The following is a 144,179-nucleotide window of genomic DNA, read 5'->3' on the forward strand; positions in this document are numbered from 1 at the left end:
GGTTTTGTTTTAATTAACTAATTATCTAAATTAAGAACTCACAGAGAAAAGAATTGGGGAATTGCTTTTGGGAAAAATCGATTAACTTAAGACAATACCTAAAGATAAATCCACCTAGACTTGTTATTCTGGCTCCGAATCGGACGATGTATTCATTCAACTTGTTCAGTAGAGATCCCTAAGGTATGTTATTATCCCTATTCAGGACTAATAACGTCTAATCCCTAGATTGAATAATCGAGACTTTTCTCTAATTAACATTCTAGGGTTGCATCATCTCGATCTATGGATCCCCTTATTAGGTTTCACCCTAATCTGGCAAAATCTTGTCACCCTATTTCTAGGCGCGCAATCAACTCCGCTTAATTATGAAAAAATTACTCTTAGACAGGGTCTATTCCTCCTCTGAATAAGAGCATGTCTTGAATCAGTATCCTGAGATATCAAAACAAGAATTAAGAACATATAATTAAAAGCAAGTTAAATATTTATCATACGATTCAAAAAATAATAACAAGATTCATCTTAGGTTTCATTCCCCTTAGGTATTTAGGGGTTTTAGTTCATAACTAAATAAGAAAACATCTAAAAAGAATAAAGAATACAAAACATAAAGAAAATCCAAAACTCCTGAAGGGAAATTGAGGGGAGATTTTCAGTCTTGATGATGAATCCAGCTTTTGAGATGGATCAATCGGCTTCCTTGGAGTAATTCCTTACCTCCTATTCTTCGTCTCCCTTTTTTCCTCTTTTAAGGTGTATTTATAGGCTTTGGAATGCCTATGAGCCCTCAAAAGTGGCCTTTTCCGAATTAGACTCAACTTGGGCTCGATAGGGACACACCCGTGTGCGATTACTTCAGGCCGTGTTCGAACCTGCCAAATTGACACGGCCATGTGGTTTGCTCATGCGAATCGTGCTTCAATTCTGCCAATTTGACACGGTCGTGTGGGCTGCCCGTTTGAGGAAGTCCAAGCTATGTTTAGTTCGTACTGTTGCCCATTTTCTCTGTTTTTGTCTCGTTTCTCATTCCTTTTGCTCTCCTATGCTCTCCTAAGTATAAAACATGAAATTAAAGCATTAGGAGCATCGAATTCACTAATTCTAATGAGAAATCATCCATAAAATGCATTAAACATGGGGTAAAAATATGTATAATTTTGACATAACCTCCCCTCAATTAACTAAGAACCCATCATCAAGCAGCAAAGGTTTAAATCAGTTCAAACCCAAAAATTTTGCTAAAGCCCAGGTTTGAACCCAGGACTTCTCACACCTCCTAAGACCCTTAATCATCAAGCCAACAAGACAAAGATGCAACATAACACATAATTTAATCACTAAAAATTTGGGGTGTTATAGTTGGATAAGTTGTGAAAGAGTGAAAAGGAAGGTAAGTTTGTATGTAAATAATATATTGATTCTTTTTATGTTTTTATATTTCATTATTATATGAGATGTGACTGCCTATAGAATGACCATTTGATGTAAATTACGAATCAAAATAGACTATGAATGAATCTGTTAAATGTTGAGAAGTGAGGAATTTCCCGATTGAACCTTCGGAATAGAAATGATACGAATGATCCACTGTGAGAACACATGTGTAATACTATGTGTAGGATACTATGTGGTTAAGATGGTTTTAGGTTACATATGTAGTACTAAGTGTAGGCTACTATGTGTACCAGATAGTTAGGTCGCATGAATAGTACTAAGTACAGGCTATTATGCGTACCCGACAACTTCGATCACGTGTGTAGTACTAAGTGCAGGCTACTACGTGTACCAAATGGTTAGGTCACATCTGTAGCACTAAGTGTAGGGTACTACGTGCACCCGATTATTGGTTGTATGTGTAGTACTAAGTGCAGGCTACTATGCGTACAAGATAGCTTCAGTTACAAGGGTGGTAATATGTGTAGGCAACCGTGTATCTATTATTTTTCCAATGAGTTCAACTTGAAATCGATTAAGTGAGAATACATGTGATCATGGCCATGTGATGAATAAGTGCAGGCATATGTTTATGGAAATTTATGAGCAATGTGCTCGATAGTTGAACGAACTTTCGGTAAGATGGTATGGAGTAAGTGAAATTATGTAAGAGTGAAATTTGTAGTAAAACAGTTTTGGACAACAACAGTTGTGTAACGTTGAAAAATCACCAAAAAATGATGGAATTCAAATTAGAGATTGAAAAAGATATGAAATTAAAGCTTATTGAGTCTATTTTCATATAAAGGAAACAGGGTAAGCAAATAGTTTCATGGTATGAGATATTTGAATTTTTGTGAGACAGAGTCAGAATGATTTTGGAATCCCTTGTTTTGATTTGGGAAAATCATTAAAATTTGTAGAAAAATAATAATGGGCTATAATTTATATGATTAAAATCCTTAATGAGCTTATTTTTGAAAGAAATAAACTAAAACATTACCCAAATCTTGTAAGAAGATATAATTAATTTTTAGTGCAGAGGGGTCGGAACTATCACACAGTGAAATAGGGGTGATTTAAAGAATAAACTGTACTTATTGGATAGACCAAAAAATCTGAAAACTTTATGGCAAGAATATATGTGAGTCTAGTTTCTAGGAAAATTAACGGTTCTCAATTTGGAGTCCCTTAGCTCCAGATATAAAAAATTTAGTGACCATGACTCGAGAAAACAACTTAACTAGAATTTGAATAAATAAAGAGGAATTGAAAAATAACATGTTAATACATTGCTTATTTTTTTTCATGGGAGCTTACTAAGCGTAAAGCTTACTCCCTCCTTTCCATTTCTTTTAGTGTTGTCAGGTCAGCTCAGGGTTGGAGATCGTCGGAGGTAGAATCACACTATCAAGGCAATACTTTTGGAGTATTGATACATATGTTAGAAATATCAAGTGAGTGGCATGTATAGGGGCCTAGTTCTATGACATGTGTTATTATGATTTGGCTAAATGTATTGGCTTATATCAGCTATTGTATATGGTCATGATAAGTGTCTCATATTGATTACTGTTTGTAAGTCTAGCTAATCATGTTACGTTTTGATGCATATGATGTGATGATATGGATATGTTTGTTTTCCATGCATGGTTGGTACTATGTCATGTGTGTTGAATGCAAGTTTTATGACCAATCGAGGTGGTCATGACCATGAATTAAACGTGTAACATGGTAATAAGATGATAGTGCCTTGAATATGGATGTTTGATGTATAAGTTAGTAACCATAGTTTAATGATATAAGTGATTAATGAGATGGCAAGGTCAAATGAATGTGTAATAATGTGGCTAGACTAGTTTATCATGAGTAGGTGGAACATATGTATAATGATGAGCTAATGTTGAATGTGTCTTAATAAAGGGTGTTTAATCACTAAAATGATGCCATGAGTTGTGATTTTGATGTGTATAAGGTTGTAAGGATTTATGGGAAACATGAAGGCTTGGAAAATAGCCTAAGTCTTAGGCACACGGGCAAAGACACGGCCATGTTTCTCAGCCGTATGGAGGACACGGTCTAGCACACAGGCGTGTGACCTGGCTGTGTGGTTCAAATTATTTTGCTGATGTCACAAACAGAGAGTTACGCAGGCGTGTCCCAAGCCATACGGGGCGTGTGTGACCACACGGTTCAACACACACGGACGTGTGACTCTACAAAGAAAGAAATTTGCTAAGTTGTCCAAAGTTTATCAAAAGTTCTCGATTTAGTCCTGAACCACCCCAATGTATGTTTTAGGCCTGGAAGGCCTGTATAAGGGACGTTATACTATATCTGTTTGAAAAGTTTTAATTTGGATAAAATTTTTATGGCCTAATTTTTGCATGAATGACTGTGTATGTGTTCAGTAATGCCTCGTATCCTATCTCGGTCTTGGGTATGGGTAAGAGGTGTTATATTTAGTGGTATCAGAGCTATGGTTTAGTCAGTTCTCAGACTAACCTAGCATATGTATGAGAGTCTAGCTATACATGATTTGAGATAGTGTGGTGTTTCTCGACGCGTATGATAGCCACTTTGTTTATACAAAGGTACCCTCCAACCGAGCTATATCCGACCATATTCATTGTGGTAATGAGGTATTAGAGTAAAGTACAGTCATGATGAGTTGAAACTTGGAACGGTACGAATGAGATTCATAATATCCTGTTACGGATAAAATGTCATTGTCTCGTTTGGATATTTAAATCTGATGGATTGAAATGAATTATTGAAATGAGGTAAAGGATTATATGGCATAATGAACTTACTTATGATTGACTGATAATTCCATGATGTATGTGACTGAATTGCTCGAGTAAGTGCATGTGTTTAGATAACTTATCAAAAATATTAATGGGATGAATATTCATGTATATCTGTTGGGATGATCATGATTGAAAAGCTCGTATAATTTGAGTAAATGTGTTAAATTGCTTGGACTGATTTATATGATTGTAATGATATCTCTAAATGATGATGTACGAGGTAAAAGTATAGATTGTGATAAACTTATCTATGTTTGTTGGCCCTTGTATGATATCATGTGCATGACTTGTATGATTAAATGAATAGACAAGTAAAGTTATCCAGAAAACATGGAATACATGCATAAGTATACTTGTTAAAATGAGATAACTGGAAAGTGGGCATAAAATCAATATAAAAGTTAATTTACCGAAATGAATGACATGATTGTGATGATGTTGCTATGATGATGAAAATTGTGTTACATGTATATGTATATGAGAGTCGAGTTAGAGGCCCTACGACTCCTCCCCCTTACCAAAGTGGTGTTTTATAATGAAAATTCTTGACATTTGTGTTGAATGAGTTCTCGGGTGAGAAACCAAAAAGTTCAGTGATAGAATGGTTACAAGCATGATTAGAGATTGAGAATGGGTTGATAAGTACAGACCTAAGGTAGAAAGATATTAGATTGATCGAAAGATTGTTTAATTTTCGCAACATCGCAGTTAGTGAAAAATGTTAAATTTGGTAAAACAACCTATCCTGGTATGATGTCAAGAAATGTATTGATTGAAATCCCCTCATGAGTTGATCTCCTTTAGTCAAAAGAATAATATGGAAATTCTGATGCAAAAAATAATTAAAAGAATAATGTTCGAATGTGAGATGTTTGGGTATTGTAATTATAGTGAGTAGATTATGGTTGTCTCTCGTAAGGCACTCTAGGAGTCCATTTATTTCTGGAAATTTTTTGTAATGGCTGTATTCTCTGATGAATTTTTGTAATATGGAAATGTTCCCTGATCTTAATGATAGACAAATGCATTGTCAGTCTGATTGGATTTTCTTGTTTTGGATTTCTTCGTTATGATGTTCCTTATCTTGAATTCTTGGGCAAACTTGTTGAGCATGGCTTATAGTTAAAGTATGACTGTAATAGCCCAAAATTGGGTCTAGTTGGAACAGAGGTTTCGGGACCACAAAATCTGAGATATAAATAATTATTTTATGATTATTTTGAGGTCTATGATATGATTGTATGATTGTGTGAAAATTTCGTGAAGAAATTCTATGCATAAAGTGCTTAATTCGAAGTTAGGGACTAAATTGAATAAGTTGCAAAACTTGCATTCTAGAAGTTTCTAGTATGAAATTGATCTGAAATATTAATTAGGAGGTCTTAAATAGCAATTTTACCAATTTCTAAGTTATGGACAACAATTGGACATGGATGGAATTTTTGGAAAGTTTAGTAGTAAGGGTATTTTGGTCATTTAGGGGTAAAATGAATTAAAATACAAAATTAAAAGCCAATTTTGCTCATCTTCTTCACCATGGACGTGTATACCAAGGGAGACTCCATGGCTAGGGTTTTCAAGCCTCCCAAGCTCAATTGTAAGTCCGTTCCAACCCCGTTTTTCAAGTTCTTTACGTTTTTGGAGTCCCGGTAACTTAATTTAGCTTATGCTAGCAATAATTCAACCTAGGGTTCATATGTAGAAAAATACCCGTAGGTAAAATTTGTGTATTTTGGTGTTTTATGATACAATATGAGGTTTTAAATTATGTTAGACAACTTGTGCTACTCGGTTTTAAGTGAAAACGAGCAAAAGGGCTTAATCGGTAAAAATACCTAATAGTCATAAGTATATGTTAGAGTGAGAATTTGATGTTGCCATAGAAGGGAAAAGTGATCATCATGTCATAAAACATAATAATAAGGGATGAAGTTTAATTCCCGAGCCTAGGCGAAAAAGTGTAAATATGCAAAAGTTTAGGGGCAAAATTGTAATTTTTCCAAAGTTTGAGTTAAGGACTGTTTTGAATAGTACATTAATTAAATAAGTAAAATATAATGTTTTAGATCCCGAAAAATGAGATTTGAACCTAGAATGAGAGAAAAATCGAAAATTGGGAAAGTTGGTAAAATGGCCGTTTTAATATCAAGGTAAGTTCATATGTATAATAAGCATTAATTTATGCATGTTTCAATGTAAAATTGATATATTTACTATGATCTCCGAGGTGTTGAAAGTATGTAAGTTGGTATGATAATAATACAACAATAATGCTGTAATTTATATTTGAAAGTTAAATTTAGTGAATTAATTGAATTATGTTAAATTAAATGATTATGGTGCGATGTTTATGAATTGATTTAAAAATATGCCTATGGTAAATGAAGTGCATTGAATTATCATACATAAATGTGATTTCTATGATTATGGATATTATGGGAAATTGTAAGTTCATATGATATTTAATAAGACAATGTGTAATTTAATGTTATTGTGTTGATATTAAAAGAGATGTAAGTTTATATGTAAGTAATACATCACTATTACTTGTATTATGATATTTTATAAAAATATTGGAAATATGTTTGTGGATAATTACTTGATTGGTGAAATTGTTGGAAAAGAGAGAGAAATCCCGGTTGAACCTTTGGAAAGATTGGATGATACAGATGGTATGTAGCTAGGTCACATGTATAGTGCTGAGTGCACATCATGTGCACAAGAGAGCTACAAGACATTATGATGTAGCTATGTCGCATGGGTGATACTATGTGTACACCATGTAGACAAGAGAGCTACGAGATATATGTAGCTAGGTCGCATGCGTGGTTCCAAGTGAAGGACACGATGTAGACAAGAGAGCTACGAGATAAACTGGCTAGGTCACATGGGTGGTACTAAGTGTTCACCATGTGTACAAGAGAGCCGAACTATATGATGGGTGGAGCTATGTACTGAAACCACCAAGTATCGAGGATTGATCCAAGTGTTCAACGGAGACTCTCTATGTATTGCTTTGTGAGTTTTGTGATGAATATGTGCAGAACTTGGTTATGTGAATGATGTGTTCATTAAGTGACCAGGATGTGGTAAGGTTATAAACAAGTAAGTTATACATGAGGATGATTTTATGGTGACCTTGTGATCATGGGCCTATACTTGTGATGTATGAAATGTGGTGAAAATGATTTGTGATATGCATGTTAAAATGAGGTTAATACAAAGAAAGTGTGAAAGAGTGAATTAGCAATAAAACTGTTTTGGACAGTAGCAGTGACGTGATTTTGAAAAATCACCAAAAATAGTATAAATTGAATCAGAGATTGAATGAGATATAAAATTAAAGCTTAATGATTCTATTTTCATATAAAGAAACACAGAAAGCAATGGAGTTCTATATTTTTAGAAACTTATTTTTTCTTGAGACTGATTCAGAATGATTACGTGATCCCCTATTTTGACTTTGGAAAATCACAAAAATTTGGAGAAAAATAATTACAGGCTCAAAATTATATTTTTAAAATCCATAATTAGTCTATTTTCAAGATAAATCAACAAGAATATTATCCGAGTTCTGTACTATGAGATAATTATTTTTTAGTGAAGAGAGGTCAGAACTGTCAGAAAGTGAAATAGGGGAAATTTTAATGAATAAACTGTACTAATTGGCTAAACCAAAAATTATGAAAATTTTATGGTGGAACGATATGTGAGTCTAGTTTCAGGGGAAATTTATGGATCTTAATTTGGAGCTCTGTAGCTCAAATTATAAATAATTAAGTGACTATGACTCGTGTGGACAGTTTGATGTGAACATTTATTAGTAAATTGTGAAATCGTACTTACAAGAATGCTATATACATTAAGGATGTGGAATGGAGAGGAGGAGGAGGAAAAATAAATATATGTGGAATACATGGAAACTATGGTATATGAAATATTGATATAATGAAATAAATGATATGTGTTTATAAGAAAACAAAAGAGAATGTTATGTATCATGACACGTATATATATATATATATATATATATAAATGACTAGTCTCAATGTAATGCTTGTTGAGTATGGAATTGAATTGAAATGTTTTAGGCAAACATGTTTTCTCATGCATCTGAATCATGGTATTTTATAAAGATATGATCTAGCTTTAAATATGAATGCTTGATGATTAAGCTGAAGATATTTGGTAAGATGATAATCTTGGTATAAATGTATAAGTGGTACTATAATAAACAAGGTAAAATGAGTATGAGAGACATATGTATGATGACATACAAATGCTATGTTTGTGGTTTAATTGAGGATGTATAATCATTAAATGAATACTGTAACACCCCGTACCTGAGTCCGTTACCGGAGTCGAACACGAGGTGCACACAGACTTAACTTAATTATTTTCACAGTCCATTTAAAAATTTCCAGACAAGCTGGTTACTGCATCACTGTCGCCTTAAAAATCATATCTTGAGTTTCAAAACTCGAAAATCAGTTTCGTAATTTTTCCCTGAAACTAGACTCATATTTCCATCTATAAATTTTTTTCTAGAATTTTTGGTCTAGCCAATTAGTACAGTTTATTAGTTAAAGTCTCCCATGTTCCAGGGTTCTACTGCACTGACCTTCATGCATTACGACATGGATATCTCCCTGTACAGGGCTTCAATACTGATTCCTTTTGTTTCTATAGAAACTAGACTCAAATAGGAATCTATACATATATGGCATGACTCCTAATTATCTCTGGTTAATTTATAATGAATTTCCAAAGTTGGAACAGGGAATCCAGAAACCGTTCTGGCCCTGTTTCACGAAAACCTAAATATCTCTTAACATACAACTCATATGACTGTTTCGTTTCTTCCATATGAAAGTAGATTCATAAAGGTTAATTTACATAATTTATTCACTATTTAATTCCATTCCTGCTATTTTTAGTGATTTTTCACATCCACATCACTGCTGCTGTCAGCATCTGCTTTTGAGGTAGACTTTACCTATTTCATTATTTCCATGATTCAATTAGCCCTTTTTGGATACATAGCACAAAGTATGATCATGATTAACCATTCCAATGGCTAATCGTTTCCAAACATTTCCATACCTCTTAATGATCAACATACAAAACGATTATAGTACTATGCTAAAACGTATATAAGCCATTTTCGCATGGCCATCCAAATTTACACAAAATCCATGGGTACATGACCAACAACAAAAAGGGTAGTCCTATACATGCCATTTCAAAGTTCAACCAAAATTGTACCAAAAGGGGCTTTGATAGTGTGGGAGACTTGACTTCCAAAATCCCGAGTCCGATGGTGACGAGCCAAAATCTATAAAACAGATAAACAAAGAAACGGAGTAAGCAATTTATGCTTAGTAAGTTTTGAGCAAGGATTCAGCACAACAAAAGCATGGCATTCATATAGCTAAACGGATAATTTCATATGCACAAATTCTCAATATCATACTTACTTCACATTACCAACCCTTATGTTCATACACAAAAGATCAACTTAGCCGAAGGCCGGTAGCTCGTTTATCAACTGAGCGAATACTTATTTGTAAGGGCTCAACTAATTCAAAGCACATACGAAACATACCTCATTGTTGGGATTTCACAGGCGTATTAACTGAAATTTTTACAGCAAGTTCATTCATTCCCGAATCACGTACCTTCGGAGTTTAACCGGATATAGCTACTCGTTCAAATACCTTCGGGACAAAGCCCGGTTATAGTAGCTCGCACAAATGCCTTCGGGACTTATCCCGGATTTAGTAACTCGCACAATTGCCTTCGGATCTTAGTCCGGATTTAGTAACTCGCACAAATGCCTTCGGATCTTAGTCCGGATTTAGTAACTCGCACAAATGCCTTCGGATCTTAGTCCAGATTTAGTAACTCGCACAATTGCCTTCGGATCTTAGTCCGGATTTAGTAACTTAGCACAGAGCCTTCGGGACTTAGCCCGGACATCATTCGAAGAACCATGCACACATATATCAATAAATCACGACCCAAATTGTATCTTTCTTACTTGCCGACACTGGCAACCCAGATACAAAATCCATCGTGACTCGTTCCCATTTCCATTCAGGTATCATGATCGGCTGAAGCAAACCCGTAGGCACTTGATGTTCTGCCTTCACTTGCTGACATACTAAGCACTTCGAAACAAAATCGGAAATGTTTCGTTTCATACCATGCCACCAAAACTGGCGTCTCAGATCGTTGTACATTTTCGTACTCCCCGGGTGAATTGACATTCGGCTACAATGAGCTTCGTTCAGAATCATCGAAATGAGTTCTGAATTTCTTGGAACACACAACCGAATTCTATACCTCAAACAATCGTCATCATCAATTTGAAACTCCGATTCCACATTCGGAACACATTCAGCCCGTTTTGCAACCAACTCATCGTCGACTTTCTGAGCTTCACGAATTTGATGAATCAATAATGGTTTGGCCTTTAATTCGGCTATTAACACATTGTCGGGTAGAATAGACAAGTGTACATTCATCGCTCGTAAAGCAAACAGTGATTTTCGGCTTAAGGCATCCGCAACCAGATTAGCCTTTCCCGGGTGATAATCAATGACCAGCTCATAATCTTTCAACAACTCAAGTCAACGCCTTTGTCGTAGATTCAAGTCTCTTTGAGTCATCAAATATTTGAGACTTTTGTGATCCGAAAATACATGACACTTCTCACCAAATAAGTAATGTCGCCATATTTTCAAGGCAAATACGATGGCAGCTAATTCGAGATCATGGGTCGGATAATTTTTCTCATGTGGCTTTAATTGTCTCGACGCATAGGCCACAACTCGACCTTCTTGCATCAATACGCAACCTAACCCAAGTAGGGAGGCGTCACTATAGATGACAAACTCCTTGCACGATTCGGCCGCACTAAAATTGAGCTTCCAGTCAAATAAGTTTTCGATTGATCAAAACTTTTCGACATTTTTCCATCCATTCGAACTTAACATCTTTTGAAGTAGCCGTCATGGGTGTGGCTATCATCGAGAATCCTTTTACAAACCGTCGGTAGTAAGCAAGTCCCAAAAGCTCTCGAACCTCAAGAATATTTCTCGGAGGCTTCCAGTTAAGTATGGCTGAAATTTTGCTCGGTCGACTCGAATACCGATGCGAGATACCACATGACCCAAGAAGCTAACCTCTCTTAACCGAACTCACACTTGCTGAACTTAGCATATAAGCGCTTATCCGTAAAATTTGCAACACTAATCTCGGTGTTCAGCATGTTCGGTCTCATCTCTTGAATAGACCAAGATGTCATCAATGAACACAACTACGAATCGGTCCAAATCATGTCAAGATCCGATTCATCAAATCCATAAATACCATGAGGGCATTAGTGAGCCGAACGGCATCACTAAGAACTCGTAGTGACCGTACCTCGTTCGAAAGCGGTTTTGGGTACGTCCAATCTAGAATCCACAACCGATAATAACCCGATCTCAAATCTATCTTTGAAAACACCGAGGCTCCCTTTAGTTGATCAAACAAATCATCAATACGTGATAACGGATATTTATTCTTTATCGTCACTTTATTCGGTGACGATAGTCAATGCACAACCTCATGGTTCCGTCCTTCTTTTCACAAACAATACTGGTACACCCCAAGGTGAGAAACTTGGTCGAGCGAAACCTCTATCCGTCAACTCTTGCAACTGAGCTTTCAATTCCTTTAACTCAGTTGGTGCCATACGATATGGAGCTATCGAAATTGGTGTAGTCCCAGGTACAAGCTCAATACCAAACTCTACTTCCCGAACAGGTGGTAAACCCGGTAATTCTTTGGGAAAAACATCCGGGTATTCACAAACCACCGGCACAGATTCGGGTTTCTTTTCCAATTCCTTGTCATCAAGTACATACGCAAGGTATGCTTCGCACCCCTTCCTTACATATTTCTGGGCCAACATTGCTGATATTACAGTTGGCAACCCCTTTAAGTCCGTAGACTCAACTCGGATTATCTCGTTATTTGCGCACCTCAAATCAATAGTCTTGCTTTTGCAATTCACAATCGCATCGTGCATGGTCAACCAATCCAAACCAAGAATAACATCAAATTCATCGAACGGCAAAAGCATCAAGTCCGCCGGAAAACAGGAACCTCGAATTACTAGGGGGCATTTCTTACACACTTTGTCAACAAGCACGTAACGACCCAAAAGATTTGACACCCGAATTACGAACTCAGTGGACTCAATAGGTAAAGTCTTACTGGATGCTAAGGTTTCGCATATATAAGAATGAGTGGAACTAGGGTCAATCAAAGCAATCACATTAGTATCAAAGAGAGTGAAAGTACCGGTAATAACATCTGGCGAGGAAGCATCCTCGCGTGCGCGTATGGCATAAGCCCTAGCAGGAGCGCGAGCCTCGGATCTGGTCGTAGCATCTCTAGATCCTCTCTGACCACCACTAGCATTGCTTGTATTCCTAGATGGTCTACCCCGAGTAGTGGTAACACCAGGTTTCCCACTCTGATTTTCGTTCTGTTCAGACAGTCTCGGGTAATCTTTGATAAAGTGGTCGGCTGACTCGCACTTGTAACAGCAGCGGTCATGGAATCTACAACTCTCCGAGTGCCATTTACCGCAATATCGACATTCCGTTCTGCCCCGACGATCATTTCCAACACTGGCGACCGAAGTGACTCGTGTGCTCACAGGGGGTCGATCGCGATCTCATCTAGAGAAACCCGAAGTGTCCCTAGACCGGCCTAAGTCATCTCTAAATTTCTTCGATGACTGTGGGAAGGGCTTCCCCGAAGACCTATTACGAAACTCCTTTGCTCCCATATCAGCTTTTCTTTTCTCCATACTTAGCTCCTCGGCTTTACAAGCTCGCTCAACAAGTACCACAAATTCTCGGATTTCCAAGATGCCAACATACGACTTTATATCATCATTTAGTCCATCCTCAAACGTTTACATCACGACTTCGAAGAAATGCATTCTCGCAAGATACCGGCTAAGCCTCACAAATTTTCGTTCATAGTCGATGAATCGACATGGAACCTTGTTTGAGTTCAAGAAATTCCTTCCGTTTTGGTCAATGAATCTCGATCGATATACTTTTTCAAACTCGGTTTGGAAAAACTCCCAAGTTACTTGCTCTCTGGGCTGTGAAGTCAACGTATTCCACCAATAGTAGGCGTAATCACGTAGCAAGGAGATAGTACACTTTAGGCACTCATCGGTGTGCAAGATAGCTCATCGAGTGCCGAATAGTGTTGTCCAACCAAAATTCAGCTTGCTCGGCATCATCACTATCCGTAGCCTTAAATTCAATAGCCCCGTGTTTTCGGATTCTATCAACTGGGGGCTTATTTGACTTTATTTGGTCAGTTACCGGAGGCATTGTAGGTGCAGGGGTTGTGTTTGTTGGGAATGGAGGTTGTGGAACAGCCGTATTAGTTCAAATGTATTGGTTGAACCAATCATTCATCACGCTATAGAAAGCTCGTCTAGCTTCATCATTCAGATTACTAGCATTAGGTTGAGAGTCTGCCGGCGCTGTCCCTTGTGCGGGAGCAGGCGCTACACTCTCAAGATCATCAGCTACCGCTCGGTCGGGATCGGGATCCATTACTATAAATAAACACATTTTCAAATGTCAGAAATCACCACACTATCAAATAATCACATAAAATGGCATGTATAGCTAGACCCAACGCATTACGGTAGTCCTAGAATCGACTAAACCGTAGCTCTGATACCAATAAAATTGTAAAATTGTAACACCCCATACCCGAGTCCGTTACCGGAGTCGAACACGAGGTGCACACAGACTTAACTTAATTATTTTCACAGTCCATTTAAAAATTTCCAGATAAGCTGGTTACTGCGTCATTGTCGCCTTAAAAATCATATCTTGAGTTTCAAAACTTGAAAATCAGTTTCGTAATTTTTCCCTGAAACTAGACTCACATTTACATCTACAGATTTTTTTCTAGAATTTTTGGTTGAGCCAATTAGTACAGTTTATTAGTTAAAGTCTCCCCTGTTCCAGGGTTTGACTACACTGACCTTCATGCATTACGACTTGGATATCTCCCTGTACAGGGCTTCAATACTGATACCTTTTGTTTCTATAGAAACTAGACTCGAAGAGGAATCTATACATATATGGTATGACTCCTAATTATCTCTGGATAATTTATAATGAATTTCCAAATTCAGAACAGGGAATCCAGAAACCATTCTGGTCCTGTTTCACGAAAACCTAAATATCTCTTAACATACAACTCATATGACCGTTTCGTTTCTTCCATATGAAAGTATATTCATCAAGGTTAATTTACATAATTTATTCACTATTTAATTTCATTCCTGCTATTTTTAGTGATTTTTCACATCCACATCACTGCTGCTGTCAGCATCTGCTTTTGAGGTAGACTTTACCTATTTCATTATTTCCATGATTCAATTAGCCCTTTTTGCATACATAGCACAAAGTATGATCATGATTAACCATTCCAATGGCTAATCGTTTCCAAACATTTCCATACCTCTTAATGATCAACATACAAAACGATTATAGTACTATGCTAAAACGTATATAAGCCATTTTCGCATGGCTATCCAAATTTACACAAAATCCATGGGTACATGACCAACAACAAAAGGGTAGTCCTATACATGCCATTTCAAAGTTCAACCAAAATTGTACCAAAAGGGGCTTTGATAGTGTGGGAGACTTGACTTCCAAAAATCCCGAGTCCGATGGTGACGAGCCAAAATCTATAAAACAGAGAAACAAAGAAACGGAGTAAGCAATTTATGCTTAGTAAGTTTTGAGCAAGGATTCAGCACAACAAAAGCATGGCATTCATATAGCTAAGCGGATAATTTCATATGCACAAATTCTCAATATCATACTTACTTCACATTACCAACCCTTATGTTCATACACAAAAGATCAACTTAGCGAAGGCTGGTAGCTCGTTATCAAGCGGCGAATACTTATTTGTAAGGGCTCAACTAATTCAAAGCACATCTGAAACATACCTCATTGTTGGGATTTCACAGCGTATTAACTGAAATTTTTACAGCAAGTTCATTCATTCCCGAATCACGTACCTTGGAGTTTAACCGGATATAGCTACTTGTTCAAATACCTTGGGACAAAGCCGGTTATAGTAGCTCGCACAAATGCCTTCGGGACTTATCCGGATTTAGTAACTTCGCACAAATGCCTTGGATCTTAGTCCGGATCTAGTAACTCGCACAAATGCCTTGGATCTTAGTCCGGATTTAGTAACTCGCACAATTGCCTTGGATCTTAGTCGAATTTAGTAACTTAGCACGAGCCTTGGGACTTAGCAGGACATCATTCAAGAACCATGCACACATATATCAATAAATCATGACACATCCATATTTCATTTTCATTACCAAAGCTCAACACAAGACACTTATCATATTTACAATTTCGGCTCAATAGCCACATACAAAGAGCATGATTTTGATTTACTTAAGACATAATTCAATCGAATCATAATTTAAGTTCCATTACTCGAAAACTTACCTCGGATGTTGTCAAACGATTTCGATGGCTATTCGACCACTTTTTCCTTCCCTTTATCGGATTTAGTTCCCCTTTGCTCTTGAGCTTAAATTGACAATTAAATTGATTTAATCATTTGAGTATCAAAAAGAGGAACTCAAGGTACTTAGCCCATATATATTCATTAGACATTAAAGTCACATATGTACAAAATCATGAATCTAACTCAACACAATAGTCCACACTCTCTTTTAGTCGATTATCTAAGCCAAGAATAGGCATCAATATGCTTGCCTCTAACCGAATGCATACACACCAATCCACCTCATGTGGCCGAATATGCATGTCCATGTTGAGGCCAATTATACACTTAATACCACACATAAATGGCATACATTTTACTAACTAACGCATTCCATATTGTAACTCAATACGCATCAATCATTTACTTCATAACCGAAACATCATCATATGTAAATATATACCGTGAGATAGTATATATGTCATACCAATACATCATGTGCAAACATATATATATATATATGCAAGAGCCGAATCACAAGTTGATTATAACCAAATATAAACATATATCCAAAACACAAATCTTACCTATCATGCAATAAGCATAAATCATGCTTATGGATATACCATGGCCGAATACATCACAACACCATACCATTTCAATTTTGGTCATGGTTAAACAAAGAACTTAATGTCTCACTCAAAAATGCTAAAAAGAAAATCCAAAAGTCATCAATCCACCATCACATGTATCATTAACAAGCTTCATATTTAGCATGCAATGGCATTAACACAAAATCCACCTTGGCCGAATATCATCCCCATGACATTGCAAAGTTTTGAACCATGGGCTAATTAGAACTCAAGCTAGCAACTAAAAACATGCATGAATCTCATGGCACAACCTCAAACATACCTTAATCTAGATACAAGTATGGCCAAACCTCCTCCTAATCCTCTTCCAAACCAAACATGAAGCAAACTCCTTCCTTCTTCCTTAAAATTTTCGGCCCAAAGAAATGAAAAAGGATGAACAAAATTTTTTTTTCTTTTTCTTCAACTCACGGCAATGAGGGGTAACACTCACACATTCTTTCTTTTTTTTTTCTTTTCCATTTCTTTATTACCCATACTCATTAATTTATTTTTTCCTCCCATGATGCACCAACATAACATGTCTATGACATGTTTTGCCCATAATCCTTTGTCATGGCCGGCCACTAGCAATTAAAAAGGGGGAAATTGACATGCAAGTCCTCCCTTTTGATTACATGCACTATTAGATCCTTATAGATTAGCCTATCACATTTCAAAAGTGTCACACAAGTCCTATTGACTAAATTTCACATGAAATTTACTAAATCGAAACTTAAAACTTTCACACATTCATAATCACATATTTTAGACAATAAATATTGTATTCAAATAATTCAGTGACTCGGTTTAGCGGTCCCGAAACCGCTTTCCGACTAGGGTCACTTTAGGGCTGTCACAAATACCATGTTATATGCTTTTGATTTTGTATAAGTGTGTAAGAGATCAAGGTTGACCAAAGCTTGGAAAATAGCCTAGGTATATTCCACACAGGCAGAGATACGACCATGTGTCTTAGCCATGTATGGAACACGACTTTGGGACACGGGCGTGTGGAGCCTTAAAGCATGAAATTTCCAAGATTTCCGTAAGTTCTCGGTTTAGTCCCAAACCCTTTCTAAAGTATGTTTTGGGCTCCGTAGACTCAAATAAGGGACTATCTGTAAGAGAATGAACGCTTTGAAATATGAATAAAATTTTATGGCTCGTATTTTAGTTTAATGTTTGTATGTTTGTCTGGTAACGCCTCGTACCTTAGCCCGGCCTCGGATACGGGAAAGGGGTGTTACAATGACTTTTAACTTGCGATATATATATATCAAGTATGATTATGTTGCTAATTTGATCATGGTGATCTAGTGATCTTAGTATTTGGATGTCTCTAAATTTCCGTATAAGGATTTAACATGGGCAAAGGCTTAAGTGGTAAAATTTTCGTCTTGTGAAATTAATGGCTTAATTCATGATTGGCAAAGCTTGGACAGATGAAAACATTGTTAACCGAATTCTTTAAACTGGTCTAGTTTGGATTGAGCAAAGACTTCCTAATTTTCAGTGGGTATTGCCATTTGAATGGTGATGTGCTTTAAGACAACAAGACAAGTGATAGCTTCAAGTATTTGATGTCATAAAAAGACCTAAGTTTGCTATAGTGTAAATGACTTGGGTATTAAAAGATGATGAGATGGTTATTGTCTGATCCTTGTGTAAGAATATTTGAAATGTTAATGGGGTTAAAGCCGAGCATCAGGTTCTACCAGAGTTATCTCTGCCAGTATTGATATTAGGATGGAAAATGAGAAAGGATTGTCCTCAAGGCCCTATTAGGATTATCCCTATCTTTGAAAGAGAAAAATGTCATGTAGCTTATTGTTAAATATTTGACGAGATATGTAAATCATGCTGGTATGTACTGAATTTTCACTCATCAAGTTCGAGAAATTTCGTGTCTTTATGAATGTTGGACATATTGAGATTCTAGTCTCCACTAATCGGATTGAGATTCAGGTTTCATATCATGATTTCTTGGGAAAGCCAGAGGAGGCTTTGAAATGAAAGGTAACTGAGAGTTGAATTGGCAAATAATCGGACTATGTGGAATAATAAAGAGTATGAGGCCAAGATGAATTGGCTAGTTTCACTATTTGAATTCAAAAAAGATTCAGGTATGAATGTATATGTAACATGAAAGTATGGATTGGACTTTTGAGTACATGAATAATAAACCGTAATTTATACATATTGTTACCCCATGCTTAGCCTATTTTTGGATGAATTATCCTTAGAATTCGTGAATGTGATGCTCCTAATCCTTTAATTTCGTGTTTTACACTTAGGTGAGCATAGGAGAGTAAAAAGGGGGAAAAACGGGCCGAAAATGGAGAAAATGGACAAACATGTGAAACCAACACGGCCTGGACTTCCATACACGCATAGACCACACAACCATGTCTTTTTAGTAGAATCGAGCATGACTTACACAGGTAGACCACACGCTCGTGTCTATTTAACAACCTTGAACACGGATTGAAGAAATCAAACACAGGCATGTCCCTATCGAGCCCAAGTTTAGTCCTATTCAGAAAAGGCCACTTTTGAGGGCTTTTAGGCATTCTAAAGCCTATTTAAACACACGAGAGGAGGATTAAAGGGAGACATAGAGTAGAAGGCAAGGAATTACTGGAAGAAAGCCGATTGATCCATCTCAGAAGCCAGATTCAACTTCAAGACTGAAGATCTCCCTTCAATTCCCTTCAAGAGTTCTTGGGTTTTCTTTATGTTTTGTTATCATTAGTCTTTTGAGATGTTTTCTTTCATAAATATGAACTAAACCCCCTAAATACCTAAGGGGAATGAAACCTAAGACAGATCTTGTTATTATTATCTGAATTGTATGATAAATATTTGACTTGTTCTTAATTATGAGCTCTTAATTCTTGCTTTAATATTCTAGGATATTGATTCAAGTATTGATGTGCTTAATCAGAAGAGAAAAAGTCCCTGTCTAAGAGTAGATCTAACATAATTAAACGAAGTTGATTGCACACCTAGAGATAGGGTGACAAGATTTTACCGGATTAGGGTGAAACCTAATAAGGGAATCCATAGATCGAGTTAATGCAACACTAAAGAGTTAATTAGAAAGAGATTTCAATTAATTAACCTAGGGTTAGACGTTGTTAGTCTCGAGAGAGATAATAATATAAATTAGGGATTTCTACAGATCAAGTTGAGTGAATAAATTGTCTGATTCAAAGTTAATAACAAGTAAAGTCTAGATGGATTTTTCCCTTTGGTATTGTCTAAATCATTCAGTTTTCCCAAAATTTATTTCCCAAATTTACTTCCTATTCATTCTTAGTTTAGTAATTAGTTTAGATAAAACAAACCCCTTTATTTTCAGGCTAGATAACAAAAAGAAAATTAATACTAGTACTTTTAGTTCCTTAGGGTTCGACATCTCGGTCTTGCCATAATCTATACTACTGTTTGATAAGGTGGGCTTGCCTTTGTCGTGATAATAGTTAGTTTTCAAGAATGGTCAATTATAAATTTTTTAAAACTTATCACACTTCAAATCCTCACGATCGATGAACTTTCTGATAGAGATTAAATTTCAGTGAAAGTGCTTTAAAGCGAAACCCACTCATGATTCTTGTATGTGGAATTTAAGAGATAGGTAGTTAAAGCTCAGCTTGAGTGAAAGTTCTTTGACATCGATTATAGGATTGAGGAAAATAAGTGAAAAACCAAAACCACTTTTATGGTAAGATTTTCGGGGACGAAAATCCCTAAAGGGGAGAGAAATGTAACATCCCGATTTTGGGCCTAGTCGGAACAGTGGTTTTGGGACCACAAATACGATCAGAAAAAAATTTATTTTTATTATATTTTTATGATCTACAATTTAACGAAATGATTTCGTGAAAATTTCGTTCGAAAATTTTGACATTTGGGCACTCAATTTAGTCAAAAGGACTAAATCGTAAAAAGTGCAAAAGTTGAGTTCTACATGCTAGAGGTGTCCAATTGTTATGAAATTTTAAATTGGAGGTCCTTATATGCTAATTAGACCATTGGTTAAGTTGACATGGTTAGGCATGTTTCCAAAGTTTTTCATTTTGGTCATTTTGGTCATTTAGTTATTAAAATGAATTAAAAACAAACTTAAAAGCCAATTTTTGTCCAAGCTCGATTGTAGATCCGTTCTAGCCCCATTTTTAATGAATTTTATGTTTTGCAATCCCCGTAACAAGATCTATCTATTTCTACCATTAATTTGAGCTAGGGTTCATGTTTAAAAATGGACCCATGTGTGAAATGCATGCATTTTGATGTCTAATGGTAGAAAATGAGTGTTGGGTGTTAAATAAATGACTTTTTATTAAGCGATTTTCGATAGACGAAAGGACCATTTTGTAAAAGTTGTAAAAATGGTATAAAAAGGGTGTTTTGATGAGAATTATAGTTTGATATAGTTATTAAAATGGTATGGCTAGGCCTATAGAGTGAGAAAATTGAATAAAAATCACTTTACGAGCCTAGGGGCAAAAGTGTAATTTTGATAAAGTTTAGGGGCAAAAACGTAATTTTTCCAAAATGTGATTTTTGGATAACATTAAATAATGTGACTAATAATTGGACTAAATGTGATATTATAGATCAAGAAAAATGAGGATTGGACCTAGATCAGGTGAAAAATGGAAAATCGACGGTTAGGTTCTTTTTGCTATTTTGGTGCCGAGGTAAGTTCGTGTGTCAATAATATTGCAATGCTATATTTGAATTGAAAATTTTATATTATTATTGCATGAATGACATGATTTAATATATTGAAAAGTGATGAAAGAATGGTATATAAAATTTATGAGAACAATGATATATTACTATTAGCACATGAAATGTTTGATGGTTCAATCATTGATGGCTTGCTATATAATAGTTGAATATATTGAGAATTTGATATAACATGATGTTTTATTAAGTTGGATAACTTGTTAAAGAGTGAAAAGGAAGGTAAGTTTGTATGTAAATAATATATCGATTCTTTTTATGTTATTACATTTCGTTATTATATGAGATGTGGCTGCCTATAAAATGATCATTTGATGTAAATTATGAATCGAAATAGACTATGAATGAATTTGTTAAATGTTGAAAAGTAAGGAATTTCCTGATTGAACCTTCGGAATAGAAATGATACGAATCATCCATTGTGAGAACACATGTGAGTACTATGCGCAGGCTACTATGTGTTTAAGATGGTTTTAGGTCACGTGTATAGTTCTAAGTGCAGGCTACTACATGTACCAGATAGTTAGGTCGCATGTATAGTACTAAGTGTAGGATACTATGCGTACCCGATAACTTCGATCTCGTGTGTAGTACTAAGTGGAGGCTACTACGTGTATTAGATGGTTAGGTCACGTGTGTAGTACTAAGTGTAGGCTACTACGTGCACCAGATTTTTGGTCGCATGTGTAGTATTAAGTGCAGGCTACAATGCATACAAGGGTGGTAATATGTGCAGGCAACCGTGTATCTGTTATTATTCCGATGAGTTCAACGGGAAATCAACTAAGTGAAAATACATGTGTACATGACCATGTGATGAATAAGTGTAGGTATATGTTTGTGGAAAATTATGAGCAATGTGCTCGATAGTTGAGCGAACTTTCGGTAAAATGGTATGGAGTAAGTGAAATTATGTAAGTGTGAAATGTGTAATAAAACAGTTTTGGCCAGCAGTAGTTGTGTAAATTTGAAAAATCACCAAAAATCGTGAAAATCAAATTAGAGGTTGAATAAGATATGAAATTAAATGTTATTGAGTCTACTTTTATATAAAGGAAACGGTGTAAGCAAAATAATTTAATATTATGAGAATATTTTGTCAGACAGAGTCAGAATGATTTCGGAATCTCCTGTTCTGATTTGGGTAAATCATTAAAAATTGTAAAACAATAATTATAGGTTATAATTTATATGCTTAAAATCCTTAATGAGTTTATTTTTAAAAGAAATAAACGAGAATATTATCCAAATCTTATATGAAGAGATAATTAATTTTGAGTGCAGAGGGGCGAAATTGTCGGACAGCGAAATAAGGGTGGATTTAAAGAATAAATTGTACTTATTGGCTAGACCAAATATTTTGAAAATTCTATAGTAAGAATATTTGTGAGCCTAGTTTTTGGGAAAATTAGCAGTTCTCAATTTGGAGTCCCGTAGCTTCGGATATAAATAATTTAGTGACTGTGACTCGAGAAAATGGCTTAACTAGACTTTGAATAAATAGAGAGGAGTTGAAAAATAACATGTTAATACATTGCTTATTATTTTTCATGCGAGCTTACTAAGCGTAAAGCTTACTCATTCCATTTTTTTTAGTGTTGTCAGGTCGGCTCGGTGTTGGAGATCGTCGGAGGTAGCATCACACTAAAAAGCCAATATCTTTGGAGTATTGATACATATGTTAGAAATATCGAGTGAGTGGCATGTAAAGGGGCCTAGTTCTATGACATGTGTTATTATGATTTGGCTAAATGTATTGGCCTTTATCGAGCTATTATATATGGCCATGAGAGGTGTCTCATATTGATTATGGTTTGTAAGTCTAGCTAATCATGTTATGTTTTGATGCATATGATGTGATGATATGAATATGTTTTTTTGCCATGCATGGTTGGTAATATGTCATGTGTGTTGAATGCATGTTTTATGAGCAATCGAGGTGGTCATGACCATGAAATAAACGTGTAATATGGTAATAAGATGATAGTGCCTTGAACATGGATGTTTGATGTATAAGTTAATAACCATAGTTTAATGGTATAACTGATTAATGAGATGATAAGGTCAAATTGATTGTGTAATAATGTGTCTAGACTAGTTTATCATGAGTAGGTGGAACATATGTATAATGACGAGTGTGTCTTAATAAAGGGTGTTTAATCACTAAAATGATGCCATGAGTTGTGATTTTGATTTGTATAAGGTTGTAAGGGTTTATGGGAAACAAGAAGGCTTGGAAAATAGCCTAAGTGTTAGCCACACGAGTAGAGACACGACCATGTGTCTCAGCCGTGTGGAGGACACGGGCGTGTGGCCTGACCGTGTGGTTCAAATTGTTTTGTTGATGTCACAAACAGAGAGTTACATGGGCTGAGGACATGGGCATATCTCAAGCCACACGGGCGTGTGTGATCACACTGTTCAACACACACGGGCGTGTGACTCTCCAAAGCAAGAAATTTGTTAAGTTGTCTAAATTTTATCAAAAGTTCTCAGTTTAGTCTCGAACCACTTCGATGTCTGTTTTAGGCCTCGAAAGGCCCGTATAAGGGATGATATACATGTGTTTGAAAAGCTTTCATTTGGACAAAAATTAATGGCCTAGTTTTTGCATGAATGACTGTGTATGTGTTCGGTAATGCCTCGTATCCTATCTCGGTCTCGGGTATGGGTAAGGGTGTTACATGAATTATGCTTGATATGAAACCTATATTTTAATGATACGGCTATGTCTTGTATTTGATAGTAATGATTTAATTTGGTTGATGAGTGTATTCAGTTAAATGTTGAATTTAGGTAATGAAATTATTGAATTGATGATTCAGCAATGTTATGTATATATATGTGAAACATGTTTTATTTAGTTTTTGTAACACCCTAAACCCGGCCTAGACGTTATGACCGGATCCGGTGCGCCACATCGATGCGTTCAAAACGTTCCGTAGTACTTAGGTTGGAAAACTTAGTTGGTGTTGCAAAAGATACTTTTAAAAGTAGGTTAAAGTGATTAGAAGCTGTGCACCAGGTAGGAAACCAGGAAAAGAGGAGGTGAGTCCATCGGACTGCTTAAGTACCAAGCTCCCTTCGGATCCAATCCTAGACATGCACACCACCTTTGCCACACCTCAACGACTCGTATTATTTTGAGAAAACCGTCTGGTTATGTCTATCTTAAGAAAATGATTAAGTTTGAAAACGTTTGCTTAGCGGAAATCTTATTTGTAATCGTGTAATTTTGAAATCCCTTAATGTTTTTGAAAATGAGTCCTAAAGCTAACCCATTTTCCTTAGTTATCATAGTTTTTTCATCATAGTAAAATAAAATAATAAAAGTAAAACAAAACCATAAAAATAAGTAAGTGGCCTGATTACACTTAAAACCCAAAACCATAGATGAAATTAAAAGGACGTCCAGTTCACCAGAAAGAAACCAAGTTTGTAGAAACATGTGGCCAGTCCAAATCCCTCACAGCTCCAAGCCCACTATAGTTGAGGATTACCTGCGAGGATGAAAATAAGGGGTGAGTTTTGGAAAACTCAGTGTGTAATTCAACCCAACCATAGCCTAAATCAGTTCAAACCACAGAGACAGAATAAGTTGGCCTCAGCCCAGAACAGATATCAGAATAAAGCCCGTAGGCCCAGAACAGACCAGAGCAGATATGTAACACCCTGTACCCGAGACCGTCGCCGGAGTCGGACACGAGGGGTTAACGGGCTTAATCCATTTACTTACACAGTCCACTTTTTAAAAATTTCCAGGCAGTTGGCTAACTGCGTCACTGTCACCTTAAAAATCATATCCTGAGTTCCACAACTCAAAAATCAGTTTCGTGATTTTTCCCTGAAACTAGACTCATATATGCATCTACAAATTTTTTTCTAGAATTTTCGGTTGGTCCAATTAGTACAGTTTATTAGTTAAAGTCTCCCCTGTTACAGGGTTCGACTACACTGACCTTCCTGCAATGCGACTTAGATAACTCCTTGTACAGGGCTTCAATGCTTATTCCGCTTGCTTCTAATGAAACAAGACTCAAAAAGGATTCTGTACATATATGGCATGACTTCTAATTATCTCTGGTTAATTTATAATGAATTTCCAAATCCGGAACAGGGAATCCAGAAACTGTTCTGGCCCTGTCTCACGAAAACTTAAATATCTCTTAACATACTGTTCATATGATTGTTTCGTTACTTCCCTATGAAAATAGATTCATCAAGGTTCGGTTACATAATTTATTCGCTATTTAATTCCATTCGTACTATTTTTATAGATTTTTCACATCCACATCACTGCTGCTGCCAGCATCTACTTTTAAGGTAAACTTTACCTCTTTCATGATCCTCCATGGATCAACTAGAGTTTGTCATACATATACCAAAGGTGATCATGAATAACCATTCCCATGACTAACCGTTACCAACATTTCCATACCTCTCGACGGATGACATACAAAACGATTATAATGCTATGATCAAGTATACTTAAGCCATTTTCGCATGGCTATCCAAATTTACACAAAACCGAAAGGTACATGACCTACAACAAAAGGGTAGTCCTATACATTGACCAAAATATCCTCTCACTACTAGTCTATTCTATACATGCCATAAGATATTCAAAACGTAGCAGTACCAAACAAGTGGGTAGTGATAGTGTGACTAGTTCTTGACGATCCCCGAGCCCTGTAGCTTCCAAATGAGATCTATAAAACAGAGGAAACAAAGTAAGCGGAGTAAGCATTACAATGCTTAGTAAGTTTTAAGCGGTGTCAACAGATAACAACCAAATTATAACATAGTTGTTCGTATTTTTATTTCACTCTTCCTTCAGGCATACCATCCCTTTTCCGAATATGCACGTCTCATCATATGTAATAGGCGATAAATTCTCACTTGATGGTGACCTCTTATGATCATAGGTACATTACATATTTTTACCTGACTTCCCACATTGACCAAATGCACAATAATCATAGAACAGTCTTATTGCTTTACTCACATGTGCATCACATAACAACCTTGTGATTTAGTCTAAATCAAACTTAAATATAATCTCAAATACATACCTAACCAACTTAACGCATTGAACGTATTTATTACTAATTGTCACTGTGAAGTCGCATAATCTTACGCTTTACTTGAATCTTCAGCAAAACCTTTAGTTCGGGGCTTACCCGGACAAAACCTCCACATGTAGTCATCGGGTCATTAGAGCTAGGATATAGTACGAGCATGAAGCCTACGGTCATTAATCAGTAATAATATTCTCGCATAAAGCTTGCAGGGTTTTAACCCGGATATAGTACTGACACAAATGCCCTTCGGGACTTATCACATTTATACACTTTCACATCCATCACGTAGGCCACTCGGCCTTATCACATATGTATACGCTTTCACATTCATCACATTGGCCATTAGGCCTTATCACATATATACACTTTCACATTCATCACATCGGCCATTAGGCCTTATCACATATGTATACGCTTTCACATTCATCACATCGACCATTAGGCCTTATCACATATACACGCTTTCACATTCATCACATCTACCATTAGGCCTTATCACATATATATACACTTTCACATTCATCGCGTAGAATCTTAAATCAAAATATAAATTTTCGTGTATTCACATCACAATTATTCAAATATACTTCACATACCACATATACTATCATGTACAGACTTGGTCTTGGCCGAATCTACATCAATCATTTTCCAATGAATAATTCAATTTCACACCATACTATCATTCCATATTCGAATACTCATAAACTTACAATCTCACAAATTTTAATATCGAAGATCCATCCAACACTCATATATCATTTTACAATATCACGAATTAGAATTCAAGTATGGGTTTAATCAATAGCTTATGAGCAGCTAGAACAAGTTTTATCCATGTTTACAACAAAATCACATATTCGCTACGAGCTGTTTTCCTGAGCAATGGTCACTAAATTATTTATAACTGGAGCTACAAGGCTCCAAATCACTTGCCGTTAATTTTCCCTGAATACAGACTCGTATATCTTCCATCCATAAATTTTTTAGAATTTTAGGTTTGGCCAATCAATACCAGATTTTTCTTAAAGTTTCCCCTGTTTCACTGTTTGACTAACCTGACCAGTCTTCACTACGAATCAAAATTCTCATCGTACAGAATTCGAAGTATGTTCTATTTGATTTCATTTGAAACTAGACTCATTAAGGAGTCTAAGAATATAAATTTTATCGTGTAACCATTTTTGTACAAATTATAGTGATTTTCTTAAAACCGAACAGGGGATTTCGGAGTCATTCTGACACCGTCTCACACAACTTTAAATATCTCTTTATAGGAAATTTCTTTGCTTACACGGTCTCTTTTATAAGAAACTAGACTAATTAAGCTTTGATTTAATATTTTATTCAGCCTATAATTCCACACCAAACATTTATAGTGATTTTCTAAAATCACGTTACTGCTGCTGTCTTGAGCAAATTATTACAATTTGCTCTTAAATTTCCAAGTCCAAACACTTAGGAACTTACCATTTGAGTTTAAGACATATCATGGCCACATCATATCTTATTAAATCAACTCATTATATCCTATTATAGTTGAATTTACTCAACATTTAATCACTTAAAACTTACCTCGGAAGTTGCTTAAGCGATTCTGACGGCTCTTGATCACTTTTTCCTTTCCCTTATCCAACTTTGATCCTCTAGGCTCTTGAGCTAAATCAAACAAATTTACTTCTCAATCAAACAAATACATACGGCAACCATATACATTTCAAAAACCAATTCATTCGTATCATTTGTCCATATATTAGCTTTTAGCATATTTGGTCATTAGAGCGACCTATTTAACTTTCAAGCATTCATTTCTAATTTTAATTAAACAATGCCGAATGCCATTAGCTACTAATGCCACACACACACATGTGCATAAAACTCATCCATACATAACCTCTAGCTCATTCGGTCATTCATCTCTCAAACCTATAAAAGTTTCATGTCAAACTTCCCTGGCCGAATACACATATAAGCACATAATGCACATTTAGCATTTTTTTATTTACTTCATGATACATTCGGCCTTGGCAAAATTTCATTAGAAATCCCTATTAGCCACTTCATCAATCAATTATATCATCTACTTAATATTTCATAACTTATCATGCTAGCTGAATATTATTTATTCAAGTTCATCATCTTCATATTCGGCATTAGCATCAAATATAATAGCCCATTTCTTCCCACTTTGAATCTATGCATCCATTTAATCATAGTTTGTTCAATCACTCATACAACAAGATTCATCCAATTTAACAAGAAACAAAAACTTTATTCCTCCATAGCTACAATGGCCAAAAGATCTAGACATCTCAATACCGAAATTTCTAATATGGGTTGCCTAAAGAATTTGGTAGGGAGTTCAAATTTATCTAACATTTCAAGTAACTTAACACATCCATATAGCTAACATGCTAGTAGTATCAAGGCATCAACTAAAATTTTGAAGCCTCTTGGCGAATCCTAACTCTCCAACAACTCCAATTTCATCCATGAGATAAATAGAAGTAGGCTAACCCTCCAAAGGATGTGTAAACCTCCAAAAGCAGCATTGAACATACCTTAATCTCAAGAACCACCTTGGCGAACTTCCCTCTTCTTTTCCTTCAATTCACGGCAATGGAGGAGCAACCTAGCTCATTTTTTTTTGTTTCTCCCCTACTAACCACTATTATTTTATTACCCATGTTCTTTATTCTATTAATTCTAACATAAAACACTAACATAAAATGTTTATAATACATTTTAACCCATAGCATGGCTGGCCACTAGTCCATCTTTTGGGTATTTTGACATGCAAGGACAACATTTTTCCAAGATGCATCAATAGGCCACTTTAACATTTGCCTAGCACATTTCTAATTTTTCTCACACAAATCCTATTTAGCAAAATTCACTTACAATTAACAAAATTCAAACATGAAATTTTCACACATGCCTATATACATATAATAAGCATCAAATATAATGGTTAATTATTATTTTATGACTCGGTTTTGTGGTCCCGAAACCACTTTCCGACTAGGGTCACTTTAGGGGTGTCACAAGATATATCATGCTTATGCAGAAACCCAACCATATCCAACCACATACACCCCCATACCATCCTTTCACCATGTGGGGAGACTACTCGACCCACCCAACTGCTACACGCTACAGAAATATGCAGCATGGCTACCAGATACAGAAAATGTGACAGAGTCACCAAATACAGATATTTTTTGGCAGTGCCACCAGAACAGATATACGTGGCAGGGCCACCAGAAAAGATAATTTGTGGCATAGCCACCAGGACGCTTCCTCCATAATATAACCCATGTCCCCATGCAACAGATATACATTCATGGCATACATCATACAGATTTAATTCATCATGCTTTTCAGACAAAATTAACCCTAGGGGTATAGAGGTCATTTTGCATACATAGGGGTATAATGGTAATTTTGCATACATAGGGGTACTCTAGTACATCTAACTATTTCTAAGCTTTTCATGCATATCGTAGCCATTACGTTTTAGCCAGAAACACTTACCGAGTGTTCTTACCGAATTGGGCCCGTTGGCCCATTAACCCAGTTTTGGCCCATTAAGCCCAAAATATATCAAAACGCACGAAATACTACAGTTTTATCACTTTTGATTACCAGTAATAATTACCCATACATCTTACGAGCATTCGCACACTCGCAAGTGCCCAAAATACCGGCTTTTCGGTATTTCGGCTTTTCGGCTTTTGCCGATCTAGCCTATGAGAGGGTATCAGTTACACACCTGATTTGTGACGACTTGCTGACAAGATCCACGCATGAACTGCCTACAATTAAGTTGCTACAATTCTTAGATTACAAATCACAACACTAATCTCCATAATTACTTACCCATATTCGACTTTGTCCCTAAAAGCCTTTAAAACTTTACCTTCTTGCCGAAATCCGATGGCTAGATCCAAGTCTGATCGCTCCAAAGATCTAAGCCTTCGATCCAACCCTTGAGAAGACACTAATCATCAAAATAAATCATCGGTTAAAGACCCTTTATGCCCTATGCCCAAATCGATAGCCTCCCTAGATTTTAGGGACTTCGGCTTTTTCCTAGCTTGGAAAATAAGACTAGATTCGGAGTGATGAGCACTTACCACTTATTCCTTCCTGCTTTCCACGTAGATCTGATGCAGATTCAACCTTTAAACAACTATAAAACTTGAATCTAGAAGCTTTGAAGTTTCGGCTACAAGTCCCTAACTCTATAGTAGTTTCAGCTTTTCTAGGTGATATAGAAAATAATGATTTGAGGCTATAACCCTGGGTAATGTTGTCGACAGATGCTAGGGGTTTAGAGGAGAGGAATGTTGGTCAAAAAGGAAAACATATTGAGGAATATGGCTTTGGAAAAATGGCACAAGAATATAGCTTTTGGATTTTGAGATTTGAGGTTCGGCTTTAGTCTAAGAAAATTAATGGAGGAAAGTGATGTAGAGTAGGAGATGGACAAGAGGTTTGAAAGGTTGGCTATAGAGAAAGAGAATAAGAAGAAAGCAAAAATGGCTAAAGGAGAAGGTGAGAAAAGCAGACAAAGGCACAACTCCTCCCTATTGCCGAATTTATCTTGGCACTTTAACCTAGCCGAATTTACCCCTAAAGAAACCCTTGGCGGCCACCTCTTGCTCCTCAAGAGTCCAAAATTAACCAACACACTCACCCCAATCAGCTCCTAGATTTCCTCCCTTATCTCTATCCTTATTCAATCCCCTTACCCTCTTAAACTCTTCCTGACAGACTTTTATTTTAGTTCCATTACTTCCTTTTCCTGTACATAAAAATTAATCACTTAATTTGCTGTCATTGTGACTTGAACCTGGGTCCTCCCCAAGCTTCCACACTCCACTACATCCTTCCCATTGGCGACACATGCCACTTTACCACTTGCTTCCTTGTGATCCATTTTTCACAAATAATTCCTAAAAGCCCAATTTATCAGAACCCCTTTCTCTTATAGAATTAAATTTAATTAAAACTACCGGGTTTTATCCTAAGCTTGGGCCTTCTAGAGGCCCACCAACTTGATTAATCCTACACATAACAAACAGAACACAAAATTTTAAATTTTACAACTTTTACAGAATTCCCGAAAATTGGGGCATTACAGTTTTGCCATGTGTTTTGGTAACAAGGTGATTCGATTATGGAAAGTGATCAAAGTGAGTTCAATATGCTTTCATTAAGTGAAGAAATGAATATGAATTATGTTAGTAAATTAATCATGATTCGGCACTTATATATATATATAAGCATATAATGTGTTGGTTTGATATATATATTTATATGTGCTTATTCAAACATGTAATCATTGAATTGGTATTGAATATGACCTTTGTTATTTTTCAAGATAAGTAATATTAACATGTTTAGATTCGGTTTTGTATTTTTAAGTATTAAACAAGTGTTTGCTATGTTATATGTATATATATATACATATTTGTGATGTGTTTGATGTGAAATGAAAATTATGGTTACTATAGGGATTTGATTCTATGTGAGATTACATGCTCATAATGTGATTGAGTAAAGTTGAAAGTGGACATTAAAATAAACATAAGTAATAACCATGATTACATTCGGCTAAGGCTTTGTAAAATGACCAAATGAATAGTAATTTAAGTTATAAGGAATCATGATTGTTTTATGCAAAATAGGTGAATGTGAATGGTTATATGTACTTTGATGGTTAGACCATTCGGTGTTCTTTTAATATATGTCTAAATTGATACAGGACCTTTTAGTCTTGCACAATCCACTTAGATAAACATATAAGTAGACTTGTTTATGATTTAGCCATTTGAAACCATATATATATATAGTAATGTACTTATGCCATGAATGATTTGGTTAAATTTATTATATCCTTATTGTGCCGAATAGAGTTTTGCTAAAAATGATATGTACTTAAATATGTTTACTTTATATAATTCATGTTTGTAATAAATGATTGAATTATTTATAATATCTTTGATATGGGCATATGCTATGTGGTAAAATGATATATTTGGCACTATTTGCTTGTGAATTATATAACTTGATATATGTTTGAAAAATGTTATGATATGTTTTGTAAAGTATTTAAATTAGTTATATATGTTAATATTTGATTGTTTTAAGAGTTTGAGCAAGTGTACGCATACGATTGTTCGGAATTTGTGTCTTGTCTACTAATACCACGTAACACTATTCCAGCAACAGATACGACTTAGGGGAGTTACATAGGCATTGCCTCCAAAGGAAGAGGTTGTGTATGATGTTCCTAACTTCGATCCTGAAGACCATGATATTGTCATCAACCACCTTTAATTAGATGATAGAAGTCAGCAAGAATTTGGAACCAGAGATCATGGGAATAAATTGAATATGGCCAAAGAAATCTACGATCTATTTGGTGTAGCAACAAACATAGGTTTAACAGTAGCAATTGACACAAAGCTTCAATCGTTCTTGAGTGAAAGCATAATGGAGCTGATACACTTTTTGGCCATAGTTGGGAAGGTGCCAACCAAAGAGGTCGAAGAGTTCATTTTGTTCTTCTTCAACAATAGAGGGAAATCTTAAGCAACTAAAACCTCACGCGACCTGGAGGAGAGGAAGCTCGAGGCAATAATACCTTGAAAAATAATTAAGGGTTGGCTTAGATTTGGTACGAAACGGCTCATGATGTGGATGTCATATTGATGGAAAATAAGGAAATATCAATGGAATCAACTGAAGAGGTTGATTTGGATATATTGATAGGGGAACAAATTTAAAATGAAAGTGTCAAAACCAGCTGGAAGTTCTACTATGGTGGCGAAACGAATCATCCCGGTTTTTAAAGAACCTCTATTTTCTGTTTTAAGTTTTGTTTTACTCTTTTTGTTCATTTAATTTTTTTATTTTTAGTATTAATCTTATTTGTGTTTAGTTCTATTCCATAAGAGGTGTAGATATCATGGAGTGACAGAATTGAAAATTTGAATAAGCTAGAAGCTCGACTCGATGTCGCGACATCTCACCTTGATGTTGCGACATCCAAAATAGAATGTCACATTGCAACATTGATGGGCTTTAATTGTTGGTTGTACATTAATTCTTTTACATTGAGGGCAATGTATATGTTCTAAAGTGTGGGGGAGTACATAGAATTTCGTATTTGGTTTGTGTGTTTTATTGAGGTTTTTGTAATTTTTAATATCTGAAAAATAAATTGTTTTTGTTTTTATTACATGGTGCTTTGATTATATTAGTACTATAAATAATGGTTGAAAGTATTATAGTATGTAATGATCTTTTCAAGCATGAAACTTTTTTATATGAGATAAATTTATTATTTTTAAGGAAAATTAATTAAGCTACTTAGTTAAATTGTATGATAGATTAGAAGAAACTATGTAAGAATTAATGATTTTATGCTATAAAGATATAAGTAGTACAAATATTTTTAGATACATGAATGATTGAATTGATTCTTATTCTTTAGTTTAATTCAAAGCATGAAATAAATTATATATTGTAGGATACTCAGGGACGACCCAAGGAATTGTTTGAATAGTCAATTATCAAATGGCCATACCTTAATGCTATGAATCCCTAGTCTCCTTATTTGAGCCTAATAACTTCTTTTTTCTAAATTGACCATATGGAAACCATAAACTGAAATTTAAAATTACTTGAACTTTCTTTTTTCTTTGGTCCATTATTGCATTACTAAATAGACATCAGACCATAGATATTGAGGGTTTAGGTAGAAATATCTTGGAGGTTTCAAAATAAAAGTGAGCGAAAAAGTAAGAAACGATACAATATAATGAATATAGGACTCGTAAAAGTATGTGCTTAAATGAAAATTTAGGTGAGTGAACAAAAGTACTGTGAAGGTTAAAAGCAAAACGAGTGAAATAAAAGCATGGAACGAGTAAAAAACAATGTGAGTGAAAATAAGGAAATAATTAGAATTTCATCAAATACAAATCACAAGTATGATTAGGATCCCTTTTCAATCAGAATGCACTAAAACTTGCAAAGCTAACTATATTCAGGAATATTGTGTTGTATCTTTATATTTAATATTCGGAGAGATAAGGAAGGTCAAAGAAGGAGAACTAAGGGGTGAGCTCTAAAAGGATAAAATTAGGGGTGAAAAGGAAACCATGTCATGTGTCTACCTATTTCTAGTGTTTGAACCATTTTGAGCCATAATTCTTTGAACTCATACCGTCCTAAGCCTCAAAACATTACAAGCCTAGAATACCCATGTGACTTAAGAATTCTCTTACATAATCTTCCAGAATTGCTAACAATTGAATTGTATGAATATTTTTTTGATTTGCATGATTGTATCTGATACATATCTATATGATTTATATATATGGTGATAGATTAAACATTTGGTCATGGGAATTACTTCTAAGATTGTTAGTAATGTAACTTTGTAAACTAATAAAATTCACTTTAAAAATTTCTCAAGTTATCGAGGTATCAAAATTAAGTTGTATATTGTAAACTCTAAATTGTATAGGGTTTTTCTAGTCACTTTTACCACCTTTTTACTTAAAAATAACATTAATCCCAAGCGATTGTTAATGAATTTAGTGATTTTTTCTTAAATATTAATCATGGACATGAATTTATGAAATATGCAATTTTATGCTTTATTATATGAATTTTCCGCATAAATTAAATCATTTTCATGTTATTTATTAATGTGATATATTTTAATTATACAGTGGGACTATGAGGTGATATAATATGGAGCTCAGTACAATTCTTGCATGGACATGAAGAAATACACCCTACTTGGACGACAAAGCATGCAAAATTGGTCATAAAGATGTTAATATGACCCAGTTTAAGTGATGATACATGGTTGACATTTCTAGTTATTTATTGGGTCATGAAACTGTCCAACATGTAACACCCTGAATTTGGGCCTAGAAGTTTTGGGCCTTGAGCATGGGAGCGGTTGAAGGCAGCTTATAATATTCTGTTGTGCATGCAAATTTCGTTAATGAAGGCTTGTTTTAGTGGTTAAGTGTGTTGAGAAGTGTTGGAGAAGTTCTGGGTTTAAACCTGGACTCTAACAAAAAATTTGGTTTAAGGTGAATCAAACCCTGGGTGTAGTAGGTAGGCCTTAAGAATATTGTTGGAGAAATTGTGACACAAAAAACCTTATGGCTTAGTGGCAAGTGGCGTGTGGAGCATTTGAGGGGAGGCATGGGTTCGAATCCCATAGCAAGCAAAGAGCATTTATTTTGCTAACAGGGGGCGGCAAGAGTTGGTGTTGAATTTAAACTCTGATGTTGGAGGGATCCCACATCGAAAAGCTAACATAAGAGTGGATGGGAAGCTGGCTTTAAATATAGAGAACCATGAGGAGAGTAAAGGTACCTTTCTTGGCTGATCCCTTTCGCTTTATGGCGCGCTCGTTTGGGTTGGGCGTCGGCTAAGAGTGCTAGGAGCGTGGATTAACTCCAGTCTCCAATCAGGTGTGTATTTATCACTACTCTTGTTGTTGGATGGCTACTTCGGGTCGCGATGGGCCGAAAGGGGCCATGTGGGCCCAATGGGCCTACGAGCCCAATTGGATAAGTTGTTTGATTGTGTAGTAAATATTGGACTAGGCTAGGTGAATCGAATATCTGTGGCTAGGTTTGGGCTAAAAGGGCCACACGAGCGTGTGGGCCCATTTGGGCCGAGAATAGGCTTTAGGCCCATTCGTATTGTTATCCCTGTTTAGAATACTTTAGTTTACCAAATTACTAAAATGTCCTCAATTTGTAAAATTACCAAAGTACCCTCGATTCTGAAATTACTGCTTTCACCTCGATTTACAAAATTACCATTTAACCTCGATTTATAGAATTACCATTTTACCCTCGATTTACGGAATTACTGTTTTACTCTCGATTTACAAAATTACCATTTTGCCCTCAGTTTACAAAATTACCATTTTACCCTCGATTATGAAATTACTGAAATACCTCTAGTTGTAAAATTACCAAAGTACCCCGATTTATAAAATTACCCAAATATCCTCGATTTGTAAAATTACCGAAATACCCTCAGTTTGCAAAATTACTGAAATACCCTCGATCAATAAAATTACCAAAATACCCCTAGTTTGTAAAATTACCAAAATGCCCTTGGTTTACAAAATTACCGAAATACCCCTGTAGGGTAGAATTACCGGAATACCCCTGTAGGTTAGAATTATCGAATTACCCGTGTAGGGTAGAATAACCGAAATACCCTTGTAGGGTAGAATTACCGAAATACCCCTGTAGGGTAGAATTACCGAAATACCCCTGAAGGGTAGAATTATCGTAATACCCTTGTAGGGTAGAATTATCGAAATACCTCTATAGGGTAGAATTATCGAAATACCCCTGTAGGGTAGAATTACCCCTGTAGGGTAGAATTATCGCAATACCCCTGTAGGGTAGAATTACCGAAATACCCCTGTAGGGTAGAATTACCGAAATACCCTTGTAGGGTAGAATTACCGAAATACCCCTGTAGGGTAGAATTACCGAAATACCCCTGTAGGGTAGAATTACCGAAATACCCCTGTAGGGTAGAATTATCGCAATACCCTGTAGGGTAGAATTACTAAAATACCCCTATAAGGTAGAATTACTAAAATACCCCTGTAGGGTGGAATTACCAAGATACCTTGTGGGGTAAAATTACCATTTTGCCCTTAAGGTGTTAAATGACTGTTTTGCCCTTGTGGCCAAGTGACTAACTTGGACTGTGTGGTTGACGAATTTGATTGTGAATAAATGTTGGTATATGAATGACTTGACTGTGATTGTTTGATTCAAATATGGGCATGACATTCTGCATACATGTCATGTTGCATGGGTTGGGATTTTGTACGGAGGAAGATCTGATTTGTTAGGATCGCATGGTTGCTTGAAGACTATGGATCCACCGAAGGCTTAAGAGCCCTATATTCGTACTAATTTGATAAGGTCGCACGGGTCGCCCAAGACGACTGTGGACCGATCAATGGCTGGTGCCGATCATATTTACCGGAGGCTGGGTGCCGACTATATTACCGTCGCTGATGGCTATGTGCCTAACATGATACAGCAACCGATGGCTTAAAGCCTTCTGATTATGGCTTTGTGTCAACCTACATATGGCTTTGTGCCAACCTGATTATGGTTGTGTGCCAAACGTATTTGCCTAAGGCTATGTGCCAATATATGGTTATTGACGACTCTGTGTCGATCACATTTACCTAGGGCTGTGTGCCGTTATGTTGCTCTAGTTGATGGCTATGTGCCAAACATAATGCAGTTATCGATGGCTTTGTGCCACGTGATTACATTAAGTGGCTTTGCCACATTATTCGCTTCGGTGGCTATGCCACAAATATCTGCTCGTGGCTCTACCACAATATTCAGATCCGTGACTCTGTCACAATATCGATAACCGAGCGACAATCTTTGCAAGCGTGGAGTGTAGGGTGGGTGGGTTGAGCTATTCCCCACATGGAGTGTAGAAATTTGATGCGGGTGGAGTGTAGCGGTTGGTTATAGGTTGGGTTGGGATTGCATTCACATTACGGTTACGATTACATCACGTAATTCGAATCGATTCGATTACATTACTATCGATTTCGATTCGATTACATTCTTGGTTCGATTACGATTCGTCACCTAATTTTGATTTCGATTCGATTACATTACTAATATTGATTACGATTCGATTTCACATCGATTCGATTCGATTCTCATTTTGGTTCCAATTCGATAATGTTTCTTATTACGTAATGGGCTAAGGTCCATCTGAATTGTCTGTTGTAATGGGCTAAGACCGATTGGTCTGAAATTGTAAGTAAAAGGTGGGGCAGGACTTTTAATTCTTTTAGATGACTGACTGTTCCTTTTATAGTAGGGATTTCACATCGAGTTTTCGTAAACTCACCCGTTTATTAACCTTTCGTAATTTCCACCTTAGATGGATCGGGGTTGCTAGGGGCTCGGAGGAAGCCACACACTTTGGTTATGTTACGCTTTTGATTATTACCTTTAAATTATTTTATATGGGTTGTAGTAAAGCCGTTGTAATTTTTGGATTTCAAATTTGGAATTTTATTTATTGTTCTTATAATTGCCAAGATTAGAACACGATTTTCCAAAGCAACTCATCGTTATTCAAAACATCACGTAACCGCAATTGTTTTTAAAGTAAGTTTCGCAACTACCAAGATTTTTACAAAGTTGTTAAGAATGTTATTCTACTGAGGTTTTCTAACAAGGTTTTAAAAAGGGTATAACTTTTTAATTATTAAGAAGGGTTTTTAATGGAAACATGGTTTTCGAAAAACACTTCAATGTGACACGCCAAGTTCGAGCCAAACTTTCACGCCGGGTTTGGGGTGTTACATTTAGTGGTATCAGAGCCTGGGTTGCAACAACTCGGCTGTGGATTGGGTTTTCAAAGGTTGAATTTTAGAAAATTATTTTCAACCATGTGGTCTGCATTTGAAGTATTTCTCTTAAAAGTGTGGCACACCGAGTCTCGTGTACGAATCCGTAAGTCTTCGAATACTTTTGTCTATTTAGAAATTAAAATACTATGGATTCCTTAGATATTGGTCCTAATTTAAATTTGGTATTTATTTTATGTGGATGTGATGCTTGGATATAGAAATTGTATATATGTGTGATAACTATGTGTCTACTTGGTGAATAAGTGTTGTATGTACGAGATGTTTCAAGTTCTAGTTGAAGTGTGATAGTGATAGTAGGATCGAGTCTTGTGATGGTAGCGTAGTGGGGTAGATGTTACACGACTACCCTGTTAGATGGAAATTTCGAGGACGAAATTTCTTTAAGGGAGGTAGCGTTGTAACACCCTGAATTTGGGCCTAGAAGTTTTGGGCCTTGAGCATGGGAGCGGTTGAAGGCAGCTTATAATAGTCTGTTGTGCATGCAAATTTCGTTAATGAAGGCTTGTTTTAGTGGTTAAGTGTGTTGAGAAGTATTGGAGATGTTCTGGGTTTAAACCTGGACTCTAACAAAAAATTTGGTTTAAGGTGAATCAAACCCTGGGTGTAGTAGGTAGGCCTTAAGAATATTGTTGGAGAAATTATGACACAAAAAACCTTATGGCTTAGTGGCAAGTGGTGTGTGGAGCATTTGAGGGGAGGCATGGGTTCGAATCCCATAGCAAGCAAAGAGCATTTATTTTGCTAACAGGCGGCAAGAGTTGGTGTTGAATTTAAACTCGATGTTGGAGGATCCCACATCCAGGAAGCTAACATAAGAGTGGATGGGAAGTCGGCTTTAAATAGAGAGAACCATGAGGAGAGTAAAGGTACCTTTCTTGGTCGATCCCTTTCGCTTTATGGGCGCTTCGTTTGGGTTGGGCGTCGGCTAAGAGTGCTTTCGAGTGTGGATTAACTCCGGTCTCCAATCGGTGTGTATTTATCACTACTCTTGTTGTTGGATGGCTACTTGGCCGCGATGGGCGAAAAGGGCCATATGGGCCCAATGGGCCTCACGGCCCAATTGGATAAGTTGTTTGATTGTGTAGTAAATATTGGACTAGGCTAGGTGAATCGAATATCTGTGGCTAGGTTAGGGCTAAAAGGGCCACATGAGCGTGTGGGCCCATTTGGGCCGAGAATAGGCTTTAGGCCCATTCGTATTGTTATCCCTGTTTAGAATACTTTAGTTTACCAAATTACTAAAATGTCCTCAATTTGTAAAATTACCAAAGTACCCTCGATTTACAGAATTACCGTTTCACCTTCGATTTACAAAATTACCATTTTACCCTCGATTTATAGAATTACCATTTTACCCTCGATTCTGTAATTCTTGTTTTACCTCGATTTACAAAATTACCATTTTACCCTCGGTTTACAAAATTACCATTTTACCTCGATTATGAAATTCTTGAAATACCCCAGGTTGTAAAATTACCAAAGTACCCCGGTTTATAAAATTACCCAAATATCCTCGATTTGTAAAATTACCGAAATACCCTCGGTTTGCAAAATTAATGAAATACCTCGATCAATAAAATTACCAAAATACCTCGGTTTGTAAAATTACCAAAATGCCCTTGGTTTACAAAATTACCAAATACCCTCGTAGGGTAGAATTACCTAATACCCACAGAGGTTAGAATTATCGAATTACCCCGTAGGTAGAATAACCAAATACCCTTGTAGGGTAGAATTACCAAATACCCTGTAGGGTAGAATTACCAAATACCCTCGAAGGGTAGAATTATCGTAATACCCTTGTAGGTAGAATTACCAAATACCCTCTGTAGGGTAGAATTATCGAAATACCCCAGTAGGGTAGAATTACCCCGTAGGTAGAATTATCGCAATACCCTCGTAGGGTAGAATTAGAAATACCCCGTAGGGTAGAATTACCAAATACCCTCGTAGGTAGAATTAGAAATACCCACGTAGGGTAGAATTATCGCAATACCCCTATAGGGTAGAATTACAGAAATACCCCGTAGGTAGAATTATCGCAATACCGTAGGGTAGAATTACTAAAATACCCTATAAGGTAGAATTACTAAAATACCCCGTAGGGTGGAATTACCAAGATACCTTGTGGGGTAAAATTACCATTTGCCCTTAAGGTGTTAAATGACCTGTTTTGCCCTTGTGGCCAAGTGACTAACTTGGACCGTGTGGTTGACGAATTTGATTGTGAATATATGTTGGTATATGAATGACTTGACTGTGATTGTTTGATTCAAATATGGGCATGGCATTCGCATACATGACATGTTGCATGGGTTGGGATTTTGTACGGAGGAAGATCGATCCGTTAGGATCGCATGGTTGCTTGACGACTATGGATACACCGAAGGCTTAAGAGCCGTATATTCGTACTGATTTGATAAGGTCGCACGGGTCTCCCAAGACGACTGTAGACCGATCAATGGCTGGTGCCGATCATATTTATCCGAGGCTGGGTGCCGACTATATTACCGTCGCTGATGGCTATGTGCCTAACATGATATAGCTATCGATGGCTTAAAGCCTTCTGATTATGGCTTTGTGTCAACCTACATATGGCTCTGTGCCAACCTGATTATGGCTGTGTGCCAAATGTATTTGCCTAAGGTTATGTGCCAATATATGGTTATTGACGACTCTGTGTCGATCACATTTACCTAGGGCTGTGTGCCGTTATGTTGCTCTAGTTGATGGCTATGTGCCTAACATAATGCGATTATCGATGGCTTTGTGCCACGATTACATTAAGTGGCTTTGCCACATTATTCGCTTCGTGGCTATGCCACAAATATCTGATTCGGTGGCTCGCCACAATATTCATATCCGTGACTCTGTCACAATATTCGATAACCGAGCGACAAGAATGCCGAACCGTCGAGTGTAGGGTGGGTGGGTTGAGCTATTCCCACATGGAGTGTAGGGCTGGTACGGTGGAGTGTAGCGGTTGGTTATAGGTGGGTTGGGATTGCATTCACATTCGGTTACGATTACGTCACGTAATTCTAAATCGATTCGATTACATTAATATCCGATTCGATTAGAGATTACATCGGTTTCGATTCGATTCGTCACCTAATTTTGATTTCGATTCGATTACATTACTAATATTGATTCGATTCGATTCATATCGCTTCGATTCTTATTCTCATTTTGGTTCCAATTCTGATAATGTTTCTTATTCTGTAATGGGCTAAAGTCCATCTCGTACTTTCTGTTGTAATGGGCTAAGACGCTATTGGTACTGAAATTGTAAGTAAGGTCAATGACTTTTAATTCTTTTAGATGACCTGATGTTCCTTTTTATAGTAGGGATTTCACATCGAGTTTTCGTAAACTCACCCCGCTTATTAACCTTCGTAATTTCCATTTTAGATGGATCGGGTTGCTAGGGTCTCGGAGGAAGCCACACACTTGGTTATGTTACGCTTTTGATTATTACCTTTAAATTATTTTATGTGGGTTGTAGTAAAGCCGTTGTAATTTTTTGGATTTCAAATTTGGAATTTTATTTATTGTTCTTATAATTGCTAGTATTAGAACACGATTTTCCAAAGCAACTACTGTTATTCAAAATATCACATAACCTCAATTGTTTTTAAAGTAAGTTTCCGCAACTACCAAGATTTTTACAAAGTTGTTAAGAATGTTATTCGGCTGAGGTTTTCTAACAAGGTTTTAAAAAGGGTATAAGTTTTTAATTATTAAGAAGGGTTTTTAATGGAAACATGGTTTTCGAAAAACACTTCAATATGACACGCCAAGTTTGAGCCAAACTTTCAGGCCGGGTTTGGGGTGTTACACAACAAGGGAGAATCAAGCCCAAATTTTGCACAAGCTTGTGGCTGCCAAATGTAACACCCCTCACCCGTATTCAACGCTGGGATGGGGTTACGGAGTATTACTGAACTTATAACACATTTAAACATACATTTCACAGACAATTAGTCAAATCATATACATTCCATCACAATCAATCCTTTTGTCCATAATACGAGCCTACGAGGCCCAAAAGATGCAGTGGGAGTGGTTCGGGACTAAACCAATAACTTTGGAAACTTTTGAAGTATTTAGAAAATTTTCTCAAAAACAGGGGACACACGCCCGTGTAGCCCAGCCTTGTGAGACAGACACGCCGTATCATAGGCCTTATGGACATTTGAAATGGGAACACATGACCATGTCCCAACCCGTGTCCAACCCCGTGTAACTCTCTAAATTGGGTCAAACGGCCAACACACATGCCCGTATGGCTAGGCCGTGTGCCCTAAAAATGGCCATACACGCCCGTGTGCCAGGCCATGTGCTAGGCCATGCCAAACCTATAGGGTATACTGACTTATGCCACATGGCCAAGTCACATGACTGTGTGTGAAGCCGTGTGGAGCATATCGACTTGTTTTTAAATTTCAACACCAGGGGACACATAGTAGTGAACATGACTGTATATCGTAAACGGCTGAGACACACGCTAGTGTCTCTGCCCTGTGGAGAAAAATAGGCTATTTACTAAGACATTTTTCCACCCATACTTGTGCTCACCTACATCAAACTCAAAGGCACCAATACATAGCTTCAATAGGCATTTTAAACTAACCAATTCAAACATAATTAATGCACATTCAATACTTCCTTTCTCTATACACTAATCACAAAACATGTCATACCATTTATACCAAATTCACATTTATAATTCAACTATTTATACACTTCCAAACATGCATCATTATACATCAAAATCACCAGCATATAACTACTCTAGTAAAATCTTCATAATTTACAAGCATCATATATCCATCCATGAACTCACAATACATCCATATATGAACATATATATATAACCAAACTAACCAAATCAAGCCAACTCACATGACTATATATACAAACCAAAACATAACAATTCACAAGCCCATTTAAATGGAAAAATTCACCACCAAAATGCATATCAAAATGACCAAAGTCCCTATACATGCCATACTCAAAACATAAGCTCAAAAGTACCAAATTGATAGTTGGATAGTGTGACGATGTCTCCGATGATCCCTGAGTCTAAGCTAGCTTTAAAGTCACAATAAAACATGGAAAACTAAATAAAGTAAGATATATAGCTTAGTAAGCTCGTATGAAATAAACTCAATCTTAACATGAATATACAAATCATTAATTTGAACATAGCAACATATAATTCATTTAACTAACAAACCTTTCACATTTTCAATCATAATCTTATATATGAACTTCACAACTTCTTTGATTTAAGTTTATATGGTTCATGTACATACATGTACCATCTCATATCAATCTCATACACAATCAAGTCATCCATTTACCCGTTGAACCATTCAGAATACTATTGGTGCAACAGCCTGATTTAGACCCTAACTGGAAAGGTTGTTTCGAGACAATGAAATCCGAGTCCCAAAAATAATTAAAAATTATTTCTTGTGTTTATTATGTGTGAATTTATATCTGTGAAATTTTCATGATTTAATTTTGTCGTTTGAGTGCCCGATTAATTAAAAGGACTTAATTGTGTAAAATGAAAATTTAGTGGTTATTTTTAAAAAGGGCCGAATTGCTATTGGCTTTATTAATGGAAGCCTTTATGTTGCAATTTACCCATTAAGAGAATAAGTGGACGGTACTAGGCATATGTTATATGGCTTTGTTATAATATTATTAAGGTTAAATATGTAATTAGGTAAAATGTTATTGTATGTTATGATATATATCAAATTAAAATAAGGTTTTCATATTATCTTTCTCTTAGCTGAAACTTAAACAAGAAGGAAAAAGAAAAATGAAGCTAGGCTTCGGGTATATTCAAGCTTGATTAAGGTACAAGTTTAACTTGATTTTTGATAATTTCTAATTTTTGAGATCGTTGCTTAGTAATCTTCAAGACTCAAGCTTTAATTTTTTTTTTGATGAATATTTTGAGTTGTAACATTGTTGATAGCTTGTGATTTTTGTTGTTTGATGATGAAAAATGAAAGATATGTTTTAGATTAACATGTTTTGTATTGGAGTTTTTGATGATTTTGAGTAATTAGGACTAAATTGAAAAAATAATAATTTGAGGGACTAAAATGTGAAATAAATGAAATATATGGACTTGTATGGTAACGGTTAAGATTCTTCCAAACATAAGTGTCTTGAAATTTTTTATATTTTGTGTTTTGTGCAATAGGGATTAAATTGTAAAAAAGTGTAAATGACAGGGGTAAAATAGTAATTTTCCCATTTATGTGTTTTTGGACTAAATTGAATGAAAATATGTTTTAATGAGCTTAATTTGAATATGTTCAGATCAAGAACCAAAGAAATTAGATTTGGATCAGGGGAAATCGAAAGTTGTCGACTAGTCGATCCGTACTGTTTTTCGTTGTCCGAGGTAAGTTTATAAGCAAATAATCGTGTTTAATTTTATATAAATGTTAAATATATATATATATATATATATATATATGCTGGTTTGAAAAGCATAAATTCATATGTGTTATTGCCGAATGAGAATAAGCTTAGTAATAATGTTCAAGCATTCGATTTGACCGAGTTACGACGTCCGAAAGTCCCGTATGAACCTTAGGAATAGTTAGGATACATACGTCATGACATAAGATTCCGATATATGTGTGCAAGTAAGACCATGGCATCAATATATGATTTCAATATGTGTTTACGAGTAAAACCCTGTCTGGGACAGTGGCATCGATATGTGACTACATGTAAGACCACGTCTGGGACATTAGCATTGTACTACTTGTGTGATTATACGAGTGTCCTATCCAATTCCGAATGGTTCATCGGGCAAAGATAAGTTATGCTCGAGTGTGTAAATAAGATAAATAGATAGGTATGTATTAGCTTATCGCTAATAAAATGAGGTAAGTGTATTTGACCTTATGAATATTATTGAATGAGTTACCATTATATGCTTGTGTGATTTTATATATTCGGCCACATAATTAATATGTACATATGAAACCATTTAGTGATACATGGGCTGATCTGTTTGTGGATCTCGAACTAGGTTTTATGATGATAATTTAGATTTGAAAACTTGAACAATAGTTTTGATGACTTAGCCTTGTGAACATTCAGCCAAAGTAATAATTAATTTTGTGTGTAGGTATAATATTATTGAAGTTGAAAGTCAAAAATAAGCTTGATAATGACATTGCAATTTGGTTTGTTAAACTAAGTTGATTATATTATTGGTTTGTTGTTTGCTTATGACTTACAAAGCTTAAATAGCTTATTATGTATGTTTTTGTCTTTGATTTATAAATTTTGGAATCAAGTTACAAGCTCAGGGATCTCCAGCAAAGCTCATCACACTACCTACATGTAACACCCCAAACCCGGCCTGGATGTTATGACCGGATCTGATGCGCCACATTGGTGCGTTCAAAACACTTAGTTTGGAAAAGCTGAGTTGGTGTTGTAAAAGATACTTTTAAAAGAAGGTTAAAGTGAATGGAAGTCTGTGCACCGGTAGGAAACCAGAAAAAGAGGAGGTGAGTCCGTTGACCGCTAAGTACCAAGCTCTTGGATCCAATCCTAGACATGCACACCGCTATTGCCACACTCTAACATCTTGTATAATTTTGAGAAAACCGCTTGATTATGACCATCTTAAGAAAATGATTAAGGTTGCAAAACGCTTGCTTAAATTATTTATTTTCTTGGGAAAACATTTACTTTATGAAACTTTATGCATCATCGTGATCTTTTAAAAACAAGTAGATTTTATAAAACGAACCCTAGTGCTAGCCAGTTTAATAATCCCCAAAATAAAATTAATTAAAAATAGCGGCCTTATTACAACTTTAAGCATAATAAAATAAAATAATCCAAATTAAAGGCTAAACTTATTTAAAATCGTCAATCAATCTTCATGGCCACTCTGAATCCAAATTTCACTCCAAGTCCACCAATTCTAGGGCTCACCGCAAGGATGAAAGAGGAAGGGGTGAGTTTGGGAAAACTCAATGTATCTGAAACCCATCCAAAGCCCAAATCAGCTCGAGCCCATTGGGCCTAAGCCCTATTCAGATAACAAGACACGAGAGGTCAAGCCCTTTTCGAATCTGAGAGCAAGGCCTTAGCCCTTTTAACATAACAAGTGTGGCCCATAGGCCCGGTTCAAGAACATGAGTAACAACAAGAATAATGAATGCAAGCCCATCCGGGAGACTACTCAACCCACCAACCGCTACACCGCCTGCACCAACCCTACACACCATGTGGGAATATCTCAACCCACCCAAATTTACACACCATCATTGCGAAAGAACGCACTCAAATTTCAATCGATTGAGGCAAAGCCTCCAAGACGTGGTTGAACCACTTTCAAGACTTCCTCCATTAATACCCCAATCCCATGCAATGATATTAATAAATGCATATCATACAAAATACGTAGTAATCAATCATGCGCTTCACCAATTTAAACCCTGGGGTATATTGGTAATTTTGCTATTTAAGGGTAATTTGGTAATTTTGCTATTTAGGGTAATTTCAGTAATTTTGCTCTTTAGGGTAATTTCGTGATCACGCTACTACACAAGCTAATTCGGGGTAATTTCGTGATCTACGCTACTACACAAGCTAATTTAGTAATTTTTATCGCTTTTATGCAATTTGATTCTCCCATCTAACCGACAAAGCTACTTTACCCACCTCTTGCCCATATTGGGCAGTAAGCCCATTGGGCCCAGCTTTTGGCCCATCGAGGCCCTTTTCCCCGAAAGCACGTTGATACGTCACACAAACTTACTTACCACTTTGCGGTGCTAGATCTAATAATTACTCTATGTCTTGAGAGCATTCGCATACTCACAAGCCTATGAAATGCCTAATTTCTGATTTTGACTTTTGCCAATTGAACTAAAGAAGGGTGTTCTGCACACACTGCTTTTATGACGATCGCCATCGAGATCCCTTACGATGTCCTACAATTATTCATCACCATTTTAGCATACAAGTTATGCTTAACAAACTCAAAATCCACCCTACCTTATTCACCAAAGAACCCTTATTGACCATAAGTTGCTTACCTTCACGTGGTCCAATAATACGATTCAAGCTTATCCAAGTCGATACTCCAAGCCTCGCTGCTCCTCCAAAGTTTTCTATATCATACGGTCCAAGTCGGTCACTTGCCCACAAGGGCAAAATAGTCATTTAACACCCTAGGGGCAAATGGTAATTTTACCCCACAAGGGTATTTCAAGAATTTTACCCTACAGGGTATTTTAGTAATTTTTCAAACCATTGGTATTTTAGTAATTTTATAAACAAAGGGTATTTTAGTAATTTTACAAACCGGGGTATTTTGGTGATTTTATAAACCAAGGGTATTTTAGTAATTTCAGAAATTGAGGGTAAAACGGTAATTTCAGAATCGGGAGTACTTTGGTAATTTTACAAGTCGAGGGCATTTCAAGAATTGGTAAACTAAAGTATTCTAAACATGGATAACAATACGATTGGGCCTAAAGCCTATTCTCGGCCCAAATGGGCCCACACGCGTGTGGCCCTTTTAGCCCAAACCTAGCCACGATATTCGATTCACCTAGCCTAGTCCAATATTTACTACACAATCAAACAACTTATCCAATTGGGCTCAGAGGCCCATTGGGCCCACATGGCCCTTTCGCCCATCGCCACCAAGTAGCAATCCAACAACAAGAGTAGTGATAAATACACACCGATAGAGATCAAGTTAATCCGCGCCCAAGCACTTCTAGCCAATGCCCAACCCAAACGAGCTCGCCATAACGCGAAGGGATCACCAAGAAAGGTACATTTGCTCTCCTCATAGTTCTCTCTATTTAAAGCCACCACATCCACTCCTATGTTAGCTTACGATGTGGGATCCCTTCATCATCGAGTTTAAATTCAACACCAACTCTTGCCATCCCAACATAGCAAAATAATCAACCTTGGCATGCCAAGGATTCAACCAAAGTCCTCCTATATGCCAACCCACGCCATCACCACTAGGCCACCAACTCATTTGTGTCATAAATCCAACACATTAAACTTTAAAGCGCACCTACTTGCTTCTAGATTTATTGAAAAGAAAACCAAAATATATTGCAAGAGCCAAGACTTGAACCTTGGACCCTTGCTTCCTCTATGGCGTCACTTCCTTGTCCCTAAGTGGCGCCACCTTGCCACTACACCACACTCCTTTTTGTGTCACAATTTCTCCAACAATATTCTTAAGGCCTACCTACTACACCCGTGGTTTGATCTACCTTAAATTTTTACTAGAGTCCGTGTTTGAACCCAAGACTTCTCCAACACTTCTCAAGACACTTAACCACTAAAATAAGCCTTCATTAACAAAATTTACATGCACAACAAAATATTAAAAGTCGCCTTCAACCGCTCCCATGCTCAAGGCCCAAAACTTCTAGGCCCAAATTGTGGTGTTACAACTCTACCTTCCTTAAAGAAATTTCGTCCTCGAAATTTCCATTTAACAGTAGTCATCTAACATCTACCCCACTACGTTATCACTACAAGACTCGATCTAAATATTTTTAATACAACGCAGAACATCTAATTACCGAAATAAAGAAACGTTTATCAAGCACGCATTCAATTCGTAACACACACTTAAATAGGATAAACTTGGCAATCCCGAGCTCGATGCTCCTTGGACCCACATCTAAAGCATCCTCCCATCTTCCTAAGGCATTCACCAAGATGACGCCTCTGCGATCTTTGCGAGGTTGGAAAGTTTGGTCGTGCCTTAACATGTTTCACGTAAGCGAAGCTTGGTCTTCGAGAACTAGAATCTTTTCTTCTTACATCGTAAGCACCCCGCTTGAAACATTTCCCTAATTTCCTTAACCTTGGTCTCTAATACTTCCTCTACCACTTTCCTTACTAACTCGCCATTGCCTCAAGACCAAGCTCGAGTTACCGCTACTCAAGTTGGCGGACTTTGCTTACCCAGAATCCATATCAATGCTCTACATTACCAAGACACATATCAAATAATCTACAAAGGTCTCAAATATTTTACTATTTATTCACATGTCTTATGCAGAGATAGTATTTTCAAGTTTCTATTTTCACGTAATCATAGCCTAGCTACGATCTCAGATTCTAGAGTTTTAGGGTTGCCCTAGTTATAATGTCATGATATGGTCTCAGTTCTATCTACAATAATATCTTAATACAAGTGTAATATGAGGAATGTAAATACTTACAGACTTGGTACCGGGATTCAGTGTGCCACTTCTTTATCATCCATAAAACCCATGTTTTTGTTTATAGAAAATAAAAAGATTTCATTTGAAAACACTTTTTTTAAAACTATTGATTTAACCTCGCTCAATAGAAAAACTTTGAACATTTTTGAAAACCTATAGGAAAAAACTTTTTTTAAAGATTTTGGACCGATCCACACCGAGTTGTTGTAACCAGCTCGATACCACTAAATGTAACACCCCAAACCCGGCCGGATGTTATGACCGGATCCGATGCGCCACATTGGTGCGTTCAAAACACTTAGTTTGGAAAAGCTGAGTTGGTGTTGTAAAAGATACTTTTAAAAGAAGGTTAAAGTGAATGGAAGTCAGTGCACCGTGTAGGAAACTAGGAAAAGAGGAGGTGAGTCCGTGACCGCTAAGTACCAAGCTCTCTTGGATCCAATCCTAGACATGCACACCGCTATTGCCACACTCTAACATCTTGTATAATTTTGAGAAAACCGTTTGATTATGACCATCTTAAGAAAATGATTAAGGTTGCAAAACGTTAGCTTAAATTATTTTATTTTCTTGGGAAAACATTTACTTTATGGAAACTTATGCGTCATCGTGATCTTTTAAAAACAAGTAGATTTTATAAAACGAACCCTAGTGCTAGCCAGCTTTAATAATCCCCAAAATCAAATTAATTAAAAATAGCGGCCTTATTACAACTTTAAGCATAATAAAATAAAATAATTCAAATTAAAGGCTAAACTTATTTAAAATCGTCAATCAATCTTCATGGCCACTCGAATCCCTTGACTCCAAGTCCACCAATTCTAGGGCTCACCGCAAGGATGAAAGAGGAAGGGGTGAGTTTGGGAAAACTCAATGTATACGTAAACCCATCCAAAGGCCAAATCACTCGAGCCCATTGGGCCTAAGCCCTATTCAGATATCAAGATACAAGAGGTCAAGCCCTTTTCGAATCACAAGAGCAAGGCCTTAGCCCTTTTTAACATAACAATGTGGCCCATAGGCCCAGTTCAAGAACATGAGTAACAACAAGAATAATGAATGCAAGCCCATCCGGGAGACTACTCAACCCACCAACCGCTACACCGCCTGCACCAACCCTACACACCATGTGGGGAATATCTCAACCCACCCAAATTTCTACACACCTTTCATTGCAAAGAACACTCAAATTCGATCGATTGAGGCAAAGCCTCCAAGACGTGGTTGAACCACTTTCAGTACTTCCTCCATTAATACCCCAATCCCATGCAATGATATTAATAAATGCATATCATACAAAATACAAGAGTAATCAATCATGCGATTCACCAATTTAAACCCTAGGGGTATATTGGTAATTTTGCTATTTAGGGTAATTTGGTAATTTTGCTATTTAGGGGTAATTTCATTAATTTTGCTCTTTAGGGTAATTTCGTGATCTACGCTACTACACAAGCTAATTCAAGTAATTTTATCGGTTTTATGCAATTTGATTCTCCCATCTAACCGACAGTGCTACTTTGCCCACCTCTTGCCCATATTGGGTCAGTAAGCCCATTGGGCCCAATTTGGGCCCATCGAGGCCCTTTTCCCGGAGTACGTTGATACGTCACACAAACTTACTTACCACTTTGCGGTGCTAGATCTAATAATTACTCTATGTCTTGAGAGCATTCGCATACTCACAAGCCTATGAAATGCTAGGAATTTGGCATTTCGACTTTTGCCGAATTGAACTAAAGAAGGGTGTTTAGTACACACTGTTTTTTGACGATCACTCATTGAGATCCCTTACGATGTCCTACAATTATTCATCACCATTTTAGCATACAAGTTATGCTTAACAAACTCAAAATCCACCCTACCTTATTCTACCAAAGAACCCTTATTGACCATAAGTTGCTTACCTTCACAAGGTCCAATAATACGATTCAAGCTTATCCAAGTCGATACTCCAAGCCTCGCTGCTCCTCCAAGGTTTTCTATATCATACAGTCCAAGTCAGTCACTTGCCCACAATGGCAAAATAGTCATTTAACACCCTAGGGCAAAATGGTAATTTTACCCCACAAGGGTATTTCAGTAATTTTACCCTACAGGGGTATTTTAGTAATTTTTCAAACCATTGGTATTTTAGTAATTTTATAAACAAAAGGTATTTTAGTAATTTTACAAACCAGGGGTATTTTGGTGATTTTATAAACCAAGGGTATTTTGGTAATTCAGTAAATTGAGGGTAAAAGCAGAATTACGTAAATCGGAGTACTTTGGTAATTTTACAAGTCGAGGGCATTTCAAGAATTGGTAAACTAAAGTATTCTAAACATGGATAACAATACGAATGGGCCTAAAGCCTATTCTCGGCCCAAATGGGCCCACACGCCGTGTGGCCCTTTTAGCCCAAACCTAGCCACAAATATTCGATTCACCTAGCCTAGTCCAATATTTACTACACAATCAAACAACTTATCCAATTGGGCAGAGGCCCATTGGGCCCATATGGCCCCTTTCGCCCATCGCACCAAGTAGCAATCCAACAACAAGAGTAGTGATAAATACACACCGATAGGAGACTGAAGTTAATCCGCTCCAAGCACTTCTAGCCGATGCCCAACCCAAACGAGCTCGCCATAACGCGAAAGGGATCACCAAGAAAGGTACATTTGCTCTCCTCATAGTTCTCTCTATTTAAAGCCACCAGATCCACTCCTATGTTAGCTTACCGATGTGGGGTCCCTTCATCATCGAGTTTAAATTCAACACCAACTCGCCATCCCAACATAGCAAAATAATCAACCTTTGCATGCCAAGGATTCAACCAAAGTCCTCCTATATGCCAACCCACGCCATCACCACTAGGCCACCAACTCATTTGTGTCATAAATCCAACACATTAAACTTTAAAGCGCACCTACTTGCTTCTAGATTTATTGAAAAGAAAACCAAAATATATTGCAAGAGCCAAGACTTGAACCTTGGACCCCTTGCTTCCTCTATGGCGCCACATCCTTGTCCCTAAGTGGCGCCACCTTGCCACTACACCACACTCCTTTTTGTGTCACAATTTCTCCAACAATATTCTTAAGGCCTACCTACTACACCTGTGGTTTGATCTACCTTAAATTTTTACTAGAGTCCGTGTTTGAACCCAAGACTTCTCCAACACTTCTCAAGACACTTAACCACTAAAATAAGCCTTCATTAACAAAATTTACATGCACAACAAAATATTAAAAGCTGCCTTCAACCGCTCCCATGCTCAAGGCCCAAAACTTCTAGGCCCAAATTGAGGTGTTACAACTCTACCTTCCTTAAAGAAATTTCGTCTTGAAATTTCCATTTAACAGTAGTCATCTAACATCTACCCCACTACGTTATCTGCAAGACTCGATCTAAATAATTTTAATACGACGCAGAACATCTAATTACCAAATAAAGAAACGTTTATCAAGCACGCATTCAATTCGTAACACACACTTAAATAGGATAAACTTGGCAATCCCGAGCTCGATGCTCCTTGGACCCACATCTAAAGCATCCTCCCATCTTCCTAAGGCATTCACCAGTATGACACCCGTTGCAGTCTTTGCAGGTTGGAAAGTTTGGTCGTGCCTTAACATGTTTCACAGAACAAAGCTTGGTCTTCTAAGAACTAGAATCTTTTCTCTTCTTACACTGTAAGCACCCCGCTTGAAACATTTCCCTAATTTCCTTAACCTTGGTCTCTAATACTTCCTCTACCACTTTCCTTACTAACTCGGCCATTGCCTCAGTACCAAGCTCTGTGTTACCGCTACCCGAAGTTGGCGGACTTTGCTTACCCGCAGAATCCATATCAATGCTCTACATTACCAGTACACATATCAAATAATCTACAAAGGTCTCAAATATTTTACTATTTATTCACATGTCTTATGCAGAGATAGTATTTTCAAGTTTCTATTTTCACAGAATCATAGCCTAGCTACAGTCTTGGTATTCTAGAGTTTTTAGGGTTGCCCTAGTTATAATGTCATGATATGGTCTCGTTCTATCTACAATAATATCTTAATACGATGTAATATGAGGAATGTAAATACTTACAGACTTGGTGCAGGGGATTCATTGCAGCACTTCTTTATCGATCCATAAAACCCATGTTTTTGTTTCATGAAAATAAAAGATTTCATTTGAAAACACTTTTTTTTTTTTAAAACTATTGATTTAACCTCGCTCAATAGAAAAACTTTGAACATTTTTGAAAACCTATAGGAAAAACTTTTTTTAAAGATTTTCGGACCCGATCCACGGTACCGAGTTGTTGTAACTGTGCTCGATACCACTAAATGTAACACCCCAAACCCGGCTGGATGTTATGACCGGATCGATGCGCCACATTGGTGCGTTCAAAACACTTAGTTTGGAAAAGCTGAGTTGGTGTTGTAAAAGATACTTTTAAAAGAAGGTTAAAGTGAATGGAAGTCGTGCACCGGTAGGAAACCAGAAAAAGAGGAGGTGAGTCCGCTTGACCGCTAAGTACCAAGCTCTCTTGGATCCAATCCTAGACATGCACACCGCTATTGCCACACTCTAACATCTTGTATAATTTTGAGAAAACCATTTGATTATGACCATCTTAAGAAAATGATTAAGGTTGCAAAACGTTAGCTTAAATTATTTTATTTTCTTGGGAAAACATTTACTTTGCGGAAACTTTGCGCGTCATCGTGATCTTTTTAAAAACAAGTAGATTTTATAAAACGAACCCTAGTGCTAGCCAGTTTAATAATCCCCAAAATAAAATTAATTAAAAATAGCAGCCTTATTACAACTTTAAGCATAATAAAATAAAATAATCCAAATTAAAGGCTAAACTTATTTAAAATCGTCAATCAATCTTCATGGCCACTCTGAATCCCGCCCACTCCAAGTCCACCAATTCTAGGGCTCACTGCAAGGATGAAAGAGGAAGGGGTGAGTTTGGGAAAACTCAATGTATCTGTAAACCCATCCAAAGCCCAAATCACTCGAGCCCATTGGGCCTAAGCCCTATTCAGATAACGACACAGAGGTCAAGCCCTTTTCGAATACTGAGAGCAAGGCCTTAGCCCTTTTAACATAACAGTGTGGCCCATAGGCCCGATTCAAGAACATGAGTAACAACAAGAATAGTGAATGCAAGCCCATCCGGGAGACTACTCAACCCACCAACCGCTACACCGCCTGCACCAACCCTACACACCATGTGGGGAATATCTCAACCCACCCAAATTTACACACATTCATTGTTGCAACAGAACGCTCAAATTTCATCGATTGAGGCAAAGCCTCCAAGACGTGGTTGAACCACTTTCAAGATTTCCTCCATTTATACCCCAATCCCATGCAATGATATTAATAAATGCATATCATACAAAATACAAGTAGTAATCAATCATGCAGTTCAACCAATTTAAACCCTAGGGGTATATTGGTAATTTTGCTATTTAGGGTAATTTTTAATTTTGCTATTTAGGGTAATTTCAGTAATTTTGCTCTTTAGGGTAATTTCGTGATCTACGCTACTACACAAGCTAATTCGGGGTAATTTCGTGATCTACGCTACTACACAAGCTAATTGAGAATTTTATCGCTTTTATGCAATTTGATTCTCCCATCTAATTGACAGGCTACTTTGCCCACCTCTTGCTCATATTGGGCCGTAAGCCAATTGGGCCCAGTTTTGGCCCATCGAGGCCCTTTTCCCGGAGTACGTTGATACGTCACACAAACTTACTTACCACTTTGCGGTGCTAGATCTAATAATTACTCTATGTCTTGAGAGCATTCGATACTCACAAGCCTATGAAATCTTTGGAATTTGGCATTTCGACTTTTGCCAAATTGAACTAAAGAAGGGTGTTCTAGACACACTGTTTTTGCACGATCGCTCATCTGAGATCCCTTACGATGTCCGACAATTATTCATCACCATTTTAGCATACAAGTTATGCTTAACAAACTCAAAATCCACCCTACCTTATTCGGCTAAAGAACCCTTATTGACCATAAGTTGCTTACCTTCACAGGTCCAATAATACGATTCAAGCTTATCCAAGTCGATACTCCAAGCCTCATTGCTCCTCCAAAGTTGTCTATATCACACAGTCCAAGTCAACACTTGCCCACAAGGGCAAAATAGTCATTTAACACCCTAGGGGCAAAATGGTAATTTTACCCCACAAGGGTATTTCAATAATTTTACCCTACTGGGTATTTTAGTAATTTTTCAAACCATTGGTATTTTAGTAATTTTATAAACAAAGGGTATTTTAGTAATTTTACAAACCAGGGTATTTTGGTGATTTTATAAACCAAGGGTATTTTGGTAATTCAGTAAATTGAGGGTAAAACAGTAATTCAGAATCGAGTACTTTGGTAATTTTACAAGTCGAGGCATTTCAAGAATTGGTAAACTAAAGTATTCTAAACATGGATAACAATACGAATGGGCCTAAAGCCTATTCTCTATTAAATGGGCCCACACGCTCGTGTGGCCCTTTTAGCCCAAACCTAGCCACGATATTCGATTCACCTAGCCTAGTCCAATATTTACTACACAATCAAACAACTTATCCAATTGGGCTCAGAGGCCCATTGGGCCCATATGGCCCCTTTCGCCCATCGCACCAAGTAGCAATCCAACAACAAGAGTAGTGATAAATACACACCGATAGGAGATCTGAAGTTAATCCCGCCCAAGCACTTCTAGCCGATGCCCAACCCAAACGAGCTCGCCATAACGCGAAAGGATCACCAAGAAAGGTACATTTGCTCTCCTCATAGTTCTCTCTATTTAAAGCCAGCTCCGCATCCACTCCTATGTTAGCTTACCGATGTGGGATCCCTTCATCATCAGAGTTTAAATTCAACACCAACTCTTGCCATCCCAACATAGCAAAATAATCAACCTTTGCATGCCAAGGATTCAACCAAAGTCCTCCTATATGCCAACCCACGCCATCACCACTAGGCCACCAACTCATTTGTGTCATAAATCCAACACATTAAACTTTAAAGCGCACCTACTTGCTTCTAGATTTATTGAAAAGAAAAACCAAAATATATTGCAAGAGCCAAGACTTGAACCTTGGACCCCTTGCTTCCTCTATGGCGTCACTTCCTTGTCCCTAAGTGGCGTCACCTTGCCACTACACCACACTCCTTTTTGTGTCACAATTTCTCCAACAATATTCTTAAGGCCTACCTACTACACCTGTGGTTTGATCTACCTTAAATTTTTACTAGAGTCCGTGTTTGAACCCAAGACTTCTCCAACACTTCTCAAGACACTTAACCACTAAAATAAGCCTTCATTAACAAAATTTACATGCACAACAAAATATTAAAAGCTGCCTTCAACCGCTCCCATGCTCAAGGCCCAAAACTTCTAGGCCCAAATTCAGGGTGTTACACTACAATATTGGAATTTTTATAAGTTAAACTAGAATTATGGCATGTATAGGCTGAAGTGTGTTTTTGAAGTTGGTTTTATTGCTTATGGTTTGTGTATGTTTTAGTTAAAATTTTTTGTGCCTTGAATGCATGGTATTGTGGTAGGTATTATATACTGGAAAGGATGATGAATTTAAATATTTATGAGAAAGCTTCGGCTATGGTCATGTGTGAAAGAAAAGTTTTTGTGAATTATGGATTTGTTAAATGGGTGAATATTACTTATGAAATGTGCCTTGTTGTGCATTAAAGTGGATTAATGACTTGGATATGGTATGAATATATTGACCATATATATATACATAGGTAATCTCGATGGTTTTGATTATGATTTTTTGTTAAGTTTAAGTATTTGATCATTCGTTGATGTGTTTAAATAAGGTATAATTATGTAGTTTGGCTTTAAAAATCAATTAGTTAAATTCGAATGTGAGATAAATATGTTTGGTACGTTATTACATGGTATATAAGATTCATATTTTTTAAATAGGTCTAAATGTGGTGAATGAGTTATTCTTATGAAATAGGATTTGCAATGTAAACTAATTTGACAATTATTTGTAAAATGTATATACATGATTGGTTATAAAACGTGATTGAATGAGATGGTTATAACCAACTTGATAATTCGTGTTTGTACATATAGCTATTTATGCATATAATGAATTGACTTGACTGTGATTTGATATTTGTCCATATTGATATATTTTGGGTTTTTAATATGGTTTAAAACATGCATGTACGTGATCCTAGGAAACATATATATGTAATACGTTTTTAAGTTTGTATTTCGGTATGGGTAAACTGTGTTAACCGAATAGAGGAAAAGTGAATATGATTATATATTGGACTTATATGGTGCATTATTTTAACATTTTGGTTGGTTTACTTGAGTAGTTCAAATGTTTGAGCTGGAGATTTAATTTTAAATATGTATTCATGAATTGTAAATTTTGTAAATTGGTGAGCAAATGCTATTATACAATATTTTATTTTATGAAATGAAAAGATGTGTATTTGGTTGCATAGGGCATGCTCATAACATTTACAAGGTTTTAAGATATTTTTCATTAGCATGATTCAAAGGCTATAAAAGTTAAGATATACATATATGATAAGTTTGTAAATCAAAATATGTTCTTGGTTAGAAGTTTAATGTTTAATATTTACATGTTATTGTTGGCATTGTTGTATACAAAACTCTGGGATCATTTGAATCGTAGTATGATAATTTTGTTATACAAATTTTTACTAGATAATTAATATTTGAATTTGATCTGAGTTATTTTTGATCGGTAATACCTCGTAACCCTATTCCAGCAACGAATGTAGGTTAGGGGTGTTACATTTTATTAGTATCAGAGCTACAGTTTAGTCGGTTCTAGGATTGAAGTAGTGTGTGTGAGTCTAGCTGTACATGCCATAATTATATAATACGATTGTGTGATGACTTCTGACATGTGAAATGTGTTTTCATATAGTAAATGGATCCCGAAAGAGCTGTAGCTGATGATGTCAAGAGTGTAGCGCTTGCTTCGACGCAAGGGACAGCGTTGGTTGATTCTCGATCGATTCCTAGTAACCAGGAATGAGAGTCTAGACAAGCCTTTTACCAAATGATGAATGATTGGTTTACTCAATATAGTTGGACTAACCCGGCTGCACAACAACCTCCACCCCTAATTGATCGATCTTTGATGCCTGTTGTACCTCAAGTAAGTGATTTGTTGAAATTGTATAAGCCATCTGTCGATAAAATCAGAAAACACGGGGCTAAAGAGTTTAAAGCTACGGATGATGATGATGCTGAGCGGGCTGAGTTTTGGCTTGATAATACTATCCTTGTGTTTGATGAGCTGTCCTATACCCCAGATGAATGTTTGAAATGTTCCATATCTTTGCTTCTAGATACAGCATATCACTGATGGAATGCCCTAGTATCAGTGGTTCCGAGAGAGCGGGTGACCTGGGAATTCTTTCAGACTAAATTCTGTAAGAAATATATTAGCCAGAGATTTATTGATCAGAAGCATAAAGAATTTCTGGAGCTGAAACAGGGTCGGATGACTGTGACAGAGTATGAGCGAAAATTCGTGAGACTCAGTCGGTATGCCCGAGAGTGTGTTTCTACCGAAGCCATAATGTGTAAAAGATTTGAAGATGGACTGAACGAAGACATTAAATTGTTAGATGGCATATTTGAAGATGGTCTGAACCTGGTACTTGCTGAGCGAGCTTGCAAAGCTGAAGAGCTCGGGAAAGAGAAAAAGAAAGCTGATTTTGAAGCTAGAGACTCGCGTAAGAGATCATTCAATAGGTTAGTCCAGTCGGCACCAAATAAGTCCCGAGATGATTTCAGTCGTTCAAAAGGCACTTCGAGTTATTCTCGACGAGACCAGAACAGACCACCGGTGAGTTCGAGAACTGCCTCAGTAGCCAGTGTGGGTAATGTCAGATCAAATCAACCTAAGTGTAATCATTGAGGTAAACAACATCTAGTCAGTTGCAGATTGCATGATTGGGCCTATTTTAAAAGTGGATCGACAGACCATTATATTCGAGATTGCCCAGGGTTAGCTGAAGAAAATCTAGCGCAGAACACGAGATCGAGTAATACTACGACTCGGGGTAGACCACCGAGAAATGCGGGTAATACTAGTGGCAGTCAAAGAGGAAATAAAGATACCGTAGTCAGATCTGAGGCTCATACAGTGCCAGAGCCTATGCCATTCACGCGCGAGATGAGGCTTCATCCCCAAATGTTATTACTGGTACGTTCACTCTCTATGAAACAAATGTAATAGCATTAATTTATCTTCGTTCTACTCATTCTTATGTGTGTGAGACATTAGTATTCAGCAAGAATCTACCTGTTGAGTCTACTGAGTTTGTGATTAAAGTGTCAAACCCCTTGGGCCGGTGTATTATGGTTGACAAAGTCTGTAAGAATTGTCCCTTAATGGTTCGAGATCTGTGGTTTTCGGATGATTTGATGTTGCTTCCATTTGATGAGTTCGATATAATTCTGGGTATGGACTAGTTGACATTACATGATGTTGTTGTAAACATTACGAAACCAGAATGATGAGGTTATTCGGATTGAATCCAGTAATTTGTATGGTTTACCATTAGTAATTTCTTCGATTCTAGCTCAAAAATATATGATAAAAAGGTGTGAAGCTTATTTTGCCTACGTGCTCGACAGTAAAGTGGCTGAAAGAAACATTGAATCAGTACCTATTGTATGCAAGTATCCGGATGTGTTTCCTGAAGAATTACCGGGTTTGTCACCTATTTGGGAGGTAGAGCTTGGTATTGAGTTAATGCCTGGGACGACTCCGATAGCCATAGCTCCATACAGAATGGCACCTACAGAATTAAAAGAATTGAAAGCTCAGTTGCAAAAGTTGACAGATAAAGGTTTTGCGCGACCGAGTTTTTCTCTGTGGGTACACCTGTGTTGTTTGTGAAAAAGAAAGATAGAACTATGAGAATGTGCATCGATTATAGGCAGCTTAATAAGGTGACTATAAAGAATAAATATCTGTTACCACAGATTGATGATTTGTTTGACCAGCTGAAAGGAGCCACAGTATTTTCGATGATATATTTGAGATCAGGCTACTATCAGTTGCGAGTTAAAGACTCTGATATACCAAAGAATGCTTTTCGAATGAGGTACGAACACTATGAGTTTTTGGTTATGCCATTTGGACTCACTAATGCACCTTTTGTTTTCATGGATTTGATGAATCAGATCTTCAGGTCGTATCTGGATCTGTTTGTGGTTGTGTTTATAGATGACATTTTGAGCTACTCTCGTGATGAAGTTGAACTTACTGAACATTTGAGACTTGTGTTGCAGACTTGACGAGATAAGCAGTTGTATGCGAAACTCAGTAAAAGTGAGTTCTGGTTAAGTGAAGTCAGTTTCCTGGGTCATGTGGTATTAGCATCGGGTATACGAGTTGATCCGAGCAAAATTTTAGCTATACTTGATTGGAAACATTTGAAGAATGTTTCTGAAGTCCTAAGTTTTCTAGACGGTTATTATAGACGGTTCGTGAAAGGTTTCTCTATGATTGCAGCTCCGATGATGAAGCTATTGCAGAAAGATATTAAATTCGAGTGGTTAGAGAAGTGCCAGAAAAGTTTTAATTAGTTGAAAGCCTTTTTGACCAAAGCTCCAGTTCTAGTTCAGCCAGAATCGGGTAAAGAATTTGTTATTTATAGTGATGCATCTTTAAATGGTTTGGACTGTGTTTTGATGCAGGAAGGTAGAGTGATAGCTTATGCCTCGAGACAGTTAAAGCCACATGAAAAGAACTATCCGACACATGACTTAGAATTGGCAGCTATTGTGTTTGCAGTAAAGATATGGCGCCACTATTTGTTTGTTGAGAAATATCATGTTTATTCTGATCACAAAAGCCTGAAATACTTGATGACTCAGAAAGATCTGAATTTGAGACAATGCTGATGGTTACAATTGCTAAAAGACTATGAGCTTGTAATTGATTATCACCCGGGAAAGGCTAGTGTTGTTGCTGATGCTTTAAGCTGAAAATCACTATTTGCTTTGCATTCAATGAATGCGCATATAGCCATGTCTGATAATGGTTTGATAGTAGCTGAATTAAAAGTAAGACCATTATTTATTCAATAAATTTTTGATACCCAAAAGATTGATAATGAGTTGATTGCTAAACGAGCTCAGTGTGAGATGGAAACTGATTCAGAATTAAGTTTTGATGCTGATAATTGTTTGAGATTCAGAGATCAAATATGCGTTCCGAGGAATTCAAAGTTGATTCAGATGATTTCGAAAGAGGCTCATAATAGTCGGTTTTCTATTCATCTAGGTAATACAAAGATGTACAATGATCTGAAATAGGTTTATTGGTGGCATGGCATGAAACGAGACATTTCTGACTTTGTTGCAAGATGTTTAGTCTATCAACAAGTAAAAGCCAAGCATTAGGTACCTTATAGATTGCTTCAGTTGATTATGATACCAGAGTGGAAGTGGGACAGAGTTACTATGGATTTTGTATCTAGTTTACCGTTGACACCGAGCAAGAAAAATGCAATCTGGGTTTTTGTAGATAGATTGACTAAATTAGATTACTTTATTCCAATACATATAGACTACTCGCTAGATAAGCTGGCTGAATTGTATGTTTCGTAGATTGTGAGATTACATGGTGTGCCTATATCTATTGTTTCGGATAGAGATCCGAGATTTACATTGCAGTTTTAGAGGAAATTGCAAGATGCACTAGGTACGAAACTACATTTCAGTACTACTTTCCATCGGTAAATAGATGGGCAGTCTGAGCGAATCATTCAGATACATGAGGATATGTTGAGATGCTGCATTCTCGAGTTTGAAGGTACATGGGAACGATATTTACCTCTGATTGAAATTGCGTATAATAACAGCTATCAATCAAGTATCAAAATAGCACCTTATGAGCTTTGTATGGTCATAAATGTCGTACGCCATTGTACTAGAGCTCAGTGAAAATAAGATACACAAGGTTGACTTGATCAGAGAAACTGAACAGAAAGTGAAAGTGATTCATGAAAGTCTAAAAGCGGCATCAGATCGTCAGAAGTCATATGCGGACTTGAAACGTAAAGATATAGAGTTTTAGATTGGAGATAAAGTTTTCTTAAAAGTCTCACCGTGGAAGAAAATACTCCAATTTGGTCACAAAGGCAATTTGAGTCCAAGGTTTATTGGGTTGTATGAGGTAATAGAGCGTATCGGACTCATTGCTTACAGATTATCATTGCCACCTGAGTTAGAAAAGATCCACAATGTATTCCATGTTTCGATGCTCCGTAGATATTGGTCTGACCCTTCACATGTGATTAATCCGTCTGAGATTGAGATCAAACCTGAAATGACGTATGAGGAAGAACTTATTCGTATTCTGGCTCATGAGATTAAAGAGTTGCAAAATAAGAAAATTTTGTTAGTTAAAGTACTATGGCATAAACACTGGGTTGAAGAAACAACGTGGGAACCAGAGGATTCAATGAGAGAACGCTATTCGAACTTATTCACCGGTAAGATTTTCGGGGACAAAAATCCCTAAGGGGGAGAGTTGTAACAACTCGATTTAGACGATAATCGAAACGGTGGTTTCGAGACCACGAATCTGAGTTCAAAAAAATAATAAAAAATTATTTTCTATGTTTATTATGTGTGAATTTATGTCTATGAAATTTTCGTGATTTAATTTTGTCGTTTGAGTGCCTGATTAAATAAAATGACTTAATTGGGTAAATTGAAAATTTAGTGGTTATTTTTAAAAATGGTCGAATTGCTATTGGCTTTATTAATGGAAGCCTTTATGTTGAAATTTACCCATTAAGAGAATAAGTGGACGGTACTAGGCATATGTTATATGGCCTTGTTATAATATTCTTAAGGTTAAATAAGTAATTAGGTAAAATGTTATTATATGTTATGATATATATCAAATTAAAATAAGGTTTTCATATTATCTTTCTCTTGGCCGAAACTTAAACAAGAGGGAAAAATAAAAAAGAAGCTAGGGTTCGGTTATATTCAAGCTTGATTAAGGTACGAGTTTAGCTCGGTTTTTTATAATTTCTACGTTTTTGAGATTGTTGCTTTGTAATCTCCAAGACCCAATCTTTAATTTTTGGTTTTGATGAATATTTTGAGTTGTACCATTGTTGGTAGCTTGTGATTTTTGTTGTTTGATGATGAAAAATGAAAGATATGTTTTAGATTAACATGTTTTGTATTGGAGTTTTTGATGATTTTGAGTAAGTAGGACTAAATTGAAAAAATAATAATTTGAGGGACTAAAATGTGAAATAAATGAAATATATGGACTTGTATGGTAATGGGTAAGATTCAGCCAAAACATGAGTGTCTTGAAATTTTGTATATTTTCTGTTTTGAGAAATAGATACTAAATTGTAAAAAGTGTAAATGTCAGGGGTAAAATGGTAATTTTCCCATTTATGTGTTTTTCGACTAAATTGAATGAAAATATGTTTGAATGAGCTTAATTTGAATATTTCTAGATCAAGAACCAAAGGAATCAGATTTGGATCGGGGGAAATCGAAAGTTGTCGACTAGTAGATCCGTACAGATTTTATATAAATGTTTAATATATATATGCTGGTTTGAAAAGCATGAATTCATACGTGTTATTTTCGAATGAGAATAAGCTTAGTAATAATGTTCAAGCATTCGATTCGACCGAGTTACGACGAGTTACAACATCCGAAAGCCCCATATGAACCTTAGGAATAATTAGGATACATATGTCATGACATAGGATTCTGATATATGTGTGCGAGTAAGACCATGGCATCGATATGTGATTCTGATATGTGTTTACGAGTAAGACCCTGTCTGGGACAGTGGCATCATTATGTGACTACATGTAAGACCACGTCTGGGACATTGGCATTGTATGACTTGTGTGATTATACAAGTGTCCTATCCAATTTCGAATGGTTCATCAGGCAAAGATAAGTTATGCTCAAGTGTCTAAACGAGATAAATAGAGAGGTTTGTATTAGCTTATTGCTAATTAGATGAGGTAAGTGTATTTGACCTTATGAATACTATTGAATGAGTTACCATTATATGCATGTGTGATTTTATATATTCGGCCAAATAATTAATATGACATATGAAACCATATGGTGATACATGGGCTTATGTGTTTGTGAATTTCGAACTAGGTTTTATGATGATAATTTAGCTTTGAAAAATTGAACAATAGTTTTGATGACTTAGCCTTGTGAATATTCTGCCAGAATAATGATTAATTATGTGCAGGTATAATATTATTGAAGTTGAAAGTTAAAAATAAGCTTGATAATGATATTGTAATTTGGTTTGTTAAAATAAGTTGATTATATTATCAGTTTGTTGTTTGCTTATGACTTACTAAGCTTAAATATCTTATTTTGTGTGTTTTTTTCTTTGATTTATAGATTTTGGAATCAAGTTACAAGCTTGGGGATAGTCAGCAAAGCTCATCACACTACCTACTATATTGGTTTTTTATAAGTTAAACTCAAATTATGGCATGTATAGGCTGAAGTGTATTTTTGAAATGATAAATTTTGGTTGTGTATAAAGCCATACGAAAATGGCTTAATCTTTATGTTTAAAGATGGTTATATTTCTTATAGTTTGTTAATGTTTTAGTTAAAATGTTGTGTGCCTTGAATGCATGGTATTGTGGTAGGTATTACATACGGGAAAGGATGATGAATTTAAATATTTATAAGCAAGCTTCAGATATGGTCATGTTTGAAAGAAAAGTTCATGTGTATTATGGATTTTTTAAATGGGTGAATATTATTTATGAAATGTGTCTTGTTGTGCATTAAAGTGGATTAATGACTTGGATATGGTATGAATATATTGACCGTATATATATATACATAGGTAAACTCGATGGTTTTTATTAAGATTTTTGTTAAGTTTAAGTATTTGACCATTCAGTTGATGTGTTTAAATAAGGTATAATTATGTAGTTTGGCTTTAAAAATCAATTAGTTATATTCCATAATAGATAGAAACCTAAATCAAGTCATGTCTTCACATATCAAATATTTCCATATCGATACATATGACACTTTTGTTCTGCCAATGTGATGGAGAGTGAGTGCGAAAAAGAAACTTTCATTTTGAGTCTCCTATTATTTAATTTACTATTATTAAATATTGTATTAGATTGAAAAATAGGAACTTTGAATCTTTTTCTATTTACTTTCGAATGTGAGATAAATATGTTTGGTACGTTATTACATGGTACATACTATTCATATTTTTTAAACAGGTCTAAATGTGGTTAATGACTTATTCTTATGAAACAAGATTTGCAATGTAAACTAATTTGACAATTATTTGTGAAATGTATATGCATGATCGGTTATAAAACGTGATTGAATGAGATGGTTATAACCAACTTGATAATTCGTGTTTGAACATATAGCTATTTATGCATATAATGAATTGACTTGGCTGTGATTTAGTACTTGTCCATATTGATATATTTTGGGTTTTTAATGTGGTTTAAAACATGCATGTACGTGATCCTAGGAAACATATATATGTAATATGTTTTTAAATTTGTATTTCGGTATGGGTAAACTGTGTTAACCGAATAGAGGAAAAGTGAATTTGATTATGTATTGGACTTATATAGTGCATTATTTTAACATTTTGGTTAGTTTACTTGAGTAGTTCAAATGTTTGAGCTGGAGATTTAGTTATAAATATGTATTCATGAATTGTAAATTTTGTAAATTGGTGAGCAAATGCTATTATACAATATTTTATTTTATGAAATGAAAAGATGTGTATTTGGTTGCATAGGACATGCGCATAACATTTACAAGGTTTTAAGATATTTTTCATTAGCATGATTCAAAGGCTATAAAAGTTAAGATATACATATATGATAAGTTTGTAAAGCAAAATATGTTATTGGTTAGAAGTTTAATGTTTAATATTTACAAGTTCTTGTTGGCATCGTTGTATACAAAACTCTGGGATCATTTGTATTATTGAATCGAAGTATGATAATTTTGTTATACAAATGTTTTCTAGATAATTAGTATTTGAATTTGATCTGAGTTATTTTTTATCGGTAATACCTTGTAACCCTATTTCGGTGACGGATGTAGGTTAGGGGTGTTACAATTGGATGCTCATAAATCTTTCACACCAAGTGCCAATATCATGGCCGAAGCCAACTCAATGCATCACATATACTGCTCACACTAGAACTATCAACGGGCCTACTCATACAAGCTGTGGGTCAAGACGTAGCTGCACCGTGCAGCTCACATAAGCTGTCAAGTAACCGCAACACATGGCAATATACTCAGCCACCGGTAGGATGTACAGGACCAGCATCTAGATCACATAATCACAATAAATCCCTAATGGCATGTCACTAGTATCCAAATCTATTCCTGAGGTTCAACCAGGATTTCAAATGCCAAATCATTGTCGAATCATTATCGAATATGTTCGTAGTCTCGTATTCACATTTTATGCAATATCAAATCATTTAAAACATAATTATAACAATGCTTTTAACATACAAACTTACCTCAACTATAAAAACAGCTAAATTGGTCGATTAGTCGAGAACTTTGTTTTTTCCTCAATCTAGGTCAGAGTTTCGCTTTTCTTGATCTATATGTCATAAAAAATAACTTATTTAATCATCTCTCTATTTAATTTAGTCCAAAATTCACTTTAAGACATTTTTACACAATTGCCCCTAATGTTTCACATCTTTTACAATCTAGTCCTTATTTCACGAAAACACAAATTCTTGTAATTTAACCACAACCCATGCTAGGTGAATTACTATTATGCCCTTAGCAGCCCACAGTTTTCAATTATCTTGTGACAACCCGAATTAGGGCCTAATCGAAATAGTGGTTTTGTGACCACAAATCCGAGATAGAAATAATCGTTTTATAATTATTTTGGGGTTTATGATATGATTGCATGATTGTGTGAAAATTTCGTGATGAAATTCTATGCCTAAAGTGCTTAAATTGAAAGTAGGGACTAAATCGAATAAGTTGCAAAATTTGCATCTCGGAAGTTTTAGTATGAAATTGTTTTGGAATATTAATTAGGAGGTCTTAAATAGCAATTTGACCAATTTTAAGTTCATGGACAAAATTAGGACATGGAAGGAATTTTGAAAGTTTAGTAAGGAGGGCATTTTGGTCATTTGGATATTAAATGAAATAAAATGGGAAAAATAAAACAAAATTGATCATCATCCTCCTTAGTTGCTGCCAATTCTCCTCTCTCCATAGCTAGGGTTTCTTCAATTTTCAAGCTCCATAGTAAGTGATTCCAAGCCCGCTTTTAATGTTCTTTACGTTTTGGAATCCTAAGCTCGATTAAGCTTATGCTAGTAATAAATTAACCTAGGGTTCATATTTGGAAAAATACCCATAGGTGAAATTTGTGTATTTTGATTTTTATGATAGAATATGAGGTTTTAAATTATGTTAAATAACTTGTGCTACTCGATTTTAAGTGAAAACGAGTAAAACGACATAATCAAGAAAATACCTATTGTTCATAACTATATGATAGAGTGAGAATTTGATGTTGTTGTAGAAGAGAAAATGTTCAGCATATCATAAAATATAAGAATAAGGGCTGAAATTAAATTCCGAGCCTAGGGGCAAAATTGTAATTTTGTAAAGTTAGGGGCAAAATGTAATTTTTCCATGATGTGATTTTTGGATTGAAATAAATAGTATGAGTATTAAATGAGCTAAATGTGTTATTATAGATCAAGAAAGACGCGAATTGATCTCGAAGCAGGGAAGGAAAAAGTTTTGGACTAAATTGCAAAATTTCCACATTTTGTACCAAGGTAAGTTTGTATGTAAATATTACAATAATTTCATGTACATTCTTATATTTCAGCCTATTATATAAATATACTAGCTGATGCTAAAATATAAATCGACTATTGGAAGAATGGAAATAAATATAGAGAGAGATCCGGTTGAACATTCGAGAGATCGAATGAAATAGAGGAGCGTAGCTAGGTCACATGTATGATGCTAAGTGCACATCATGTGTACAAGAAAGCTACGAGACACCCTGCAGTAGCTAGGTCACATGTGTGATACGAGATGTATCCCATGTAGACAAGAGAGCTACGTGAAAGATAAATGTAGCTAGGTCGCATGCGTGATTCCAAGTGAAGGACACTATGTAGACAAGAGAGCTACGTGAAAGATAAATGTAGCTAGGTCGCATGCGTGATTCCAAGTGAAGGACACCATGTAGACAAGAGAGCTACGAGACAAATCGGTTAGGTCGCATGAGTGGTACTAAGTGTTCACCATGTGTACAAGAGAGCCGAACTAAACGAAGTATGATGGTGAAATGTGCAGTGAAACCATTAAATATCGAGGATTGATCCGAATTGTTCAACGGGATGGTTTTGTGGTGATATTATGGTTTGGACCTACACTTATGGTGAATGAAATGTGGTGAAAATGATTTGTGGTATATACATATATAAGATAAAATGAGGTTAGCATAAAGAATGTGTGAAAGAGTGAAATTAGCATTAAAACTGTTTTTAGATGGTAGCAGTGACGTGATTTTGAAAAATCACAAAAAATAGGAGGAATATAATTAGAAGTTGAATGAGATGTGAAATTAAAGTTTAATGAGTCTACTTTCATGTAAAAGAAACAGAGCAAGCAAAGGAATTCTATATTTGGAGATATTTACAATTGTATGTGACTTGCTCAGGATGAATACGTGATCCCCTGTTCCAACTTTGAAAAATCATTAAAAATTGTACAAAGCAAATTAAGAAATATAGTTTACATGCATAAATTCCTTATTGAGACTAGTTTTAAATGAAACAGACTTCAGGGTTGTTTGAATTGTGTACTGAGAGAAATTCAATTCGTAGTGAACAGAGGTCAGATCAGTCGAGCTGTGTAACAGGGGAAACTTTAACTAATAAACTGTACTAATCGGCTGAACCAAAAATTATTGAAAAAATTTAACAAAAATATTTATGAGTCTAGATTCAGGGAAATTTTACGGATTTGAATTTCAAGTTTTGTAACTTGAGTTATGATTTATTTAATGAATATGACACAACAGAGACAGCTTAATCAAAGTGGAATGAATAGTGAAATTAAAGTAGACATACTTGAATTGTTGTGTAAACATGTTAGATTCTTTAATTAGTATTTACATACTTACTTACTAAGCTATAAGCTTACTTTGTTTCTCTCTTTTGTCTTATAGTGTCCTCCGGCTTGCTCAGGAGTTAAGGATCGTGAAGATCTACCTGCACTATCATACTTTAGGGTATTTGAACTAAACGTTTTGAATTATGGCATGTATAGTAGGCTTAATTATTTTGTTACGTGTCATATTTGTCTAGGTTTAAAATATTAGTTACAAGATTCTCGACCAGCTACTTTGTACAAGCCATTAAAGTTGGCTAATATTGTTCAAGACATATGTTATACGATGCACTATCAAATTGGATGACATATTTATATCTCGGTTATGTTTAATGGTATGTGTTATGTTCTGGTAATACCTTGTATCCTGTTCCGGCGATGGTAACGGGTAAGGGGTGTTACATATCTCACATTTTAACCACAAAGTTTTCACATTTCACAAGTTAATCCCTAATTGGACAATTAACTAAAAATCACTTAACAAAACTTGTATAATTATCAACAAACAATCATAATCTATCATCAAAAATCAAAACACACATGTATTCATCAATAACATCATCTAAAATCTTTAATAGTTTTACAAAATAGTCCCTGGGCTAGCTAGACCTAGCTACAACAATCTCAAAAACATAGAAACCACTAAAAACCGAACAAAAATGGACTTACAATCAAGCTTGCATGTGGCCAAACCCTAAAATGGAAAAAAATGGCTTCCTTCCTTGCTTTTTTTAGTTGAAGCTGATAGATTAAAAAATGATACCTTTATTTCTTTTATTTAATTTACCTTAATTTCCAAATTACATAAATAATCTTAATAATTAAACATAAAAGTCACTTAAACAATGTCCAATAATGTCCAATCATTTTATTAATGGACTAATTGCAACATAAATCCATTGACTAATTAATTTCATAGCTATTTAATACTTTAAACTAATAGAACAATACTTTTGCACTTTACACGATTTAGTCCTTTTATCAAATTAACCATCTAAATGATAAAATTTCTTAATGAAAATTTCACACAAACATATTATCATGCTATAGAATTTAAAATAATAATAAAATAAATATTTTTACTTTAGATTTGTGGTCCCAAGACCACTGTTATGATTGATTGAAAACGGGTTGTTACAACTCCCCCCTTTAGGGATTTTCGTCCCCGAAAATCTTACCAGTGAAAAGGTTAGGGTACTATTTTCTCATAGCTTCCTCGGGCTCCCACGTACCCTCTTCGATACCATGCTGTTGCCAAAATACTTTCACTAAAGCTATGCATTTATTTCTCAACTCTTTAACCTCTCGAGCTAAAATTCTAATTGGTTCTTCGTTGTATGTCATGTCAGATTGAATCTTGATTTCTGCTAGAGAAATTACATGTGATGGATCTGATCTATAACATTTCAGCATTGACGTATGAAACACATTATGGATTTTCTCTAACTCAGTTGGTAAAGCTGACTGATATGCCACTGGACCTATTCTTTCGATAATTTCATATGGCCCGATAAAACATGGACTCAATTTGCCTTTGCGACCAAATCTTAGTATTTCCTTCCACGGAGATACTTTCAGAAACACTTTATTACCGATCTGAAATTCAATGTCTTTTCATTTCAAATCTGCGTACGATTTGTATCGATCTGAAGCTACTTTCAGACTGTCGCAAATTACTTTCACTTTTCTTCATTCTTTCGGATCAAATCAACCTCGTGGATCTTTTTCTCACTCAACTCGTTCCAGTATAACGAAGTTCAGCATTTGCGACCATACAAAGCTTTGTACGGTGCCATCTTTATGCTTGATTGAAAATTGTTGTTATATGTAAATTCAACCAACGACAAATATTTCTCCCAATTACCTTCGAACTCCAACACATAACAGCGGAGCATATCTTTGAGAATCTGGATTACTCTCTCAGGCTGACCATCGATTTGAGGATGAAATGATGTACTAAAATTCAACCTCGTACCCAGAGCTTTTTGAAACTTCTTCCAAAATTGCGATGTAAACCTCGGATCTCTATCTGACATAATCGAAACTGGCACCACGTGCAATCTAGCAATCTCAAATATGTGCAATTCAATGAATCTATCAAGCGAATAATCAGTACGTACTAGAATGAAATGTTCTGATTTAGTTAGTCGATCTACGACAACCTAGATAGCATCTTTCTTCCTTGGAGACAGAGGTAATCCCGATACGAAATCCATCGTAACTCTATCCCACTTCCACTCTGGTATCATCATAGGCTGTAGTAATCCTGAAGGAACTTGATGTTTAGCTTTGACTTGTTGACAAATCAAACACTTCGATACAAGCTTAGAAATGTATCTATTCATACCCAACCACCAATACAATTGTTTCAAGTCATTGTACATTTTTGAACTTCCAGGTGAACAGATAAGCAACAATTATGTGCTTCATTCAAAATTTTCTATATGAGCTCAGAATTCTTTGGTACGCAGATTCTACCTCGGAACATTAAGAAATCATTGGATCCAATTTGATAGTCATAGTAACAAGTCGACTCACATTGTATTCTTTTAGCTTGTAATTCAGTATCACACTTTCAAGCTTCACAAATTTGTTGTAGAAAAACTGGTTCAGCTTTTAACTCTGCTAGAATTGAACCATCATCAGATAAAGATATCTGTGTATTCATCGCTCTCAAAGAAAACAAAGATTTTCTACTCAGTGTATCCGCAACCACATTCGCTTTTCCTGGATGGTAATCAATCACTAACTCATAGTCTTTTAGCAACTCGAGCCATCTTCGTTGCCATAAATTCAAATCTTTCTGAGTCTTTATATACTTTAAACTTTTGTGATCGATAAAGATGGGGCATTTTTCACCTTGCAAATGATGTCACTAGATTTTCAATGTGAACAAAATAGCAGCCAACTTTATATCATGTGTCAGATAATTCTTTTCATGCGGCTTGAACTGTCTGGAGGCTATCACTTTTTCTCTTTTGCATCAAAACGCAACGTAAACCATCCAAAGACCTGTCGCTGTAAATTACAAATTCTTTACTCGACTCAGGTTGAACTAACATTGGTGCCTCAATTAACAATGCTTTCAATTGTTCGAAACTCTATTGACATTTTTCAGACCATTCAAAATACACATCTTTTTGTAGCAATCTGGTCATAGGAGTAGCAATCATCGGAAACCCTTTAACAAAACGTCGATAGTATCCAGCTAGTCCTAGAAAACTTCTAACTTCAGATACATTTCTTGGTGGTTTCCAATCAACAACTGTAGAAATTTTGCTTGGATCAACTTGTATATCTTCTACTAAAGCAATATGTCCCAAAAATTCCACTTCTCAGAGTAAAAATTCACATTTACTAAATTTAGCAAACAATTGCTTATCTCTCAAGGTTAGTAACACAATTCTCAAATGTTCAACATGCTCAGAGTCATCTCGTGAATAGATCAGAAAGTCGTTAATGTACACAAAAATGAATCTGTCTAAATACGGTCTAAAAATATGTTTCATCAAATCCATAAAGACTGCAAGAGAATTAGTTAATCCGAAAGGCATAACAAGAAATTCATAATGTCCGTACCTCATTCTAAACATAGTTTTTGGGACATCTGCATCTTTTACTCACAACTGATAAAAGCCAGACCGTAGATCAATCTTCGAAAACATTGTTGCACCTTTCAACTAGTCAAATAAATCATCTATTATCAGCAACGGATACTTGTTCTTTATTGTAACTTTGTTGAGCTATCAATAGTCAATACACATTCTCATTGACCCGTCTTTCTTCGTTACGAACAATACTGGTGCACCTCAGGGTGAAAAACTAGGTCGTGCAAATCCTCTATTTGTTAACTCTTACAACTGAGATTTCAACTCTTTCAATTCTGTTATAGCCATTCTGTAAGGAGCTATGGATATCGGAGAAGTTCTAGGTACTAACTCAATAGCAAATTCAACCTCTCTTATCGATGGTAACCCCGATAATTCTTCTGGAAATACATCTAGATATTCACAAACTATAGGCACTGATTCAATCTTTGATTCAGACACTTTTGTATCTAAAACATAAGCAAGATAAGCTTTGCAACCTTTTCTCACGCATCTCTAATCTTACATAGACGAAATCACAATAGGCAATTCATTCGATTCATCTGATTCAATTTGAATAATTTCACAATTCTGACATTTCAATTCAATAATCTTTCATCTACAATTCACAATAGCATCATGCAAAATCAACCAATCCATACCCAAAATTATATCGAACTCATCAAATGGTAAAAACATCAAATCTGCAGGAAAACAGCGACCCCGAATCATTATAGGGTAGTTCTTGGAAACTTTATCAACTAGCACATACTTGCCTAAGGGGTTCGATACTTTAATCACAAACTCAGTAGACTCAAAGGTAAATTCTTACTAAACACTAAATTCATACAGATATATGAATGAATTGATCTAGGACCAATCAATGCAGTCACATTAGTGTCGTAAAGGGAGAATGTACCGGTAATAACATCTGGTGATGACGTGTCTCCGCGAGCGTGAATAGCATAAGCTCTAGCAGGTGCTCTGACCTCGAATCCCATAGCTATATCATTTTTCGTGCCTCTACTATTGGTCACATTTCCCATATTTCTTGGTCGCCTTCCTCTATTAACTGTGTTACTCAGTCTTGCATTCTGAATCTTATCTTTCTCAGCTAATTCTAGGCAATCACATATGCAATGATCTTGTGAACCTCATTTGAATCAAGCTCGGTTCTTCATTCTACATTCACCAGGATGTCGTCTTCCGTATTGTTGACATTTAGGTCTATAATTTTGCACACTACCAACACTCGATACTGATGTAGCTTGAGCATTAGGACTTGGGTATTGTTTTTCACGATCTCTACTTGAATACCCAATTGAAACATTTGGACGAGTGAATTAATCTCTGAATTTATTTGACGAAGATTGATATGGCTTACTCATCGATCTTTTACTCGAGTCTTTAGCCTCTGAATCTACTTTTCTCTTTTCTTTGCTAAGCTCCTCGGCTTTGTAAGCTCTATCAACCAGGATAACAAATTCTTTCAATTCTAGAATTCCAACTAGATGCTTAATATCTTTGTTCAACCCATCGACAAGCCGTTTACACATGATTTCTTCAGTAGAAACATACTCTCAAGCAAACTTACTCAATCTTACAAATTCTCTTTCGTACTCAGTCACAGTCATATGGCCCTATTTCAATTCTAGAAACTTTTTATGCTTTTGATCGAGAAATCTCTGACTTGTATATTTCTTCCAGAACTTAGTCTGAAAGAATTTCCAAGTCACTCTTTCTCTCGATACCACTGATACTAGTGTTTTCCACCATTGATATGTAGTGTCCCTCAATAATGAAATGGCATATTTCAAACACTTAGCTAGTGTACATGACAGTTCATCAAATACCCAAATAGTGTTTTCAAGCCAAAATTCAGCTCGCTCAGGATCATCATCAATGGTAGCTCTAAACTCTTAAGCCCTGTGTTTTAAGATATTATCTACTGGCGACTTATTCAACCGTTGAAGTTCCACAACTTGAGGAGCTACGTGTAACGCCCCAAAAATCCTGAAATCCTGAATTTTCTTTATTTTTAATTTTGATAAAAATTGTGTTTAATATTCTTATACAAGCGATAATTGTAGTAGGTCTTAGCTAAGGTTGAGCTTGAATTAAGGGGTAGAAGAAATTATAATTTAATTATTAAAAGAATCAGGGCTGACAAATAGGTGGGCTTTTGAATAAATAAAGAAACAATTGGATACAAAAAGAGCCTATGGTGGAGTGGCTAAGTGACGCCACATAAGGTGTAGTGAGGTGGCGTTAGTAGCTAGCAAGGGGGTCCAAGGTTCGAATCCTAGCTTAGTATTTTTAGAGTTTAATTTTGGCCTTCTAGAAGGATGGAAGTGGCGTGAACATGGATTCCAAGGGGAGTGCTCAGAAGAGAAAATTAAGGAAAGGATCAAGGGGTTATCAGGGAGAAAAACGAGGAGATGAGAAGTGAGGAGTAAGTGGAGCCGAATTGGGAACTTGGGCTTGAAGAATTCGGCTATAGGGCTATAAATAGGTGCCGAATGGGAGGGTTGAAAAGCTAATAACGAATTTCCCTTCACTTTGTGCCAGAAACCCTTTTCTCTAAAAAGCCGAAAACCCTTTTTTTTCTTTTCTTTCTTTGTGCCGAATTCTTACCCCTCCTCTACTCGATATTTTTTTTACTTTAGCCGATTCTTCTTCCTCTCTTCTTTGGTGCTGAGTAATCAATTGTTTCCATTTAGGGCCTAATCAGAATAGTGGTTTCAAGACCACAAATCCGAGATAGAAATAATTATATTATTATCATTTTAAGGTCTATGGCATGATTTCATGATTGTGTGAAAATTTCGTTTAGAAATTTTATCGATAGAGGATCTAATTTGATATTTGGGAATAAATTGCAAAAGTTGTAAAATGTGTGTTCTAGTTCACAAAGCTACTAAGTACTTGTAAGTAATGGGTTTTTAAAGTGGAGGTCCTTGGATATTAATTAGACCATTATACTAGTTTGGACAAAAATACCTAAAGGAAGATAAAACACCATAGTTTTTAATTAAGGGCATTTTGGTCATTTAGTTATTAAAACGAATTAAAAACAAAAGTAAATGCCAATTTTTTTCCATCTTCAAACCCTTGGCCGAATTTCACATGAGGAAGACATAGATAGGGTTTTTCAAGCTTCCAAGCTCGATTATCAAGAGAAACAAGATTCGAGGCGTGATCGAGGGAAAAATAAAGTTTACGAGGAATAGACTCGATTTCTAACATTTTGTACAGAGGTAAGTTCAAGTGTAAATGTAGTAACATAATTCTCATTTTAAGTAATTTAATGTTATTTATATGATATGATGATTATTATCATGAAATATTATGCTTTGTGGGTTATTATTGAGTAATATGCAAATTATGTGAGCTACTTGATAAATATGAAATGCTACCAAGTATTGGTTGCGACATTTCGTGGAAGACAGCAAAGATGTGTGATTGAGGAAAATCCTGTTTGAACCTTGGGAATAGATTAGGATACAAGTGACATGTCACTAGGATATTTGAGTTCCGAACACGTTGAGTTGAGTCCGAGTTCATGAGATGTAACTAGGCATCTGAGCTAGTTTAGTTGAGTCCGAGTTCACTTATGGATGCGAATGCCCGAGCTCGTTGATTTGAGTCCGAGTTCGCTTTTGGGCGGGTTACATGTTAGCTTGGCTACATAATTTTCGTAGGCTTGAGTTTGTCTAGCTGCGGGTATGGCACTTATGTGCATGCAATCTGTGTATCCAAATTATATTCCAATGTGTTCAACGGGTGAATCTTAAGAGAATAAGTAGAATACTTAAGACAAAGGTGACATGTTGGTAAGTGTGGTGAATGAGAAAATTTGGACAGGTATGCGCTTAAACCCTCGGGTTGAGAACTTGGTATGATGAAATCGTGGTAAGATAGTAAATGCAAATGTAACATGATTGTCTTAGTGATATTTATCAAATGATGTTTTATGTTGGATTGCATGATTATGTGACTTTCTATTTACATGTGAACTTACTAAGCATTTATGCTTACTCCCTCCTTTCCATACTTTTTAGTTTTGACAAGCCAGCTCAGAAATTGGGAATGGTCGGAGGCTTGCTCAAACTATCCATAGACCATTTTGGTATAGTGGCTTGTATATTTTGAGTATGGCATGTATAGCGTTATAATCATTTTGTGTATATGATCTTATGATATGGCTATTGGGTGGTAAGGAAATGTTTGGTAATGATTAGCCATTGGAATGGCTAATCAAGATCATATTTGGTGTTATGTAAACTTAATGTGCTATCTAATCCATGGAAATTCATAAAAATGTGCAATTTGTTATAAAACAGTATCATACAACATCAATAATGTGAGTTTGAAAAATCACTAAATATAGTAGAGATAGAATTAGATGATGAATAAAATATGAAATTGAATCTTATTGAGTCTATTTTCATATGAAAGAAACAAAACATGTAAATGAGTTGTATTTTATGAGAAATGTGAGTTTTGATAGAATAGGGTAAGAGTGATTTCTAAATCCCCTATTCTGACTTTAGAAATTAACTAAAACTTGTAAAAAAATAATTAGGAGTCATACTTTATATGTATAGATTTCTTATTGAGTCTACTTTTAAGAGAAACAATAGCATAGTCATCAAAATTCTGTATAGAGAGAAAAGTGATTCGTAGTGAATAGAGGTCAGAGTAGTCAAACACTGAAATAGGGGAAGCTTTAACTAATAAACTGTACTAATTGACGCACCAAAAATTCTGGAAAAAATTTAGTAAATAGATATATGAGTCTAGTTTCAAGGAAAATTTACGGATTTTAATTTTTAGTTTCGTAACTTGAGATATGATCTTGTTTTAGTGATGCAGATGGGTAGTTTATTACGAAAGGTGAAATAAATTGTTTGAATTTGTTTAAGTAATAATTTAAGTCTGTTAACGCCTCGTGCTCGACTCCGGCGACGGTCTCGGGTAAGGGGGTGTTACAACGTGCACCACCAAAGTTTCCTCCACTTGGAGATGAATGGCAATGATATAAGATCTCAACAATCTCATTTTTAGCTTCACACTTTCGAATTATAATATTTACACACTATTTAAACAAGAACGGGTCTTCCCAAAAATAATACCGACTATCATGAAGGTATTTCTTCCTTTGATGGTATGTCATTTCTTGTGGTATTATTCCACATGTAAGATAATTGGCAAAATCAGCAAACCAAGGTGTTTCATGAATTTGACTCACCTCAAATAAGTGTTCATCTGGGAAATTCTCGATGATAGGCACATGTGATTGAGTTACCTCATCTTGCTCCAACCTCGACAGATGATCAGCTACTTGATTTTCAACACCTTTTCTGTCTTGGATCTCAAGGTCAAATTCTTGGAGTAAAAGTGTCCAACGAATTAGCCTCAGTTTTGCATCTTTCCTCATGAGCAAGTATTTAACGGCCGCATGGTCAGTAAATACTGTAACTTTGGTACCTATAAGATATAAGCGGAATTTGTCAAAAGAAAAGACTATAGCAAATAATTCCTTTTCAGTTACCAAATAATTAAGTTGGGCTCCCGTCAAGGTTCTACTTGCAAAGTAAATGGGGTGGAACACTTTATTTTTTCTTTAACCCATCACAGCTCCAATAGCATAATCACTTGCATCGCACATCAACTCAAAAGGTGTGCTCCAATCGAGTGTAGTGATTATTGGGGCTGAGATTAACCATTTTTTTAGCTCTTCAAAAGCTTCTAAACATGCTTTTTTTAAATCGAACAATGTATCTTTCTCTAACAACAAACACAACGGTTTAGAAATTTTCAAATAATCTTTGATAAACCTTTGGTAAAAACTAGCATGGCCTAAGAAACTTCTGACTCCTTTCACATTCATTGGGCCTGTAATCTTTCAATTACGTCAACCTTTGCTTTGTCGACTTCAATTCCGTTCTTTGAAATTCTATGCCCTAAGACAATCCCTTCCTTAACCATAAAATGACATTTCTCCCAATTATGGACAAGATTCGTCTCTTCGCATCTCTTCAGTACCTTAGCCAAATTACTCAAAAAAATATCATAAGCGTTACCAAAAAAAAAAAAAAAATCATCCATGAAAACCTCAACAAAATTTTGAACCATATCAGTGAAAATTGCCATCATGCATCGTTGAAAGGTTGTAGGTGCACTGCATAAACCAAAAGGCATTCGCCTAAAAGAAAACATGTCGTACGGACAAGTAAAGGTTGTTTTATATTGGTCTTCCGGGGCTACAACTATTTGGTTATATCCCAAATAACCATCTAAAAAATAATAGAATTCATTACCTGTCCGTCGATCTTACATCTGATCCATAAAAGGCAATGGAAAATGGTCCTTCCGAGTGGCTTTATTTAGCTTTTGTAGTCAACACAAATTTTCCAACCAGTAACAGTTCTTGTTGGGATCAATTCATTACGCTCATTCTCATCATAATTCCACCTTTCTCCGGCACACACTGTACTAGACTTACCCATGAACTATCTGAAATAGGATAGATGATTCCTACATCTAACCATTTGATCATGTTGTTTCTCACAACATCTTTCATAATAGTATTGAGCCTCCTTTGACCATAAATTTGAGCTTTTTCACCTTCCTCTAGAATAATTTTGTGCATACAAAATGAAGGGCTTATACCTCGAATATTAGCTATGGTCCAACCAATTGCTTTCTTACATTTCTTTAGAACAACAATTAGTTGCTCTTCTTGATCTTTTGTTAGTTCTGCTGAAATAATCACAGGCAAGGTAGAGCAGTCACCTAAATAAACATATTTCAAATGGGAAGGAAGTATCTTTAGTTTGAGTGTACGTGGTTCTTCGATTGACAGTTGGGGTTGCACAAATTCTCTGACTTCCAACTCCAACGGTTCAAATCGTGGGGATTGAATAAAATTTCTCGGATTGGCTTCCACCAGAACCATGTTTTCTTCACTTTCTTCATCCACTAAAGGGTCAAACCCTAAGGCTTTCTCCAGTGGATCTTCTTCAAAATTGCTTTCCATAGAAATCAAGGTTTCTAATTCTTCCATAACTGAACACTCTTCTGTCAGATCGGGAAATTTCATCGCTTTAAGAATATTAAAAGTTACCTGACCATCTTCAACTCGCACATCAATTAACGTTCTTCCCATGGCTAGGAAAGGTCTCCCAAGGATAATCAGCACTTCCTTACCTACTTCAAAATCTAGAATAATGAAATTAGCAGGGAAAATAAATTTATCGACTCTTACCAAAACATCCTCGATCTTTCCTTTGGGGTATGCTAAAGATCGATCTGCTAGCTGGAGCGTCACAGCTGTAGGTCTTACTTCTCCTATCCCTAGCATCTTGAAAATAGATTTAGGCATCAAGTTGATACTTGCTCCTAAGTCACACAAAGCTTTAGCACAGTAAGATTCACCAATGTTATCGGGTATAGTAAAGCTTACTGGGTCTTTCAATTTCAGTGGCAGTTTGTTCTACAAGAACGCACTGCACTCCTTTATCAAAGTGATGGTCTCATACTCACTCAGTCATTTCTTCTTGGATAGTATATCCTTCATAAACTTCACATAATTTGGCATTTGTTCTAAAGCCTCCATCAATGCAATATTACGTTTAATTACTTCAAAACATCCAAAAATGTCTTGAATTGCACTTCCTGTTTTTGTTTGTGCTACTACAACCTTTGCGGATATAGAGGTAATGAAACTTTCGGTTGAACTGGACAACTCTTCTGAGTAGGTAAATATGTATCCAAAGAAGATGTTAAAGTATTTGAATTCACTAAGTTAGGATCTACCTTGTCAGTCTTTGCAGATTCTGATTCCTTTGGTGTAGGAATTTCAACAGTTGGTTGACTTTCATCCTTTTCAATAGGGTCGTCTTCAACATCAGTCAATCGGGGTTCTAGAATTTTACCAATTCACAATGCCACTACCTTGATATGTTCTTTACCCATGTTTCTTGGATTCTTAGTATTGCTCGGCAATGTTCCTTGCGGTCTATTACGAAGCTCCGTAGCTAACTGACCCATTTGGTTTTCCAAAATTTTCAGTGTTGTTACTTGACTCTAGATCAAAGCATCATTCTTTGCCATGTATGCTTTCAACAAGTTCTCCAAACTATTTGATGATTCAACTTGAGGTGGTTTTGGAGCTTGCTGATTAAATCCTTGAGATTGGTTGGGTCTATGCTGCATAAAGTTGTTGTTTGGTCCATTTCCTTGGTTGCTCCAAGAAAAGTTGGGATGATTTCGCCATGAAAGATTATAGAAGTTGGATTGAGGTCCTTGTCCACTCCTATTTTGATGTTAGTTCCCCACATAGTACACTGACTCAGAATTCAATGGGCAATTCTCGAAAGAATGATCTCCCTCACAATACACACAGGAAACTACTTTAAATGGACTTGGTGGCTGAGCCAGCGATAAACTTCTTGAACATAGAGGAAATAAAAGGTACCTGATCTGATAACGAAGAGAGAGCATCAACTTCATAAACTCCAGCTACTCGTCTTCCTGAAGCTATTTGATTTGTTGGCCATTGATAGTTATTACTCACGATCCTCTTGATGATCTCAAAAGCCTCATTATAACACTTAGAAAAAATTGTACCATTCACAGAAGCATCTACCATCAACCTTGTATATGCATTGAGACCATTATAGAATGTCTCCAACTGGATACAATGAGGAACCCCATGATGAAGACACTTACAAAGCAACTCCTTGAATCACTCCCAAACCTCATAAAAAGACTCGTCATCATTTTTGGAAAGTTGGGATGCATTCTTGCTAGGCGGGAAATACTTAACCAAAAATCTCTCGGCTAATTCTTGCCATGTAGATATAGAACTTGGTGGCAACAAATTAAGCCATGCTCGTGCTCAATCTCACGACGAGTATAGAAACAACTTCAACCTTAGTATGACTTTAGTCACACCGGCTATCTTGAATGAATCACTCACCTCCATAAACAATCGAAGGTGGAGATGTGGATCTTCCGTAGGCATACCACTAAATTGGCCCACTATTTGTAGCATTTGAAACATCACTAGTTTCAATTTGAATTGGGTTCCCTCAATATTAGGCCTTCTAATTCCTGGATTTAACTCATTGAAAAATAGCAAAACATATTGTTTGATGCATCGATCTCTATCATCGGCAATTAGGATGGGATTTCGTACATGTTAGGCTTCATTACCTTGGTCTTGATTTTGATTTCCAAGGTCCATCTCATTCTGTCTTTGAGCTGTTCGTTCACTTCTTCTTTTTCTGAAAGTTCGCTCAATTTTAGGGTCTACTGGGAGAAAATCGATAATCCGATCTATGTTCATAAACACCTGAAAAAGAAAATCACAAAATTAAAAAAGAAGAAGTTAGTAATCTTAGAAATAACCAAATTGAAAATATATAATTTCACAAAAAATGACTATGGCAACAGTTGACAATCCTCGACAACGGTGCCAAAAACTTCTAATGCTCTGGGGTTTGTGCAAGTGTACACTGTCGTTATCAAGTAATAAGTAAGTATCGAGTTATTGTCTCCATAGGGATTGTATTTGTGCTAAGTCAATTAATTTGTAAAATTATATTAACAAATTGATAAATAAAAATAATATAATTGAGAAGTGATGATTAAAATATATTAAACTAAATGCAATGATCCCTAATGTAATTTATCCTAACATGCAATTATATGAATGAAATAGATTTTAGCAGAATTAACACAATAAGCAACAATTATAACATAAATAAGCTAGGACAATTACTTTAATTAAACTAAAATTATTATCAACATGCTTATCAATATTCCGAAAAACATTCCATGGCAACTCGATCGTTCATGAGTTTGGAAACCACATTAGGTCCTTTCGGAATCCTTTACTTAGTAAATATGCATTTTACTGATCCTTATTTACTAAGGGTTCTTAGTATTCGTGCAAGGTAACAGGGACGTGTTAGGTTTGAAACAGTTTAATCACACAAATCTAAAAACTATGCAGATAACAGAGCTTGGTTAGGGTTGTTATGTCACCCACAATTTAATCGGGTTAGTATCTAAATTGAGCATGTACATTTCAATTATGTGTCCATTAGCTGTGGTTAGGATCGCTCAGCTAATTCAAGTGCATTTCAATCACGTATGAATGAAATACACACTTGATTTTCATTGAAAACATGATTGCTTGTGGCACAAACATTATAAGCATGACTGAAATAAATATTATTCAATCAAAATAACCATCCTAGCTTAAATAAAATTAAGCTATCATTGTTGTAAACAAGAACAGTAAACACATAGCAAACATTCTTGAATTAAGTAAAAGAAAAGAAAGATTAAACCCAAATCAAAGTGGCTATCACTAAGACTCTGACTGACGAGGGCTCCTTCATTTTATTGCTTCGCTCCTTTGTTGATGGCTCTCCGAGGTGGCCGACCAAGGGCTTTTAAGAGGCTAATTTTCTAAAAATATTTATGCAAATATGATGATAGGCGTGAGGGCTAAGAGGGTTGAGAGAGGAGAGAATGATGAATGAGTGAGGGATGATTAGAAAAGTGAGAAATGGGGTCTTATTTATAGGTGAGGCAAGGGAGCTAGTTTGCTAAAAATATGAGCATCCATCTTTTGCAAATTCATGCAAGGGTGGCAGGTTATGATTTGTGGAAATGTGGCTGATTTTTTCTTGATTTAAGTGCCACAACATCATCAGGATTAGGACTCGGTCAATTGGAAATCTTTGGGTAAATCTATGGTTTATTCAACTCTTCAAGGACCTTGTGTAATTAAACCAAAATTTGATTTATGAACATCCACATGCGGATGAATTTTAGGTTGATTTGGTTCTCTATTTGGATGATTTTGTAATCAACATAATGCTCTCGCACCTATCCAAAGAATAGTAGATAATTTAGAGGAACAAAAATGTAATTTAACTACTTTAATTAATCAATTTACTTAATTAATTAAAACCCAAGTTATTAATGAAACATATTAAAATAAACTATAAAATATAACTTTATATTTTATTATTTAATTTAATCATGCATGCCCCACTTTATAGCTTGAAAATATAATATGCTCAAATTAATATAAAAGAAGCCATTTTTGCATGAAAACTATATAATAAAGCATAAAATCACATTTTAATAATTTCTATGTCCAAATTTCATATTTTCAGATATTTCATTAATTTACTAAGCAATTACTTGGTTTTAAAAACAAATTTAAGTAAAATGGTGACGAATTATATAGGAAAAATGCTATATATTTTTCAGTTTACACCCCTTTCTAATGCATGTTTAAGGTTTCGATGATCTATATAAGGGACATTATGATAATGATTGACTATGATTGTGCATAATGCATATGAATTGTTCGTAAAATATTTTAATTTGTCTAGTAACGCCTTTAACCCTAGTTCGGGGACGGATACAGGCTAGGGGTGTTACAGTCCGAGTTTATAATGGATTCGATAGATGTGATTTAGTTCTGAGCAATGGTCTTGTGTGTCCTACCTGTGGCTAGGTAATCCTTTAGTGGTCAGATACCTGACAGCTTTTGTGAGCAGCCCGTGTAGTTACACCTTGATCGATAGCTTATATGAGCAAGCCCGTTAGTAGCTCCATTGCGAGCGTTGCATGATATGAGGTAGCTTCAGCTACGTATGTTTATGTGGCAATTATGTGCAAGTTTCCATGTATCTAATAGTATTCTGAACGTTCAACGGGTATTACAATGGATGATGCGATGAAAGTCCCAAGATGGGCATTGTAATGAAGGTAAAGTTATTTGATATGCTACGAGTATGTACAAGTGCGTACGTTATACTCATGAGTGATGCCTTGTTAATGGATGATATGTGACGAGAATTCATATATATATATGAATACTTGATAAATGAGCTAGAATGCTTGAATGATGAATAATCTTAATGGTTATGATATTATATCTTGTATGATTATGGTTTACTAATATTGTATATTATTTGCATGTGGACTTACTAAGCTTAAATGCTTACACGCCTCTCTTTTCCATCATTTGTAGTTTCACCAAGCTAGCTCGAGGATTGGAAGTTGTAAGAGCATTCGATCACACTATCAAAAGAATATTGGGTTTAGTGAATTTGTTATTTTGAGTATGGCATGCATAGGGGACTTGGTTATTTTGTGATATGTATCATGTTTTTTTGGCCAAATTGTGAAGGCCTATGATGTTGATGATTCATTTTGTAATAGCCATGTGATATGGTTCATGATTGATTCTTGGGTTGTAATATCTAATTGTTCATGCATGCATGTGTTGATGCCTTGATCATATGCTATGTGGTTTGTGTGATGGATATATGATGAGATATTGTCTTGATGATGTGGAATATGATTGCTTGGTAAATGTATGAAGATGTATGGATTAAATACTAGGAGATAAGGAATGGTTTAATAACCTAAGATGACAATAGTTATAAATGTGCAACTTGAAATTTTGATAATTAAGTTTATATGCATGAAGTTTGTATAGAATGCTTACAAATGGTGTGATTAAGGGAATGTGCAATAGGATGATATTATAAATATGTGAAAGTGCTATGGTGTTGAAAATTGAGTGTCTAAGTATGTCATGTTGCATGCTATGAAATATGCTTAAGTGCATGAGTGATTAAGGGTTGCAAGTGGCCAGGAAAATAGCCTTCAAATTGTCCACATGGGTGGACACACAGGTATGTGTCTAGGCCGTGTGTGACACACGGTCTGTTCCATGGGCATGTTGAATGGTCGTGTGTCCCCTGCACCCTAATTTTGCAAGTTAGTATGCTCAGTAGTAAACACAAGGGCTAAGACATGGGCGTGTGTCTTGGTTGTGTGAGAGACACGGCCTATCAACATGGGTGTGTTCTCTGGTCGTGTGAAGTCTGCACCTTTTTATGAAAAATTCATTTAATTTTAATTGACCACATGGTTTAGCCACACGGACGTGTGATACGGCCGTGTGACCCTAAATTGATGCTGACGTCATAGTCAGAGATTTACATGGCTGGAGGACACGAGCGTGTCGAGAGCACACAGGCATGTCCGCTGTCTCACACAGGCGTGTGCCTCTGTAGGAGGGAAAATTTTCCCAAACTTTTTTAAAAGTTCCCAATTTAGTCTCGATCCTTTTCAAATGGATATTTTGGGCCTCGTAGGCCTATATTAGGGACAAATTGTGTATGTATGAATGAAATCGATTTGAAGAAAAATTTTATAGCTCGGTTTTCCATGAATGACTGTGTATGCTTTTGCTAATGCCTTGTACTCTGTCCCAACGTCGGATACAGGTAAGGGGTGTTACGAATTATGTTTGAATTAGTTGATTTAAAATGCCTATTGATGCTATGTATTGGTGCCTTTGAGTTTGATGTAGGTGAGCACAAGTATGAATGGCAAAATGGCTTGGAAAATAGCATATTTTCGTCCACACGGACAGAGACACGAGCGTGTGTCTCAGTCGTGTCCGATACACAGTCATGTACACTGCCATGTGTCATCTGGTGTTGAAATTTTAAATAAATTCAGTATTCTCCACACGGCCTCACACACGAGTGTGTGACTTGGCCAGGTGGCATAAGTCAATATACATTATAGGTTTGGCACGGCCTAGCACACTGCCTGGCTCATAGGCGTGCATGGCCTTTTTAAGGCACAAGGGCGTGTGTGTTGGCCGTCTGACCCAAGTCATAGAGTTACACGGGGTTGGACACGGGCTGGAACACGACCATGTGTTCCCATTTCGAATGTCCACACAGCCTGTGACACGAGCGTGTCTATTGATCGTGTGAGACACACTGCTGGGCCACACGGGGGTGTGTCCCCTATTTTTGAGAAAATTATCTAAATACATCAAAAGTTTCCAAAGTTATCGGTTTAGTCTCGAACCACTCCCAATGCATGTTTTGGGCCTCGTAGGCTTGTATTAGGCACAAAATGATTGATTGTGAATGGAATGTATATGATTTGACTAATTGCATGTGAAAACATATGTTTAAATGTGTTATAAGTCTGGTAATGCTCTGTAACCCTATTACGGCGTTAAACACTGGTGAGGGGTGTAACATTTATTGGTATCAGAGCCAAATTTTAGTCGATTCTTGGACTAAAGTAGCATGTGTGAGAGTCTAGCTATACGTGCCATATATAAATTATAATAGTGTGATGACTCCTGACAATTTTAAATTGTGTTTTCCTAAAGTAAATGGATCCCGATCGAGTTCTAGCTGACGATGTTGAGAGTAATGCGCCAGCTCTTGCTCAAAGGGCAGTGCTTTTAAATCTAGAAATGTACTGAGTAGTTACGGAGGAGAGGCTAAAGAAGCCTCTTTTCAAATGATGAGCGAATGGTTCACACAATTTGTTAGAACCAATCCGGCTGCTCAACAACCTCTACCACCACCTAATCCTCAACCTGTTCCCGTAGTGTAACACCCCAAACCCGGCCCAGGCGCTAGGGCCGAATCTGGTATGTCACATTAAAGTATTTTAGAAAAAATCATGTTTTCATTGAAAACCCTTCTTAAATTGAAAGAATCCCTGATTAACTTTTAGGGAAAAAAATCTTTCAGTTACGAAAACATTGTTTAAAACATTTGATTTAAGACAGCTTAATATTTAAGAATTTAATTGCGGAAACGTAGAAACACACTATAATTTAGAAAACCCATGTTCAACTTCTTGTAATTACAGTGAAAATTAATAACAATAATTCAAGTAATAATAACATAATGAAAACCATATTACAATCTGGTCTGAAACATACTTAAAAATAAATAAAAACTTAAATGCTAAAAAAAACACAAGTCCAAAACATCTTGCTAGCTGGCCACCTAGAGTCCCTCCAAACATCAAACCTTCCACTGAGAATCACCAGAAAATAAAATAAAAGAGGGGGTGAGTTTTCGAAAACTCAGTGTGTACAACCCTCGGCAAAAACAAGCATTCAAAATAAAAAAAACATCATTCATCAATCATGCAATGCAATCCCATCCAAATTATCCATCCGCTACACACCAGCTGGTCCCCGTCACACCATGTGGGGATATAAATATCGACCCACCCAACCCACACACCATGGTAGCCCAGTTGCGAAACTACCTTCATTTACATATTGGGCTTTAAAAACTGTCGGTGGATCCATGATTGTCAAGCAACCATGAGATCCTTATATACTTCCTCAATTCCATAATTCCCACCCATATGTAGCCTAAGCAGAATATCATATATATGCATGTCACATCCATAAAACTTACATTCAGGACCTAGGGTAATTCGGTCATTTTTTTGCCCTTAGGGGTGTTTCGATAATTTTCCCTTAATTATGGTTTTCACTTACCTTGGCCCGTTAACAAGTCTCGCGAGCTAAGATGAACGAATACTATGCACCAGGTAGGATTCCAGAGAAGAGGAGGTGAGTCATTAAGACCACTTAAGTACCAAGCTCTCCCTAGATCCAATCCTAGGCATGCATATACCCGTTGCCACACCATAACCCCTTTGACCTGTCCACGGTCGCAATATATTAATTAAGTCTTATGTGGATATCATATGCTAGGCCTATAGCCCCTTACAAAGCCCAAACAATTTCACATACCTGTATCTGGCCCACTAAGCCCAATCATATTCATATGGCCCATTAGGCCCAAATCACCAATATATGGCCCATTAGGCCCAAACCATATTTATATTGTAACACCCCAAACCCGAGACCATCGCCGGTGTCGGACCCGAGGGGTTAACCAGCCAAGTTCACATGTTTTTGCCCACCAATTTGACATTTCCAGTCAGGCTGGAAAACTGCGTCACTGTCGCCTTAAAAATCGTATCTCGAGTTTCAAAACTCAGAAACTGGTTTCGTAAATTTTCCCTGAATTTAGACTCATATATACATCCATGGATTTATTTCTAGGATTTTTGGTCGGGCCAATTGGTACAGTTTATTAGTTAAAGTTACCCAAGTTACAGGGATCGACTGCTCTGACCTTCGCGCGGTATAACTTGAATATCTCTCTGCACAGGGCTTTAATGCTGGTGTCGTTTGTTTCTAATGAAACTAGACTCAAAATGGAATCTGTACATATAAGGTATATCTCCTAATTCTTTTGGATAATTTATAGTGAATTTTTAAAGTTGCGACAGGGAACCCAGAAACCATTCTGGCCCTGTCTCACAATAGCTTTAATATCTCTTAACCTGTAACTCCTATGACCGTTTCGTTTCTTCCATATGAAAATAGACTCATCAAGGTTCATTTACATAGCTTATTCACTATTTGATTCCATTCCTATGAATTATGGTGATTTTTCACATTCACGCCACTGCAGCTGGCAGCATCTGTTTTAAGGTAGGACTTACCTATTTGGTAGTCTCCATGATTCAACTAATCTTGCCATACATAGGTTCATATATGATCATTTTAACCATGCCAATGGCTGATCATATGACCAACATTCCCATTTCCAAACCATAGCCACATCATGACCCCAAATATATATACATACAACCCACAATAAGTCTAAGTTCATGCTCCCTTTTCGAGCCATTTTCGCATGGCCATACATACTTACATTACAACGTATTTAACAAACAAGAGGTAGTCCTATACATGCCATCTCAAGTTCAACCAAAATTTATACCAAAATGGAGGCTTGATAGTGTGGATGACTTCGACTTCAACGATCCCAAATCCGATTGCCTCGAGCGAAATCTAGAAAACTAAGAGCCAAAGCAACGGGTAAGCATTTTTATGCTTAGTAAGTCTCAAGGAATATAATGAACTATAATTTACAGCAATACATTCACATAGCCAAATGCATCATTTCATTAATACACATTCTTACTTCATACTTCATCATTGTATAAGTTCGCAAAGCATCAATCAATTCAATAACTGAAATTCATTAGTCGATTGAGCGAATGTTGCTCAAACACGCCGACTTTCCAATGCACATATAACGCACCTTATCCTTTGGGCTGTCCGAGTGTACTAATTAAATTCATTTCAGCAACCAACACTCACCTCCAGCCCAAGATTCTTCGAATATAACCGGATATAATCACGTGCACAAATGCCTTGGTCTTAGCCGGATAGAATAACTCGACGAATGCCTTTCGCCTTAGCCGGATATAACCACTAGCACAATTGCCTTCGGTCTTAACCCGGATATAATTTCCAGCATAATTGTCTTCGGCTTAGCCCGGATATCATTCAATTTCTCATGCACACATACATCAATAATCATTGGACATACATATTTCATTTTCGTTACTAAGGCTCAAACACAATTAATATCATTAGCATATTCGCCTCGGGACTTAGCCCGGTGGAATTCAAATACTCATACACACATAATCAATAATCATACACATCCATATTTCATCTCACATAATTCAAGTAAGGTCACTTCTTGAGGACTTACCTCGGATGTTGTCGAACGGCTTTTTCGGCTATTCGATCACCTTTTCCTTCCCTTGTCCAATTGTGGCCCTCTTAGCTCTTGAGCTAATTCAAACAAATTCAATTTATTAAAACCTCATTGTGCTTGCTTATGGCCGAATATGACAAGGATTTTAAATGGTCATATGGCCACTCTTTAGCTTGAATACACAATGGTCATGCACATTTTATACTACATCAAGCAATTCAATACAATTTATTTGAGCATCAAGGAAATGCTAAGGCCTTCAATAGGCTACCCAAGGCCGAATATTCATGTACATGTTGAGGTCAATTTTGCACTTAATACCTCACAAAAACAGCATGCAATCTACTAATTTATGCTTTGCACATTGTGGCCCAAAACTTATAATATAGCATCAAGCACTTATATGTGTGCTAGGCGAATTGTGCTTGCAATTTCACAAGCATTCTTCCACATTTTCTTCTTTAAATCAATATATTCATCACTTAGTTCATAACCAAACATAATGTGCAATCATATATATGCATATATGAGCATGGCGAATTTTCAAGGTGTCCATAGCCATCCAAAACACAAACTTTTAACTAACATGCAAGAAGCATGAATCAAGCTCAAGAATGCATCATGGCCAAGTATGACAATCATGCTCCTTTTCAACTTTAATCATGATAAAACAAAGAGAAAACTCAAAATCTTACTCATGAGTAGAAAATCCATCATTGCATGCATCATCATCAAGCTTCACACTTAGCATGCAATGGCTTTATCACTATAACAACTTTGGCCAAATACCATTTCCATGGCATACCAAAGATTTGAGCCATGGCTAACATGCACATCAAGTTAGCAACCAAAACATGCATGAAACTCCCAACACAACCTCATACATACCTTAATCTTGATGCAAATTTAGCCAAATCACCTTCTAGATCTCTTCTAAACAAAGGAAATGAAGCAAAATCCCTTCTTCCTCTTAGTATTTTCGGCCAAAAGGAGAGAGCAAGCATGAACAAATTTTTTTTTTGTTTCTCTCTTCTTGGTTGCACGGCAATGGGGTATGCCACTCTCACACACATTTTTTTTCATTCTTTTCTTACCCATGCTTATTTGTTTACTATTTCTCCCTAATGCCCAACAAAACATGTTTCATGACATGTTTGACCCATATTTCTTTGTCATGGCGGCCATTACTTGTAGAAAGGGGAATTTGACATGCAAGTCCATTATTTTGCATGCATGCTTTAATTAGTCATCACCTATTTCCCTATCGTACTTTCAAAGTTCACTACTAAGTCCTTTCTTATAAATTAGCACCTAATTAATAAAAATCGAGACACGAAATATTTACGCATACCAATTCCACATACAATAAGTACGAATATAACACTTAATTATTCTTGTGACTCGGTTTCGTGGTCCCAAACCACTCTCCGACTAGGGTCACATTCGGTGTCACAACTCTCCCCACTCAAGAGATTTTCGTCCCTAAAAGCTTACCGTAAATAGGTTCGGATATCGCTCTCTCATAGAGTTCTCGGTCTCCCAAGTAGCTTCTTCTATCCCGTGCTTGAGCCATAACACTTTCACTAGCGGAACCCGCTTGTTTCGCAACTCTTTCACTTCTCGTGATAGGATACGAATTGGTTCTTCCTCATAACTCATATTAGCTTGAATTTCAATTTCTGATGGACTAATCACGTGCGATGGATCGGATCTATAACGTCAAGCATCAAACGTGGAAGACATCGTGAACCTTTTTGAGTTCAGGGGGCAAAATCAAACGATATGCCACTGGACCGACTCGCTCTGATATCTCATATGGCCCAATGAACCTCGGGCTCAACTTGCCCTTACGGCCGAACCTGAGTATTTTTTTCCAAGGCGATACCTTGAGGAACACTTTATCACCCACCGATACTCGATGTCCTTACGCTTCATATCCGCGCACGACTTCGACGATCAAGGCTATCTTCAAACTTTCACGGATTACTTTCACTTTCGCTCGGCATCCCTAATCAAATCCACCGAAAATCTTGCTTTCACCAAGCTCACCAAAACAATGGTGTACGGCATTTACGCCTGCATAAAGCCTCGTAGGTGCCATCTTAATACTCGATTGAAAGTTGTTGTTGTAAGCGAATTCAATCAACGGCAAATACCGCTCCCATGAACCACTAAACTCGAGGACGCAACATCTTAACATATCTTCAAGTATCTGAATTACCGCTTCGGTTTGACCATCGGTTTGGGGGTGAAAAGCGGTCTTGAAATGCAACTTGGTACCCAAAGCTTCTTGCAACTTTTTCCAAAACCGCGAGGTAAATCTCGGATCTCTATCCGACACGATAGAAATAGGCACCCGTGTAATTTCACAATCGAGAAACGTACAATTCCGCTAATTTGTCCATTGAAAATCCGTGACGACGGGGACAAAGTGGGCCGACTTAGTCAATCGATCTACCACGACCCAAACCGCATCCTTCTTACTTGTCGACAATGGCGGTCCGGATACAAAGTCCATTGTGACTCGATCCCATTTCCACTCGGGTATCGTGATTGGTCAAGTAATCTCAAGGCACCGATGTTCCGCTTTCACTTGTTGACATATTAAACATCTTGAAACAAAGTCGGAGATGTCTCGCTTCATACCATGCCACCAAAATCGACGTTTCAAATCATTGTACATCTTCGTACTCCCGGGTGGATTGCCATTCGGCTACAATGGGCTTCATTGAATTATCGAAATGAGTTCAATTCTTTGGGACACACAGACGACTTTTGAACCTCAAACAATCGTCATCGTCGATTTGAAACTCCGAGTCCTTGTTCGAACACACGCAGCCCGCTTTGCAACCAACTCGTCATCGACTTTCTCGAGCTTCTCGAATTTGGTGTGTCAATAATGGTTTGGCTTTCATTTCAGCCACTAACACACCGTCGGATCGGATAGACAAGTGCACATTCATCGTCGTAAAGTGAATAACGATTTACGACTCAAGGCATCCGCAACTACATTCGCCTTTCCGGGTGATAGTCAATGATCACTCATAATCCTTTAACAGCTCGAGCCAACGTCTTTGTCGCAGATTTAAGTCTCGTTGGGTCATCAAATACTGAGACTTTTGTGATCCGGTATACATGGCACCTTTCACCAAATAAGTAATGTCGCCAAATCTTTAAGGCGAATACGATGGCGGCCAATTCGAGATCATGAGTCGGATAATTTTTCTCATGTGGCTTTAATTGCCTCGACGACAGGCCACAACTCGACCTTCTTGCATTAATCGCAACCTAACCCAAGTAGAGAGGCGTCGCTATAGATGACAAACTCCTTGCGGACTCGGGTTGCACTAGAATTGGGGCTTCATCAAATAAGTTTTCGATTGATCGAAGCTTTTTGGCATTTCTCCGTCCATTCGAACTTAACATCCTTTTGGAGTAACCGTCATTATCGTGGCTATCGTTGAGAAGCCTTTACAAATCGTCGGTAGTAACCAAGCAAGCCCCAAAAAGCTTGAACCTCGGTAATATTTCTCGGAGGCTTCCAATTTAGTATGGCTGAAATTTTATTCGCCGACTCGAATACCCGATGCAGATACCACATGACCCAAGAAGCTTACCTCTCTTAACCGTAACTCACACTTGCTGAACTTAGCATATAATTGCTTGTCCCGTAAAATTTGCAAGACTAACCGCGGTGTTCAAAGATGTTCGGTCTCATTTCTTGAATAGACCAAGATGTCATCAATGAACACGACTACGAATCGATCCAAATATGGTCTAAAGATTCGATTCATTAAATCCATAAATACCGTAGGGCATTAGTGAGCCCAAACGGCATCACCAGAACTCATAGTGACCATATCTCGCTCAAGGCGTCTTGGGCACGTCTCGAATCTTGGATTCGCAATTGATAGTAGCCCGATCTCAAATCTATTTTCGAGAACACCGAGGCTCCCTTGATTGATCGAACAAGTCATCAATACGTGGCAACGGATATTTGTTCTTTATCGTCGCTTTGTTAAGTCGACGATAGTCGATGCATAGTCGCATGGTTCCATCCTTCTTCTTCACGAACAACACCGGCGTACCCCAAGGCGAAAAACTCTGGCGAGCAAAACCTCTATCCACCAATTCTTGCAACCGAGTTTTCAACTCCTTCAATTCCGTTGGTGCCATACGATACGGAGCTATCGAAATTGGGGTGGTACCGGTACCAATTCGATGCCAAATTCTATTTCTCGAGCATGTGGTAAACCGCAATTCTTCGTGGAAAACATCCGGTATTCACAAACCACGCACGATTCGGTTTCTTCTCGATTCCTTGTCATCGAGTACGTCGCAAGGTACGCCGCACCTTTTCTTACATATTTACGGGCCAACATCGGCGATATTACGGTGGCAACCCTTTAAGTCCGTGGACTCAACCCGAATTATTTCATTATTCGCGACCTCAAATCGATAGTCTTGCTCTTGCAATTTACAACCGCATCGTGCATGGTCAACCAATCCAAACCAAGAATAACATCGAACTCATCGAATGGCAAAAGCATTAAGTCCGCGGAAAACAAGAACCTCGGAACACTAGGGACTTTTCTTGCACACTTTGTTAACAAGCACGTAATGACCCAAGGGTTTGACACCGAATTACAAACTCGATGAGACTCAATGGGCAAAGTCTTCTTTGGATGCTAAGGTTTCACATATATAAGAATGAGTAGAACCAGGTCAATCAAAGCAATTACATTTGTATTGAAAAGAGTGAAAGTACCGGTAATAACATCCGAGAGGCAGCATCCTCGGCGTGCGGCAGATGGCATAAGTCCTAGCAGAGCACGAGCCTCGGATCTGATGGTAGCACCTCTAGATCCTCTCGACCGCCATCGACATTGCCCATATTTCTAGGTGGCCTACCTCGGCGATGGTAGCACCGGGTTTGCACTCGACTTGCATTCATTCATGCATCCTCGGGCAATCCTTCATAAAATGGTCGGCCGATCCACACTTATAGCAGGAGCGATCACGAAACCAACAGCTCCCGAATGCCATTTGCCACAATGTGGACACTCCGTCCTCTCTCGGCGATCATTTCCGCCACCGCAATCGAGGTGACTCGTGTGGTCACGGGGTCGATCGCGTCCTCGTCTAGAAAATCCCAAACGCCTCTAGACCGGCTCGCATCATCTCGAAATCTCTTCGATGCTTGTTGAAGAGACTTTCCGAGGACCTCTTTCGAATTCTCCAATCCCCACATCAGCTTTTTGTTTCTCCTTTCTAAGCTCTTGACTTTACAAGCTCGCTCAACAAGTACTACGAACTCTCGTATCTCGAGAATGCCAACAAACATCCTTATATCATCATTCAGCCCATCCTCGAGCGTTTGCACATAATAGCCGGACGAAATGCATTCTCGCGTCTGGCTAAGCCTCACAAACTTTCGTTCAGTAGTCGATAGCGGACATAGAACCTTGCTTAAGATCAAGGAACTCCCTCCGCTTTTGGTCGATGAATCTCGGTGATATACTTTTTTTGAACTCGGTTAGAAAGAATTCCCAAGTCACTTGCTCTCTAGGCACCACAAGTCGAGTACTCCACCAATAGTAGGCGGACTCGCGTAGCAAGGAGATGGTACACTTTAAGCACTCATCGGGTGTACAGGATAGCTCATCAAGCACCGGATAGTGTTATCTAACCATAATTCAGCTCGCTTCGGCATCATCATCATCCGTAGCCTTAAATTCAGTGGCCCCATGTTTTGAATCCTATCGATTGGGGCTTACCCGACCTTATTGGGTCATCCACGGAGGTATTGTAGGTCTTGGGTTGCATTAAATCGGGAATGGAGGTGGTGGAGCAGCCGTGTTGGTTCGAATGTATTGATTAAACCATTCGTTCATCACACTATAAAAGGCTTGCTTAGCCTCGTCATTAGGATTGCTGGCCATAGGTTGAGAGTCCGGCGCTGTCCCTTCTTGCGCGGAGCAGCGCCACACTCTCCACATCGTCACTATCGCTTCGGTTGGGATCGGGATCCATTGCTATAAACAAACATGAAGTCAAATTGTCGAATTCATCACACTATCGATTCATCATTTAATGGCATGTATAGCTAGACCCCAAACACATCACGGTAGTCCTAGAATCGACTAAACCGTGGCTCTGATACCAATAAAATTGTAACACCCCAAACCCGAGACCATCGCCGTGTCGGACCCGAGGGGTTAACCACCAAGTTCACATGTTTTGCCCACCAATTTGACATTTCCAGTCAGGCTGGAAAACTGCGTCACTGTCGCCTTAAAAATCGTATCTCGAGTTTCAAAACTCAGAAACTGGTTTCGTAAATTTTCCTGAATTTAGACTCATATATACATCCATGGATTTATTTCTAGGATTTTGGTCGGGCCAATTGGTACAGTTTATTAGTTAAAGTTACCCAAGTTACAGGGATCGACTGCTCTGACCTTCGCGCGGTATAACTTGAATATCTCTCTGCACAGGGCTTTAATGCTGGTGTCGTTTGTTTCTAATGAAACTAGACTCAAAATGGAATCTGTACATATAAGGTATATCTCCTAATTCTTTTGAATAATTTATAGTGAATTTTTAAAGTTGCGACAGGGAACCCAGAAACCATTCTGGCCCTGTCTCACAATAGCTTTAATATCTCTTAACCTGTAACTCCTATGACCGTTTCGTTTCTTCCATATCAAAATAGACTCATCAAGGTTCATTTACATAGCTTATTCACTATTTGATTCCATTCCTATGAATTATGGTGATTTTTCACATTCACGCCACTGCAGCTGGCAGCATCTGTTTTAAGGTAGGACTTACCTATTTGGTAGTCTCCATGATTCAACTAATCTTGCCATACATAGGTTCATATATGATCATTTTAACCATGCCAATGGCTGATCATATGACCAACATTCCCATTTCCAAACCATAGCCACATCATGACCCCAAATATATATACATACAACCCACAATAAGTCTAAGTTCATGCTCCCCTTTTCGAGCCATTTTCGCATGGCCATACATACTTACATTACAACGTATTTAACAAACAAGAGGTAGTCCTATACATGCCATCTCAAGTTCAACCAAAAATTTATACCAAAATGGAGGCTTGATAGTGTGGATGACTTCGACTTCAACGATCCCAAATCCGATTGCCTCGGCGAAATCTAGAAAACTAAGAGCCAAAGCAACGGGTAAGCATTTTTATGCTTAGTAAGTCTCAAGGAATATAATGAACTATAATTTACAGCAATACATTCACATAGCCAAATGCATCATTTCATTAATACACATTCTTACTTCATACTTCATCATTGTATAAGTTCGCAAAGCATCAATCAATTCAATAACTGAAATTCATTAGTCGATTGAGCGAATGTTGCTCAAACACGTCGACTTTCCAATGCACATATAACGTACCTTATCCTTTGGGCTGTCCGAGTGTACTAATTAAATTCATTTCAGCAACCAACACTCACCTCCAGCCCAAGATTCTTGAATATAACCGGATATAATCACGTGCACAAATGCCTTGGTCTTAGCCGGATAGAATAACTCATACGAATGCCTTGGGCCTTAGCCGGATATAACCACTAGCACAATTGCCTTGGTCTTAACCGGATATAATTTCCAGCATAATTGTCTTCGGCTTAGCCCGATATCATTCAATTTCTCATGCACACATACATCAATAATCATTGGACATACATATTTCATTTTCGTTACTAAGGCTCAAACACAATTAATATCATTAGCATATTCGCCGGACTTAGCCGGGTGGAATTCAAATACTCATACACACATAATCAATAATCATACACATCCATATTTCATCTCACATAATTCAAGTAAGGTCACTTCTTGAGGACTTACCTCGGATGTTGTCGAACGGCTTTTTCGGCTATTCGATCACCTTTTCCTTCCCTTGTCCAATTGTGGCCCTCTTAGCTCTTGAGCTAATTCAAACAAATTCAATTTATTAAAACCTCATTGTGCTTGCTTATGGCGAATATGACAAGGATTTTAAATGGTCATATGGCCACTCTTTAGCTTGAATACACAATGGTCATGCACATTTTATACTACATCAAGCAATTCAATACAATTTATTTGAGCATCAAGGAAATGCTAAGGCCTTCAATAGGCTACCCAAGGCCGAATATTCATGTACATGTTGAGGTCAATTTTGCACTTAATACCTCACAAAAACAGCATGCAATCTACTAATTTATGCTTTGCACATTGTGGCCCAAAACTTATAATATAGCATCAAGCACTTATATGTGTGCTAGGTCAATTGTGCTTGCAATTTCACAAGCATTCTTCCACATTTTCTTCTTTAAATCAATATATTCATCACTTAGTTCATAACCAAACATAATGTGCAATCATATATATGCATATATGAGCATGGCGAATTTTCAAGGTGTCCATAGCCATCCAAAACACAAACTTTTAACTAACATGCAAGAAGCATGAATCAAGCTCAAGAATGCATCATGGCCAAGTATGACAATCATGCTCCTTTTCAACTTTAATCATGATAAAACAAAGAGAAAACTCAAAATCTTACTCATGAGTAGAAAATCCATCATTGCATGCATCATCATCAAGCTTCACACTTAGCATGCAATGGCTTTATCACTATAACAACTTTGGCCAAATACCATTTCCATGGCATACCAAAGATTTGAGCCATGGCTAACATGCACATCAAGTTAGCAACCAAAACATGCATGAAACTCCCAACACAACCTCATACATACCTTAATCTTGATGCAAATTTAGCCAAATCACCTTCTAGATCTCTTCTAAACAAAGGAAATGAAGCAAAAATCCCTTCTTCCTCTTAGTATTTTCGGCCAAAAAGGGAGAGAGCAAGCATGAACAAATTTTTTTTTTGTTTCTCTCTTCTTGGTTGCACGGCAATGGGGTATGCCACTCTCTCACACACATTTTTTTTTTCATTCTTTTCTTACCCATGCTTATTTGTTTACTATTTCTCCCTAATGCCCAACAAAACATGTTTCATGACATGTTTGACCCATATTCTTTGTCATGGCGGCCATTACTTGTAGAAAGGGGGAATTTGACATGCAAGTCCATTATTTTGCATGCATGCTTTAATTAGTCATCACCTATTTCCCTATCGTACTTTCAAAGTTCACTACTAAGTCCTTTCTTATAAATTAGCACCTAATTAATAAAAATCGAGACACGAAATATTTACGCATACCAATTCCACATACAATAAGTACGGAATATAACACTTAATTATTCTTGTGACTCGGTTTCGTGGTCCCGAAACCACTCTCCGACTAGGGTCACATTCGGGGTGTCACATATATGGCCAGTTAGGCCCAGTCACATTCATATTCATGCTCACATACAAGTTCCTATCACATAGCATCAACATTCAGTTTTTGCCTATTATGGGTCCAACAGCCCATCGGGCCCATTTAGCCCATTCTGACCCATATGGCCAAATCACAACCCAAGTCCACGGAATCACCTGTGGGCCTCAGGCAACCTATCGGTCTCCCCCTTATGAGTGTTTGCGAACTCGCAAGACTACCGTAGCCAAACTTTTGGCTTTTTGGCATTTCGGCTTTTACCGATACATAATGTGTGTGCAGTGTATGTACACACCAGGTAAGCAAGCGTGATTTGATCTCCTTAGACCAAACCTACAATCAATATCACTCAAAGATTAATCACACGTAATTATCAATTACGTTACCAAAAGCCAGAATCTCACCTTAATCTTACATGAATGCCAAGCCTTTACTAGCTTTTATTTTGATCACTAAACACGCATATTTTTCAAATCTGAAGAGCAAATCAGTAGGAATCCAAAACCGAGATCTAACACTAATTCCCTACCAAAGTCAATTAGAAATAAGTGAGGGACCGAATACTCGAAACTTATCAAAAATAGATTGGGAGGGCGAACACTTACACTAGAATCGACTGGGTGGAAAGAGTAGTGGCAGCACCAAGGGTATTTGGCTCTTAGAGATTTGAATGGCAGCAATTGATTACTCAACACCAAAGAAGAGAAGAAAAAGAATCGGCTAAAGTAAAGAAAATATTAAGTAGAGGAGGGATAAGAATTCGGCACAAAGAAAGAAAAGAAGAAAAAGGGTTTTCGGCTTTTTAGAGAAAAGGGTTTCTGGCACAAAGTGAAAGGAAATTCGTCATTAGCTTTTTAACCCTCCCATTTGGCACCTATTTATAGCCCTGTAGCCGAATTCTTCAAGCCCAAGTTCCCAATTCGACTCCACTTACTCCTCACTTCTCATCTCCTCATTTTTCTCCCTGATAACCCCTTGGTCCTTTCCTTAATTTTCTCTTTTGAACATTCCCCTCGGAGTCCATCTTCACGCCATTTCCATCCTTCTAGAAGGCCAAAATTAAACTCTAAAAATACTAAGCTAGGATTCAAACATTGGACCCCCTTGCTAGCTACTAACGCCACCTCACTACACCTTATGTGGCATCACTTAGCCACTCCACCACAGGCTCCTTTTGTGTCTAATTGTTTCTTCATTTATTCAAAAGCCCACCTATTTATCAGTTCTGATTCTTTTAAAAATTAAATTATAATTTCTTTTACCCCTTAATTCAAACTCAACCATAGCTAAGACCTACTAAAATTATCGCTTGGATAAGAATATTAAACACAATTTTTATCAAAATAAAAAATAAATAAAATTCAGGATTTCGAGATTTTTGGATTTCGGGTTTTGGGGCGTTACAACTCTACCCCCTAAAAGAAATTTCATCCTCAAAATTCACCTGATTCAAACAGTTGAGGATGTTGACGTCGCATTGCTTCCTCAGGTTCCTAAGTAATCTCCTCAACGTTGTGATTACGCCGAAGCACTTTGACTAATGGAACGGACTTCCTTCTCAGTGCCTTAACATCACGACCAATTATTTGTATGGGCTCTTCCTCGAAAGTTAGGTCTGGTCTGACCTCAATTTCTTCAATCGCCACGACATGGAAAGGATCTGAGCGACACCGTCTCAGCAAAGAAACATGGAACACGTCGTGGATCTGGCCTAGTTCAAGAGCTAATTCCAGTTGATAAGTGACTGGCCCAATCCGCCTTGCAACCCGATATGGCCCAATGAACCTTGGGCTTAAAATTCTTTTATGTCCAAACCTTAACACCTTTTTCCACAGAGAGAACTTAAGAAAAATTGAGTCTCCCTCGGCATGCTCTATCTCTCGACGCTTAAGGTCAGCATATGAATTCTGCCTATCTGAGGCCTCCTTCAAACGATCCTGAATCAATTTTACCTTATCCTCAGTATAGGCTACTAACTCAGGGCCTAAAACTCTCCATCCGCCAAACTCCATCCAACATGTTAGAGTTCGACACTTTCGCCCATACAGTGCCTCGTATGGAGCAATCCCAATGCTTGCTTGATAACTATTATTATACGCAAATTTGGCTAACAGTAAATAGTCCTCCTAGCTACCTCGAAATTCAATAACGCATCCCTCAACATATCTTCCAATAATTAGATTACCCTTTCCGACTGTCCATCAATTTGAGGGTGGAAAGCCATACTAAAATTCAACCTAGTACCCAACGCCTCATGCAACTTCTTCCAAAATCGCGAAGTGAAACGTGGGTCCCTATAAAATATTATGGAGACTGGCACTCCATGCAATCTTACAATCTCTGCCACATACAGGCTAGCCAGCTTTTGCAACGAGTAATCGGTGTGAACCGGTACAAAATGGGCGGACTTGGTTAACCGATCCACTATAACTCATATCGAGTCTTTCTTAGCAAGCGTCAAGGGTAGCCCACTAACAAAGTCTATAGTGATCCTTTCCCACTTCCAGAGTGGAATCTTCATTGGCTGAAGCAATCCCAAAGGCAACTGATGTTCTGCTTTCACCTTTTGACAAACCAAGCATTTACCCATGAACTCCATAACCTCACGCTTAAGTCCAGGCCACCAATAAAGCTCACGCAAATTCTGATACATCTTGTTTCTGCCAGGATGTATTGCATAGAGACCGCTATGTGCTTCTCGTAGAACAGACTGCCTTAGATCATCGTCCTTTGGTATACACATTCTCCTTCGGAAACACAATACTCCTTCACTATTTATCCCAAACTCCGATGGCTCCCCACTCTCCACTTGTTTAAAATAAGCACTCAAAGTCTCATCCACTAATTGCTTATTCCTTATCTGCTTAACCCACACTGGCTTTACTTGAAGCTCAGCTAACAAGCTACCATTATCCAACAAACTTAAACGGGCGAGCATAGCTCTCAAGTCTGTCTTAGCCTTATGACTCAACGCGTCAGCTACCACATTCACTTTGCCAGGGTGGTATTCAATCGTACAATCATAATCTTTCAATAATTCCATCCACCTACGTTGCCTAAGGTTTAGCTCCTTTTAGGTAAGGAGGTACTTCAAACTCTTGTGGTCCGAATAAATTATACACTTCTCCCCGTACAAGTAATGCCTCTGTATTTTAAGTACGAACACCACCTCAGCTATCTCCAAATCATGGGTTGGGTAATTTGCCTGGTGAGTCTTAAGTTGTCGTGACGCATATGCAACCACCTTTCCTTTTTACATCAATACGCAACCTAAGCTTACATACGACGCGTCACTATAAACCGTAAACTCCTTCCCAGGCACTGGCTGAATCAACACAGGGGCCTCAGTTAAAACTTCCTTGAGTTTTCCAAAACTCTCTTGCTGCTTATCTATCTAAACAAACGGTACCCCCTTCCTTAAAAACTTACTTAAGGGTGCAGCAATTACCGAAAAGCCCTCAACAAACCGCTTATAGTATCCTGCCAAGCCTAGAAAACTTTAGATTTTCGATACCGATTTCGGTGTTTTCCAGTCTTACACCGCTTCAATTTTTCGAGGATCCACCTTAATCCCCTCGGCTGACACCACATCTCCTAGAAAAGTAACCTCCCTAAGCCAAAATTCACACTTATTGAATTTGGCATTCAGCTGCTTCTCCCTTAAAGTCTGCAACACAATCCTTAAGTTTGCATCATGCTCATCCTCTTCTTTTAAGTACACCAAAATGTCATATATAAAGACTACCACGAACCAATCCAAGTAGGGTTGAAAGACCTGATTCATGAGATCCATGAAAGCAGCAGGTGCGTTCGTCAGCCCGAATGGCATCACTAAGAACCTTTAGTGCCCATAACAAGTTCTGAAAGCCGTCTTATGAACATCTGCCTCTTTCACTCTCAATTGGTGATATCCCGACCGTAGATCAATCTTCGAGAAAACAAAAGCTCCCTAAAACTGATCAAAAAAATCATCAATTCTTGGTAGAGGGTACTTGTTTTTAACAGTTAACTTGTTGAACTATCGATAATTGATGTACATTTGTAAGGTTCCATCCTTATTTTTCATGAATAACACCGGTGCTCCCCTTGGGGACACACTTGGTCGGATGAATCCTCGATCCAACAATTTCTGAATCTGTGCCTTAAGTTCCAACAACTCTTTTGGTGCCATCCGATAAGCAGTGATAGACACTTGTGCCGTCCCAGGTAACAACTCGATTCCAAATTCTACTACCCTGCAGGGTGGCAACCCTGGCAGCTCCTTAGGAAAGACATCCGGAAATTCCCTAACCGTTCTCAACTCCTTAACAGTAAGGCTCTTAGCCTCCGTATCACTAATATAAGCCTAAAAGGCTTCACATCCCTTTAGTACCAACTTTTCAGCCCTTAATGCTGAAATCACGTTTGACAGGTAGTTTTGGCATTCACCAAACACCACCACTTCCTTATTCTCTGCTGTTCTTAACACCATTAACTTTGCAGCGTAATCTATAATGGCTCGATGCTTCACCAGCCAATACATACCTAAGATTAAGTCGAATTCACTAAACGCCAGTTCCATCAAATTCGCTAAAAAGGTAACCCCTTGGATCACAAAGGGTACCTCCCTAAATAACTTATTCACTCCTACTGACTGCCCTAACGGACTTATCGTAATCATCTTATTCGTAATAATCTCAAACATATCACCCAAAGACTCAGTCTTATTGCATGCAACATATGAATGCGTCGATCCAATATCAATCAAGGCTGTGTATGGTAACTCATATATAAGAAACATACCCGTTATCACATCTAGGGCATCCCCGTCTTCTCGGCAACGAACAGCATAAACCAAAGCTGGTTGTCTCGCCTCAACATGGCCCGTATTTCTGCCTGGTGCTCCACGTCCACGTCCATTACCGTTGCCACCCCTGGCCTGTCCACGACCCCTTGGCGGTAGCTGTCTACCCCTTGGTGGTTGAGCACCTCCTTGACCCACTACTGGCTCTTGACCTAGCGTTCAAGGGCAATCCTTGATCTTATGCTCCATAAACCCATAAGAAAAACAAGCTCCCATTCTCTTCCAACACTCGCCTCCATGCCTTCTCACATAATCAGCACAAGGTGGCACCACTAGATTAGTAGTAGGGGGCCCTGCTCTAATTGGCCCATTAGTTCTGGCCCTAGTCCTAGGCCTTTGTCCAACACCCGGGGTCTCAGCCTCTCTCTTATTCTTACCCCTTTCCTTCTCCAACAGCCTCTCTCTTATTCTTACCCCTTTCTTTCTCTAGATTTAGGTGCTCAGTGCGCTTTACCTCCTCCGCTATCTTTGCTTTCTCCACCAACTCTGAGAAAACTCGTTCTCTTTGTGGAGCTATCAGTACCCTGAGGCTATCTCTTAGCCCATTCTCAAACAAACCTAACGCAATACTCATACTCCGTTGCCACCATTACCCTTGCATACCTACTAAGGCGTAGAAACTCCGCCTCTTACTCTGCCACCGATTTGATACCTTGGGTCAAGTTCAGGAACTCCTTCCTCCTAGCATCCACATAGCTTGCACCCGCATACTTCCCTTGGAATGTAGCTTTGAAATACTTCCAGGTGACGCACTCCGGTTGGGTACCATCTTTCATTGTCAACCACCACTGGTAGGCTTCCTCCCTAAGTAATGACACCGCCCCTTTCAACTTTTGCTTAGGTGAGCAGTCCAAATCCTCCATTATCCTTTCAGTGGCCTCCAACCAATATTCATCCACATTAGGAGCCACGCTAGCCACGCCCTTAAAGATCTCAGCCCCGTTCGATCGAAGTCGTTCTGGAATGAGACCCCCGATTTTCATTGCCATTATTGGGTCCAACGACCTTTTCCAAAATCCTCAGCATTGCCTACGACAATGCATCTTCTCCCGTGCCCCGATCATAGTGTCCATTCCCAGCCATAGGTGAGGCCGAAGCCTCTTTTACTCTAACATCAAGCAAATGGCCCGATGCCGACGATTCAGCCCTAGCACTTTCACGGCCTCAGCACGGCCCCTTGCACCTTTTTTAGCACTCATCGTTAATTTTTGTATTATCTGGATTAAAATTTTATGAAGTTTTAGTTAGTTTAATACTTACACCGATGTTTTATGAAAATATTTGAAGAAAAGATCATTTTCGAAAATCCTTTACAGCTTCTAGATCCTACGGGCTTTAGTTCCATTCTAACAATCATCTAAAGTAGCCCTCTAACTATCTACTATATAACAATTTAAATAAACTTAAATAAATCAAAGTACTTACTTGGTTTGACGTCGGAGACTCGGTGTGCCGCTTAGTAAGATTTCCCTTTTCCATAATAGTGTGATCCAATTTTTTTCAACAAAAAAAGAAACCAAATAGTAATAAGGCCCACTTCACAGCCCGAGTTTTACAACCTTGGCTCTGATACCACTAAATGTAACACCCAAACTATGCCCAGACGCTATGGCCGAATCTGGTGTGTCACATTGAAGTGTTTTAGCGAAAACTGTGTTTCCATTGAAAACCCTTCTTAAAATGTAAGAATCCCTAATTAACTTTTAGGAAAAAAAACACCTTTTAGTTGCGAATAACGTGTTTAAAACATTTGATTTAAGAAAACCCAATATTTAAGAATTTAATTGCGGAAATATAGAAACACACTATAATTTAGAAAACCCATGTTCAACTTCTTGTAATTACAATGAAAATTAATAACAATAATTCAAGTAATAATAACATAATGAAAACCTTATTACAATCTGGTCTGAAACATACTTAAAAAGAAATAATAACTCAAATGTTTAAAAAAAACCCAAGTCAAAAACATCTTACTAGCTGGCCACCCAGAGTCCCTCCAAACATTGAATCTTCTACTGAGCATCACCTGAAAATAAAATAAAAGAGGGGGTGAGTTTTCCTAAACTCGGTGTGTACAACCCTCGGCAAAAACAAACATTCAAAATAATAATAAAAAAATCATTCATCAATCATGCAATGCAATCCCATCCAAATTATCCATCTGCTACACACCAGCTTCAACCCCCGTCACACCATGTGGGGATATAAATATCGGCCCACACACCATGGTAGCCAGGTTGCGAAACTACCTTCATTTACATATTGGGCTGTAAAAGCCGTCGGTGGATCCACGATTGTCAAGAAACCATGCGATCCTCATATACTTCCTTCGTTCCATAATTTCCACCCATATGCAACCTAAGGAAAATATCATATGTTTTCATGTCACATCCATAACTTACATTCAGGACCTAGGGGTAATTTGGTCATTTTCTTTGCCCTTAGGGGCATTTCAATACTTTTTCCATAATTATGGTTTTCACTTACCTTGGCCCGTTAACAAGTCCCGCGAGCTAAGATGAACGAATACTATGCACTAGGTAGGATTCCAGAGAAGAGGAGGTGGGTCATTAAGACCGCTTAAGTACCAAGCTCTCCCTAGATCCAATTCTAGACATGCATATACCCGTTGCCACACCTTAACCCCTTTGACCTGTCCACGGTCGTAATATACTAATTAAGTCTTATGTGGATATCATATACTAGGCCTATAACCCCTTACAAAGCCCAAACAATTTCACATACCTGTATCTGGCCCACTAAGCCCAATCATATTTATATGGCCCATTAGGCCCAAATCACCAATATATGGCCCATTAGGCCCAAACCACATTTATATGGCTAGTTAGGCCCAGTCACATTCATATTCATGCTCACATACAAGTTCCTATCACATAGCATCAACATTCAGTTTTTGCCTATTATGGGCCCAACAGCCTATCGGGCCCATTTAGCCTATTCTGGCCCATATGGCCAAATCACAACTCAAGTCCACGGAATCGCCCGTGGGCCTTAGGCAACCTATCTGTCTCCCCCTTATGAGTGTTCGCGCACTTGCAAGATTACCGTAGCCAAACTTTTGACTTTTCGGTATTTCAGCTTTTCGACTTTTTGGCATTTCGACTTTTGCCGATACATAATGTGTGTGCAGTGTATGTACACACCTGGTAAGTAAGCGTTATGCGATCTCCTTAGCCCAAACCTACAATCTATATCACTCAAATATTAATCACACGTACTTATTGATTACTTTACCAAAAGCCGGAATCTCACATTAACCTTACCTGAACGCCAAGCCTTTACTAGCTTTTACTTTGATCACTAAACACGCGTATTTCTCAGATCTAAAGAGCAAATTGACAGGAATCTAAAACTGATATCTAACACTAATTCCCTACCAAAGTCGATTAGAAAGAAGTGAGGGACCGAATACTTGATACTTATCAAAAACTGATTGGGAGAGCGAACACTTACACTAGATTCGACTGGGTGGAAAGAGTAGTTGTAGCACCAAGGGTATTCGGCTCTTAGAGATTTGAATTCAGGATATTACACACGTACTGCAGCTAAGGTTTTGCAAGTAGGTTTCTTTTGCCCTACACTATTTAAAGATGCTTATGCCTATGTCAAGAACTGTGATAGATGCCAAAGGAGCGGAAACATATCAAGGAGGAATGAATTGCCTGTAAGAAATATTTTGGAGATTGAATTATTTGATGAATCAAGCATGGACTTTTTAGGTTGGTTTCCTTCTTCATATGAGAACTGATAAACCGTAAATTATACATATTTTTACCCCATGTTTAATGCATTTTATGGATGATTTTCCATAAGAATTGGTGAAATCGATGCTCCTAATGCTTTAATTTCATGTTTTATACTTAGGAGAGCATAGGAGACCGAGAAGAACGAGAAACGGGCAAAAAATGGAGAAAATCGGCCAAAGTATGAGACCAACCCAGCTTGGACCTCCTCACACGGGTATAGCACATGCCCGTACTATTCTAACTGGCTCGAACACGGCTTGAAGTAATCGCACATAGGCATGTCACACGGGTGTGTCCCTGCCAAGCCCAAGTTATGTCCAATTCGGAAAAGGCCACTTTTAAGGTCTTTTAGGCATTCCAAAGCCTATAAATACACCCTAGAGGAGGAAGAAAAAGGGGAGGGAAAATATGGGGTAAGAAATTTGTGATGTCTCAAATTAGGGCCTAAATGGAATAGTGGTTTCGAAACCACAATTTTGAAGTAGAAAAATTTATTCCGATAAATTTTTTATAATTTATTGAGTGATTAGATGCATGTGTTAGAATATCGATAGAAAATTTCAGGAATTGCATGTCTAATTTGCCTATTAGGACTTAATTGTAAAAGTTGATAAATATGAGTTTTAGATGTTAAAGGATTTAATTGAAGATCATAATTGAAGTAGAGGTCCTTAAATGGTAATTATACCATTAGGTTTTCATGGACAAAAGTGGACATACATAGGTAGAAATAACCAAAGTTTTTAATAAAGGGTATTTTAGTTATTTGGTAATTAAAAGATTAAAAAAAAGTAAAAATATCGCAAAATATGTCCATCTTCTTCATTAGGACGAAATTTTAGGGGTTCTCCATAGCTAGGGTTTGTTTCAAGCTTCCAAGCTCCATAACCAAGAAAGACGTGGAATCAACCTTGATCGGGGAAAGGAAAAGATTGTGGACTGAATTGCAAAATTTATTTATTTTGTACCCGAGGTAGGTTTAGGTGTAAATGTAGTAACATAATTGTCATTTTAAGTAATTTCATGTTATTTATATGATATGATGATTAATATCATGAAATATTATGCTTTGAGGTTATTATTAAGTAATTTGCAAATTATGCGTGCTACTTGTTAAATATGAATTGCTACCGAGTATCGGTTTTGATATTCTGTGGAAGATGGAAAAGATGTGTGATCGAGGAAAAAGCCCATTTGAACCTTGGGAATAGATTAGAATACAAGTGACATGTTAGTAAGATATTTGAGTTCCTAGCTCGTTGAGTTGAGTCCAAGTTCGTGAGATGTAACTAGGCATCCGAACTCGTTGAGTTGAGTCCGAGTTCACTTGTGGGCAGGTTACATGGTAGCTTGGCTACATAATTTCCGCAGGCTATTTAGTTTGTCTAGCTGCGGGTATGGCACTTATGTGCATGAAATTCGTGTATTCGAATCATATTCCGATGTGTTCAACAGGTAAATCTTAAGTCGATAAGGTGAGTACCTAAAACGAAGGTGACATGTTGGTAAGTGTGGTGAATGAGAAAATTTGTATAGGTATGTACTTAACCCTCGGGTTGAGACTTCAATATAACAATAATATGGTAGGATCATGAATGAGAAATATGATATGAATGCTTTGGTGATATTATGCAAATGTGAATTTCGTATTATTGCATGGTTATGTTACTTGCTATTTACATGTGAACTTACTAAGAAATTATGCTTACTCCCTCCTCTCTATTCTTTATAGTTTTGTCAAGCCAGCTAGGAGATCGGGAACGGTCGGAGGCGCGCTCACACTATCAACAAACTATTTCGGTATAATGACTTGTATATTTTGGGAATATGGCATGTATAGCATTATAATCATTTTGTGTATATAATCTTATGATATGGCTCATGGATGGCATGGAAATGTTTGAGAATGATTAGCTATTGGAGTGGCTAATCAAGATTATATTTGATAACACGTATGCTTTATGTGCTAACTAATCTATGGAAATCCATAAAATGGTTAAATTGGCTATAAAATAGAATCACACAGCAGCAGTGACATAAGTTTGAAAAATCACTAAAAATAGTAGGGATAGAATTAGATAATGAATAAAATATTGAATTTAATCTTAATGAATCTATTTTCATGTGGAAGAAACAAAATAGGTTAAAGATTTGTATTTTATGAGATATTTATGTTTTGGTGAAACAGGGTCAGAGTGATTTCTGGATTCCCTATTCTAACTTTAGAAATTCATCATAAATTGCGTAAAAATAATTAGGACTCAAACTTTATATGTATGGATTCCTTATTGAGTCTATTTTTAATAGAAACAAATGACATAGTCATTGGATCTTTGTACAGGAAGAAATTTTATTCGTAGGGTAGAGGGGCAGAGTAGCCAAACCCTAAAATAGGGGAGAATTTAACTAATAAACTGTACTAATTGGCCATACAAAAAATTCTATAAAATAATTAGTAAGTATATATATGAGTCTAGTTTCAGGGAAAATTTATGAAATTTTATTTTGAGCTTCGTAACTCGAGATATGATTTTTTTAGCGACTGTGACGCAGATGGACAGTTTACTACGAGAATTGTTTGAACTTGTTTAAATGCTAAAATAAGTTTAGTAATGTCTCATGCTCGACTCTAGCAACGGTCTCAAGTAAGGGGGCGTTACATTTTGTAGTATCAGAGTTACGATTTAGTCAATTTTCAGACTAACGTGGCGTGTACGTGTTTTGTTATACATGCCATATATATATTGTGATAGTGTAACGACTCCTGAACTTTAAAATGATTTTTTTATAGTAAATGGATCCCGATCCAGCTATGGTTGATGATGTAGAAAGCAATACGCCAGCTCCTACTGAATGGGTGGTGCCGACTGAAAGTCGACCTCCTACTGTTGGTCAAGGAGGTGGAGAAAGTGCTCGGGAAGCCTTTCTCCACATGATGAATGCATGGTACACCGAGTTCGTTCGTACGAACTCGAATGCTCAACAACCTCCCCCACTTCCCTTGATTCCTCAACCAGTACCCCCAATGCCTCAAGGTATGGATCTGATGAAATTTCATAGAACCCTAGTTGATAGAATTCGCAAGCAAGGGGCTGAAGAATTCAGGGAAAATGTTGATGATGATGCCGAGAAAGCAGAATTTTGGCTTGAGAATTCTATTCGGGTATTTGATGAATTGTCTTGTACACCTAAAGAGTGCTTGAAATGTGCTATATCCTTGTTGAGAGATTCAACCTATTATTGGTGGAAGACATTGATTTTAGTGGTACCGAAAGAGAAAGTGACTTGGGAGTTATTTCAAGAAGAATTTCGGAAGAAACACATCAATGAAAGATTTGTTGATCAGAAGCGTAAAGAGTTTCTCGAGTTGAAACAAGGCAACATGACAGTTACTGAATATGAAAAGGAGTTCGTTCGATTGAGTAAGTAAGCTAGAGAATATATTCGTTCAGAGGCTAAAATATGCAGACGATTTGAAGACAGACTCAATGAAGACGTTAAAGTATTTGTAGGAATTCTTGAGTTAAAAGGGTCCATAATACTTGTTGATTGGGCTTGCAAGTCTGAAGAACTAATTAAAGAAAAGAGAAAGGTTAGGGTTGAGACTAGAAATTTGAAGAAAAGACCGATGAGTAGTGCATTTCCACCGCAATCTAGAAAATCTAGAGATATGTATTCTTGTTCTCATGTTTCGGCCGAAAATTGATATGGGAATCGTAAGAAGCAAAATGCGGGTTTTAAATCGCAGACTACTTCTGTGGCTAGTGTGGGAAATTCGAGATTTGCTAGACCCGAGTGCCAACGATGTGGTAGAAGTCACCTTGGTCCATATAGAACTAATGAATGTTATCAGTGTGGTTCTCCAAATCATTTTATTAGACACTGTCCCGAGAGAATTGAGAAAGAAAAATTTCAGAATGTAAAACCTAGTGGTGCAGTTTCGAGAGGAAGATCTTCGAGAAATGCTGGGAATGAGTCAAGCAGCTAGAGCTCCGGCTAGAACTTATGCCATAAGGGCTAATGAAGATGCTTCATCTCCCGATGTGATCACTGTATTTTCTCTCTTTATGATGTTAATGTTATTGTATTGATTGACCCCGGTTCTACTCATTCATATTTGTGCATGAAATTGGTGTCTAATATGAGTATACATGTTGAGTCTACGGAATTTATGATTGAAGTGTCAAACCCATTAGGCAAATGTGTTATAGTTGATAAAGTACGCAAGAAATGTCCTTTGATGATTAGACGTCATTATTTTTCGGCCGATTTGATGTTGTTGCCGTTTGACGAATTTGATGTTATTTTGGGTATGGATTGGTTGACATTGCATGATGCTATAGTAAATTGTAAACAAAAGGTTATTGAATTAAAATGTGAAAATGGTAAAATTCTACGGGTTGAATCAGACGAATTAGAGGCATTGCCTAGTATGATTTCTTCGATGTCGGCTCAGAGATATTTGAGAAAGGGTTATGAAGCTTATTTGGTGTATTTGTTGAATACAAAGGAATTTGAGAAGAAAATTGAATTAGTGCCGATTGTATGTGAATTTGCGGATGTATTTCCAGAAGAGTTGCCGGGTTTGCCTCCTATCAGAGAAGTAGAATTTGGTATTGAGTTGATACCGGGAACAAATTCGATCTCGATTGCTCCATATAGAATGCCACCAACAGAGTTGAAAGAATTAAAGTCGCAGTTACAAGAGTTGACTGACAAAGGTTTTGTGAGACCGAGTTTTTCGCCTTGGAGGCTCCCGTATTATTTGTGAAAAAGAAAGATGGTTCAATGAGATTGTGTGTAGACTATCAGCAGTTAAATAAGGTGACAGTCAAGAACAAGTATTCGTTGCTGAGAATTGATGATTTATTCAATCAGTTGAAAGGAGCCACATGGTTCTCAAAGATAGACTTGAGGTCTGGGTACTACCAATTGCGAGTAAAAGAGTCAGATGTGCCTAAAACTGCTTTTAGAGAAAGGTATGGTCATTATGAATTTTTAATGATGCCATTCGGTTTGACAAATGCTCCTGCCGTGTTTATGAATTTAATGAATCACATATTTTGCCCATACTTGGACAAGTTTGTTGTGGTATTTATTGATTATATCTTAATTTATTCAAAAGATGAGACAGAGCATGCTGAGCACTTGAGGATAGTTTTGCAAACTTTGATAGATAAGCAGTTGTATGCTAAGTTCAATAAAAGTGAGTTTTGGCTTCGAGAAGTCAGATTCTTGGGTCATATAGTTTCGGGTGATGGTATACAGGTTGATCCCAGTAAAATTTTAGCTATTGCTGATTGGAAACCACCGAAGAATGTAACTGAGGTTAGAAGTTTCTTGGGTCTAGTTGTTTATTATCGACGGTTTGTAAATGAATTTTCTATAATTGCTACTCTTATGACCAGACTACTCCATAAGGATGTTAAATTTGAGTGAACGGAAGAATGTCAAAAGAGCTTTGAGAAATTGAAAAAGTTACTAACTGAGGCACCAGTGTTGGTACAACCCGAGTCAGGTAAAGAATTTGTGGTGTATAGTGATGCTTCTCTAAATGGCTTGGGATGTGTACTTATGCAGGAAGGAAAAGTTATGGCTTATGCTTCGAGGCAGTTGAAACCTCACGAAAGGAATTATCTGACTCATGATTTGGAACTGGCTGCTATAGTTTTTGCTTTGATGATTTGGCAACATTATCTGTATGGTGAAACGTGCCGAGTATATACCGACCACAAAAGTCTCAAGTATTTGATGTCACAAAAAGACTTGAATTTGAGACAGCGAAGATGGCTAGAATTATTGAAAGATTATAAGCTTGTGATCGACTACCATCCGGGGAAAGCGAATGTGGTTGCCAATGCTTTGAGTAGAAAGTTGTTGTTTGCTTTGAGAGCTATGAATACTCAGTTGATGGTGTCTGACGATGGTTATATTTTAGCATAGTTGAGAGCAAGACCGATGTTTTTACAAGAGATTTGTAGAGCTCAGAAAAGTGACCAAGATTTGTAAGCCAAGAGAAAGCAATGTGAGGGTGATACGGGATCAGATTTCAGAATTGGTTCTGATGGTTGCTTGATGTTTAAAGATCGGATTTGTGTACTGAAAAATGATAAGTTGATTCGGAAGATCTTGCACGAAGCACACAGTGGTTGTTTATCAATGCATCCGGCAGTACAAAAATGTATAATGATTTGAAAAAAATGTATTGGTGGAATGGAATGAAAAGAGATATTTCTGAGTTTGTATTGCGATGCTTGATTTGTCAGCAAGGAAAAGCTGAACACTAGGTGCCTTCTGGTCTACTTCAGCCTATCCTGATTCCCGAGTGGAAATGGGATTGAGTTACCATGGACTTTGTGTTAGGGTTGCCGTTAACTCCGAGGAAGAAAGATGCCATCTGGGTAATAGTTGATAGATTGCCTAAATCAGCTCATTTTATTCTGGTACGTATTGATTATTCTCTTGATAAGTTGGCTGAATTATATATCAGTGAGATTGTTAGACTTCACCGAGTACCTTTGTCAATCATTTCAGATAGAGATCCGAGGTTTACTTTGCGGTTTTTGAAAAAGTTGCAAGAGGCATTAGGTACGAAGTTAAATTTCAGCACTGCCTTGCATCTGCAGACTGATGGACAATCAGAAAAAGTAATTCAGATTCTTGAAGACATGCTCAGATGTTGTGTATTGGAATTCCAAGGTAGTTGGGAAAGATACTTACCGTTGGTATAATTTGCCTGCAATAATAGTTATCAGACGAGTTTGAAGATGGCACCTTACGAAGCATTGTACGGTCTTAAGTGTCGGACGCCATTGTATTGGACTGAACTCAAAGAAAATTAGATTTACGGAGTTGATCTAATTAAAGAAACAGAAGAAAAAGTGAAAGTGAGTCGATATTGTTTGAAAGCTGCTTCAGATAGACAGAAATCCTATGCGGATTTGAAAAGAAAAGAAATCGAGTTTCAAGTCGGTGATATGGTATTTTTAAAAGTGTCTCCATGGAAGAAAGTTCTTAGATTTGGTCGGAAAGGCAAATTGAGTCCGCATTTTATTGGACCGTATGAGATAATTGAAAGAGTTGGACCGGTAGCATATCGGTTAACATTACCACCTGAATTAGAGAAGATTCATGATGTGTTCCACGTATCTATGTTATGTCGGTATCGTTCGGATCCTTCACATGTATTTCACCGACAAAAATTGAGCTACAACCGGATATGACTTACAATGAAGAATCGATTAATATTTTAGCTCGGGAAGTCAAGCAACTAAGAAATAAAAGTATCGCTCTCGTGAAAGTAATATGGCAAAAGCACGGAGTAGAAGAGGCTACATGGGAGCCCGAGGAAACTATGAGAAATCAATAACCACACCTGTTTACCGATAAGATTTTCAGGGATGAAAACCCCTAAAAGGGGGGAGAGTTTTGATATCTCGAATTAGGGCCTAAATGGAATAGTGGTTTCGCACAATTCTGAAGTAGAAAAAATTATTCCGATTAATTTTTTTATAATTTATTGAGTGATTAGATGCATGTGTTAGAATATCGATAGAAAATTTCATGAATTGCATGTCTACTTTTCCTGTTAGGACTTAATTGCAAAAGTTGATAAATATGAGTTTTAGATGTTAAAGGATTTAATTGAAGATCATAATTGAAGCAGAGGTCCTTAAATGGTAATTATACCATTAGATTTTTATGGACAAAAGTGGACATACATAGGTAGAAATAACCCAAGTTTTTAATGAAGGGTATTTTAGTCATTTGGTAATTAAAAGATTAAAAAAAAGGAAAAAGATGGCAAAATATGTCCATCTTCTTCATTAGGATGAAATTTCAAGGGTTCTACATAGCTAGGGTTTGTTTCAAGCTTCTAAGCTCCATAACTAAGAAAGACGTGGAATCGACCTTGATCGGGGAAAGGAAAAGATTGTAGACTAAATTACAAATTTTCTTTATTCTGTATCGAGGTAAGTTTAGGTGTAAATGTAGTAACATAATTGTCATTTTAAGTAATTTAATGTTATTTATATGATATGATAATTAATATCATGAAATATTATGCTTTGTGGTTATTATTGAGTAATATGCAAATTATGTGTGCTACTTGTTAAATATGAATTGCTATCGAGTATCGGTTTCGATATTCCGTGGAAGATAGAAAAGATGTGTGATCGAGGTAAAAGCCCGTTTGAACCTTGGGAATAGATTAGAATACAAGTGACATGTCACTAAGATATTTGAGTTTCGAGCTCATTGAGTTGAGTCCGAGTTCGTGAGATGTAACTAGGCATCTGAACTCGTTGAGTTGAGTCCGAGTTCACTTATGTATGCGAACGCTCGAGCTCATTGAGTTGAGTCTGAGTTCACTTATGGGCGGGTTACATGGTAGCTTGGCTACATAATTTCCGCAGGCTATTGAGTTTGTCTAGCTGCGGGTATGGCACTTATGTGCATGAAATCCGTGTATTCAAATCATATTCCGATGTGTTCAACGGGTAAATCTTAAGTCGATAAGGTGAATACCTAAAACGAAGGTGACATGTTGGTAAGTGTGGTGAATTAGAAAATTTGTACAAGTATGTACTTAACCTTCTGGTTGAGACTTCAATATAACAATAATATGGTAGGATCATGAATGAGAAATATGATATGAATGCTTTGGTGATATTATGCAAATGTGGATTTCGTATTATTGCATGGTTATGTTACTTGCTATTTACATGTGAACTTACTAAGATATTATGCTTACTCCTTCCTCTCTATTCTTTGTAGTTTTGTCAAGCCGGCTAGGAGATTGGGAACGGTCGGAGGCACGCTCACACTATCAACAAACTATTTCAGTATAATGACTTGTATATTTTGAGAATATGGCATGTATAGCATTATAATCATTTTGTGTATATAATCTTATGATATGGCTCATGGATGGCATGAAAATGTTTCAGAATTATTGGCTATTGGAGTGGCTAATCAAGATTGTATTTGATAACACGTGTGCTTCATGTGCTAACTAATCTATGGAAATCCATAAAATGGTGAAATTGGCTATAAAATAGAATCACACAGTAGCAGTGATGTGAGTTTGAAAAATCACTAAAAATAATAGGGATAGAATTAGATAATGAATAATATATGGAATTTAATCTTAATGAATCTATTTTCATGTGGAAGAAACAAAATAGGTGAAAAAGTTGTATTTTATGCGATATTTACGTTTTGGTGAAACAGGGTCAGAGCGATTTCTGGATTCCTTGTTTTGAATTTAGAAATTCATCATAAATTATGTAAAAATAATTAGGACTCAGAATTTATATGTATGGATTTCTTATTGAGTCTATTTTTAATGAAAACAAACAACATGGTCATTGGATCTCTGTACAGGAAGAAATTTGATTCGTAGTGCACAGGGGTTAGAGTAGTTGAACCCTAAAACAGAGGAGACTATAACTAATAAACTGTACTAATTGCCCTACCAAAAATTTTAGAAAAAAATTAGTAAGCAGATATATGAGTCTAGTTTCAGGAAAAATTTACGGAATTTGATTTCGAGTTTCGTAACTCGAGATATGATTTTTTTTAGCGACTGTGATGCAGATAGACAGTTTACTATGATAATTGTTTGAACTTGTTTAAATGCTAAAATAAGTTTGGTAATGTCTCATGGTTGACTCCGGCGACGGTCTCGGGTAAGGGGGCGTTACAGAATTACTCCAAGGAAGTCGGTTGATCCATCTCAGAAGCCGGATTCATCATCAAGACTGAAGATCTCTCCTCAATTTCCTTTCAGGAGTTTTGGGTTTTCTTTATGTTGTGTATTCTTTATTCTTCTGGGATGTTTTCTTATTAAGTGATGAACTAAAACCCCTAAATACCTAAGGGGAATGAAACTTAAGACGAATCTTGTTATTATTTTTTGAATCGTATGATAAATATTTAACTTGTTCGTAATAATGTGTTATTAATTCTTGTTTTGATATCCCAGGATACTGATTCAAGACATGCTCTTATTCAGAGGAGGAATAGACCCTGTCTAAGAGTACTTTTGTCATACTTAAGCGGAGTTGATTGCGCGCCTAGAAATAGGGTGACAAGGTTTTGCCAGATTAGGGTGAAACCTAATAAGGGGATCCATAGATCGAGTTAATGCAACCCTAGAGTGTTAATTAGAGAAAAGTCTCGGTTTTTCAATCTAGGGATTATACGTTATTAGTCTTTAATAGGGATAATAACATAACTTAGGGATCTCTACGGAATAAGTTGAATCAATAAATCATCCGATTCGGAGCCAGAATAACAAGTAAAGTCTAGGTGGATTTTTCCTTAGGTATTGTCTTAAGTCAATCGATTTTTCCCAAAGGCAATTCCCCAATTCTTTTCTCTGTGCGTTCTTAGTTTAGATAATTAGTTAATTAAAACAAAACCCTATTGTTCTTAGGCTAGATAATAAAATGACAGTCATTACTAGTACTTTTAGTTCCTTTGGGTTCGACAATCCGGTCTTACTAAAACTATACTACTGTTTGATAGGTACAATTGCCTACATCGCGATAATAGTTAGTTCAAGAACGAGTAATTATAAATTTTTAAAACCTATCACGAAACCTCGCGATCAAGTTTTTGGCGCCGTTGCCAGGGAGCTAAAACATTAGGAACACTCAATTTTTATTACTTTAGCCATTTATTTTTCTTGTAATTTAATCTAATTTTATTTTATTATTATTTCTAATTAATTTACTTTTTCTTTCTCTTTACATGTTTTTTATAGTTTATGACTAGAAGAAACTCGTCGGGACCATTACTTTTTGACGAAGAAATCAATCGCACCGTTCGTAGAAGCCAAAGAAAAATAAGGTGAAGCTTAAGATACACAGAGAACGAGTAAGAAGATGATACTCAACCCCCAACCGAAGAGATGGCTGAAAATCAAGGCAATCAGCTACCTCTTGCAGTTGCGGCTAATCAAAATCCTACTCCACGTACTATGTATGACTATGCTAAACCTTCTTTAACAGGAATTGAGTCAAGTATAGTTAGACCTGCTATTGCTGTAAATAATTTCTAACTGAAACCTAACACAATTCAGATGATGTAGTAGTTTGTTCAGTTTGATGGTTTACAGGATGAGGATCCCAACACACACTTGGCAAATTTTCTGGAGTTTTACGACACTTTCAAAATTAATGACATTTTTGATGATGCCATTCACCTTCGGTTATTCCCTTTTTCACTGAGAAACAAAGCTAAACAGTGGTTGAACTCGTTACCACGAGGGTCCATCACTACTTGGGAACAAATGACCAAAAAATTTCTACTAAAATATTTTCCGCCAGCCAAAACGGCTAAGTTACGTAATGATATCTCTTCTTCTATACAGATGGACTTAGAAACACTTTTTGATGCATGGGAGAGATACAAGGATCTATTATGATGGTGCCCTTACCATGGGTTACCTCTATGGCTGCAAGTTCAAACGTTTTACAATGGTATGAATCCCTCAACAAGACAGATGATTGACGCAGCAGCTGGAGAAACCATCAATAACAAAACACCTGAAGAGGCTTATGAATTCATTGAAGAAATGTCACTAAATAACTATCAGTGGCAAGTCATGAGGACTAAGCCAACAAAAACTGCCGGCATTTATAACGTCAACTCAGTTACTACGCTATCAAATCAGGTAGAACTTCTCAATAAAAAGATTGATGGTTTACTTGGTTCTATGCAGGTACATCCAGTAATGAGGTGTGACTCAAGTGGAGGAGCAGTGCATACAGAATATCAATCCTTCAATCCTACAACCGAAGGGGAACAAGTCAACTATATGGGTAACAATAACTTTCGATCTCAAAATAACCCATATAGTAATAATTATAATGCAGGTTGGAAGAACCATCCAAATTTCTCTTGGGGTAGTCAAGGGAATCAAAAGCCACAAAATCCTCAGGGTTTTCAACAGCTACCTTATCAACAAGAGAAGAAACCAAACCTTGAAGAGATGCTCTCTAAATTCATCTCGGTATCAGAAACCCGTTTCCAAAATACCGAGACAGCACTTAAGAATCAACAAGCATCGATCCAAGGGCTCAAAACTCAGTTAGGCCAGCTATCCAAACTAATCTCCGAATGACCACAAGGTAGCTTACCAAGTAATACTGAACCTAATCCAAGGGAACACCTCAGCGCAATTAGTACTCAAGATAAGGAAGGATTCATTGCGCCTGAGCCAGAATTGATGCAAGAAACTATGGTGAGCAAAGGTAAAAGTGAGGTAATTCATGACAAAACAGTGAATAGACCTCGTGTCTCATACCCTAACGCGGCAAGGAAAGACCGCTTAGACGAACAATTAGGTAAATTCCTCAAACTTTTGAAAAAATTACATATTAACTTACCGTTTATTGAAGCTTTGTCGTAGATGCCAAATGCAATGAAATTTTTAAAAGTGCTTTTAGTAAATAAGCGGAAGTTGGATGAAACATCACATGTGGAGCTAAACGCAGTCTGCTCAGTTATTCTACAGAATAAGCTACCCCACAATGTAACACCCCGTACCCGAGTCCGTAACCGGAGTCGAACACAAGGTGCACACAGACTTAACTTAATTATTTTCACAGTCCATTTAAAAATTTCCAGACAAGTTGGTTCTTTGCGTCCTTTGCCGCCTTAAAAATCATATCTTGAGTTTCAAAACTTGAAAATCAGTTTCGTAATTTTTCCCTAAAACTAGACTCATATTTCCATCTACTTTATTTTCTTTTCCATTTCTTTATTACCCATACTCATTAATTTATTTTTTTTCCTCCCATGATGCACCAACATAACATGTCTATGACATGTTTTGCCCATAATCCTTTGTCATGGCCGGCCACTAGCAATTAAAAAGGGGGAAATTGACATGCAAGTCCTCCCTTTTGATTACATGCACTATTAGATCCTTATAGATTAGCCTATCACATTTCAAAAGTGTCACACAAGTCCTATTGACTAAATTCACATGAAATTTACTAAATCGAAACTTAAAACTTTCACACATTCATAATCACATATTTTAGACAATAAATATTGTATTCAAATAATTTGGTGACTCGGTTTAGCGGTCCCAAAACCGCTTTCCGACTAGGGTCACTTTAGGGCTGCCACAACTCTCCCCCACTTAAGAAATTTTCATCCCCGAAAATCTTACCGGTAAATAGGTTTGGGTATCGCTCTTTCGTAGAGTTCTCGGGTTCCAAAGTAGCTTCTTCTATCCCGTGTTTGAGCCATAACACTTTCACTAGCGGAACCCTTTTGTTTCGCAACTCTTTCACTTCACGTGCTAGGATACGAATCAGTTCTTCTTCATAACTCATATTGGCTTGAATTTCAACCTCTGATGGACTAATTACGTGTGACGGATCAGATCTATAGCGTCGAAGCATCGAAACATGAAAGACATCGTGAATCGTTTCAAGTTCAAGGGGCAAAATCAAATGATACACAACTGGACCGACTCGCTCGGATATCTCATATGGCCCGATGAACCTCGGACTCAGTTTGCCCTTACGGCCAAATCTGAGTATCTTTTTCCAAGGTGAGACCTTAAGAAACACTTTGTCTCCCACCTGATACTCAATATCCCTTCGTTTCAAATCCGCATACGACTTCTGACGATCTGATGCTGCCTTCAGACTTTCACGTATTATTCTTACTTTACATTCAAAGATCTTTAATCAAATCCACTCGAAAATTTTGCTCTCACCGAGCTCGGTCCAAAACAATGGCGTACGGCATTTACGCCCGTACAGAGCCTCGTAAGGTGCCATCTTAATACTTGATTGAAAACTATTGTTGTAACCGAATTCAATCAAAGGTAAATACCGCTCCCACGAACCACTAAACTCGAGGATGCAGCATGTGACATCCCTAAATTGACCCTAGCCGGAAAGTGGTTTCGGGACCACTAAACCGAGTCATAAAAATAATTAACCATCATAATTGATGCTCATTATATGTATACATGCATGTGTGAAAATTTCATGTTTGGATTTTGTTAATTGTAAGTGAATTTTTATCAAATAGGACTTATGTGAGAAAATTTAGAAATGTGCTAGGCAAATGTAAGGTGGCCTATTAATACATGTGGGAAGGTGTTGTCCTTGCATGTCAAATTAGCCAAAATGAAGCAAGATGGCCGGCCATGCTATGGGTGGAAACATGTCTCCAACATGTTAGGCTAGTGATGCATGTAGGAAACAATAAAATAAGAAAGTTAGCATTAAAGAAATGGAAAAAGGAAAATGATGATAACAAAAAAAAAAAGAGTGTGGATGCTTTCCCCCCTTGCCGTACATGAGAGAAACAAAAGCAAAGAAAGAAAAAAAAAAAAAAGTTTTGTTGCTCATCCTTGGTGTCTTGGCGAATAGAAGAGGGAAATTGATAAAAGGAAGAAAGGAGAAATTTGGTTATGTTTTGTTCTTCTTGTCATGAACTAAAGGAAGAGAAAAGGGGGAGAAGAAGCTAGGTATTCGGTCTTCTACTTGTTTGATTGAGGTAAGTTTTAAGTAAATTCTTTGAGATTTCATAAAATTTAGTTGATGGATAGGTCTTTGATTGAGCCCATGTGTGTATTTAGATCCTTGTGGTGATTTGGCCATTCGGCTAAGGTAGGAAACTTAGAAGATGATTTCTATTCCTTGTGTTTTGTGAGTAGGGAGCTTAGATTAAAGTTGAATAAGGGGAATATGTGTATTGAGGATTTTGGTAATATGGAAATTGGCTATGAGAGTGTGCATGTGGTCACTTGCCGAATGTGGGTGTTAAGGTTAGTAGGTTGGCCTAATTCTTGCATTAGAAACTCATGAACTTGATTTAAATACTTTAAATTTATGGTAGTTAAATGGAATTGAAAGGATCTATTCGACCATAGTAGCTATTGAGGGTTTAAGTTTGTGATTCGTGTTAAATTTGATGATAGGAAGAAAAATTGGCTTGTGTATGTGTAGTTGCGAATGTGAATTTGGGTAACCTTTCTTGTAACATTAGCATTTTAAAAGTGGCTAATAGGATTTTAATGAAAATTATGCCAAGGCCGAATGTATCATGAAATGAATAAAAATGCTACATTGTGCTTATATGTATATTCGCCAAGGAAGCATGATATGAAGCTTGATAAGCTTGAAAGACTAATGACCGAATTAGCTATAGGTCATGTAAGGGTTAATTTTATGCATACGTGAGTGTGTGGCATTAGTAGTTAATGGTATTCGCATTATTTAGCTAAGAATTTAAAATGAATGTTTGAAAGTTAAATAGGTCACCCAAGTGACCGAATGTGTTAAAAGCAAAATATGATTGCCGTATGTGTGTGTTTGATTGAGAAGTAAATTTGTTTGATTTAGCTCAAGAACTCAAAGGATCAAAGTTGGACAAGGGAAAGACAAAGTAATTGAATAGCCGTTGAAGACGTGCGATAACATCCGAGGTAAGTCATAAAGCATATATTTGGTATTGATTTAAATGATCATAATATATATGCAATTGTGTTTAATGAATTGATGTGTAAGTGGAAATGTATGTGTATGGAATGATGCCATCGTTGAATGTATAAAGGTAGTAAAATGCATAAAGTATTGGTCTTGGCACTAAGTGTGCGGGTATAAATGGACACGGTGACAAGATTGGCACTAAGTGTGCGTGTTTAAAATTTGTACAGCACTAAGTGTGCGAATTTGATTATATAGCACTATGTGTGCGAGCTGATTATATAGCACTAAGTGTGCGGACTTATTATATGCTTTTGCATCACTATTGGCACTGAGTGTGCGATATTATCGAGTTGATCACGGACAGCGGATCGGGTAAGTACCTTGAGCTCATGACGAATAGGTAATACGTTCATGCTTGGGGTTGAATTTGGTAAGCCTTAAATCTATGTGATGATTGAAATTGTATGGTTGTGCTGGAAAATGAGTTAATGTGTAAAAATGCTTGATTACCTTGTTGTGTAGAATATGAAATGTGGATGTATGAATTAGTGCGAGATTGGACCGAAAGGTCCGAGGTATTATGGTATAGATTCGATATGGACGAGTACCTAGCCTCATTTGTTGTACATGTAGTAGTAACTTTATCGGTGGATTGACGAATGCTTATGACTTACTGAGTTGTAAACTCACTCGGTGTTTTCTTGTCACCCATTTTAGGTCTCTTGGACTCGTATTGTTGCGTGTTCGGAACCGTCGTTGAAGTCATCACACGGCTGAAATCTTGTGGTATTGTTTTTTTGTTGTTGAAGAACATTTGGCATGTATAGGCTATTATATTTTGTCGAATTGTGGGTTGTAAACTTTAAGCCATGTGAAAATGGCCTATGTGGTCGTCGAGTGGGATGCTAGAACCTATAGCCACGAGTCTTAGAAACTCAAATTTTGTTAAGGTGGCCATAATTTGTGTCATGTATGATGGATGATTAAGGCCAAGGAAAATTCATGAAATTGGCATAGTCTACTGCAGTAACTGTTGCGGACAGCAGCAGTGAGATGAGATTGAAAATCACTAAAAATAGTATAAGTAGAATTAAATAGTGAGTAAATTATGGAACTGATCCTTGATGAATCTATTTTATATGGACGAAACGAAACGACCATATGAGCAGTATACTGGGAGATATTAAAGTTCTCGTGAGACAGGGCCAGAACGATTTCTGGGTCCCCTGTCGCGACTTTGAAAATTTACCATAAATTATCCAGAAAGAATTAGGAGTCATGCCTTATATTTACAGATTCCATTTTGAGTCTAGTTTCATTAGAAACAAACGGCACCAGTATTAAAGCCCTGTACAGAAAGATATTCAAGTTGTAACGCGCGGAGGTCAGAGCAGTCGATCCCTGTAACATGGGTGACTTTAACTAATAAACTGTACCAATTGGCCCAACCAAAATTCTAAAAATAAATCCATGGATGGGTATATGAGTCTAAATTCAGGGAAAATTTACGAAAGCAGTTTCCGAGTTTTGGAACTCGAGATATGATTTTTAAGGCGACGGTAATGCAGTTTTCCAGCCTGTCCAGAAATGCCAAATTGGTCGGTACTTTAAGAGGATTTGTCTCGTTAACCCCTCGTGTCCGACACCGGCGTCGGTCACGAGTTAGGGTGTTACAATTTTATTGGTATCGAGCCAGGTTTAGTCGGTTCTAGGACCACCATAGCGTGTGAGTCTAGCTATACATGCCAAATTGATAGTGCTTAATAATGTGATGACTTCGACGGTTGAAATTTTTGTTTTGATTAGCGATGGAACCCGGGTAGAGACCCTTGGCGGATGACGTTGAAAGTGTAGCGGCTGCTCCTGCGCAAGGGACACCGCTGTTGAGCCTCGGTCATCCGCGAATAATCAAAATGAAGGGCGAAACAAGCCTTCTTCACTATGATGAATGAGTGGGTCGCATAATATGCCCGAACCAACCCTACTGTCCAACCATTCCCGAATTTAAATACTCCACCCCAAGAGCCCGCAATGCCTCCGATTCATCGATCCTGTGAGGTGAGTAAACCACCGTGGACTTGATTAGGAAGCGTGGGGCGAGGAGTTCAAGGCCATAGTTCTTGATGATGCCGAAAAGGCCGAGTTCGCTCGATAACACCATTAGAGTGTTAGATGAATCGTCATGCACACCCGACGAATGTCTTAAGTGTGCTATATCCTTGTTGAGACTCGACTTACTATTGGTGGAGGACTTTAATTTCCATAGTCCCAAATGAACGAGTTACTTGGGATTTCTTCCAATCCAATTTCGAAAGAAATACATTAGTCAACGGTTCATCGATCGAAGCGTAAGGAATTCTTGGAACTCAAGCAAGGCGGATGATCAGATCTGAATCTGAACATGAGTTCGTAAGACTTAGTCGACGCTTTCGGGAGTGTGTGGCTGATGAGGTTGCGATGTGCAAAAGATTTGAAGAAGGATTGAATGAAGAGTTAAAGTTACTAGTGGGAATTTTGGAGATAAAGGAGTTCGTGACACTAGTCGAACGAGCACGCAAAGCGGAAGAACTTGGGAAGGAGAAGAAGAAGGCTGAATTTGAAGCAAGAGATTACCGTAAAAGATCGATGAGTAAAGCTCCGTTCTCGCTGTAAAGAGGTTCGTGGAGGACACCAAGAAGTCGAGGACGATGCGGGAATTTCCATTAGAGCCCGACCATTGACGGACTCCGAGCTACTTGAGAGCTAGTGTGGGCAATAATCGTCAAGAGAGACCTGAATGCCCCCAATGTGGAAGACGACACCTAGGTGAATGTTGGGGTAAGTCATTAATAGGGCTGTTATGGATGCGGTTCAAGGACCACTTCATTAGGGATTGCACGGAGCTAGATGAGAAGAATAAGATGCAAGGTGCGAGATCTAGTGGGGCGATGACTAGAGGTAGACCCCGAGGGTTTCAGGAGGTAGGGGTGGTAATCGAGGGGAGCCACCGACACGGCTGTTCGATCCGAGACCCGAGCTCCCTGCTAGAGCATATGCCATCCCGCACGAGAGGAGGCGTCCTCCCCGACGTTATCCTTGGTACTTTTACTCTCTTTGATACTAGTGTGATTGCATTGATTGACCCGGCTCTACTCATTCATATGTATGTGAAACTTTAGCATCCAAGAAGACTCTACCGTTGAGTCTCTCGAGTTCGTAATTCGAGTGTCAAACCCTTTGGGTCAATACGTATCGTTGATAAAGTGTGCAAGAGATGCCCCTAATAATTCGAGAATCTGTTTCCTACCGATCCGATGCTTTTACCATTTAATGAATTCGATGTTATTCTTGGTATGGATTGGTGACCGTACATGATGCGTGGTGGATCGCAAAGGAAAACCATTGATTTGAGGAGTGCAAATAATGAGGTAGTCCGAGTCGAGTCTCATCGATTTAAAAGGAGCGCCGACGATAATATCTTCTATGACCGCTTCGGAGGTATGTGAAAAAGGGTGTGAAACATACCTTGCGTATGTGTTTGGAAGTAAAGAGACGGAAAGGAAACTCGAATCGGTACCAGTGGTTTGTGAGTATTCAGATGTTTTTCCGAGGAGTTACCGGATTGCCACCGGTTCGAGAAGTGGAATTCGCATCGGTTGTACCGGGTACTACGCCGATTTCAATAGCCCGTGTCGTATGGCATTAACGGAATTAAAGGAATTGAAGGTTCAACCGCAAGAATTGACGGATAGAGGTTTCGCTCGACCGAGTTTTTCTCCATGGGCGACTTTGTATTGTTTGTGAAGAAGAAGGACGGAACCATGAGGTTGTGCATCGACTATCGTCAACTCAATAAAGTGACGATAAAGAATAAATATCCATTGCCACGAATTGACGATTTGTTTGATCAATTAAAGGGAGCCTCGGTGTTTTCAAAGATAGATTTGAGGTCGGGTACTATCGGTTGAGGGTCCCAGAATCGGACATACCAAAACCGCTTTTAGAACGAGGTATGGTCACTACGAATTCTTGGTGATGCCGTTTGGGCTCACTAATGCCCTACGGTGTTTATGGATTTAATGAATAGAATTTTCAGGCCATACTTGGATCGGTTCAGTAGTTGTATTTATCGATGATATTTTGGTCTATTCGAGAGATGATGGCGAGCATCTTTGAACACCGAGGCTAGTGTTGCAAATCTTACGAGATAAGCGATTATACATAAAGTTCAATAAATGTGAATTTTGGTTGAAAGAGGTTAGCTTTTGGGGCACGTGGTGTCGTGATCGGTGTCGAGGTGGACCCGAACAAAATTTCGCCATAGTCGATTGGAAACCACCAAGGAATGTTACCGAAGTTAGGAGCTTTTGGGGCTTGCGGTTATTACCGACGATTTGTAAAAGGTTTCTCGACGATAGCCACGCCAATGAGAAAGCTACTCCAAAAGGATGTTAAGTTTGAATGGACGGAGAAATGTCGAAAAGTTTCGATCAACGAAAGCTTATTTGATGAAGCCCCAATTCTAGTGCAACCCGAATCGGGCAAAGAGTTTGTCATTTATAGTGACGCATCCCTACTTGGTTTGGGTTGCGTATTGATGCAAGAAGGGCGAGTTGTGGCCTATGCGTCGAGGCAACTAAAGCCACATGAGAAAAATTATCCGACCCATGATCTCGAATTGGCTGCCATCGTATTCGCCTTAAAGATATGGCGACATTACTTATTTGGTGAGAAGTGCCATGTGTATTCGGATCACAAAAGTCTCAAATATTTGATGACCCAAAGAGACTTAAATCTGCGACAAAGGCGATGGCTCGAGTTGTTAAAGGATTATGAGCTCGTCATTGATTATCACCCGGGAAGGGCTAATGTGGTTGCGGATGCCTTAAGCCGGAAATCACTATTTGCTTCTGCGAACGATGAATGTACACTTGTCTATCCTACCCGACAATGTGTTAGTAGCTGAATTGAAAGCCAAACCATTATTGATACGTCAAATTCGTGAAGCTCAGAAAGTCGACGATGAGTTGGTTGCAAAACGGGATGAGTGTGTTCCGAACAAGGACTCGGAATTTCAAATCGATGATGACGATTGTTTGAGGTTCAAGGGTCGTCTGTGTGTCCCAAAGAATTCGGAACTTATTCCAATAATTTTGAACGAAGCCCATTGTAGCCGAATGGCAATCCACCCGGGGAGTACGAAGATGTACAATGACCTGAAACGCCAATTTTGGTGGCCCGGTATGAAACGAGACATTTCTGAATTTGTTTCAAGGTGTCTGATATGTCAACAAGTGAAAGCGGAACATCAAGTGCCATCGGGATTACTTCAGCCGATCATGATACCCGAATGGAAATGGGATCGAGTAACAATGGACTTTGTGTCTGGGTTACCATTGACTCAGAATAAGAAAGACTCGGTTTGGGTCATTGTTGATAGACTGACCAAGTCTGCTCATTTTATCCCGTCTGCACGGATTTTACGCCGATAAGTTGGCGTAATTATACGTCTCCCAAATTGTTCGATTGCATGGGGTACCTATTTCTATCGTGTCGGATAGAGACCCAAGATTTACGTCGCGGTTTTGGAAGAAATTGCAAGAAGCTTTGGGTACCAAACGCATTTTAGCACTTTTCACCCCAAACCGATGGTCAATCCGAACGGATAATTCAAATACTCGAGGATATGTTAAGATGTTGCATCCTTGAGTTTAGCGGTTCATGGGAAGCAGTATCGCCTTTGATTGAATTCGCCACAACAATAGCTTTCAATCAAGTATTAAGATGGCGCTTTCGAGGCTTTATACGGTCGTAGATGCCGTACCCATTATCTCGGACCGAACTTAGTGAAGGAAAAATCTTGAGGTTGATTTGGTTAAGGATGCCGAGCAAAAGTTCGAGTAATTCGTGAAAGTTTGAAAGTCGCCGGATCGCCAAAAGTCGTATGCGGATTTGAAAAGAAAAGATATTGAATATCGGGTTGGAGACAAGGTATTTCGTAGTCTCACCCGGAAGAAAGTGCTTAGATTTGGCCGTAAGGGCAAATTGAGTCCGAGGTTCATCGGTCCATATGAGATATCCGAACGAGTCGGTCCAGTCGCGTATCGTTTGATTTTGCCCCCTGAGCTCGAAAAGATTCACAATGTTTTTCATGTCTCAATGCTTCGACGATATAGGTCTGATCCATCGCACGTAATTGCTCCATCCGAGATTGAGATTCACCTAATTTGAGCTATGAAGAGGAACCGTTCGCATTATGATGCGTGAAGTAAAAGAGTTACGCAATAAGAAAATCCCGTTAGTGAAGGTGTTGTGGCATAAACACGGAATTGAAGAAGCCACTTGGGAACTTGAGGACTCTATGAAAGAGCGATACCCGAGCCTATTTACCGGTAAGATTTTCGGGGACGAAAATTTCTTAAGTGGGGGAGAGTTGTGACATCCCTAAATTGACCCTAGCCAGGAAAGTGGTTTTGGGACCACTAAACCGAGTCATAAAATAATTAACCATCATAATTGATGCTCATTATATGTATACATGCATGTGTGAAAATTTCATGTTTGGATTTTGTTAATTGTAAGTGAATTTTTATCAAATAGGACTTATGTGAGAAAATTTAGAAATGTGCTAGGCAAATGTAAGGTGGCCTATTAATACATGTGGGAAGGTGTTGTCCTTGCATGTCAAATTAGCCAAAATGAAGCAAGATGGCCTACCATGCTATGGGTGGAAACATGTCTCCAACATGTTAGGCTAGTGATGCATGTAGGAAACAATAAAATAAGAAAGTTAGCATTAAAGAAATGGAAAAAAGGAAAATGATGATAACAAAAAAAAAAAAGAGTGTGGATGCTTTCCCCCCCCCCTTGCCGTACATGAGAGAAACAAAAGCAAAGAAAGAAAGAAAAAAAAAAAAGTTTTGTTGCTCATCCTTGGTGTCTTGGCCGAATAGAAGAGGGGAAATTGATAAAAGGAAGAAAGGAGAAATTTGGTTATGTTTTGTTCTTCTTGTCATGAACTAAAGGAAGAGAAAAAGGGGGGAGAAGAAGCTAGGTATTCGGTCTTCTACTTGTTTGATTGAGGTAAGTTTTAAGTAAATTCTTTGAGATTTCATAAAAATTTAGTTGATGGATAGGTCTTTGATTGAGCCCATGTGTGTATTTAGATCCTTGTGGTGATTTGGCCATTCGGCTAAGGTAGGAAACTTAGAAGATGATTTCTATTCCTTGTGTTTTGTGAGTAGGGAGCTTAGATTAAAGTTGAATAAGGGGAATATGTGTATTGAGGATTTTGGTAATATGGAAATTCGGCTATGAGAGTGTGCATGTGGTCACTTGCCGAATGTGGGTGTTAAGGTTAGTAGGTTGGCCTAATTCTTGCATTAGAAACTCATGAACTTGATTTAAATACTTTAAATTTATGGTAGTTAAATGGAATTGAAAGGATCTATTCGACCATAGTAGCTATTGAGGGTTTAAGTTTGTGATTCGTGTTAAATTTGATGATAGGAAGAAAAATTGGCTTGTGTATGTGTAGTTGCCGAATGTGAATTTGGGTAACCTTTCTTGTAACATTAGCATTTTAAAAGTGGCTAATAGGATTTTAATGAAAATTATGCCAAGGCCGAATGTATCATGAAATGAATAAAATGCTACATTGTGCTTATATGTATATTCGCCAAGGAAGCATGATATGAAGCTTGATAAGCTTGAAAGACGAATGACCGAATTAGCTATAGGTCATGTAAGGGTTAATTTTATGCATACGTGAGTGTGTGGCATTAGTAGTTAATGGTATTCGGCATTATTTAGCTAAGAATTTAAAATGAATGTTTGAAAGTTAAATAGGTCACCCAAGTGACCGAATGTGTTAAAAGCAAAATATGATTGCCGTATGTGTGTGTTTGATTGAGAAGTAAATTTGTTTGATTTAGCTCAAGAACTCAAAGGATCAAAGTTGGACAAGGGGAAAGACAAAGTAATTGAATAGCCGTTGAAGACGTGCGATAACATCCGAGGTAAGTCATAAAGCATATATTTGGTATTGATTTAAATGATCATAATATATATGCAATTGTGTTTAATGAATTGATGTGTAAGTGGAAATGTATGTGTATGGAATGATGCCATCGTTGAATGTATAAAGGTAGTAAAATGCATAAAGTATTGGTCTTGGCACTAAGTGTGCGGTATAAATGGACACGGTGACAAGATTGGCACTAAGTGTGCGTGTTTAAAATTTGTACAGCACTAAGTGTGCGAATTTGATTATATAGCACTATGTGTGCGAGCTGATTATATAGCACTAAGTGTGCGGACTTATTATATGCTTTTGCATCACTATTGGCACTGAGTGTGCGATATTATCGAGTTGATCACGGACAGCGGATCGGGTAAGTACCTTGAGCTCATGACGAATAGGTAATACGTTCATGCTTGGGGTTGAATTTGGTAAGCCTTAAATCTATGTGATGATTGAAATTGTATGGTTGTGCTGGAAAATGAGTTAATGTGTAAAAATGCTTCGATTACCTTGTTGTGTAGAATATGAAATGTGGATGTATGAATTGGTACGAGATTGGACCGAAAGGTCCGAGGTATTATGGTATAGATTCGATATGGACGAGTACCTAGCCTCATTTGTTGTACATGTAGTAGTAACTTTATCAGTGGATTGACGAATGCTTATGACTTACTGAGTTGTAAACTCACTCGGTGTTTTCTTGTCACCCATTTTAGGTCTCTTGGACTCGTATTGTTGCGTGCTCGGAACCGTCGTTGAAGTCATCACACCGCTGAAATCTTGTGGTATTGTTTTTTTGTTGTTGAAGAACATTTGGCATGTATAGGCTATTATATTTTGTCGAATTGTGGGTTGTAAACTTTAAGCCATGTGAAAATGGCCTATGTGGTCGCCGAGTGGGATGCTAGAACCTATAGCCACGAGTCTTAGAAACTCAAATTTTGTTAAGGTGGCCATAATTTGTGTCATGTATGATGGATGATTAAGGCCAAGGAAAAATTCATGAAATTGGCATAGTCTACTGCAGTAACTGTTGCGGACAGCAGCAGTGAGATGAGATTGAAAAATCACTAAAAATAGTATAAGTAGAATTAAATAGTGAGTAAATTATGGAACTGATCCTTGATGAATCTATTTTATATGGACGAAACGAAACGACCATATGAGCAGTATACTGGGAGATATTAAAGTTCTCGTGAGACAGGGCCAGAACGATTTCTGGGTCCCCTGTCGCGACTTTGAAAATTTACCATAAATTATCCAGAAAGAATTAGGAGTCATGCCTTATATTTACAGATTCCATTTTGAGTCTAGTTTCATTAGAAACAAACGGCACCAGTATTAAAGCCCTGTACAGAATGATATTCAAGTTGTAACGCGCGGAGGTCAGAGCAGTCGATCCCTGTAACATGGGTGAATTTAACTAATAAACTGTACCAATTGGCCCAACCAAAATTCTAAAATAAATCCATGGATGGGTATATGAGTCTAAATTCAGGAAAATTTACGAAAGCAGTTTCCGAGTTTTGGAACTCGAGATATGATTTTAAGGCGACGTAACGCAGTTTTCCAGCCTGTCCAGAAATGCCAAATTGGTCGGTACTTTAAGAGGATTTGTCTCGTTAACCCCTCGTGTCCGACACCGGCGTCGGTCACGAGTTAGGGGTGTTACACAGCATCTCAACATATCCTCGAGTATTTGAATTATCCGCTCGGATTGACCATCGGTTTGTGGATGAAAAGCGGTGCTAAAATGCAACTTGGTGACCAAAGCTTCTTACAATTTCTTCCAAAATCGTGAGGTGAATCTCGGATCTCTATCCGATACGATAGAAATAGGTACCCCGTGTAATCTCACAATCTGAGAAACATACAATTCAGCTAATTTATCCATTGAAAAATCCGTGCATACGGGGATAAAGTGAGCCGACTTAGTCAATCTATCAACGACGACCCAAATTGCATCTTTCTTACTTGCCGACACTGGCAACCCAGATACAAAATCCATCGTGACTCGTTCCCATTTCCATTTAGGAATCATGATCGGCTGAAGCAAACCCATGGGCACTTGATGTTCCGCCTTCACTTGCTGACATACTAAGCACTTCGAAACAAAGTCAGAAATGTCTCGTTTCATACCATGCCACCAAAACTGGCGTCTCAGGTCGTTGTACATTTTCGTACTCCCCGGGTGAATTGACATTCGGCTACAATGAGCTTCGTTCAGAATCATCGAAATGAGTTCTGAATTTCTTGGAACACACAACCGATTTCTATGCCTCAAACAATCGTCATCATCAATTTGAAACTCCGATTCCACATTCGAAACACATTCAGCCCGTTTTGCAACCAACTCATCATCGACTTTCTGAGCTTCACGAATTTGATGAATCAATAATGGTTTGCCCTTTAATTCGGCTATTAACACATTGTCGGGTAGAATAGACAAGTGTACATTCATCGCTCGTAAAGAAAACAGTGATTTTTGGCTTAAGGCGTCCGCAACCACATTAGCCTTTCCTGGGTGATAATCAATGACCAGCTCATAATCTTTCAACAACTCAAGCCAACGCCTTTGTCGTAGATTCAAGTCTCTTTGAGTCATCAAATATTTGAGACTTTTGTGATCCGAAAATACATGGCACTTCTCACCAAATAAGTAATGTCGCCATATTTTCAAGGCGAATACGATGGCAGCTAATTCGAGATCATGGGTCGGATAATTTTTCTCATGTGGCTTTAATTGTCTCGACGCATAGGCCACAACTCGACCTTCTTACATCAATACGCAACCTAACCCAAATAGGGAGGCGTCACTATAGATGACAAACTATTTGCCTGATTCGGGCTGCACTAAAATTGGAGCTTCCGTCAAATAAGTTTTCAGTTGATCAAAACTTTCTGACATTTTTCCGTCCAATCGAACTTAACATCTTTTTAAAGTAGCTTCGTCATGGGTGTGGCTATCATCGAGAATCCTTTTACAAACCGTCGGTAAGTAAGCAAGTCCCAAAAAGCTCGAACCTCAAGAATATTTCTGGAGGCTTCCAATTAAGTATGGCTGAAATTTTGCTCGGTCGACTCGAATACCCTATGCAGATACCACATGACCCAAGAAGCTAACCTCTTAACCGAACTCACACTTATTTGAACTTAGCATATAACCGCTTATCCCATAAAATTTGCAACACTAATCTTAGGTGTTCAAGATGTTCGGTCTCATCTCTTGAATAGACCAAGATGTCATCAATGAACACAACTACGAACCGGTCCAAATCGTCTCAAGATCCGATTCATCAAATCCATAAATACCGAGGGCATTAGTGAGCCCGAACGGCATCAAGAAGAACTCGTAGTGATCTGTACCTCGTTCAAAGCGTTTTGGGTACGTCCGAATCTCGAATCCAAGAATCGATAATAACCCGATCTCAAATCTATCTTTGAAAACACCGAGGCTCCTTTAGTTGATCAAACAAATCATCAATACGCGGTAACGGATATTTATTCTTTATTGTTACTTTATTCAGCTGACGATAGTCAATGCACAACCTCATGGTTCCGTCCTTCTTTTTCACAAACAATACTGGTGCACCCCAAGGTGAGAAACTTGGTCGAGCGAAACCTCTATCCGTCAACTCTTGCAACTGAGCTTTCAATTCCTTTAACTCGGTTGGTGCCATACGATACGGAGCTATCGAAATTGGTGTAGTCCTAAGTACAAGCTCAATACCAAACTCTACTTCCCGAATAGGTGGTAAACCTGGTAATTCTTTGGGAAAAACACCCGGGTATTCACAAACCACCGGCACAGATTCGGGTTTCTTTTCCAATTCCTTGTCATCAAGTACATACGCAAGGTATGCTTCGCACCCCTTCCTTACATATTTTTGGGCCAACGTTGCTGATATTACAGCTGGCAACCCCTTTAAGTCCGTAGACTCAACTCGGATTATCTCATTATTTGCGCACCTCAAATCAATAGTCTTGCTTTTGCAATTCACAATCGCATCGTGCATGGTCAACCAATCCAAACCAAGAATAACATCAAATTCATCGAACGGCAAAAGCATCATGTCCGCCGGAAAACAGGAACCTCGAATTACTAGGGGGTATTTCTTACACACTTTGTCAACAAGCACGTAACGACCCAAGGGATTTGACACCCGAATTACGAACTCAGTAGACTCAATAGGTAAAGTCTTACTAGATGCTAAGGTTTCGCATATATAAGAATGAGTGGAACCAGGGTCAATCAAAGCAATCACATTAGTATCAAAGAGAGTGAAAGTACCGGTAATAACATCTGGCGAGGAAGCATCCTTGCGTGCGCGTATGGCATAAGCCCTAGCAGGAGCGCGAGCCTCGGATCTGGTCGTAGCATCTCTAGATCCTCTCTGACCACCACTAGCATTGCCCGTATTCCTAGATGGTTTACCCCGAGCAGTGGTAACACCAGGTTTCCCACTTTGATTTTCGTTCTGTTCAGACAGTCTCGGGCAATCTTTGATAAAGTGGTCGGCTGACCCGCACTTGTAACAGGAGCGGTCATGGAATCTACAACTCCCCGAGTGCCATTTACTGCAATATCGACATTTCGTTCTGTCCCGACGATCATTTCCAACACTGGCGACCGAAGTAACTCGTGTGCTCACAGGGGGTCGATCGCGATCTCGTCTAGAGAAACCCGAAGTGTCCCTAGACCGGCCTAAGTCATCTCTAAATTTCTTCGATGACCGTGGGAAGGGCTTCCCCGAAGACCTCTTACGAAACTCCTTTGCTCCCATATCAGTTTTTCTTTTCTCCATACTTAGCTCCTCGGCTTTACAAGCTCGCTCAACAAGTACCACAAATTCTCGGATTTCCAAGATGCCAACATACAGCTTTATATCATCATTTAGTCCATCCTCGAAACGTTTACACATCACAGCTTCTGAAGAAATGCATTCTCGCGCATACCGGCTAAGCCTCACAAATTTTCGTTCATAGTCGGTAACCGACATGGAACCTTGTTTGAGTTCAAGAAATTCCTTCCATTTTTGGTCAATGAATCTCTGACTGATATACTTTTTCCGAAACTCGATTTGGAAAAACTCCCAAGTTACTTGCTCTCTGGGCACTGTGAAGTCAACGTATTCCACCAATAGTAGGCGTAATCACATAGCAAGGAGATAGTACACTTTAGGCACTCATCGGGTGTGCAAGATAGCTCATCGAGTACCCGAACAGTGTTGTCCAACCAAAATTCAGCTTGCTCGGCATCATCACTATCCGTAGCCTTAAATTCAGTAGCCCCGTGTTTTCGGATTCTATCAATTGGGGGCTTATTTGACCTTATTTGGTCAGTTACCGGAGGCATTGTAGGTGCGGGGGTTGTGTTTGTTGGGAATGGAGGTTGTGGAACAGCCATATTAGTTCGAATGTATTGGTTGAACCAATCATTCATCACGCTATAGAAAGCTTGTCTAGCTTCATCATTTAGATTACTAGCATTAGGTTGAGAGTCCGCCGGCGCTGTCCCCTATGCGGGAGCAGGCGCTACACTCTCAAGATCATTAGCTACCGCTCGGTCGGGATCGGGATCCATTACTATAAATAAACACATTTGCAAATGTCAGAAATCACCACACTATCAAAAAATCACATAAAATGGCATGTATAGCTAGACCCAAACGTATTACGGTAGTCCTAGAATTGACTAAACCATAGCTCTGATACCAATAAAATTGTAACACCCCGTACCCGAGTCCGTTACCGGAGTTGATCACAAGATGCACACAGACTTAACTTAATTATTTTCACAGTCCATTTAAAATTTTCCAGACAAGCTGGTTACTGCGTCACTGTCGCCTTAAAAATCATATCTTGAGTTTCAAAACTCGAAAATCAGTTTCGTAATTTTTCCCTGAAACTCGACTAATATTCCCATCTACATATTTTTTTTCTAGAATTTTTGGTTGATCCAATTAGTACAGTTTATTAGTTAAAATCTCCCCTGTTACAGGGTATGACTACACTGACCTTCATGCATTACGACCTGGATATCTCCCTGTACAGGGCTTCAATACTGATACCGTTTGTTTCTTTAGAAACTAGACTCAAATAGGAATCTATACATATATGGAATGACTCTTACTTATCTCTGGTTAATTTATAATGAATTTCCAAAGTCGGAACAGGGAATCCAGAAACCGTTCTGGCCCTGTTTCACGAAAACCTAAATATCTCTTAACATACAACTCATATGACTGTTTCGTTTCTTCCATATGAAAGTAGATTCATCAAGGTTCATTTACATAATTTATTCACTATTTAATTCCATTCCTGCTATTTTTAGTGATTTTTCACATTCACATCACTGCTGCTGTCAGCATCTGCTTTTGAGGTAGACTTTACCTATTTCATTATTTCCATGATTCAATTAGCCCTTTTTGCATACATAGCACAAAGTATGATCATGATTAACCATTCCAATGGCTAATTGTTTCCAAACATCTCCATACCTCTCGACGGACAACATACAAAACGATTATAATGCTATGATCAAAGTATATTTAAGCCATTTTCGCATGGCTATCCAAATTTACACAATACCGAAGGGTTCATGACCAACAACAAAAGGGTGGTCCTATACATGCCATTTCAAAGTTCAACCAAAATTGTACCAAAAGGGGGCTTTGATAGTGTGGGAGACTTCGACTTCCAAAAATCCCGAGTCCGATAGCTGACGAGCCAAAAATCTATAAAACAGAGAAACAAAGAAACGAAGTAAGCAATTTATGCTTAGTAAGTTTTGAGCAAGGGATTCCAGCACAACAAAAGTATAGCATTCATATAGCTAAACGGATAATTTCATATGCACAAATTCTCAATATCATACTTACTTCACATTACCAACCCTTATGTTCATACACAAAAGATCAACTTAGCCAAAGGCCGATAGCTCATTTATCAACTGAGCGAATACTTATTTGTAAGGGCTCAACTAATTCAAAGCACATACGAAACATACCTCATTGTTGGGATTTCACAAGTGTATTAACTGAAAATTTTACAGCAAGTTCATTCATTCCCGAATCACGTACCTTCGGAGTTTCACCGGATATAGCTACTCGTTCAAATACCTTGGGACATAGCCGGTTATAGTAGCTTCGCACAAATGCCTTCGGACTTATCCGGATTTAGTAACTCGCACAAATGCCTTCGGATCTTAGTCCGGATTTAGTAACTTCGCACAAATGCCTTCGGATCTTAGTGCGGATTTAGTAACTCACACAAATGCCTTGGATCTTAGTCGGATTTAGTAACTTAGCACGAGCCTTGAGACTTAGCCCGGACATCATTCAAGAACCATGCACACATATATCAATAAATCATGACACATCCATATTTCATTTTCATTACCAAAGCTTAACACAAGACACTTATCATATTTACAATTTCGGCTCAATAGCCACATACAAAGAGCATGATTTTGATTTACTTAAGACATAATTCAATCGAATCATAATTTAAGTTCCATTACTCGAAAACTTACCTCAGATGTTGTCGAACGATTTCGATGGCTATTCGACCACTTTTTCCTTCCCTTTATCGGATTTAGTTCCCTGTTGCTCTTGAGCTTAAATTGACAATTAAATTGATTTAATCATTTGAGTATCAAAAAGAGGAACTCAAGGTACTTAGCCCATATATATTCATTAGACATTAAAGTCACATATGTACAAAATCATGAATCTAACTCAACACAATAGTCCACACTCTCTTTTAGCCGATTATCTAAGCCAAGAATAGGCATCAATATGCTTGCCTCTAACCGAATGCATGCACACCAATCCACCTCATGTGGCCGAATATGCATGTCCATGTTGAGGCCAATTATACACTTAATACCACACATAAATGGCATACAGTTTACTAACTAACGCATTCCATATTGTAACTCAATACGCATCAATCATTTACTTCATAACCGAAACATCGTCATATGTAAATATATACCTTGAGATAGTATATATGTCATACCAATACATCATGTGCAAACATATATATATATATATACAAGAGCCGAATCACAAGTTGATTATAACCAAATATAAACATATATCCAAAACACAAATCTTACCTATCATGCAATAAGCATAAATCATGCTTATGGATATACCATGGCCGAATACATCACAACACCATACCATTTCAATTTTGGTCATGGTTAAACAAAGAACTTAATGTCTCACTCAAAAATGCTAAAAAGAAGGTCCAAGAGCCATCAATCCACCATCACATGTATCATTAGCAAGCTTCATATTTAACATGCCATGGCATTAACACAAAATCCACCTTGGCCGAATATCATCCCCATGACATAGCAAAGATTTGAACCATGGGCTAATTAGAACTCAAGCTAGCAACTAAAAACATGCATGAATCTCATGGCACAACCTCAAACATACCTTAATCTAGATACAAGTATGGCCAAACCTCCTCCTAATCCTCTTCCAAACCAAACATGAAGCAAGAACTCCTTCCTTCTTCCTTAGAATTTTCGGCCAAAAGAAATGAAAAAGGATGAACAAATTTTTTTTTCTTTTCTTCAACTCACGGCAATGGGGGGTAACACTCACACATTCTTTCTTTTTTTTTTCTTTTCCATTTCTTTATTACCCATACTCATTAATTTATTTTTTTTCCTCCCATGATGCACCAACATAACATGTCTATGACATGTTTTGCCCATAATCCTTTGTCATGGCCGGCACTAGCAATTAAAAAGGGGGAAATTGACATGCAAGTCCTCCCTTTTGATTACATGCACTATTAGATCCTTATAGATTAGCCTATCACATTTCAAAAGTGTCACACAAGTCCTATTGACTAAATTCACATGAAATTTACTAAATCGAAACTTAAAACTTTCACACATTCATAATCACATATTTTAGACAATAAATATTGTATTCAAATAATTTGGTGACTCGGTTTAGCAGTCTCGAAACCGCTTTCCGACTAGGGTCACTCTAGGGCTGTCACACACAAATTGAAAGATCCAGGGAGTTTTACAATTTATTGCTTAATTGGTAGTTTAGACATAAATCATGCATTAGCTGATTTAGGGGCTAGTATTAACGTCATGCCTTACAAAATGTTTAACCAACTAGGTCTTGGGAAATCTAAACTAACTAGGATGAGCATTCAATTGGTAGATAAAATTATAAGATTTCCTAGAGGTATTATTGAAGATGTACTAGTGAAAGTAAATAAGTTCATATTTCCCGTTGATTTCGTTGTTCTAAACATAGAGGAGGATAATAACACCCCTTTGATTTTAGGGAGGCCCTTCTTAGCAACTGCTAAAACCATCATTGATGTTGGCACAGGTGAACTCACACTCCGAGTGGGAGACAAAACAATCACCCTTCAAGCTCGAAACTGTAACACCCCAAACCCGAGACCATCGCTGGTGTCGGACACGAGGGGTTAACAAGCCAAATCCACATGTTTCGCCCATCAATTTGACATTTCCAGTCAAGCTGGAAAACTGCGTCACTGTCGCCTTAAAAATCATATCTCGAGTTTCAAAACTCGGAAACTGTTTTCGTAAATTTTCCCTGAATTTAGACTCATATATCCATCCATGGATTTATTTCTAGAATTTTTGGTCGGGCCAATTGGTACATTTTATTAGTTAAAGTCACCCATGTTACAGAGATTGACTGCTCTGACCTTTGCGCGTTACAACTTGAATATCTCTCTGTACAGGGCTTTAATACTGGTGTCGTTTGTTTCTAATGAAACTAGACTCAAAATGGAATCTTTACATATAAGGCATGACTCCTGATTCTTTCTGGATAATTTATAGTAAATTTTTAAATTTGCGACAGGGGACCCAGAAACCGTTCTGGCCCTGTCTCACAATAGCATTAATATCTCTTAACATGTAACTCCTATGACCGTTTCGTTTCTTCCATATGAAAGTAGACTCATCAAGGTTCATTTACATAACTTATTCACTATTTAATACCATTCCTACAAATTTTGGTGATTTTTCAAATCCACTCCACTGCTGCTGCCAGCATCTGTTTTCAAGGTAGGTCTTATCTATTTGTAGTCTCCATGATCCAACTAGTCTTGCCATACATAGGTTCACCTATGACCATTTTAGCCATTCAATGGCTGATCATGTGACCAACACTCCCATTTCCAATCCATAATTACATCATGAAACCATATATATATATATACAAATCACAAATGGTCCAAGTTCGTACTTGACTTCTACGAGCCATTTTCGCATGGCCGTACACATATACATCACATCACAATTGAACCGACAAGGGTAGTCCTATACATGCCATTTCAAAGTTCAACCAAAATTATACCAAAATGGAGGCTTTGATAGTGTAGATGACTTGACTTTAATGATCCCGAATCCGATTGCTATCGAGCAAAATCTATAAAACAGAGAGCCAAAGCAGCAGGGGTAAGCATTTTTATGCTTAGTAAGTCTCAAGGAATAAAATCAGCTTTAATTAAAGCAATACATTCACATAGCCAAATGCATCATTTCATTAATACACATTCACATAATCATTCTTACTTCACACTTCATCATTATATACTTTCACAAGGTATCAACCACTTCAATAGTTGATATTCGTTAGTCGATTGAGCGAATGTTGCTCAAACATGTCGACTTTTCCAATGCACATATAAGCATACCTTATTCTTTGGGCTTTTCGAGCGTACTAATTGAATTTATTACAGCAACCAACACTCACCTCCAGCCCAAGCTTCTTGAATACAACCGGATATAACCACGTGCACGAATGCCTTGGTCTTAGCCGGATAGAACGACTTGCACGAATGCCTTGGTCTTAGCAGGATGTAGCCGCTTAGCACAATTGCCTTGGTCTTAACCGGATATAATTTCCAGCATAAATGTCTTGGGACTTAGCCGGATATCATTCAATTGCTCATGCACACATACATCAATAATCATTAGACATTCATGTTTCATTTTCGTTACTAAGGCTCAAACACAAAGGTAATCACTAGCATAATCGCCTTGGGACTTAGCAGGGTATCATTCAAATACTCATACACATAAATCGATAATCATTACACATCCATATTTCATTTCACATAAGTCAAGTAGGGTCACTTCTTGAGGACTTACCTCGGATGTTGTCGAAGCGGCTTTTACGGCTATTCGATCACTTTTTCCTTCCCTTGTCCAATTGTGGCCCTCTAAGCTCTTGAGCTAATTCAAACAAATTTAATTTATTAAAACCTCATTATGCTAGCTTATGGCGAATATGACAAGGAGTTTAAATGGTCATATGGCCACCCTTTAGCTTGAATACACAAT

The 144,179-nt window shown here is 37.4% G+C and overlaps 1 non-coding gene across 1 annotated transcript; it reads right to left on the bottom strand.

Moving 5' to 3' along the window:
- Positions 1 to 120,689: 120,689 nt before the first annotated feature.
- LOC128291948 (small nucleolar RNA R71) lies at positions 120,690 to 120,796 on the bottom strand. Its single transcript, XR_008281932.1, has one exon. It is a non-coding gene; the product is annotated as a small nucleolar RNA R71 (small nucleolar RNA).
- Between the last annotated feature and the right edge of the window lie 23,383 nt (positions 120,797 to 144,179).

Source organism: Gossypium arboreum, chromosome 4 (genome assembly GCF_025698485.1).
Source record: "Gossypium arboreum isolate Shixiya-1 chromosome 4, ASM2569848v2, whole genome shotgun sequence".
In the NCBI taxonomy this organism is placed as follows: Eukaryota; Viridiplantae; Streptophyta; class Magnoliopsida; order Malvales; family Malvaceae; genus Gossypium; species Gossypium arboreum.